Below are 144,179 nucleotides of genomic sequence, written 5' to 3'. Positions count from 1 at the left end.
TGACAGATAATAATCCATTATCCTGTGTGTGGTATAAAATGTTAAGTTCAGTGATGTCAAGTTAGTAGTGTTAGTGATGATCAGTTTTATGGAATATTTTGAAATTATCTTATGATTGAAAAGTATGATTGAATACGCTATAGAGTATTTGAATAGTAGCGTTTGATTTGCAGTGTTTAAATGAATACTTAATAAGTCATATTTTTCAGTAACAAATAAGTCTAACAGGTCAGCATCTTCTATCGTAGTTTTTTTTTTATCAAATCATCACTTTTTCTGTATGCAATGCATCGGATAAATTATCTTGGCTGTGATACTTCGAATTCTTGGCAGCACAAAATTTAAGCACCTTGAATTTTATCCAAGCTGACAGTTAATCTTGCTTGATAAATGAGGTCGAGTATGTCTTTGTGAGACTTATAAAGATCTTGATTCTCGTGGGTTGCTCTAGTCCATATGAGATTTATGAGACTGCTTAAAGCAATATTATATCAAATTCCCAATACTTCTGTTTTTCGTTTTTGTATTGTCTTAGGCCCATTTCACGCCACACATGCAAGCAGTGCGTAAGGGTTGCAACACGCTGTTTTGCTTTCACACTGGACGTGTTTCTGCTGTGTTACAGAATTGCAGCAATTACACAAAATTATGAGATTTTTGCATTACAAAAATAAATTTCTTTACATTTCTTTACTGTTTCTTTTTCATTTACACTATGCTGGGTTAAAAACAACCCAAGTTGGGTTAAATATGGACAAACTCAACAATTGAGTTGTTTGACCCAGCAGTCTTTTTTTAACTCAACCATCGTTTAAAAATTACTAAATGGCAGGCTTAAAATGAACCCAAAATAGGTTGGAAATTAAAAATCAGACACACAATTAGGCATCAGTAATAATCAAAAGGTGAACATTTATTAACAAGATAATTATTTTTGTATTATTTATTAAACTTATTAATCAATATTCATTTATTTAATATATTAATAAATGTTCATTTCTAACCTTTTTCGGGTTCGATTGAAGAAATATTGGAATTTTTAAACAATAGTTGAGTTAAATAAAACTACCCAGCAGGTTGGGTTAAACATTTAACCAAAACAACCCAATCACTGGGTTTGTCTATATTTAACCCAACTTGTGTTGTTTTTAACCCAACATTTTTTAGAGTGTATATATAACAACCATGAATTCTAAAATGTGTTTTGCAATAATATATTGGTGGTTACATTGGTATCGGCTCATAAAATGTGACTTAAAAAATGATGAGTTAAATATTGAAACAACAAACATAAGTCATTTAATTTGATAAATTAATCTAAATGATCATGAGACCCCACATAATGCTCACATTGCTTTTTCATGTCTGGACATTTAAAGTGATTGTTTTGCCTGCTTTTTTGTTTTTCTTTCTTTCTTTCTTTTGGTAATCAGTCTGACAAAATGTAGACTAATATTGTCCAATATATTGATTAGCAGCTTCAAAACATGAATATTTATTGATGTCAGCCAAAAAAAGGGGGGGGGGGGGGATTGATAATTATTAAGTACTTGATTATCTTCTTGACAACTACTTTACATGAATCATATTCTTGTCCAAATGATAATCAAAATATAGCTATAAACCACTAAAATCATATGAATTTAGTCAGACTTTAATTCTTTTTCTGCCTGTCACTGCATGTCGATCAAGCCCAACACTTTTTTCCCAAACAACTGATAAGTAGTTTGCTCCAATATTGTACAGTATATTGCATCAAGTCTCACTGAGAGGTGTGAAAATGCTTTAAAGTGAGAAAACCAGCTTTTTTCCCTCGCTTCCTTTCGTTGGTCTGTATAGTGATGACTTTTAAAATGGAAGTATGGCCTTTGTAAAGACCTTTGTAAAGATCATCAAGAGGCACAGAGTGTCTCCCCATCAATAGGTCAGCTATAAGATGTTAGACAGTGAAGGCTGTGATGACCATTGTGAGCATATATGATGGAATCCAAAGAGCAGCGGGGAGATTTCCTACCCAGTGGTGAGAGAGTCATTCTCAATGGACAATCACTGTGAGAAAATCCATGCTGGAGACACGGGACACAATAGTCATGTAAAGACAGATGCATTCACCAGAGAAATGTCTCTCTTGCAAGAACAAAAAGGGATGTGGCAAACCCATGGCCTTTATTGATGCCATGAGGAAAATATAATGGTTTAAGATTGAATAAACATAAAAAAAATTTATCATTGAATGCCTTGCTATGCCAAGCTGTTCTCACCAAATGTTGTTCTGGTGCTACAAAAAATAGACTTGCTCTATAAGAAGTTCACCCAAAAATGAAAATTTGCTGAAAATTTACTCATCCTCAAGCCATCCAATATGTAGTTTGTTCATCAAAACGATTTGGAGAAATTTTGCATTACATCACTTGCTCACCAATGGATCTACAGTGAATGGGTGCCGTCAGAAAGAGAGTCAAACAGCTGGAAAAAAAAATCCACAAGTAATCCACGCGAATCTAGTCCAACAAATAATGTCTTGTAAAGCAAATATCTGCATGTTTGTATTAAACAAATCTTTCATTAAGATATTGTGCTCCCAATTAAAATGTGTCCTCTATTTATAATATGGTTTTCTCCAGTTGTCTCAATATGCACAGATTAAGCACTGTTTAAAAGCAAAAACATGTCAGTGGATTTTGATGTGAGAGGACAACAGGGGATGGAGTTTTTACTGGAGGAAGTGTAATATTATGGATTATAGATTGGTATCTTGGTCAGAAATTACGATTTAATGTTGGTTTAAATGATGGGTTTGTTTCTTACAATCATGCAGCTATTCACTTCATAAGATGTTAATCATCTTGAGGGTGAGAAATTTTTCAGCAAATTTTCATTTTTGGGCTAACTATTCCTTTAAGAAACAAGGTATCATTGCCTTTATTATGTGTATTGTGTTATGTAAACAATACAAATTACTGTTAAATAGGCTGAAGTGTTTGTATCACTTAACTGCTGAAGGATAAGGCCTGAAGGGGAACAAGCGGAAAACAATAAGTGCATATTTATCGCCAACATAAACGTTGAAATTAAAATTTAATTTGTTTTAGTGTAACTCTGGCCGCTTTAGGTTTGTGATGGCGATGTTGGCATGTTCAGAAAGTTTTCCTGAGGGCTGATCATAATTTTAACAAACCTCTCCCACTCAAATTTTAATATGCAAAGATTCTTACATTAATCTTTCATGATCTGCAGTGTTGAAAGTGGAAACCTGCAGTTGTTGCCTTAATGAGCTTTCTACCTGATCTGAACCAGAAAAATGCTTGTGTTGGAGTAATTTAGTCAGATTGATTAAGTCATATTAAATATTTTTTTTATCTTGAATAAAACCTGTTTAGTTTTTAAGCTTACCTTGAAACAAAAATCAATATTAATCTTTAACCTACAAACTTGCAGATTTGCGTGACAGTTATATGAAAATGCAGAAGAATACATGATGACCACAGAGTATAAAGGACATTCAGTATGCACACATCATTTCTTGCTTGATGATTTTGGTTATAGCAGCAGCATCACAACAAGCTATAGCTTTTATATCATTTCTGAAGCTCTCTTTTTTAATCTCTTAATATCATTGATAGTAAAATTTGCAGGGCAGGGCTTGGTTCTATCCATTATGTCGGGAACACACTGCCAATTTTCAATTGCAGACAGTTTTGTTGAAATTGCAGACAAATGCCTGAAATCGGAGGCAAAATGCCATGTGAGTGAAGCGCCGCCGGTGTTTTCACTGAAAATGACATCGACTATAAGGCCTACAGCCAATGAGAGAGCATGTTACAGAATAAGGGAATTTTTAAGTGGTGGAGTCATAGATCTGCAACAAAACATCAGCATGCCTGGCTTCTGCAAGCCACCATCTGTTCTTCATGTGCTTTTTGTTTCTTTTTTACTGCAAACCAGCATACAGACAACTTGTATCACAAGTTACTTCGGGCTACAGTTTCCAACAGGAAGGAATCCAAGAACTCCTGTCTTACACTGATCTTATGTTATTTCCTGCATCACTTCTCACATATGTTTTGTTGTCGACAACCAGATAAAGATGTCTGCGATTATTGAAAGGTTGTGTAATGTGTGATCCCCTGTTGCCGATCCGTCAGGTAGTGTGCAACTATAGATGATACCCCAGAGAGTCATGTTGTGTGAGAAGAGCAGTGATCTGCTCTTTTCTTTTTCTATTCTGTCTGTTTTCTTTTTATTTATTATATATACTTTATTATATATGTACTGCGTTAAGCTAACTGAGACTTAATAGCACTTGCGTATCATTGCTCTTTTGTTGATTTTGATTGCTTCCATTGTCCTCATTTGTAAGTCGCTTTGGATAAAAGCCTCTGCTAAATGACTAAATGTAAATGTAAGTGTAATTATTTGGATGTAGAGATGTGGGCATTGTCCTCGAAAATGAATGAGAGCTTGCAGTAGATTATAAGAAAGTGCCAGGGTTTAAGCCGACTAAATGTATGGCATAAATGTAAAGGTATAGCAACATCAGAGAGAAGTCTTTCATTTCACTGGATGATCAAGTTTTGATTTGAGGTCAAAATTAAAATATATGGATGGACTATTCAAAATATGATCAATCACATGCATTTATAAAATAGGTCAATTTTCATGTCACGCTAAGATTGTGGGGACCATATTATATATTATGTTTGATCACCTTTAATATTAAGTAATCCATGAGCTTTTCTTTTCTTTATTGTGTTTTGAGGACTGCTCTTTTGTTTTGGAATTGGCTGTTTGCAGTGCTTTTAGTGACTGTGAGCCAGAAATCTGGTGGATTAGATGAAACTGCACGTCACAGTGCAATATCAGGCATGGTGAAATTTCAACCCCAGCACATATCCCTGCACTGTGAAAAATGAGATCAAGGGATCGAAGATAAAGTAAATAACGCTGCTGTTGTAGTTCTAACAGAAACTTTTAGGAAAACAAAAGTAATGCATCTTGATGTTGATTTTCTTTTACAGAATACTCACATTTTTTACTTTGAACCAATAAGCACAGCAGGTTAGCTGAATAAATACATTTTAGTTCAAACAGGCCTATAGTGAAAAATGGTTTTGTGGTTCATTCCTATTCATCCGCTTACCAGCATGCACTGAGACATAAATAATGAATATGGTTGTATTGTTTGATTGCTTGCCAGTTGATGTTGTTGTCATGTTTACCAACTTGTGGTCTTGTGATGTGGAGATGAGTTTGTTCTTTAATTTGAAATGATATGGTCACTTTTGTTGTGTGATGTTAATAGTTTAAGACAGCAAGAATGGTTCAGAGAGAAAACATGAGATATTTATTTGCCTAAAAATTTAAATTCTGTCATCATTTACTCACCATAGTTCCAAACCTGTATGAATTTTTTTCAGGTTTTTTTCAGTCAGTTTTGGAACAACATGAGGATAATGTGTAAATGATGACAGAATTTCAATTTTAGAGTGAACTATCCCTTTTATTGGATAATTGCTAGAATGACTGCAGGGTTTAACTCATTGCGATTTGACATTTTAGTTAACTCAAAACAGTTGGTTAAAATAATTAGGAAAATTAATTGAATCCCCCAAAAGATGTGCAAACTGTTGACATTTTAAGATCAACAAAAAGCAAATTTTTCAGTGTGGCATTTAACTAGAACTCTCTCTTCATCTCTCTCGCACACACTACACTACATATCGCTCCTGCTGAAACACATTATTCGATTTTTCGATTATTCGATTCAATGTAAACGTAAATGCTGACACTTTACATTGAGAGAAAGGGAGGGAGAAGAGAAACCAAAAAAAAAAGATAAAGAAAGAATGTGTATAAGGTTGCTTTGGCGTTAGCGCCGGAGCTGTTCATCCCCATTCTCTGGCCACCCCCAAAGTGATTAAGCATGCAGTGAGTCGGAGGCTTGGTGATTAGCTACTGTGACTACATGTCAGAACAGGACAGCGTGTGGGACTGCAGCAGGATGCTGGTAAGCTCAGGCCGTATCGACCCTCTATGGAAATCCCACTAATAAGAATCAAGGACATAACACATCCACCCACACATCTTTACTCAGACATTTAGACTGATAATGCAGGGCTCTCCTTGGTGTGGGCTTGCTCAGGTAATGGCCAAGCTAATTTCACATGTTTCCCCCAGACGTCCAGCAATCCTATTTTCCATCACTGTTACAAAGCAGTTAACAAGCTTCCTGTTATCGACATTAAGAATCAGCATGCCTCTCTAAATGGTACATAACTGCTTCCTGAGATTCACTTTTCTTCATTCAGACATTCATATACTAATTTTAAAACAGCCTACACGGTAAAATATGTTTTGTCAGGTAGCTGAAAATTTGCATCATGCAGAAACATTTTAATTAACTTGTTTCATTCAAGTTATGTGTTATGTAATAGGATTAAATCAACTTGATTACAGCAGATTACAACAAAAAAGTCAATTTCAGGTCAGGTCAAGATTATTTAATTTAGCTAAATTGTCATCGATATTTGTTCTTGTTTAATACAACAGAATTATCTACAGAAAGGACCACAAAAGAAGCTGGCATTTCTTTGTCAAAATCATTAAAAATGTCTAATCCAAGTTTAAGGTATACTGTCTTTATCTATTGACATTCACAATTTTTTTTTTTTTTTTTTACCTGATCTTTCGATTTTTGCCTAATTATTTAATTGGTCAAAGGAAAGGTTTTTTGAATAAAAAATCAAACCAGTTAAATACGGTTACCCCACGAAGCACATTTTAGGTTACCTGATAAAACATTTGTACAGTGTAACTTTATTGCAATGTATAGGCAAGCCTTCTGCCAGCCTCCAGCTCTCTCTCTCTCCCTCTGTGCGGTTTGATTAGATTTCAGTGACAGACTTGAACAAAAGAAAAGATGTATACTGTCTTTCAGAAACGCAATGCCTTTCAAGTTTACTCATCCCCTGACTGGATTTGTCCCCATGAGCACCTCAACATTCACATCTGAGGGAGGAGAATCTACGACTTGAGCCCCCTTTCATCTACTTATTTATTTATCTTCTGATGCCCCCATAGATAAGCGTATTATATATTTATTAAAGGGGTTAGGGATTATTTGTCACTGTCATGGTTGTTTATCTGGGAATTGGATGTGTCATAGGGTTGATAGTGTGTTACCTTGTTTGATGTCCCAAATGGGGGCCCTGACATACGTGTGCTTGACGTTTCATGCAGTTAAGTGGTGTGTAAAGTCATTTAAAAACAAAGAAAGCACTTTCTCCTTTTCTTGCAGGCACAAGAGCTCATAAAGTCTGTTGACTTTGATACAGCTATATCCATTTTAGGTTACACTATATTTGAAGGTGTCTTTGTTACAGTGTAAATATACATTTAATATGATATAATATAGGTAGCACTTTAGTATAGGGAGCAGTATAGGCAAAAGTAATAGTTAATGGCATGTCAAACATTTTACTTTTAAATTAAAATGTGAATATAATATAATATAATATAATCTATTTCTGCAAGGAATTTTATTTGATGACATTATTCAGTATTATTGTTTAATTAAATGTATTTAATGTATGCACAATATAGCTGTACCAACTTGGTTACAGACTGATATTAGATATTTTTATTTATTAATTGATATGGATATCGCATATTTAATTGTGCATCGCTACTTTCCCATAGTTTTGCATTTAGATTACCTTTGCTGTCATCTAACACTCACTTAAACTTAATCTTTAGACATACTAAGAATTTATTACCACTGATCATTTTCATCAGATCTCAAATCACTGTAATCCTCAGCTAATTTCAAAATGAATATCCGTTTTTCATACTATACATTATACTCATTTTAGTTTTTTAGTGTGTATTTAAACAAAATGTTTTAATATTAATTTATGCAAAGTACTGTTAAGATTCCTTTTCTGTCTGCATATTGTTTGAACTTTGACCTCTGAGTACATCTGTCCATCTGTTCATGTTTGCTTTACTGTGTCTCTCTGCATTGCAATGGGTATTAAAGTATCAGCATGTTTATACATGGATAAAATGGTCTATCTTTGTTTTATGAGTGTTTGTTTGAATAGGAAAGATGACGGATGTGTCTGTCTGTGTTATTTGTTCTGTTAACATCTATATACATCCTCCTCCTCTTCCTCCTCTTTAGAGTGAATCATCTGTCCGCCGCATTTCCAGAAAATAGGAAGTGAGGACAAGCATCGAGGAGTGCTTATAAAACTTATTTTTAGATGAAAGAATCTCACACCCCGTTCTCAGTCATTGAACTGCACGGCATTGTCTTGACTTTTTCTTTTTACCTTTGCCCATTTATAAACATACAGCCGGGAGTGTTTCTCACAGTGTCTAATCAAATAAAGACTCAGGATTGGCGTACTCTTCCTCTGCTCTAGTGAAGTACACTGCTTTGAGTTGTGTTTGTTTGTCTCCTGCGCTCTGTTTTTAGATCCGTTCTCACTTGAAATGCTATATTCTGTGCACTTTAAAGCTTTCTGGGAAGTTCTGTAAGAATTTATTGGGGTGTACAATCTTCTTCATGAACAAGAATGTCCGTTTTGATTTCATCATCAGCCCTGCTTCATTATCACCAAAGTTTCTAATTCTTGAGAGTCTTTACTTGTCTAATTAGGCTAGACCTCCTAAATGAATGACTTAAAATGCCCTGGAGTATTAGTCTTCCGGTGCAGCAGTCGCAGAGTGATTATTCAAATGAAAAGTGTTATTATTGTAAATAAGTTCATAATGCAGGAGAGATTTCTCCAGAGCGAGCTGTGGGATCAGTGATGACCAGTCGCTTAGCAACGCTACCTCACGGCCATCTGTTGAGCGTTCAGTCGGAGCCCCTCTCAGATCACACTGGGGGGAATTCCTGTATAGCACTAGCGAGCTGCGGTAAATGAGAAGAGGTATGCGGCAGACATGAACCTCATGCAGTTTCAGAGAGGGGTTGTAATTTCTTCTACATCAGGAGATGGAACCATTGTGAATTTGAAGGACACGTGTTGGTAAAGTGCCTCTGAGATGCTGGTTTCCTAAGTGCATCCTGATCAATTATTTACATTGGAGCAGAAGAAAAAATTTAATATTCATGCATACAAATGTCCTTTTTTGCCTTTTGGCCCCTTGGAGACCAGAGAAAATGTTGTGCATTTCCGCAAATAGTTGCTGTTAATGAAAGTGATGCTGTGTCCGCTCTCAGTATGGCTTTCATCATCTGCCGGTTAATGATCTTACTAATGAGAAGATTGTTTCCACAATTGTCCCATTATGCTCTTGCTTTGTGCCTTGCTGCTGAAAATAAGTAATACTGAGTCAAAATCTAATTCAAATGCACTATTCCATTTGCATTTCTCAAAATGGTAAGGCAGGCTACCTGACAACAAGAAATATTTTGGACCCGAATAACTTTTTAGTTGTAAAATTTTAGAATTGGTCTATAAAGGTAGTTGTACATGGCTTTGTACTTTTATTTTTAACAAGTCACTGCTATATTCTGTGCTGAAGGGATGTTTTTAGAATACAGTCTCAGAAAAAAAAAATTTGTAGGGCCCTTAAAGGGACTTTGTACCTTCTTTACTCCTAAAAGTCTCATAATAGTAGTAATATCTAAAGCTATGTATTACTACATTAAGCAAGCTACACACACACCCACACACACACACACAAAACTGGTTCTTTAGTGGTTCTTCAGTGGTTCTTTGGGGTGGATAAGGTGCTATATAGCACCACTGCCATGAAAGCCCCCGTATAGCTCTTTAAAGGTTCTCTAACTCTCTACTCTCTTAGTTTATTTTGGGAAAGGGTTAAAAACGACATTAAAAAAACAGCGTATTTCCTGAAAATAATGTGGTTCTCAACATTTTTGCCCCCAAGGCCCCCGTATAAAGAAATATACCAGGGGCCCCACACAAGATTTTTTGACCTCGAAAAGCATAAAAGTGATTCACAACAGTTTTTGCCCTTGCACTAAATTCCCATTCAGGGCAAACATATGAAAGTGGAGTAACATATCTAAAATCTAAGGAGGTAGCACCATTTGACAAAAGCTGCTGTACAGCACCTTTAAAGATATGTGCTATAGCACTTACATTGGTTCCCCCATATGATTACGAGCCATTGAACCAATTTTAGTGCTATTTAGCACCATAGTTTTAGAGTGTACTAATATGAACCTTTTAGAAGGTACAAAAGTGCCCAGTGGCAAGCTGTTGTACTCCTAAATGTAATTTTTTTGCACATTTTGTCTAACATAGACTACAGCCTTGAACGTTTTGTACATTTTGTTTTTAAGAATATTTCTGCCTGTTTGGAATAAAAATAAAGTGTTTTAACTTTTAAAAGTTTAAAATGTTTTTACTTGAGCAAAGTTTTCTTTACAGTCAGTTTAACATATAAAATCTTATATTATACACAATAACCAATCATATTTTTTTTATAAAATATCAGATTTTTATATGCATTAATTCATAAAATTTTTAAATAAAACAACATAACTATATGAATATCTTTAGACACTGTCCTATGAACAGTCGCAGTGTGCAGCAGTGCCCACCCACTTTTTCAGTGGGTTTAGTTTCCAAAGTTATTTAAGAGTTATTAGCCATGAACCAAACCAATCAGCTAAAAGGTGAAGTTGAGTAAGGGAGTCAGTTAACGACGTTAAATGGTTCACAGACTGAGTGAGGCAGATTCAGACTGCTAACTTACTACGAGGTTGAATTCAGAATTTTTTGACTGACTCATGTAAAAGAACCAGGTCATAAGAGTAATTTGTTCACAAATGTATCACTGCTGCTCCTGTAGTGGAAATCCTGGTACTCGCTCGATATCTGCACAAGACAGTATCAACAAAACAACAAATGGAACCCCAGGAGACTTTTGCAACAGGATTTTAAACTGTCTCAAGTCTTGTACTGAGACTGAGATTAATCAGCCATTGAAAAACCTTAATAATCTGAATTTGGTCTGAGCATGTCCTTCTCAGTGTATACAGTGGTTATGCCCTGCTGAGACACCCTTGAGGAAGTCATTTAGGAACTGGCACTAAAATATTTGTCACTCACGATGAGTTTGAGCCTGATTTATTTAAGAACCTAGAATGGATACAAAGCAAAAACAGTATGACGTTTAAAGATTATACTTATCCCTTCATATTGTGATCCATGTTTCTGTGCTCGCTGCTACAGTTGCTCAGTAACTATTTAATGACAAACTGTGGATAATCTTATGTGATTTTACTCGGTTTACTGACGTAAACGCTCACATGAGTGGGGCCGAAGTTTTAAATGAGCCATTCTTTGCTGCAAATAATTGCTCTGCTTAGCTCTAGAACATTGTTCTGACCACTAACAATACATTTTCAAATTAATTTTGAAGCTTCTAAACATTGCATATAAAAGGATAATTTGCTGATAGTAACTGCAGGCACCAGCAAAGTGAATTCCCTTTGATAACAGCTTCCTCTGTGTCAGTGTTTAGACTCAGGCCTGGGTATGTTTGTTATGTAGGCAGTGAGTGGGATATCTAAAGACTTCTCCCTATAATTAGAACTCACTTCATGCTCTTGAGTACTGAGGAGACTCCATCCTTCAAAATAAAGAGGAGAATAAGTAAAGAAATAACTTTTTATTGCTTGTGAGCTCATATGACTATATGAAAAGACTGACTTTCCCATGTGGCTTATACAGGAGAAAAAGAACATCATGAGGAGCATAAACGTTAATCACTTTGTTTTGATGTTCGTTATTTATTAATTTATCAGATGCTCTATAGTCAATAAAAATATACACTTTAATTACTGTTATAGATATGCAAGGAAGTCATCTAGCTATTTTAGAATGCTTTAATCAAAAATATTAGTATATTTAAAATTGAATTATTTGCACATATTATATATTAAAATGATATTCACATTATTTTATATGCATACATTTGAAATATACAAATTTAGCATATTTAACTAAAGTACACTAAATTATATCTAATTATATATTTTATATAGTAAATATATTAATTTCAAATATTGCTTCAAATATTGTTTTTGATTTCTTATATATATATATATATAAATCAAATATATAAATAGTCATATATATATTTATATTAAAATAATTTATATATATATATATATATATATACACATTAAAATATCATTATTTTAAAATTAATTAATTAATTAAATTAAAAAACTATATAAAACATAACTTAATTGACTGTTATTTTCAGTATTTTACCTTTGATTATTTATTATATATACACACATATATACGTTTATATAATAAATCAAATGTATAATTATATATGTAATAATTTACATTAAAATCATATATTTTAACAACAATATATAATAATGACATTAAATACATTATTTTTAAATAAATTTATAAATCATATTAAAATATCTATATTAATAATGTTATTTTCAGTACTTTACCTTTAATTTATCTTTCTACTTTTTGATTCTTTCCTTAGTCAATGATTGCATCACTCTTCTCCATCATCCTCTACAAGCAGAACTACAGAAAAATCACGCCTTTGGAATCCATCCGTCATTAGTATGCAGAAGAAGGTGCCATCTGTCGAAGTGGGGTGACTGGTTTTAGGAGGGTGGGATTCCCTGGGGGGACTGGGATTAACCACTGACACCAGTGACACATGGAGCCCACTAATAAGGGGAGTAGAGAGAGCACACGCTCCTCTCAAGACAAGCGCGGTGACAGCCGGAACCGCCCCTATACACATACACACCCAGCCCCCCAGCTCTGGACCACGTCTTTATTAGATTTAGTGAGGGGCCGCATCTGCTCTCTGACACAACAAAGGATGGCACCCTAACATATGAGGGGGGGACTTCCTATGTATGCATGAGCAACTGGGCGTGATCATGTGACCGTGTGCCAGATTCTGACAGGCACGGGACCCCAGGTGTGAACATGAAAGCCTGATTTAATTAAATTTTAGCGAGGGATTGACCCCTAATTTATATGTGGATGTTCTGGGCCCCTAACATGTAAGTACCAAAAACGCATTGTTTGAAATCATCGGTCATGGTTTTCTGGCTTCTAGAGACATTATTTCCATTGTGTCCACTACGTATTTTACAACATATCTGCCAAACTGTACACTGACAGTTAAGCTGTTTGGTCATTTTAAAAACATAGTCCAATTCAAGTTTATTTGTATAGCTCTTTTCATACTTATTGTTTTAAAGCAGCTTCACAGAAAATGCTAAATCTAGTCAGTAAAGTGGACATAATGAACATGTTTGGAAATTATAACAGTTGTGATCATATTGATTTAATAAAAAGATAATATTTTACAGTTTTGTATGTCAATCCAGTTCCCCAGAGGAGAACTAGTCCCTGCCTAAGCATGGTTTCTCCTCTCTTTTTATTTTCTTAGTAAGGGTTTACAAAACATTTAATATTCAGTAATATTACTGATTTGATTGATTTTAATGTGTCACGACAGATCACCGTAGTGCCTCAGTTCAAGCTGCACCTGAACTGATCATCTTTTCATAGTTACTAGTTAAAGCACAAAATAAACATGATTGAATATCTTGTTTCAACTGCGGAAAGATGTCAGTCAAACTCCCTGCGAAGGGTCAGCTGAACTTGTTTCATAAATGGTGATCCATACACAGTTTTTGAACTGAACAGAATAAACACTGAACTGACTGGAGATGAGTAATTACAATGTCTTGTTAGAGCGGATTTACAGCAGAAATTGAATTGGTTTCAGTAATGTGTTTAATAATGTGAAGCTGCTTTGAAATGATCTGTATAAAGAGCTACGTATATAAATAATGGTGACTTGACTTTATCCAAAATTGGCATCACCCAAAAATGAAAATGCTGTCAGCATTTCCTCACCCTCATGTTGTTCCAAACCTGTATGACGGGAGAAAACTAAAGAATTATATTTGGAAGCACAGACTGTTTTTGTCATGAACTATTCCTTTAAAGCAAATGTAGAGTGTTATGAAGCCTCTAGGAACATCAGTAACACTTTTCACCAGAAAAAAGTATTAATTCTTAGTGTTACTTTGAGTTTATCATCTCCTGTGCTGACTGGAGAGAAAAACATTGGTCATTAAGCAGCATCTCAGTCTATAGGTGATCTAACACATGTGAGAGGAGGTCTGCTGTGGGGGCTGTCCCTGAGGACTGGGCTATTACCACTCATATCAAACCACCTCCCATGCAACATGACAATCACCTCCATATTTGGGGCTGGACGCATGCTGAGCACTTACTTAATTTGGATTTCATGCATTCATGTATAAATCAAACATAAATAGCGTTTGTGTAGGGTTGTGTATCTGTGCCAGAAAAAGGAACAAACTCTTCTCATTCGATAATTTGGAGTCTAGAAATGAGCTTTCCTCACATCTTGTTTGAACTCGACAGCACAGCATGTATTAAAATAGAACTTTGCTGACAAAGGGTGTTCACAAACAAGGGATCAATATTTCTTCCCCTGCTTTAAACTAGGGGCATTTGTCTTTGTGGTTCAAATTGTTTAACCCTGTCTGCCAATGTATTAACTGAGCATTGACTTGGGGACCAGTGTGACTCACTCAAAGTCATCCAAAGAGAAGCTTTAGCTCTTTGTTTTGGAAAAGGAAAGTGGTTTTGTTTGGATCATGATGGAGTATGGGATGTTGGGTCATTGATAAGAGGCTAATTGCCATTTAAGCTCACACTATAAAAAAAAATGATGTCTAAGCATACCATAAATTCATACACCCTTTAACCGCTTTATTAACTATAAATAATATTAATTTTAATAATAAATTGTAATTTTATTAATCATGCCTGAATAATAGCACTAAAATTACTTAAGAACCATAAATATATGAGGACCAATTCTCAGTATTAACTAACTATTAACTACAACTTTGCCTCAAAACACTCCTAATTATTGTTTATTAATATTTAGTAAGATGTTGTTAAGTTTAGGTATTGGCAGAATATTATTGTGTAGAATAGTACATTAATTTGAGCTTTGTAAGTACTACTGGTTACACTTTATTTTAAGGTGTCCGTGTTAAAGTGTACATATATATGTAAGTACTGTGTAATATTAATTAACTACATGCACTTACTATATGATTAGGGTTAGGTTTTGGGTTTGTCTTAGGGTTACTTGCATGTAATTATGCATAATATATTGTTATTATAATAGTCCGTACATGTAACCTGTAACAAGGAAACCTTAAAATAAAGTGTTACCATAGTAATAAACAGCCAACATGCTAGTAATATGCGTGGTAATAAGCTACTAGTTAATAGTGAGAATTGGTCACCAAACTAAAGTGTTACCAGTTATTGAATAATATAAATCCACATAAATATTGTATAGTATTACTCAGGTATTCAAATTATTACATATCATTTGTTATTAAAATTATTACAGTTTTAATCAATAAGAGGTTTAATTGGAAAATGGATTTTGCTATGTTCATGTGTCATTCTTTTTCCCACAGCTGTCTGTGTTATTAGCAAATGCATGTAAGTTATGCTGGACACAGCTAAAACATAGCTTAAAGGAACATTTAGCTTTCATGTTCACATGTCAGTTTGCATCAAATGATTGACTGCTGTTGCTCCACTCTGCTTCTTTAGTTGAGACAAAGTTAATGTAAAGTTTTTCTAGAAAGATATTTAGAGTCAAGTCTGGGTGTCCTTTATAGGTCATCACATAAGGTGCGGACATACCGAGGGGTTCTTAAAAGTATATAGATCACAACGAATGCAAAACCATTTAATACACAGCAGTGTTAACTAGATCGGTGCCATTGCAATCAATGAATGAGATTGAATCATGCCGTACACTTCCAGCATGTGAACATTGACTTCAATGGTAAAGTGTCGTTGCATGGCAGAATCTTGTCAAAGGATAAGGCTTGCCTTGCTTTCTGGGGAAGGAATTCAGACATATGCTGACGTAGAGCTGCAAAGAAGTCATGCAGAGATATGAGTAATAGGAGGTGTTGTGTTTCTATGTATAGGCCCTATTTGATTATTTTTATTTAAATATTTTCCCACATTGCTTTAGTTGATTTTTGTTTTGTTTCACAAAATCTTAATCTCTAATTTTGAAGGTGAAGTTTGTAAGATGCATTCTCTTTTCCCAAGCATGTCATTCATGGCTTTGTCTCCCCCAAATGTATAAACACTGAGGCTCCCAGATACCATTAAAACATTAAGAGTGGGCCGCTCTGATCTGTCAGTCTCTTTCCGGCTCAACCAATTAGCGAGAGTTTGGGGCGTGGCTACTGTAGCAGTCTGAGCCAGAGGTTGTTTAGCTTGTGTGGTACAATGGCTGACGAATTACATTGCAAATAAATTCAGATTCAGTTACAGAAGTGCACGGCAAAATTTAAAGTGCCCCTATTATGGATTTTTGAAAATGACCTTTCTGCAGTGTGTAACAAAGCTCTAAGTGAATGAAAACTTCCTGAAAAGTTTTAAATCTGAAAATGCACTGTGTATAAAGTTATTGTCTCTCAAAAGAAAGAGTCGACTCTGAATCATTGAAACGAGTCGTTTTTAAAACGAATCCCAAGCCGTTTCATGTTGACTTCAACATGAAACATTATCATATTGCAAGCCCAGTTGTTGGTCTTTTTGCGTTGGTCTGAATGAAAATGCAAATTCATTTTTTGCCACTAGGTGCAGTTTTTGGAGCAGTAAAAATAGCGGTTTCCCCGGTAACTCTGTACACAAAGCAGCACTGCGCTCACAAACGCTACTTTATCAGGCATTACAGGCGTGATGAAATGAAAATGAGACCAATCGGACCAATCACTCAGATTAGCGTCAGGCAAAGGAGGGCTTTGGAAAAAGTAAGGTAAAAAATAAATGCATATTATAAAACAATGAAATGACCTTGCATGCATATCAACCTGATGTTGGGGACTCCCAAAACCAAAATATGAACCTTTCATTACCCATTTAAAGACTTGCCAAAATACACAGAGACAGACAATGGGCTAAACAAGTGCAACCACTGTAAGGGGCATTTGCAAAGGTTTTATGAAAATATGTGGTCACACTTTTTTTATTAAGGTCCAATTCTCATTATTAACAAACCATTAACTGCAACTTTTGCCTTCAGTAAACTCCTTATTTGCTGCTTATTAATAGTTAGTAAGGTAGTTGTTAAGTTTAGATATTGGGTAGGATTAGGGATGTAGAATATGCAGAATATGTGCTTTATAAGTACTAATAAACAGCCAATAAGCTAGTAATATGCATGCTAACAAGCAACTAGTTAGTAGTGAGAAACACTTTTAGTCCCTATGCTAAAGTGTTACCAAATATGCTTTATTTTTGTAATTCCACGAGATGACACTAGTAGCACAGAAACTGCGTACTTCACCTTTAAGATTCACTTTTGCATATTTCTGCCCCAACGTTTTGACTAGATCACACTGATTACAATAAGTTACATCAACAAAAGTACATTTTAAGGCTCAGCTACATATATAGTAGCTTCTAAGGGTAGCAAAACACATTTTTTCTCTTTGCGCTGTGCAATGTAAAAAAAATTGTGTTTGTTCTTAAAAAGAGACACATAAATCATCACACTGCAATGCATCTGTGGATATTTCATTGTTTTGACAACTTTTACCCCAATGAGGCCCATTTTCATGATCTCGCCTAGGGCCCCACAAACCCACAAGCTGACCCTGCTCGGAGCGAGATGCCTTGGAGCGCTAGTCTTATTTTCCCACTCATATGAGTGGCTTCTCCAAGTGTGGATTAATGGCATAGAATTCAGAGATTGAGGTGAATGGCTACAGAAACAGAATCAAAGAGAAACAACAGAGAACAGAGGGGGAGTGGAAGAGAGATGACAGAAGCCACATCATAGCACAAGCAGAAACATGTCCTGCTGTTGGGCTGCTTGGATCTGGCCTCCTTAGGGAATATGGGCTGTCTTTCACAGGTGTGAATGAGGAACCTTATGGTGCATTGCCCCTTCAACGTCTAATTCTCACCCTGTCTAGCTTCTTTTTTTAGCTCATTTGTTAAAGTAGAGACTTATCTGCTTACCTTCCTTTAGTCAAATAGCATCTGTTTGTCTGACAGGGTATGGCTGATGGGCATATTTTCCTCATCGTTTCAAGAGAAAGAAATTGTACTAAACATTTAGTAGCAAGTAGCATGTTCAGGATATCAAATCTTTTATAATCAAAAACATTTAAAGTTGCTAAATCGTATGTTAGACATTTCATTCAACAATGAAAATAGTTTTGTGCTTTGGTACCAAGTCAGTACTTAAGTTTAAAAACATAACAATATCAGTAGTACAGAGTACCTGCTGAAGGGCATCTGGTTTGAAATTCTCTTGTGCATATTTGTGCAAAAGCACCTGTGAAGAGTGTCAAAGGTTTTTATCCACAATGTGTTTTTGCAGTGTTGAGCATTGTAGCCAATCACAGATATGTTTGTTGAGCGTGTGAACATAATTGGCAAATCAGAGGTGTTTAAGTTAATCAGAATCTGCTGTGTGTGCCACAGTTTGTTCAGAATGTGCTCTACAAACTCCCAAATTGTTACAAATAACTATAAACACAAATAAGTTTGCCACAGTTAAATGTAATGTGGTTTTGTTTTAAATTGTATTACTAATATGCATTTAATCTTTTAATGCAATGTTTACTTGATTGAACAATATATAGAGATTGCATGCTAAAGTTTTGATGTGTTATTTTATAATACATATTTAATAATTAACTAATTTTAATTATATATATATGTCTTTGCTATTGTACTGAGAACCATGAAATGTTACTGGTATTGATACCAACTAATTTTATTATTGATATTTTGGTATGACAACACTAAAAGTGATCCAAAGCAGAAAAAAAAAAAATAATAACAATAATAATTAACCCTAAACACAACGCAAGGCAGTGAAAAATTCAAAATACAGGTAAAACACCTGTAAAAAAATGAATATGGAAAATTCCTACATATTTATAGTGTTCATTGTGCCCTATTTTTACATTTTTTAGAGTAAATATATCACACACAAAAATCACTTATTACATCACTATTTATATTATATCTGTTCAATTCATGAAACGTGACTGTGTGTGCAATAAACAGTTCAGCGCGACAAGACTGAATCTTACTCTCTTAATTCTAGCTCTTTGAGTAATTGGATGACCTTGACCTTTGCCCTGAACATACTGTTGATAGTTATACTTGACAAGAAGAGGTTATTTTTAGTGCTCTTGAATACTAATGTGCATTCTCTTCCCATTCTTCTGTAAATGAGAAAATAATGACAGGTCGAGTATATTTCTAGTGTGTGGATTTAGACTTTCATTCATTATCACAATTTCCTACGCACAAATCAATATTATCCTGCACAGAAGCAGATGTGATGAGATGAGTGGGTGGGTGGCCAAGAAATGAGAGTTTGGATTATTTCACTCATAAGAGAAATTGAGGACAGATGCTCCACACGGAAAGGAGTGTCTGCTTCGCTGAAGGAATGCGGAGTCACTTCCCAATCCCCCTTTGTGGGGGCTATGTGTATTTTACCTCTCGTCAAAATCCAGACGCAGACAGTAATGTTGCCGACATATCTCCAAGCCTTCTGAAACTCCATGAGCCCACTGTCTTTGGATGTCTTTGTTTTTGGCAACCCACCCACAGAGCAGCCTACCTTTATCACTGTCAAAAAGAAGCCTTTCTGCAGGAAGGTGGCAGTAATGCTCAGCTTATATTTGTTGGGCTGGTATCTGGAAAAAAAAAAAAAGAAGAACTACACCGTTTCATCTCCTAGAGCAATAAGTTGCAGACACAGAAGGTTTGTCATTTATGGTAGCTTCTTTAGTGCCAGAGGATTTAATGTTCTGGGAGATGCATGATGGGAAAGTTAATACTTCTTTGGCAAGGAAGCATTAAATTGATCAAAAGTAATTTACAGCATTACAAAAGATTTTTATTTCAAATAAATGCTGTTCATTTGAATTTAAGAACCCTTTAAAAATGTGTCAAAGTTTCCACATAAATACTAAGCTGCACAACTGTTATCTGCCAAAGAGCACAATATAATAATAATAATAATAAATGTTTCTTGAGCAGCAAATCAGCATATTAGAATCATTTCTGAAGGATCATGTCACACTAAAGACTGGAGTAATAGCTGCTGATTATTCAGCTGCAATAGCAGGGATAAATAACATTTTCAAATATATTAAAATAGATAGCATTATATTAAAATGTAGTAATATTTCACAACATTACTGTTTTACTTAATTTTTCATCAAATAAATGCAGCCTTTGGGGATATAATATATTTTTATAGCTTAAATGTTGCTTGCTGAAAAAGACCCAGATTAAAAAAGTACACTTCCATAATGTACTTAAAGTGCTCTATTTTCGCGCACTAATTTATACTGAATAAAGTAAAAATTATTCTTTAGTATTTCTTAAGATAAACTTAAGATCAATTAAGCATACTCAACTGTGCTATTTTGGGACACCATGAATAGGAACTAAAATTCGTTTTTAACATTCTATCTATATTAACAGCGCCTACACTTTCTCCGCCGGCTGAAAAGAGCAAGTCTCCCTCCACCCATCCTCACCACATTCTACAGAGGCACCATTGAGAGTGTGCTGACCAGCTGCATCACTGTCTGGTACGGGAACTGCAGTGCTGCTGACCGCAAGACCCTCCAGCGGACAGTGAACACAGCTGCAAAGATCATCGGTGCCCCTCTCCCCTCCATCCTGGACATCTTCCTTACACGATGCTCCAGCAAAACCAACAGCATCGTGAAGGACTCCACCCATCCCTCCCACAGTCTCTTCCAGCTCCTACCATCAGGAAGACGGTACCGGAGCATCAGAGCCCGCTCCGCCAGACTGTTCAACAGCTTTTTCCCCCAGGCTGTGAGAGCCCTGAACTCAAACCACCCCGCCCCCCTCTGAAACCCCATGCAAACCCCTTCCTCCTGAACATGGACCACCCCCCACCCCAAACCTTACCACACCAAAGAAAAACTGTATGGAACTTTAATTAGTTTTTTATTTATTTTATTCTTATTTTTCTTTACACTATGGACACTTTACACTATGGACACTCACACTCTACACTATGTGCACTATGGACACTTACACTTTACACTATGTGCACTATGGACACTTACACACACTGCTGCGTGTGCACAATCTCACAAAAAACTCAGCAATATATGTATGTTTACATGCTCATGCACTACAAATCATCCTGCACTGTTCCCCAACCAGCTGCTGACTCAAATGTCTCTCTTTGCACATGTACAGTATTTGTGAAGCATTCGTATAGTTTGTATTTTTTATCTTCTATTTTTTAGTTTGTATAGGGTAATATTTATGTGAAGCATTCGTATAGTTGTATTTTTTATCCTTTTAGTTTGTATAGGGTAAATACTTATATATAGTATACTTATAGTTAAATCTGTTAGTAGTGTATAGGTTTATAGTTTTTTTTACTTCATTGTTGTAATGTCTGTATTTATGTAGCACCGTGGTCCTGCGAGACACGACATTTCGTTCCACTGCATGTCCCCACATGTAGCGGAATGACAATAAAGCTCAACTTGACTTGAACTTGACTTGACTTGATTATATATATATATTTTTTTTTTTTTTTTAAAACTTTTAACCTGGAGAGAGAGAGAGAGAGAGAGAGAGAGAGAGAGAGAGAGAGAGAGAGAGAGAGAGAGAGAGAGAGAGAGAATTCCCAGATCATTTTAAATGGCTGTCAATGTGGAAAATGCATGTAATTCCAATATCTACCAGTAGGGGCAAATGCTAAGCAGGAAAAACTTGACCCCTCGGTTCAGCTCCGGTAAACTAGTGACAGAGTTCAACACCATGGACATCCTTTTCTTCTTTTCTCTGCTTCTCAGACAAGGATTTCTTTTCAAACAGCACCGCAGTCAGTTACGCAGTTAAGACCTACAATAAGGCAAAAAACAATTGCAAATGTAAAAAGTGTGAGTCATCTGTGGTCTCTAAGCATAGGACCACGCACTGGTAAACTCAGTCTGTCGTTTCAGGTAAACTAGGAGCTGCTGCCACTCACTGTTTTGACGTCTTTGGTTCTTCCCACAGGCTTTAGTTTTCCCCTGTTCCTCCCTGTACGATTCTTGCTCGGTATCCGCCAAACTCCTGTGGCTTAGCAACACTGTATTTCCTGGTATCATCAACAAATACACACAAGCAGTGCTCTGGCCCTATACATCACAGCTACCAATACCACAGCAAGTCATTTACATTTAATGAGCATAATGTACTGCTTGATAAAAAACAAGAGAAATCCAGACTAAGTGCTTCCTTTTGAAGATAAACATTGCGTTTAGGGATGATCACCAGTCAGTGTCAGTGCGAGTTACGTCTCAGTGCTCTCTCTGCTGTGTAAGTGCCCCTGATTCCCTCGAGGAAGGCAGTGTGTCATAACCAGCTTTGTGCTCTTTGGCAGTTTTGACAGCCGCAGTGGCTCACTAAGAGGGGATATTGGAACACTAAACTGGTTTGCTTCAGGCCAGGGTAGTGGAAGACCGGCCCCTTGGCCTTTTAGCGGACACTACTGAATGATTCATAGTAGTGGGGTGGCTGTATCATCTTGAGGTAATGTTTCACAGAGTGACTTGCAGGGGTGTCGCTTTTCTAGTGTCTACTGTCTGACCCTCAAACAGTGGGGTGAATCTGGGTAAAATATCGATTTTGAAATGAATCGTGATCTTTATTTGATAGTGATATCCCTTCTTAAAACTTGAGAGTGAGCTTTTACCCTTTTACTTTTTTTCTACTGCTTTTTAGCAGCGGCGCTCTCCCGCTGCCGAACCGGCAGTCTCGTAGAAGTAGTATTTTGTATGAGTTGGTTGTCCGTATTGAAAGTCATGAGATAAAAAGGCTGATTACCACAAAATAATGAAAACATCTTTCTATTAGGTTGTCCTCGTAGGCTGCATGCAATGCCGGTTGTAGTGTGATTCAGATACAACTGACTCTTTTAAAACACATATTTTTAATTATCATAGAGTGAAATCGATGTAGCCTGATTCATGAACAAATGATTCTTATGAGACAGACTTTTTTAGTGAATCAAAAACAAACAATGCCATCAGTGTAGTCTAAATTCACAAACAAATGACTCTTATGAGATGAACCTCAAAAAAACAAAAAGGATCAAAAATACAATGCTAGTAGTGTAGTCTGATTCTTGAAAAATGACTCTTATGAGTTCATTCTTCATAATGAATCAAAAACATACAGTGCAACCATTGTACTTTGATTCATGAAAAAATTACTCTTACGAGTCTATCCTTTCTAGAGAATCAAAAACATACTCTTACAAATCAGTCCTTTTAATGAATCATTCAAAACGACTCATAAACTCAGGAGTTTGAAGTCTGATTGATATGAAGCAGATTGAATCAGTCTGATTGATCTTACTGAATGAATTCACAGAATCTGTCAGATAAATGAATTAACATCAAGTTATCATTGCTATCAGTGATCAGTTTGGTACATTTAAAAATACATAAATAGTGAATAACTAATAAATGAGTAAACAATTTGCCTGAAATCTTTTGATTTATACATGTTGTTTAGATTCATGGCTTTTCTATAGTCTTTAATTAAAGTTTATAGTTTAATTGTGTTGATTATTAAATATAGAGGTTTACATAGTTTAGGCCCTGTTGTTAATTACTTTTTAAATTCATATTAAACAGCAATATTTATTGTAATGTACCAAGTTATGAGGTTCCCTGAATATTTTTTAGCTTGAACTGAGGAAGAATGTTTTTCTTGTTAGTAAAAGGAATTTTTTTACAGAAAATGCACAATTGAAATAGGTTTAGAATTGAAACGAGAGTTTGTGAATCAGAATTGAATCTTGGAAATTTGTATCAGTATACAGCAGCTATACACTTTATTTGTGCTTAAAATAAAGTCCAATAAAAAAAAAAAAAAGCTGTCTCAGGCACCAGCCCCCCACCTCCCCAATCACCAAGGCCACAGATTTACCTTTGACATATTGTTGTGTGACTGCAAATTACTCCCTAAGGGAGTGTGTTCATGTACACACACACACACACACATGCATAAGTCACATCTCACATTGGGGGGACACACAATAGAAAGGAGCACTGTGAGCTGGGGGTGGGTGCCAGTCTCAATGAAGTCACCCTCTTGGAAAACCCCCCTTAACCCCCACTTCACACCCATCTACCCGGCATCCTCACACCTCAGGAGTGTGGCAAGGGGGTATGGTGTAAAGGGGCTGCAGCAGAGAACAAGTACATGGCTAAGATGGAGGCTCCCAGCATGATTCCTGCCTGGCTGCTGTTTTCACAGCTTTAATTGAAGGAAGGAGGGCTCTGTTGGCCCTTAGACAAACAGCTTGGTGAACACAGTCTTTCCTTGGAGGAGTGGAAGCTAAACCGGGGGAAAATGAATGTGATGTTTACATTCAATTTTGTGCAACAAACAGATTTTGAATAGCTGTAACTCTTTCATTTGAGCTGAAACATTATGGTTTAATGGATGATTTTTGTAGCAGGGGTTTCTTTAAACCTTTTGATGCCAAGGACACCCAAATATGGCAAGAGATCTATCGGTCTATCCATCCATCCATCAAAAAAACAAAAAAAACATTCATGCTTCCAAAATTAGTGCTTTCAAAATTATTAACTGACTTTTATATTGTCAATCTGCAAGTAAATTGATCAAATATCATTTGGAAAACATAGACCTTTTATGAACTTGAAAGCACATTTGAGATCAACTATATTTAAGTTCAATATATTTAAACTTCTCTTCAAACATTTGGGGTTGGTAAGACATTTTTAAATGTTTTTAAAGTGGCTTATGCTCACTAAGGTTGCATTTATTTTATCTGAAAATACAGTAAAAACTGAAATATTGTGAAATATTATTACGGTTTAAAATACCTGGTTTATTATATTTTTAAATATAGGGGCAGTCGTGGCCTAATGGATAACGGAGTTGGACTTGTAACCTGAAGGTTGTGGGTTTGAGTCTCAGGTCCGGCAGGGATTGTAGGTGAAAATTTATTCCTTTGATGGCAAAGTTTCATTGCTCTAGTAATCAGTGTGACATTATCTTTCAAAAATTATTAAGTCTCTTAAGTCGCACGGGTCTATTTGTAGCAATAACCAAAAATACATTGCACATAAATACATAATACATTTGCATAAATACATACATTTCCTACCGTAAATATATTAAAACCTCATTTTTTATTGGTAATATGCATTGCTAAGGACTTCATTTGGACAGCTTCAAAGGCATTTTTCTCAATATTTAGATTTTTCAGATTCCAGATATTCAAATAGTTGTATCTCGGCCAAATATTGCCCTATCCTAACAAACCATAAATCAATGGAACACTTATTTATTCAGCTTTCAGATGATGTATAAATCTCAATTTCGAAAAATTAACACTTAATGACTGGTTTTGTGGTCCAGGGTCACATACGCTGATTTGGTGCCAAAAAACTTAATTTAATGTTGTTATCAATGTCAATAGCAGTGCTGCTTAATATTTTATGTAAACTGTAATAAATGTTTAGATGAATAGAATGTTTAAAAGAACAGCATTTATTTTTTATTCTAAAATTCACAGCCCTCATTTAACCCCCTTGCAGACCCCATTTTGAAAACCCTTGGTCTATGGTATTCCACAGAAAATGTGTATAGCCACAGCAACGTCCCTTAAAGTTTTCTTCGAGCTGCCATCAAATACCTTGTGTATATACATGCTCACCTACAGATATACAGTCCTTTGTGGCCTGTTGCTCAGCAACACTTCCCTGATTAAGTTAGTTGACTATGGGAGCAAGGATCCGCCTTCTGCATGGAGCACAGGATCAGATCACACTAATGGATCTGGAGCCACACCCTCAGCCCCAGTCCCGTGGGTCGAGTTCCCTTCCCAGCCTTTGTCTCTCAGTCAGAGAGAATGTGTACTAGGACAACACTACTATACAATAGGGATGTCTATTTTTATACATGGTAGCTTGAGAGCGATCATGGAAAACTCCCACTGTTGAATGCAGAAACGTCCCCGTAAAGACTTATAGAACACTGAAGAGTTTTCTTGAGTGTTGTTTGTTCCACCCACTGGAATGTGTTCAGATTTATTGTGAAGCTCCTTTAGGCTTGTTCTTTAATACATGCTGCATCGTTAAAATAGTCCTTTTATATCGTTTAGTAGGGTAAGTAGTGTTTCCATCATCATCTAGCTGGGTTAGAAGCGATTCCATTAGCACTTGTCTCCAGGCTCCCTTTAAGGAGGAGTTTCAGTAGCTTTTTACCAGTGCTATACAGTGCTTTGGACATTATAAAATAAACAGCAAGTGACACTTTGCCCACTCTGGCCATACTTCTGAATAAGATTGACTGAAGGTCTCATCCCAGAAGGAAACATGACTTGTGGATGGCTGGAAGGCAGGAAAGATGAATGACAGAAGATATGTGAGGAGCTATAGAGTCGAGTGTGTCATGAGGTCTCTACTGGCTCAGACAGAGCTATCTTGTCCTAAAAACATGCTTTTCTTCAAGGATGGACTGAAGGTAGCTTGTGTTGAAGGTGCAGCACACCAAAAACGTATCCCTTATATTTATGCTTTTGCTTTGAAAGTGTAGATTTAATCAGTTCTTGTTTTCCTTGGGAATCGAACCTACAACCTTTGGCACTGTTAGCACCATGCATTACAAAATTTGTCATCTAATGTTTTTCCCATCTTCTTTAAATCGAACTTTGAAGCTTTAGTTTCACTATTTTGTTTTTGTTTCTGAAATTGATTCCAGTCCAGAGAATAGAGGCTTCTGACTTACCTCTGTAGTTGACTGGGACGTCCAGAAACACTTCATGTGCAAATTATATGTATCTTCAGCATCTTGAGTCACCTTTATTGCTGGACGAATTTGTGTGATCTTCCGCCACCACTGTAGAATTATTTATGTGTGTTGTTATATAGCTGGTCATTCATTTCAAATATTTCTTTGTTTACGAGTACATGTATGCAATGTGTGCGTATGTGTCTTGCTGTCAGTGTTGAAGTGGGTGTTTCGTTGTGATCTAATCGCCTGACATGATGTTAATGTTCTGATTGTTGTGAGTATAAATTAAAGCCGTCACAACCACTCGGCTCACCCACAGTGATATTTGGAGATCTGAATTATACTGATTACACATCTTGAACAGCAGTGGGTTTTGGTCTATCATTAGTGCCACAGCGTGAGCCTTCCTCATGTGCTTGTGTGAATAAAAGTAGCCGTATAGAGAAACACACAAACTGTGTGTTCACACAGGCTACATGGAACGTTCCAAAGATTAGACATGGATTAGAAATTGTGTTGTTTACAAAAATTTATTCATACAAATCTTACAACACTTTTTAACATTTAAAAATGTCAACCCCTAAGGAGTTATATGTGTTAATATAGGATGATGTCACTTGCTAATATTCACTTGTCACATATATAATGTTTCAGGTATAGATAAAACGTTCACATTAAGGCTTTCGGCGCTTTCAGAAATGTACACAACAGGCTTTGCTGTGGCCTGGGTTCCATCAGGTTTTCCGCTCGCTGTCAAAAAACCCTCAAGCTATGCAACAAGAAACAACACAAAACCTAGCTAGGCTTCATGGAGCTTGAGCTACAATGAGTAGAGCTAAACAGAAACACGTGCTTGCCACATTTACACACATTCATCAGCTTAAACAATCCAGACAATTAATACTTTTACCATGTACACCACTTCAGTAATAGATTTGATCACAATATATGCTGGCCATGCTTTTCAGCTCTAATTAAATAATTAGGTTTGAAACCAAGTTTCGAAAAGAAGAGGAAAAAGTAAAGATGGAGTTTGTGAAATGGAACCTAATAGTTTGCAGCATCGTAGGGCCACTAAAATTGCCATCCGTGATAAGTGGCGATTTTTTGTCGTAAGTTGTCACAAGGCACCTAAGCCAAAACCCATATCATCTTTCATAACATCATTATGTTCACGCACGCATTCACTCGCCCACCCACCGCCCGCCCTACCTACGCACACACACACCTCACATAACACTCTGAGAGATGCATCCATACTCACATAAAGCCTGGGGGACAATGCCAAATTGAAGAAAGATTGATTTCATGCCTGGGACGGTTTACATATTGAATTAGTGGATGAATAAGACCTGATTTCCATATCAGGAGAAATATACTGAATTCAATACAGGCTTAACCAAAATATATGGCAGAAAAAAAAGACAAACAATAGATGATTTTGCAGTGCATCCCTCCCTAAAGGGTGATGGGCATTCCTTATCTATACATACAAGAAAAAGGCTATCTTCAACATGCACTAGCACTATCTGCCAATAAGGGTGATGAATATGACAATGGTCACGTTGAAGTTCACAAGGACCTCCCCCTTCGCTCTCGGTGGCCTCCCCATTCTCTCAGCCTCACATTCCCTCAGTCATCAGCAGCAATTACAGATAAGCATTAACACAATTGATTTTTTTTCTAGATCTACGATGAGCTGATGAATGAAACCATTAAGCATACTTTGTCCTATCAGAATTAAGGAGCGATCACATCACTGAAGAATTTTTCACGATTAAGTCATGGACGTGAAGGGACCATCCACCACATTCATTTCTTAACTGAATTGTAAAATAGTGGTGGCATCAGATGATCATTATGTCATAACTTGCTACTCGATACTGGTTTAGTCTAACTGCAGATAGCACATAAAGCATTCACAGCTTAAGGCATAAGAACAAAATTCGGTCAGAAATGACGCAAAGCCACCCACAAAGGCATCAAATACATGCAAAGAACTGAGAGAGAGACCGACACGCCAATTCCACAACACGTTTTAGGTGGAGCATGCATTTGAATATTAGGACTTCTTCGATTTGATTCAGTTTTTTTTCTCTGGTTTCTCAGAGGCGGATCTGATGGGGGGACCAATACAATGAACATGGAAACGTTGAGTGGATGGGAAACAAAGGACATGCATGTATACATTTTAAGTATACCATGCACTGGGATGAAGAAAAAACAATAGAAAGAAAACCCAACAAGGAAAAAACATGTATATCAATACTACAGTTACTCCAGTGTCTTTTTTTTTTCTCCCAGTCAGGCATACTGGTTACTGGCTCCAATCACAAACACAGGCAGGACAATCACATTCCATCTGGAGAAGATAGGTGATTTGAAGTACAGTTCACAAATGAGTGGGCTAAGAAAGAGGGAATCGTGCCAGCTACTATATATCCCTCTCCCACTCCCCCTTTTTAGGGGGGAGTCACAACAGTTGAAACAGCCCTGTACTTTACAGAGTATGTTGGATACATCCCTGGGCAGACTTTGGATAAAATAAGACTCTATTCTTTAGCAGATTACAAAAATAAGTATAACATTCAGAACTTTGATTGTCTTTTTAAAATCTATTTATTTTCTGCATATGATGATGAATTTGAAAAGATATCAGGCGCATAACGTTCAAGGTGCACATTTTTTTTCTCCTGATGGTTTTTGTTCTCTTTTGTTTTTTAACATATATAGCTATATACATGAAACTGAAAGGTTGGTCCACAAAGTATAACTGTGCGGTTTCAAGTGCTTTTGTACAAAAAGAAAAACAATGTTATTAGTAAAATATTCATTTTAATGGCTTTACTTCATACATAAATACATGTTTAAAGAACACAGGCGCGATCCACTGATTAATCAGTTATATCAGAATGACTTTGATCTTAGGACTGAATGTACACATGGAGGGGCAGTTGGGGGCAGTTTTGTCAGCGCTACAAATAAGCAAATCGACGTCCTTTGTTTTTAATTCTCTGTCTGTACCTTCTTCCCAGGACGGCGGCTAAATACTTCTTGACGGCCATCTGTTTTCGGTAGCGACTGTAAATGTCGGTGAAGATCCCATCCGAATGCCTTTTTGATAAGGTTTCCGATTCGTCCTCCTCGCTGCTTCCTCCGCTGCAAATATATGAACTATTATTAGGCTACCAGCTGGCACAGAGAATGTGTTAACAGGTTTCAGTACAGCATAAACGCTCTTGATGATCTAAACATATTTTTTTATTCCATTGTTCAATAATAATTCATCTTGAGGGTTATTTTTTTTCGTTAGCATTACAACGAATTTTATTAGAAATCGAAAGAAGATCCAGCAGACAAGCCTCATTAATTATGCATGTTGGAATTTAAATGTATTCTGACTCATTGTCTCTCGGCATTTTTTTCTCTGACAATACACTTAACATTTTCGTCTTAGCACAAGCAATTAACACATCACTTTTAATTTATCGGGTTTCGTCTACGAACAGTTCCCCATGAAATTCCACGCCCATGCGAGCCCACAGACAAAGACACAAGAAGTCGGGAAAAATAATGACAAAAGAAAGTCAAGACAGGACAACGAGAAATCACCTCCACTGAAATTAAAAGGGGGAAAACAAAGATGACGGCAGGTAAACGCTTAAAAAATGCCCTTACCCTACGCGAACTGCCATCAGAGAATGCAGATATTTTCGTGCTGATAACTGAACCAGGATGTCCCTCAAGGCTCTATCTAATAATCCATCTGCATGCCTTTCCGTTCTGAGATAAAACGCCAAACACATAATATCAGTGATGAAATACCACAGAACACGTTTGTTGCAAAGTAATCAGCCTGATTTAGTTGTTTTCTTCTCTCGGCTAAACGCGTAATAGGTTACTTTCGATTCCCCTAGTAAATCTGTCAATCGATCCGTCTCTATCTATCTATCTATCTATCTATCTATCTATCTATCTATCTATCTATCTATCTTAAAAAGTCACTTGATGCAAATATCAACAGCAACAAAGAAAAAAAGCAAAGGAAAAAAGCTGGGAAACAGACATAGCGGAACAACATAAACTAAACATAATGACATTGATTCTCACATGACATACAGTCAGGCGATGTGAAATAATGTAGGCTACCTTTTCTCTGGCGGATAGTATAGCGTGTATAGGTCATCCGTGAGAGAGGGAGGACTTCGTATAGAAATTTGATCAGTGCCAAAAGCCAGGTCGCTTAACGAGTTTCCGTCTTCGTCAAATACATCGTTGTCTAGTCTGGAAAAAGAAATGGATTGATTCATTTATTAAATCACAAAAATGTCGATAAAAACAGGGTTTGAAACAAAGTCTAAATAAATCGCTAAATTAATTCTACAAAGTAAATTATAGGCTACAGTTGTTTTACGAACAAAATAAATAAAATAGGCTACATTGCGAGATGATAAATGCGTCAAGATTGAAGAGGGTTCATGAATCGAATTGATTTATAAATAAACTGTCTTATTCTTGTATATTTTTAGGGTAAATGGGACGATAATAATCTTAGGCTATTTCGCAGTTTTTTTTGTTTTTTTTTTAAAGCTTAAAAATTATGATGAAGCCTACTATATTTGGCCATATGTGCTCAATAATGAGATTTGATGGTGACTTGTGAAACGTAACCAAATATAAGTGACATTGTAATCTTATCATCAGTAAATTAACACAACAAAAGGTCCCGAGCTGAGCATCTCATTCGTTTTTTTCTTCGGTTTGTACAGTGACGCCACTGTACCGTCATCTTATACGGGCCACCCGTTACATTCATTGGTTTCTCATTTTCATACAAGCTACACTGCATCTGCCTGTCCCGATGGAGAAATTCCTTCTTAGCGATACGAACGCCCTCCCACATTGCGCTTGCCTGTAGCCTTGCGTAAACACTCGGGGGAAATCTCGTTGAAGTCTACAGAATAATTCAACAAAGCCAATCCTTTTCCCACTCTATAAATTTAGTAGCCAAAAAATAAAGATCAAATCTTTATCCGTTTTTTCCCGCGCTTCGACAAGATGATTAAATTCTAGACTGTTTAGACTAAAATAAAGAATATAGTCCGTTTCAACATGAAATAAATCCCAGAAAAGCTTATACATACCTCATCTTGGGAAAAGTCATCCCGATAGGCGTGCAGTAGGCGCTGTAGTGCATCATGATTCCGTAGATGAGCAAAGCCAAAGTCGCTTTACTAGATCTGGCCATGCTGTAAAGATAGAAGAAAGTTAAAGAAATAACTTAAATATGTAAAACACTTATAGACTAGCCGCGATACAGCCCCGGTACATTTACAAATTCATCGGACGCCTGGGTTGGGCTATATTATATTCGATATAGCCTAAATAATGCGCAAAGAACTTTTGCTAAGAAAGCCTCTAAAATCCAGAAAGGCAAGCCAGAAGCGGGTTTTTACTTTTTTACTCGTATTTCCCGCTGATGAGATGAAATCTGAAAAGTTTAAAGAATGCCATGCATGCGCAACAGAATCCTTCTCCCGATGAGGCAAACGATAATAAACCGGCAGATAATCTTTAGAAAAGGAAAATCCAGTTGCCTGAGCGTCTTCGTATCATAACTCCTTGGTTTAAACCGAATAAAAACGTCTTTGTCGGATTTTAACCTACCTATTGCAGAGTAGGTAGATAGAAGTGCTGTTGGATGCGACTCGGGTGCGGCTGTGATAGAGATCTTCCTCACAGCACCTCTTCCCTGAAGCGCCACCGTCCTTTGCTTATGTGCTCGTTGGTTCAACCCCTGCACTTTTATACAATAAGCAAATATGAACAAAATCACTTTTGCAAACAAAACCTCGGTGAAATCAGCAGCACTCTACATATCCTTTTGCAAAACTTTTTCTGCTGTGCTCCGATTACCTCGGATTTTTATCCATGAATAGGGAGTCTTGCCTTTTTTTCAATAAGTCACATTAAGTATGCCACAGACGTCATCAACCCTTCCTCCCGGGATATAATAGTACAGTTCCTTCCTCATCGATGAACGAGTCACACACATACACCGCAAATGGAACTTTCCTCTAAACCTAATGTCGGGAGAAAGGACAATTTGCAACTTTTTTTTCAACTTGACATGACAATGTGACTGCCAATTAGGCTCACCGGTCCGTGGGTTGTCTCGAGGTCCCAAACCACATCAGTCACTCCATACAGACAGACTTACGTACTGAGCAATGATGGGACAATAGAGGGTGGACACGACAACAAAAAGAACCAAGTTCAAAAATGCCACATTTGTCATTGGGTCACGGACTGAGCGCTGTCCAACACTGGGGTGCTGAAATTTCATTGTGAATAAAAATAGCGCACACTTTTTTTTTCTTTTTTTTTACTTGCGCTATATTTATTTGTCTTTCTCGTTCTCGCTCTCTCCCTTTTTTTTTTTTTTTTCTTTTTTTACAAACACAATCAAAAGACATATTAGTCTATTTTAGTCTCCTATGCGTCATGGTCTTCTTTGGTGAGCGGAAATGACTGCGTCTGACATTTTTTAGAGTGATAAGCCCACCTATATAATTATACACCAAATATAAACTCTCGTTAATTTTTCGTTATATCACTCACAAAAGCAAAAAAGTTAGGCTATTAGTCAAACAAAATACGTGATTTTGTTATGGTACTATGCGCAAATTGGATCCCTGATGCATTTACTGGCCTGTCCGCACACAGAGTCGTGCATCACCGGTGGATTTGGTATTAATTAATTCATGATTACGATTAGTGAACTCTGACGTCATATGACGAAACTATAAGTCACCGCTTCGTATGTATACTCATTCATTCTGTACACAGCGCGTGATTTAGTTGAACAATGAATCCGCGCCTTGGTTACCCATCACCTCAGGTCCGTTCTTACCTCAATACTGCCCCCATGTGTTTCAGATGTGAAATTACATAGGAAAACGTTGGTTGGGTTGGTTACAGAGGTGCACGATCACCTGTAAGCGTCTTGGAGACTTATTAGATATATAGCCTACAGGTGATGGTCATAAAATTAGAATATCATGAAAAAGTTTATTTATTTCAGTAATACCATTCAAAAAGTGAAACTTGTATATTAGATTCATTCATTACACACAGACTGATATATTTCAAATGTTTATTTCCTTTCATTTTGACGATTATAACTGACAACTAATGAAAGTCCCAAATTCAGTATCTCAGACAATTAGAATATCAATTAAGCAAAAAAAAAAATGATTTTTAGAAATGTTGGCCAACTGAAAAGTATGAACATGAAAAGTATGAGCATGTACAGCACTCAATATTGGGGCTCCTTTGGCCTGGATTACTGCAGCAATGCGGCATGGCATGGAGTCGATCAGTCTGTGGCACTGCTCAGGTGTTATGAGAGCCCATGTTGCTCTGATAGTGGCCTTCAGCTCTTCTGAATTGTTGGGTCTGGCGTATTGCATCTTCCTCTTCACAATACCCCATAGGTTTTCTATGGGGTTAAGGTCAGGCGAGTTTGCTGGCCAATCAAGAACAGGGATACCATGGTCCTTAAACCAGGTACTGGTAGCTTTAGCAGTGTGTGAAGGTGCCAAGTCCTGTTGGAAAATGAAATCTGCATCTCCATAAAGTTGGTCAGCAGCAGGAAACATGAAGTGCTCTAAAACTTCCTGGTAGACGGCTGCGTTGACCTTGGACCTCAGAAAACACAATGGACCAACACCAGCAGATGACATGGCACCCCAAACCATCAATGACTGTGGAAACTTTAAACTGGACCTCAAGCAACGTGGATTATGTGCCTCTCCTCTCTTCCTCCAGACTCTGGGGCCTTGATTTCCAAAGGAAATGCAAAATTTACTTTCATCAGAGAACATAACTTTGGACCACTCAGCAGCAGTCCAGTCAAGACGCTTCTGATGCTGTCTCTTATTCAATAGTGACTTGACACAAGGAATGCGACAGCTGAAACCCATGTCTTGCATACGTCTGTGCGTGGTGGTTCTTGAAGCACTGACTCCAGCTGCAGTCCACTCTTTGTGAATCTCCCCCACATTTTTGAATGGGTTTTTTTTCACAATCCTCTCCAGGGTGCGGTTATCCTTACTGCTTGTACACTTTTTTCTACCACATCTTGTCCTTCCCTTCGCCTCTCTATTAATGTGCTTGGACACAGAGCTCTGTGAACAGCCAGCCTCTTTAGCAATGACCTTTTGTGTCTTACCCTCCTTGTGCAAGGTGTCAATGGTCGTCTTTTGGACAACTGTCAAGTCAGCAGTCTTCCCCATGATTGTGCAGCCTACAAAACTAGACTGAGAGACCATTTAAAGGCTTTTGCAGGTGTTTTGATTTAATTAGCTGATTAGAGTGTGGCACCAGGGCACATTTTCATAATATTCTAATTTTCTGAGATACTGAATTTGGGACTTTCATTAGTTGTCAGTTATAATCATCAAAATTAAAGGAAATAAACATTTGAAATATATCAGTCTGTGTGTAATGAATGAATCTAATATACAAGTTTCACTTTTTGAATGGTATTACTGAAATAAATCAACTTTTTCATGATATTCTAATTTTATGACCAGCACCTGTGTATATATATATATATATATATATATATATATATATATATATATATATATATATATTTTGTTTTTTATATATATATATACTTATGTAAATGAACTAGGCTGTAACTAGGCCGTTTTATCCAAACGCTCTATATAGAGTCATAAATAAGGACTTTTCATTCTGTATCGCTCTGGAACTTACTGTTGCTATAGTTACCACATAATTTATGTTCGCGAGACTTTAACATTTGTGATATTAGAACGTTTTTTGTGAACGCCGTTGAAAGTTGTGGTTACTGAAACTTTGATAAAAAATTAGCTATACATCCTACGGATAGTCTATACTTGCATAATAGTACAGAAAGAATAGCCTACTAATAATTTTACTTTGTTTGGGTTTGGTTGAATTTAAATGCTACCCAATATAACTCGCAACATCATGAATCGCGTTTTAACTTTTTTTTTCGCGTTTAGCCCCCCAAGTTGCAGCATTTGGTCGTAATGTTATTCCTCTAAAAGCCCTGTTCATTCGTTCATTCATTCATTCATATAGGCCTATTTATGTATGTATGTATGTAGCATGCATATCAGCAGCTATTATTTTCATAATTGTTCAAAATAAATGTGTTTTCGGTTCACAAACCCATACTTGCCGTAAAAAGAGACAAACACAAACTTCTGTAAATTAAGTAGCTAAATGAGAAAGTCAGGAAAACGTGCTATTACTGACTGTGTGTGAGTCAAGCGGAGGAATTATTTACAGTAAAGCTATTAAGTTGCTTCCTCTGGGTATCCTGCTGTAACCAATGAGATTACGGTACATTTATCAACTTGAGTGCAAGTATTGATGTCCCTAATTACAGCGGGAGGAAGTCGTTGTTTCGTCACACATTCGTCTCCTGTGTCACTACATATTGCGGTACTTTAAATTTCCAACTGGTTTATGGTTTCCCTTGTGGATGAACATGACCTCTCTAAGACGCATAATATAAGCACGCCTACAGCATACAAGACACCTCACTTAAAATGTCTTCAAAAATTAAAAACAAGAATTTTTAATTTTTGGAAATGATTAATTTACATATACATACATTTTGCAACTGATGCATAATATATCATTAGACTATTAAGCAGTGTCTTCAGGTGCTACCGTGTAGTTTTTTTTTAGCAGTGTATGGTATGATGGAGTCAAAATATGTTGGTTGGTTACAGTAGTAAATATTCACATATCCATATACAGCATACGGGCCTACAGAATACAACAATATGCACATAAGTATGGAAACAAAAGTTACATTTTAAAAATAAAATAATAAATGTAACAGTTATGCAGAGCCTTGGTTTACTTTTGTGTAGAAGAGTAAACTGGAGTGTGATCAACCTCCACTTGATGCCAGTATTTACCAGTGGAGCGATAGTTCACTAGCAGTAACACAGGGCCTGCAACTCTTATATTTAAGAGTTTTGGTCAAATTACATTTTATGTGAGCTGTTGTATTTGTAATAAATATGTGACCCTGGACCACAAAACCAGTCTTAAGTCGCACTGGTATATTGTAGCAATATATGTATATTTGTCATGTGTTTGCCTGACGAAGGTCCTTGACCGAAACGTTGCCACTTTTAATTAATTATTATTTTTCCATTTTCTATTTTACTATTTTCTTTTAATTATAAAGGGAGATTCACAGTGTGCAGATCTTTTTTTTTTTCGAATATTTGTAGCAATAGCTAACAATAAAATGTATGAATATTAAGAAAATATCTTGTTCCATGAAGATATTTTGTAAATTTCCTACCGTAAATATATCAAAACTTAATTTCAGATTAGTAATACGTGTTGCTAAAGACTTAATTTGGACAACTTTAAAGGCAATTTTCTCAATATTTTGCACCCTCAGATTCCAGATTTTCAAATTGTTGTTTCTCAGCCAAATATTGTCCTATTCTAACAAACATACATCAATGGAAAGCTTATGATGATATATAATGATGATATATAAATCTCAATAAAAAAAAATAATTAAAAAAAATTGGCTCTTATGACTGTTTTTTTGGTCTTGAGTCACATATTATTGATGTAAAAATATATCATGTCACAATATATATCAAAACTTAATTTATGATTAGTACTACGTGTTGCTAAGGACTTCATTTGGACAACCTTACACCCTCAGATTCCAGATTTTAAAATAGTTGTATCTCAGCCAAATATTGTCCTATCCTAACAAACAATGGAAAGCTTATTTATTCAGCTTTCAGATGATATATAAATATTTTATATATCCAATATAAATATAAATTTGGCTCTTATGACTGTTTTTTTTTTTTTGGTCCTGGGTCACATATTAGGGAAGTAAAATATATCATGTCACAATATCGCAATACAAAAATGCAACAATATATATCATGGATAGTGACAATGGTTATAGTTTACCTATAATAAAAGTTTATAAATAAAACACTTAATTATTTAATTTAATTCTTTAAATGATTTATTTATTTAGTTAAAACAGCGTACATAAACATCTTATATGTCATGGCCAGAGTGTAAGTAAATGTGTCTAATATATACATTTTTAGCTAAGCAGAAACGTGAATATTTCTGTTTTGGTGTCAGCATTGGGGGAGAAGGACCAAGTACAAATCTTTAAGTCCACCCCCGATACAATACCAAATTTGGATTTGATCAGAACTTTTTTTTTTTTTTACTGTTCACATGTGTTTGAAGAATTAACTTTATTCTAAATAGTATCATGGGAGTATAGCATATATTTTAGAGTTTAGCAGAGTTTAGCTCCAACCCTGAAAAAACCTCACCTGCCTGTAGCCCTAGTAATTCTGAAGACCTGAAGCCTACCCCTGCTTTATAACATCCCTGACACCAGTGTAATGTATGCGTGAAATGTGTCCAGGATGTAGCCCCATTGCTAAACATAAACGAATGCTAGAAAGCTGCAGTCCACAGGCAGATGGCGCCATAAGACTGATCCAAACAGCGTGTCCAGTGTAATTACTTATGTTGGTGTAATACAAAGGCGACCAGCAGTACTATTATGCTTAAAATATAACCGGCTCCTGGTCTCTCCTCTACTTGCCAACTGAGAAACTGATTTCTTTCCGTTCACCATTCCCTGCGGCGGCCATATTGTGGGATGCGTTGCTGAAAGTTAAACCAATTCGGAGAGGAGGGAGGGGAACATCTGCGGGAGTCCATCCACTATTAGTCTTTTGTCATGTAGCATAGCCACACCATCTCTACCGGTTCCGGTTTAAAGGTTTTTGTTTGCTAGGATTGGTTACTGTTACTCTTTTCCCTTTACTGCAACACAAGAACAAAACCAAGTAACGTGACTGGATTAATCATATATATATGACGGATTTTGTCCTCTATTGGGCACAGCATTGATTTATCACGTCTCGTGAGGTGTTACATGGCAAAGGAATGGGACAGACTGTGATTTTCAAGTTGAACACAACAATACCACTTTGAGTGCAACACTGAAATATTTACCGAGGACGAAGCGGTCGGAAGGCGTATGTAACCTCAAGAAAAACAGATCCGATTCGGCAAAGGTAAGAAAGCCGACTCGGTTCCTTTCGCGAAAGTGTAACGTTAGTCAAATGGCCTACTCTCCCCGTCTCTGATTTTGTGTGAAACGAGTGTGTGTGCTTGAAAACAACAGTGGGCTCTTAGTTCTGTGTTTTCTTCAAACCTGAATACAAATCACTGCGGCAGACGCGTTCTTGTCCCAAAACTAGTTGTATTTGTCGAAAGAAGTTTCTAAGCCGTCCGACTAACGTTACTGTCTTCGCTTCGACGGAGACCGAGGATGAAACGTGGCTCCTCGAAGTTCCCACCTGAACCGTGGATTTCCGAGGAAACATCCTGTTCGCAATTAATCGGACGTTATTGTGAACGCCAGTACTCTGAAACTCGTGTATACTCGCATTTCTGACGGTTTATGAGGGTTTTGTAGACAAATGTCCACAATGCAGGCCTCTTTTACTCACACGCCACAGGGAGCAAGGGGCGATCCATACTTTGGACGAGTGTGTGAATGACTCGCTTTGATATAGCGCAATTCTTTACCAGTAAACTATGTAACTTTCCGCCATTAAGTCTTTATACAATTTCAGCTTTTAATGACGTTTGAGGGGGACTCGTGATCAGTTTCTTAACAATAGACGTCTTCTCCAGTGTGGTGTAGTTCTTGCAAGTTAACCATCCACTCGTTTGTAGGTATCACAGCATCCGGGCATTTCACACAATTTTCAGTTGTTTACATTGAATAATTAATGAAAGGATGTCATAACAAAGCAGAGTTCGTGCGTGCGCAAGCGCCTGATTAATCCTCCTTCAGTAATCCTTTGAGCACAACCTCTGCCTGATGCTGACTTGACTCTGAGGAAGGGAAGCATGCCATCTTCAGCTTTCTGATCTGTTTCCTTTTGATCCTGTTTTCTGTATACTACCTTACTACCACTCATTCAGGTCATGGCCCTTTTGTGGGTTGTGGGCCTTCAAACTTGTAAATGGCAAGGACCCCCAAATATGAAGAGATCAGACTCGTCACAATGACCCTAATCATTCCAAGATTGGAAAACCAATTTTGATACCACAGCAAAACTTGAAAATCACACTTCTATATAATAGTAATTCAATCATTTAAAAGACAAATATAGCAAAACAGGCTTCAATACTTCTCTCTCTCTATGTAATGTGTAAAAAAACATCACTTTTGTATTTTAGTAATATTTTTTGAAAGTGTCTTATGTTCACCAAGATCATTTAATAAAGTAAACCAGTAATATAGTTAAGTATTATTACAATTTTAAGTAGGTATTTTATTTTGTAATATATTGTTTGTATTGCAATATTTCAAAATGAAGGCTGATTCTTGTGATGCAAAAGCTGAATTTTCAGCAGCCATTAATCCAGTCTTAAGTGCCACATGATCCTTCAGAAATCATTCTGATATGCTGATTTTATACTCAAGATCAAAAAGAATTATTGACAACAACCCTGACAGAAATTACATGACCTGAAACCCAGTTTAACCAATATACCACAAAGATGAGCTTGTTGGCTTCATTTAGAAGTTTCCTACTCTCAGCTCAGGAACTGTCTGCACTCCATGTCCCTTTATGACCCTTTATGCGCACACACACACTCGCATATCAATCACTGGGAAGACCATGTAAATGTTATAAGATAAGGGATTTTAGCCTCAAGACTGTGTACATTGAATGATATCACTGATCACTGTCATTCTGAAGCCATTTCTGTGCTATTATTAACTAATATGCAGAGCAGAATGTTATTTGACAGGGCTAAAAGTAGTATTACATAGACTACAAATGCATTGGTTAAATCTCTTGTCTGTACCAAAGATGTACCTATGTATATTCATGATTCTGGCAGGGGTAGAAGGGGGTTGACTATGGTGGTTATGGGTCTATACATCCCTCATGTCCATCTTTTTCTGTCCTCCCTCACCCTTTGCTCCAGCCTTTGACAGGCACAGCAGGTGGCTTTTGTGGTATGAATGGACTCGGAAGGAAGTTTGTCCCCCTCCTTGCTTGGCTCTGATTGGCAGCAGCAGCAGAATGCCATGGTGATTAGGCCATTCCGCAGTGCTGTGAGTCTGCCAGAGCAACTACAGTGTTACACTTAATGTTCAGCAGTCAGTTCGGCCAAGCACTGTATTTACTAACACAGCATTTTCACTGAAAACCAGAACCTTAGTTACCTTAGGATGATGATCTGAGTTGAGATTCAGAGATAGTTTGGGATCAAGAAGTAGCAGATTTTTTTTTTTTTTTTTTTTTTGCATTAATGCAAAAAAGTGCAGGTTTCACTTTTAAATTCATGACCATTTCTTGGTTCCATTGTGTTGTTTGTGCATGTGGTGGGTGGACATGGAATACAACAGATCTGTACAAGATCAGACTTGTATCATTGGTTATGTAACTTCAGTGCTGGGACGGCCTGCTTTGAACAAGCAGATTTCACTCAGGTGGGCGGATCAACCCACCTGCCTGCTTTCTGCCAAAAATCAGAAGTCACTTCCCCATTTCCTTGTTGGTTTGATTATAATGATGGTGATGTATCCATTTGTTACTGAGTTCACACAAATATTTATAGTTAGGGATGGTTCACTAAACAGGGCATAATTTTCTCGCCCTCATGTTGTTCCAAACCTGCATGACTGTCTTTGTTCTTCTTAACATAGTTTTTTTTTGTCAATACAATGAAAGTGAAAATGACTTTCATTGTATGAACAAAAATGGGTGAAACATTCTTCAAACTATCTACTTTTGTGTTCCATAGAAGAAAAAGTTATACAGGTTTGGAACAACATGATATGGGTACTTCTCAATACTCAAATTCTTGCATCCTCATTTCCTCGCTTCTCGATCCTTGAGCCTGTGACCCATATTCGATATCATAGTTCTTGAAGTATCTTGAAGGACATCTCAATTGTCTAATTGCAATTGAATAAGGAGTGAGAGCTTGTGGAAGAGCTAGATACACAGTTGAATTCTATGCGGAAAAAAACTGACTTATGCATAAACTCTCCTTATCGCAATTCTCCCCTTTCATATCTATCACAGTTTTAATTTGTTCTGCCATTGCGATTTACATAGACCATGCATTTAACATGTTTAACAAGGCATCTTGATCTATTAATTTATATTATTCATTTCTTAAATAACCAAACTTCAACAATTTAGGGGTACTTCACCCAGAAATGTAAATTCTCTCATTAATTACTCACCCTCATGTCGTAAGACATTCGTTCATCTTTAGAGCACAAATTAAGATATTTTTGATTAAATCCAAGACCTTTCTGACCCTGCATAGACAGCAATGGAACTAACACGTTCAAGGCCCAGAAAGAACATTGTTAAAATAATCCATGTGACATCAGTGATTCAGTCTTAATTTTATGAATTTTAGAAATACTTTTTGTGTGCAAAGAAAACAAAAATAATGACTTTATTCAACAATTTCTTCTCTTCTGTGTCAGTTGTTCATTAGAGCACCACGATGCATGCGAAAATAAAGTATTCTTACAGCTTATGGTTGAACCACTGATCTCTCATGGACTATTTGGGCCTTGAATGTGGTAGTTGCTTTGCTGTCTATGAAGGTCAGAAAGCTCTCGGATTTCATCAACCTTAATTTGTGTTCTAAAGATGAACAAAGGTCTTATGGGTTTGGGACATAAGGGTGAGTAATGACAGAATTTTCATTTTTGGGTGAAATATCCCTTTAAAGGTGCCATAGAATGAAAAACTGTCTTTACCCTGGCATATTTAAATAATAACAGTTCTGTACATGGAAATGACATACAGTGAGCCTCAAACACCATAGTTTTCTCCTTCATATGTAAATCTCGTGATTAAAAAAGACCACTGAAAAACAGGCGAATCAGAACATAACACCGACTGTGACGCAACAGTCGGGATCACTACGCCCCCAACATTTGCATAAACCCGCCCTTGTTCTAAGCCGGCCGAACCATCAGAAGCTCTGCAGGTATTGTAAATAAACAAGCGCGGACAACAGCGAAAATAACACAATAAATGTTATGTTCCAGGCCGTGCAGGGGGTGTGAAGTGCAGGGATGGGTTGGTGTCTGTATTCAGAAAGGCACAGAAAGCAAATAACGTGAGCCACTAAAGGGACATGGTTAGCTCCTTGCTAGCGGTAGCCTGTTACAGTACATAAGATTTCACTCTCAGTAAGGAGAGATGAGGATGATGGCGAATGACTTACAGATCCTGAGCACCACTGACAAGCATCTGATCTTGTGAAATGTGTGGTAAGTACTGTTGCTCCATAATGTAAACATAGTTTGTGTGATCGCGTCTCTTGAAAGTGAACTATAACGCGATCGATGGATCGTTCAAAAGCAGTTTCAATGCCTCGCATATTAATAATGGCTCCTTGATGCCCGCGTTTTATATACAGCATAATTACCCGACAATATAACTGCGAGAGAAAGTATTTAAATATATATTTTCCTCCCTGTGCTTCCTTCTTGCTGATGAGCCGTACTGTGAAACAGCCAATCAGAGCAGAGCTCAACATTGAGCAGCACTGTGAAACAGCCAATCAGAGCAGAGCTCATTATTATTCATGACCCTGCCAAATAAGCCAATAACAGACCGTTTCATTCTAGGGAGAAATCCTAGGGTTGTAAATGGACAAATCGTTTCTGGAGATTTTTTTGCCCTTACCTAAGCCACATACCTTCTGTGTAGATATCAGAGAACAATTTAAAATACTGTATCAATGCATTCTATGGCACCTTTAAGGGTAGATCCCTAGATCCCGCAGCTGATGATGCTTTGAAGTGACACTGGAGTGATCAAAAATGTTCCAATATCCACAAGTTTCCTACGTCCCATGAGGCATTGCGTCAAAAGTGGGCGCGACTTCCGGTTCGAAGTAAACAAGCGGGAGTTGACACTCATTCATTCATTAGTTGACCGTCATTCAAGATTTAGTGATCCAAACTTAATGATGTGGGAACACAACCTCAACGAAATTAAAAGGGGTGATATAACAGTACCTTTACCATCCGCGGTAGATGGTTGGGAGGATGACGTGAAGAAGTGGCCTCGTATCACGTATGGTAACATTTTTAGCTATTTTGTAGATTCAGCAGCCTGTGATGGTAAGGCGATGAGCAATTTGAAAAGCTCAGAGGCATATCAATATCTACACAGTGATAAAGTCGGTCGAGTGTTGTTTAAGGACGTCGGAAACGACCTTGCGTATCTAAAAGCTGACATTGAGCCGAGCCAGAGCCTGCACGTAACACATCATAAGGCTTGGGTGCTAGTTTCAGTGACAGGTGAAGTACAGACAGCGGGTTGTTCATGTATTGCAGGGCCAGGACGCTCTTGTAGTCATTCAGCAGCACTTTTGTGGAAGGTCAGTAAAGTGAGGACAATTAAGGGCACAAAATGTATTATTGTATTGTGTATTATTGTATATTTTTAATTAATTAATAAATGTACTAAACTGAAATGTTTACTGTGTGTCATTCATGTTCTGTATATGTTGCTTCACAGTAGCCTTGACTTAAAATATTTATTTTAATATTGTCGGCGTCTCTTCTCCGGTTGCTTCTCGTAACCCAGAAAGAGCGTTGGGTACGGGTTATCCACTGTTGGCTTCTTGTCCACGAAGTGAAACGAGCACACAAACAGGTGTTTTGGGGGTGTTTTTAAGTTTAAGTTCTTCCTCCATATTCTATTTGATTCGTCGTCTTTTGGGAGGGGATGGAAACTGTATAATCGTTCACAGAAACACTCAGATTTAGTTTTAGGCTTATGTTCAAAACACTCACGTTTAAGCCAATGAATTAGTTTAGTGCGGTTATATGTACAACCACGAACAGCACAGGTTGTCCCTGAGCTCCGTAACGACATCTCTCATTAATGTTTGCGACTTTAAATAGCAGAAAAATGTACTCGAAAAATACCTAACCTCTTTGCTATCTAACACAAAATACCGTTGATTTAATACTTCCGCCACCTAACCGGAAGTTTCTCCCACGTTCTATTTTACAGTAGCGCCCCCCGGAAACAGGTGGATACCGAAAAAGTTTAGATTCCTCCATCTTAACTTTCTTTCCTTGCATCCAAAGGGTGGTGGAGCTAAGACACAAGGAAAGGAAACAAGGATGCACAAATAAGAAATGAGATGCACCCAGTGACAGAGTTTCCATTGTTGGGTGAATTAATTTATATATTTTAGATGGGAAAAGGTATCACCTTCAGTAGTACTCACGCTTCAGGTGATGCAATATGAAATCCCAGTCATTGTTAGCGCAGTGATCAAGACCTGAGACACGTACCACTGCAGACACTGAAGTAAGCATACATTCAAACAACACGCATGGATCTCTGCAGAGCTGTTGATTTTCTGCCCTTAATCCATTTGATCTGACTAGCGCTGGCATGAGGCCCTGTGTTTCATGTCATGTGGCATTCTGATGCTCTGACTGTTTAATCAGGTCTGTGTGCAAATGTGTCTGACCATCACTAACCATGTCACTGTACAGCCGCCATGAGCGAGGACCGTGTCAGCTCACTCTCCAGTCATGCACTCACTGGAGCAGCGGGATTGACGTTTCTAACAGAGCGCTTTTCGTGGCTCTCATCAGCGGGGATAATGAGACATCTCATAATTACAGACTTCATATCTCTGACTTTGATTAGAATGTGGGTCAAATGATTGGTGTGTAATATGATTTACAGATGACGGAAAGGATGTGTCTTTACATGACGTCACTGATAAAGAGGGAAAGGCATGAATGATTTTAGTCCCATAGTCCCAAGCTGCTTTTGTATGCAACCATTTAAAAGTTTGGGATCGTTTAAATTGATTTATATTTTACAGGTTTGTTGATTTCTTGAGTCTGATTGGCTGACAAATGTTCTAAGATGTGCAATTATTTTCATGGAAACACAGTGTTAAAGTAGTTCCAGGCAGATCTCGACTATATTACATGTCGTTTCAGTTATTTCAAAGGTCCTTACAGCCTACAACAGCAAAAGAACCAAAACCCACAATTGCACTGACAAAGCAAATAAATGTAGTAAACGATAAGATAAAAAAAGACAAATTACAGCGTTTTGGAATTGTAACGGTGGCATTGGATGAGATGCGTAAGAAATGAGTCCTACACACAAAAACAATGTCTTTAGGTGCATACCAAGATCGTGTGTAATATTTGTAAAATATGATTACAAATTAAAATAACTGTTTTCACTTTTGATTTATTTTAAAACTTTTTTTTTTTTTCCTGTGATGGCAAAGCTGAATTTTCTGCATTACTCCAGTTTTCAGTGTCCTAATATTTTTTTTTTTGTGGAAACTGATACATTTTTATTAGGATTGTTGAACATTGAAAAGAAAAGCATTTATTTCAAATATAAATCTTTTGTAACATCATCAATGTTTTTACTGGCAGTTTTGATTAATTTAATGCATCCTTGCTAAATAAAAGTATTAATGATTATTTATATGAAAAAATCCTCTGTATTCCCTCAACCCTTTTGTAATCCAACCTAACTGTATTTCATTCAGTTTGATTTCAATTCCTGTTAACCTGGTAGAGTTCATTATGTTCTAGTGTAGTTTATTGATCAGACTGCCTAGTCACACATTTCAGCAGCTATTTATATTGCTGTAATCACAAGGGCCATTTGATATTCCTTTTAATATATCTTGTCCACTTGTTTGGTTGTTCAGCTGTTCAGTTCTTAGAGCTCAAGTGGCCAACCTGCTGATCAGTTTGGGTTGATTTACACTGCCTAACATATGTGTGACCTATAACAGCTGGGCACGGTCAATGAGATTTATGACCCTTTGCCTGACCACATTGACTGACTTTAAAGGTCTTTGTAATGGATAACTATAAAGGAAAAACCCTGAAAGCGCAGACAGCAAAGCATTAGGCCTATAAGAAGTGATGTCATTATGGTTCAAGAAATTTAACCTATCAGAGGTAAATAGAGCACCTTACTTGTTAGTATGTAATGTGAATAAGCAAAACACTAGTTTTGATTCCCCCCATTTTTAAAATCTTAAATAGTTTTCTTTTTTTTCAGAATCACTGGTAGCAGAGAGAATCTTGTTTCCTCATTCAAGCAATCTATAGCCTGGTGAGATATATATTATATATATATTATCATTCTTTTATGAATTATTTTGCTATGTCCACATGCATCAGTGACCTTGCATGGTTGGTGTGGTCCGGGTCTGTGTCAGCACCATCGGGGGTCTTGCTGTCCTCTGGAAGATTAGACCGTGCAACTAGAAGGATTAGATACCTTCAAGACTTGGATCAGGGGATTTGAAACGAGGAACCCCACTGTGGCCCGGATCCTGGTCTTTTGCACTGCGTTTAGCCTAAACAGAGCACTAAATAACCCTTAAAGCTCATGATGAGCCTAATCTTCCATCCTGCGGTAGTGTTGTGGACAGAGAACAGAGGAAATGACTAAAGGTCAATAAGAAGAAAAGGTCCGGTTTACGGCTGGTATATTAAATGGAATCGCATCACAAGTAGAAGAGGGAGACACATTCCTATTTACACTTTGTGTTTTGTGTGTTGTGTTTTGTGTCTCTTTTGTCCACTTTTAACCATCTGTTTTCTGATCTTTCAATCTGATACTGAGAAATAAGCTTGCGCAATTAACCTAAGAACACAAAAGGAGTTCACCTGTGTTCACTCAAAAGTCCACTTGTGATCAGATTGACTTAGGGTGCTTTCACATCTGTAGTTCGGTTCATTTGGTCCAGACCAAAGGCAAAAAAATGATACATTGTAGCTATTTTTAGCCGTTTTGGTTCCTTTTTCACACCACACTGTTTGCTCTGGTCCGAACCAGCTGAAACGAACCAAAATGCAGTCACGTGACAACATCCGCTTCACTTGTTGGCTAGATGTGTCTTTGAACGCATTCCCTAAACTGCTTTTCGATTGGTCAGAAAGAGCGTGCGGGAAAATTCCAACGGTGCTCCCGGAAGTAAACAAAGACAGGAGTAAAATGCAGCAGACAGCACACTGCTATTTTGAGGCTCCGCACCTCCTCACAACCCCAAGTTTGTCCGCGACCTGCCATGCTAAACTGCAAACTGTCAACAAACACTTCCTCATCCTATAATGCACAGCGCAGCTGACTACGGCAGATGGTTTAGTTAAAAAATGCGCAGTTCTTTTTGCGGTTGGGTCTGTTTAAGGTCGGATCGCGTTCTCACCACAAACGAACCACTCCAGGGTTCGATTGAAAGCGTACCGAGACCACCTCTTCAAGGAGGTCTCGGTACGCTTGTTTGGTCCGCTTTTGTTGCGCACCCGAGTGCGATTGCTGCTTTCTCACCTGCCCAAACGAACCGCACCAAGAGGGAAAACAAACTCGGGTGCGATTCAACCGAACTAAACGAGGCAGGTGAGAAAGCACCCAAAATTACATCTTAATACCAGGTCTGAACACAGCCTAAGATGTTCCTTCTCTTAAATTCTTGTTGTCCCAATCCTGATTACTGACTGAGCAAGTTTTAGTGGCTTAATTTGTTGCGTTAATAAATTTGAATGTATGGCCCAGATTGCACCGCTGTGTGTGTGTGTGTGTGTGTATGTGTGTGTGTGTGTGTGTGTGTGTGTGTGAAAATGTACATGGATGTACAGTGCAGAGTTCATCCGAGCATAGAGAATAGGGCCCATCCGTCCATGTCACTGATGTGTACACACTGTTAATGATCTTTCAACCCTCTATAGGCACAGACCTCCCATTGTTTGTCATTAATCCTCACATCTGCGTAGTACTTTCTGTCTCAGTCTTTTCTCTTCCAATCCTCTGTCTCTATTTCACCCATTTGCTGACATACGCTCACCTGTCAATCTCTGTCACTCATGTTGCTTTTCAAATAAAGAGCTTTCTTAACAGCGGACCCACCCTATCCCAAACAAGTACTTGTGGTGTTGTTGATCTATGCTCTTTACAATATGAGAATCTCTAGAAGCACATGAGGGGAGCAATTGACTAGAAAAATCATATGTAATTGTACTCTGGTGGGACAGAAATTGGATACATGTCAATATATCAGATCTGTGTATTAGGCTTTGCAGTGTAAATGCAGAATATATATTGTTTGAACATTTGGTGGCCTTTTTTAAATATAGGAGGGGTATCAAAATTGGGAATTGAAATTTAGCTGGTATTGGCTGCTGAAGTTTTGATCTCATGACAACCCCACTCTCAGCCACTCCATCAGTTCTGCGTGCTTGTCACACACTGAGCACTAAGCAGCTCTCTTACAAAGCTTAGATTGTGCTCACAGGCCACATGCTTCTCCATTATTAGTCTGAATCCAACAACATTGTCATTTTACACTGTGTCCACATTTAGAGCAAATGGCACAGAGTGATGCTACAAAACTAAATCGCTCCCGTCACGCTCTACAAATCGTTGTCCACTGCAGGCATGTGACGTCACTATTGAAATTTATAATGGGAGGCAGTGTAGTTTTACTGGCATCATGTCGCTTGCTCTCAGTGTAGGTCAGATGAAAACGATTCTTAGGCTTGAAGATTCTAGCAGAGGTCAAGGTTGAATTGATTGAAGCTCATTTGTCAGGAGTATATAAATGTTCTCCTCATTGAAAGGATGCCGCAGTCCCCTCAGGCCCAGTCTTTGAAATTACATTATGGGTATTAGAAGCAGATGATGTAGTGCTAAGCTTTATATGACTCCATCAGAGGTCAGATCTTTCTCCAGTTACTTCCTGTCCACCGCTTCTCAGAGCTGGGATTGATTAAAGCCCATGCTGGCGTGTTTACAAGCACCCGTCATTGGCTAATCCTGTCCTGAGGAGGTGACACCTTTCTAGATGTTTCCTCACAGGGTCAAGGGGGCGGATACAGCTCACGTGTCGGGACATGTTCAGTGCACTTAAAGCACTCAAGCTCACACTCAAACAGTCAAGCTCAACCACTCTTCAGTGCTGTGTTTAGCCTTAATTATTCATTTTTCAATCAATGAAATACTCCCTTCTATAAAGTTCAACAGTGGCCGCCCACTTTTTTTGGTAGCCCTGTTTATGCAAGTATTTTGCCCATAGGGATTTAAAAAAAGAGTTACATCATGGTATGATTCACTGAAGAAGGTTTGTTGCTGGAACATCTGATTGTTGATTGCTCTATCGCCAAATAAAAAGAAACTACAATATATTAAGAAGATACAGCAAGTGCGGATCCTTTATTTGAAAGTGATGTTACTTAGTGAATCTGATCTACACATACAAAACTAAGATTGCACGGAGTGATGTTTTTTTTTTTTTTTTCTTGAGAATTAAGAGTTACAAGCCATGAACCAAATCGGGCAGCTCTGAAGCTATAATGGGGGCTTGTGGCAAAAATGGCACCAAACAAAACAAAAATGCCCCATAATTCAAGATAATGGGGCAAAAATAGCTCCAGCACAAGTTAAATCTATTACGATTAAAATGAAATGTGAAAATTAATGAAAAGTGTCAATTTGCAGAATTACATTTAGGGCTGTGCACACTGCATCAGATTGTTTTCTGATGTTTTTTGCAGCATTGAGCTTTATAACCAATTACACAAATTTCTGTTGAGATTTTGAATGCAATGGCAAATAAGAGGCATTTCGATTTTCAGCACTGAAAACACTGGAGTTTTGTGCATGCACTCATAAATTCTCTTCATCATAAACAACAGAGTGCAGAAAAGATGAAAGAGATTCATTTTGCAGCTTCAATAATCGAACATTTTTCTCATAATATTGCAGCCCTACCCTGTAATGAGTTTTTTAATTGTGAATTTATATACAATTTTAAATACTTTGTTGTTGTTGGTAACAGTTTAACATATTCTGGTTAATTGTAATTGGTATAATTTAAGTATTTGACTTGAAAATCAACATAGATACAATTAATAATGGTAATTATAAAAGCTAACTTTATAATAATTTGTTTCGGTGCGTACGAATACTAAACCGTTCTTTTTGTACGAGTCCTTTGTTTTATTCTCTGATTGGTAGATTTTCACCAGGAACTTTACTGTTGAACATGGTTGTTTGAAAAACATTGATATACAATGATGCCTGTTGGCTTATAAGAGCTCTATGAAATCTGTTTTATTTTTACCAAATTCTGTTGTCCATTAAGTTTCTGGACTCCATTTCAGTTTCATTTAGTATTATTAGATTTTAATAATCAAAAGCATTTCTAATTAATTAATTTTGGAAAACAAATTGTTTTCCAAGAAATACTATGTTGTTACCTTTTTCTGCTAAACATTTCTTGAAGAATAATGTTTTAATAAGAATAAAGTTTTAATACTTTTATTAGTAGTAGTAGTAGTAGTAAGTGACTCTCAGAGCAGTTCTAGGGATGTGTTTATGCTGCAAAACAGCACGAGTGTCACGCACGCTTCAGTATGTGTATCGTAGACGAAACTGTATGTCTGCGCCATTCATTCACACAGAGACTCGCAGAACATGCATGATTTATGAATGAAAATGAATGTGATTTTTACTTCCAAACAGACTGTTGCACTCTGTGTCTTCTTGTCTATCGTCGTCGTCGTCTGTTTCTCCTAGCTATCTGTGTTCCCTGTGCGGTGGCCCTGCTGTGTCTTGTAACGCTCCTCTCAGGGCCACCTGTTTCTTTAAGGCCACACATCGCATTCCTCATCCCCCTGCACATGTGTGCCTGCGCTGTGCCGAGTGCAGCCCAGACAAAGAGGCCTGGCAGAAACACAAGCAGGGACGGGTCTGGAGATTATACTGCCATCTCTCTGATGCTCTGCCTGCGAGGGTAAAGCCCTCCTATCACATTGACCACACGGAGCAGTCAGCACGTCCTGACACTTTTGTGTGGGTTGTTAAGGATGTGGATCGGTGTCCCAGCGCTGCTCAAAAGACGCCCGTGTGATTAACTCTGACATGTGCATTGCTGCGGAATGACGGCAAATCTGTTGAAAGCAGTTTTGAATTCGGCTAGTAACAGGAAGCAGATGCTTGTGCCCAGGTCTGATTTGAGGTTTCCTCCATAGTAAAAAACACATTCCTTGGTTGACACATTTTTATTCCGCATTGTGTAATGTTAATTAAAATGTGAAGAAAAAATGAACAACTGTGAGATTTTGCAGCCTCTGCCACAGAGATGTCCAAGCTTTTTATTACTATTGCTTGGGTTTATACTTGGGGTTATGGGTTAAAGGGTTAGTCTGACTTTGCTCTACTGTATGCAAAAGAAGATATTTTGAAGAATATAAAATATAGAGAGATTGATTGCAGCAGAAACATTTTATAATTGCCATTTTTATTTATTTATATATTTTTTAATTGTTGTTGTTTATTTTAAATGTACTCGGCGCAAAAGTTGGAGAGCAGTACTTTTTTTTTTTTAAGGAAATGAATACTTTTATCCATCTAGGACCTATTAAATTTAATGCTGAAAACATTTGTTTTCAAACTAGTGCTGCAACTAAAGATTATTTTGATAATAATCTGTTGAATATTTCTTCAATTAATTGCTTAAAAATTCGAAATATATTTTTTAAAATGTAATCATTTTTATTATAAAAATTCATTTTAATCCATTATTAAAAATGCTTTTTCACATGCTGTCCTCCAAACAGTGTGCAGTTTGAAGGCTATGAAAACAAATAAAGTAAATGTATCTATGTATAGGCTATACATTGTGCAAAAAAGGGTTAAATATAAACATTCTAAAACAAAACAATCTACTTAAGTTCACTAAATTAAAACAAAAACAGACTAAATGTTAACTGTTCAAACATAGTAACAAATTACATTAGTAATAGTATACAAACATAGTAATTACATTAGTAATAGCAATGGTAATTACATTAACTCCCTTTAAGTCCCTTTACTGTTACTGCTCGCATAAAAATACTATTACTTGTGTTGCATTTAGAATTTTAAACCTATGTTTATGTCTAACAAGATATATTTGATCAAAATGTTTAAAGTCCGAACTATTCAAGTCCTATTCTATTGTGTGCCATCTGTTTGATGCACATACATGTGACAGGGTTCATTTAGTGAAGAATGTGATGTTACAAAGACCCACTAGCTTTCATGATTAGCCTGCAAGCAAAAATGAAATAAATTTGTAACTTCACATTTGCATCTTTATCTGTAAATCACAAAGTTACATGCTCAGGAAAAGCCCTCTGCTATATGCTGTATGCATTTTGGCCATAGAAATGCATTATTCAGTACTGTAAAGTGGCGTGACCGGCAAAGGTTATCTATACAAAGCATGCAAATGCGTGCTAATCAAATTCATTATTGATTTTCATTATCGATTATAATCAATTTAATTGATTAGTTGTTGCAGCTCTATTTCAAATAAATAAAAAATTAAAACATTTTATTAAATGCTGTTCTTATCATAGAATATTTAAAAAAAAGCATCACGGTTAAACAAACATTGATACTATGAAATGTTTCTGATGATTCTAACAATGTGGAAATGCGTCATCACATCACAGTCTATGAAAAGGGTCCTTTGTGTCAAATAGTCAAAGGGCCTCTCAGGGAATCTCAACAGTCTGATGTGACGTGTTTTACATTATTTTGATTGTAGTCATAAACGGTTGCAATTGCTATGATAAGTCAAGATTGCATTCCTTTTGCAAAAATGCCATGAGAGCTGGTAAATATTAACTCATCTCTCCACAGGCTTGACTATGGGCTGTGTCAAGAGTAAAGAGGACAAGGGTCCCACACAGAAGTACCGACCAGATCCCACCAATCCCACCCCTGGGCCACACATGGGTCTCTATGGACCAGACCCCACTCAGATGGGCCAGTCACCTGCCCTGAAGGGCCCCACCAACAACTACAACAGCCGCACAACTGGGCTCACCCCGTTTGGTGGCTCCTCCTCCGTCATCACACCCTTCGGTGGAGCTGCCTCCTCTTCCTTCTCCACTGTTGCTGTGAACAATCCCTTCCCCGGTGTCGTCACAGGTGAGTGGATGAGTGATAAGAGATAATGCCTGTACCTCTGTGAAGTAGCTTTGTCTAAGGAAACCAGAATTCCTAAGAAACTATATCAGATGTCTGATACCAGATCTGGCCTCATGGATCTGGAAACTTCTCCATTCCAGGTTTTGTGAGCCCTAGAGCTCTTTACAAGATATGTGAAGGATATTTATTGATTACGTTTTTTTGTGATATACTGTCTAAGTCTAAATTACATTCACACTGGTGTTTTAGGAAGCCAAACTAATTAGAATAGAATAATAATAACAACAATGAGAGCAGAAGCCATAAATCAATTGCACTGTAAAATAAATGAAAATTAATATTTCATGGGTATATTACTTTTCCTTTACACTACAGTAGGGAAATTATAATAATTCTTTAATAATTTCTACACTTGAGAGAGAGATTTTGAATTTGAACTGCAGTAACATTACCCAATTAAACCATTAGCTGTCAGCAGTTGATACTACACTTTTAGCTTTTATTTTGACACAAATGGCAGTAGAACTTTTATTTTGAAAGAAAACTCCAGCAGCTTCAGTGAAAACGGGCATACAAAAACGTGTCCCATTACAAATCTAGTGAAACGCTGTAATCATCTGCCGTGAAAATAAAGCCTAACTGGTGGCTGTTGCGTTCCCAAACGTGCACTAAACTCACAGCACATGCAGTAAATGAGTTCACTGTATTCATTCACTGCGAACGAAGCCGTTCTGAGGCACGGAAAAAACGGATCATGAGCTGATTTCCTGAACAATATGTGTGCTTTACGTTGAAACACACAGCAAAAACAGCCTTTATGAAGAGATTAAGCCATATTGTGCTTTCGGTTTTAGATCGTTTGACCGATACTGTGCCAAAGCATAATGGCCAAAAACAAATATGTTTTAAAAATTACACTTTTTGCCCAGAAGACCTATCGTTTGATATCGTGATGTGACCGCGATAATATTGCGATATTGGTAATGTCGTTACATCCCTAGTAATCAAATTTTAAAGGGGTCATATGATGTTGCTAAAAAGAACATTATTTTGTGTATTTGGTGTCATGTAATTTGTTTATGCGGTTTAAGTTTCAAATAACACATTATTTTCCACATACTGTACATTATTGTTGCATCGCGCCGCGTAAACATGTCTGCATTTGTGATCGGTTGAAACGACAAACAACAAGCACTACTCTACACAGCTCAAAACTTGCGTTGGAATCGTCAGTGGTAAGTTTTTTAAATAAGAAAATAATTATAAATAATAAAACGTACTAATAGGCTGTGAGTCGACTGTCCTTGCAAAGTTGGAATTGCCCCACTTTATAGAAACAGCCTTTGTGCAAGCCAGCATTGTAGGCTACTCTTCCAGTTTCAGGAAATAGTCCTCCGTAAAATGCACTGCACACACTCTAATATTTGGGTTGAACTGTTCTGGAACAGTTTTGTAAATACAACTTAACTACTAATTTCTGTCCTCTTTTGGAAGCCTAAACAAAGTACTTTCGCTTTCACAACAAGAAACAGCGTCTCCACGACATGGCGCCGGTGGCAGCAACAATACTACAGCGAGAATGATAGTTCCAGCTTCTTTCACGGTGTATACATTTGGGCTGTGTTTTGCAAATCTTTCCACACCGTGACGTAGACATGGGGGCGTGTTTAAATGAACCATGTTAGGGGGGCGTGGCAGAGTGTTAACTTTTATAAAGAATATCTCTTTGGTTTTAAGACTTTAGTCTTTGCAACTTTAGGGTTCTTATCTATGCTCAAACAGCTTGTAACACTCCAAAGAGAAAGGAAAACTTGAAATCGCATCATATGACCCCTTTAGAAATGATGTACTCGTAATTGGAGTATATTACGTTTTAAAATTATGGATTACATGATTACATATTATTCACACAGCAGCAGTAAATGATTCGGAATTTACTGATTTTCCATAATTCTGTTTTTTTTTTTTTTTTTTTTTTTTTAATCAACTCACAAACCCACTGCAGTTCTTACATTAAGCCCAGTTTGGGAAATCCAGTGTAATGTAGTGTTTACATAATGATTTCATGATGTTGGTATCAAAAAATGGAATATATTTTCTTGCTCTTTGCTTTTTTTATGTGAATGTTAGATTAAAAAAATCTAAAAGTAATCTAAAAAAATAGTCAGAATACATTACCTAAAATGAGTAACCTAGATTACGTAACCTAAATAAAATTTTCATCATGTAATCTGTAATCAATAACAGACTACAATTTGTAAGTAATCTACCCAGCTCTCAATATATATATTTATTTATGTCAAATTAAATATGGCATCTGTAGCTCCTTAGCTGATTCAATAGTTCAGGGTCAGGGTCAGGATAAAGGTTGTGTTGGGTGTTTTATTTGCATATGTGGACACTTTTTATTTTTTATTTATTTTTTATTTTTTGGACAGACAGAGTTCATGGAAGCCAGATGTTATGTAAATGAGACCACTAAAACAATATATCCAGTATGTTTCATTAAATCAGAATTACAAACTGCAGTTGTAGTAGGCCTAAATAAATGCGAGGGAACTAATGTGATTTATTCCTCTTTGTTCAGTGGTAATTTCTCTGTTCTGCTTCAGGCAGTGCTGTGAAGAGATCTCTTGATACTAAGTCTGTCTCTCCCTAACTCCAAGAGGCTGGGTATAAATGCGATGTGTGTCTACAGCAGAAAAGCCAAATAATTAGATCTTTGTGTGTACTCTGTGAACGGCACAGTTTTTATTCAGTAGAGTTATAAATAGCGTAATTATCACATCATGTCTTATCACAGGGCAAGTGCTGTTCACGAATCTGCTTTTTCAGGCAACATTTGATCTGATAGCCTTTGCTTAAATGCTAAATCCAGTGTGGCCTGATGGAAATTGTCTCTTGGGAAAATTCAGAGAGTTTTTAAGATCTTCTCAATGTCAGTGATCGGATAGAAGACGGTAGACTGTATATCCAGCACACCTACAAAAAAATTATTCTTTCTGGCATCTTTGAAGCCGTATTCACATAATGCTATTATAATCCATGAATGCTAAATGTCAGTACTAGAGATCGACCGATATATCGATTTCCCGATATTTAAGCATTTTTCCATAATCGGATATAGGTTTTGTAATATCGGATTCACCGATAAACACCGCCATCTTGTGGGTGTTTTGAGAATTGCGCACAGGATCACAATTGCAGCACATCTGAGGGGAGACGAGACAACAACGGCGTGCAGGTACTTGATTTGCTGTAGTTAGTAAACTATTTAATATTACAGTCATTAATGCACAAATTAGATGTATTACATAAATGCCTGATATATAGTTTATGCAACTTGGCTCTAAGAAATGTGATAAATAAGATACTCTGTCAAGCCCTGTCCCTAAAAAGATATAACTTTGCCTGAAATAACACAGCCATGAATTAGCGCATGTTGGAAATAAAAGCATTGAATTTAATTCTCTCTCTGTTGTCTATATGCTCATCATTAGTCTCGTGAAGCCGCTTTCATATTGCAGTTCACTCAGCGGTTGATGCTCAAAAAATGCTCCAGCACGGCCACTGCATGTAACTTTTAACAAGATTCACTTTTTTTGAAGCACCCTAAATTGTATTAACACTTACTATATAACCATTATTTCGTTTATAAACATCTAAATTAATACAACTCTATGGAAATTCTCTGCAATCGATCGCAGTTTGAGTAGCCTATAGTTCTGTGTAAATGCATAGATAAACCGCGCTGTCAGCAGCATAATTTAAAACCACACAAAATAGAGCATGGCAGTTGAGAAATGCAATAAAATACAATGCTTGTTATATTCCAATATTCCAGTGAATATTATTCCGTGAATTAACATTATCCAGTGAATTATTCTTTAATAATTACACTAATAGATACACTCTTTGGCCTATTAAACAGCTTATAAACCTACTAAAAATGAAGTTGATATGACTCCTGTCCTTTATTTATTTTCTCCATTTGAAAACATTAGACATTCTACGTTTATTTTGCTTACTGCTAATATTAGTGTTGCTGCTAAAGCTTTTTATAAATAAAATGTTTTTTTATTGTTGTAATACGAAGATTAAATTTAATATGACTGGGCTCTAGACTGCGACCAAAATGGTAATTTTTTTGCGAGTTAAAATTTGACGTGGCCGCATTTGTACGAGTGCCTGGTCTGCGCTGCTCCAAAGCATCTACTTCATACAGCACGCGCTGCCAGCCGCAGCACATTATAGCAGGAGTCAGATTTCACTGATCACGTGAAGAGAGGTGCTTTCAGCGCGAGCGCTTCGTGGGTAGAGCCAATTAAATATATTAATATTTATTTGCTTCCTCAGAGTTTGCTAAATTTTCTGTAATATACTCTGTATATAGTACAGCATGTGATGTGTCCTATGCCATGCCTCGTCTTATTCGTTTTTGTTGATAAATGTTATGTAAGCTAGTTTGTCATTGTCAACGTACTGTTTTTATTGTTGTTGTGCTTTTTAATTAAGAATAACAATGAATCCATATTTTGTTTTAGTCTTAAAAAGTGAAAGGTGTATAGATATAAGCAAAACAGACAATTATCTTTTCTTGGAAAATGTGACACCAAGATCGCGAATTTGAAAGTGAAAGCGCACAAAAAAGGAATTCCTGATCACAAAATTTAAATCACAAATAATACTGATGAAAAAGAATGAGTTGAATGTTGAACACTTTCGTTACCATATAACTATAAACTATGATAAAAGTTCATCAGCATGCATTGATTAATCAAATGTTCAAATGTGCAAACACAAAAAAACAAATTGCAACCAAATTATGTGCTCGTGCGACCAACTGAGAAAGTTAGTCGCAAAAGTGAGATCAGTGGGAAGAATGAGTCTAGAACCCTGCATGAAAGACTGCTAATTCTCAAAACATTTTTTGTTAAGATGACTGAAAGGAGGAAAAACCAAAGTGAGGTATGGACTTGCTTCACGCAGTCATTTATTTACTTTATAACAGTAAATAAATATCGGTTCTGCATATCGGTTATCGGGCACATAAACATGCAAATAATTGGTATTGGTTATAAAAAATAAATATCGGTCGATCACTAGTCAGTACTAAAATAAAATGTATCCAGTCTTTCTACAATACTGGTAATACAAGGTATTCTGAGCTTAGCACCTCAACCCTTGCAAATAAACCAGATTAACTTGTCTGTCTTGGCAGTGTATGAATATAAACATTGAATTTGTGTCACAATTTCAGATCTAGTCTTTGCTATTTACATCCAGCCTAATAGGCTAGTTTATTATGGCTGTCTAATCTTATCTATTATGTTGATATTGATCAACAAGTTTGACAAAATAAATTAAAAAAACTGCTGGTTGCTGTTATTTCTTTTTTATTGATGCCTGTTAACTTTATTACTTGGCAAAAATGTAATAATCATTACTTAACTGAGAAATACTACATTCAATTTGTTTGAATTTAATGTAATACTTTTTATATTTTTTAGATGCTATAATTTTTTGTACATCGAATAAGTGTGTGTGTGTGTGTGTGTGTATGGTAAAACTATTTTAAGGTGTCCTTTTTACACATGCTACATGTACTTCCTATTATTATAACAATAAATTATGCATAATTACATGCAAGTAACCCTAAAATAAACCCTAACCCTAACCATATAGTAAGTACATGTATTTAACTAATATTACTCAGTACTTAAATATATATTTAATATATTGCATTTATAATTGTTACATTACCAAATAGTGTTAATGTATTTTTATATATATTCATATTTGCAATTATAGTGTGTTGTGGTTGCTATAGAGAAGTTTCTGCTGTTGAGAAATTTTAGTGGTAGCGTTATCGACTACTGCAGTTTTGCTATTCTAACAACCCTAATTACTCATCGTCAACACATTGCCAACAGGTTCAAACCTGATCCGATTTAATAGCCAAACAGAAGAAACGCCAGCACCCATGCACACGTCATACCTGTTAGACTTCTTGACTTGGCAGATCTGTGTGTGCCTGTCTGTGTGTGGCATAGCGGATGTAATCAGCGGGTCGGCCCTCTGTTCTTCACTAATGGATTATCTGGTCTCGGGGCCCTGCTTGGGTTTAATCCAACCCGCTCCTTTTGTCCTCCCTCCCACTCAAAACCATCTCAGCTCTGCCTTCTTTCTACTGTGCCATCCATACACCATGCTGGTGAAAATCCCATTGTTGATGTAGTGAAGACAAAGAGCGAGCCGGCTAATGATAACTGACTACAGAGACAACCAAGCCGGAAACAAAAATCAATGGACGTGTCATTCAGCATGTCTATAAATGCTTAACTAAACTCTATTATGGGGCTGAAATTGCATCTGATGCGGCAATTTCGAATGAAAAATTAAGTTACTTGAGCAGCTAACTAGCCATTAGCGTACTATTATCGTTTTGCTTGTCTGAGCCTGTGATTTGCGTCTTTACTAGGGCTGTCAACGTTAAAGCGTTAACGCATGCGATTAATCTAAAAAACTTAACGCGTTTAACGCAAATTAATCGTTTGATAAGGTTTGATCCCAACTTCTTGCCGTCTTCGCAGCGTGGAAGGTAATCATTGCCTGCGTCCCAATGTGCACACCATCCATCCTAAATTCTATGTGATATTAGTAATTTTCAGTACTATTTAGGGCAGATAGGGTGGATAGTATGCACATTGGGACGCAGGGATTGTGTGATTAAGGCACCGGGCTTGACAAAAGTGAAGCGAATGCAGAGAGAGAGAGAGAGCGAGTGTGTCCGAGAGAGAGAGGGAGTGCGCGAGAGATATGCATACTCAAGGGTACAGCAAACCAGTGTTGCCAGTGTCGCAGTTTTCCCGCACAATTGGGCTATTTTGAAAATACAATCGTGGGAAAAATGAAGTTCTTACAAACACTCGATGGTGGTTTAGAGTTCTGAGTAAAAGTGTACTATTAATCTTATAAATTGTCTTATGTAGCATGATGCTAATGTTAGCTCTAATGCACCTGCAGAACAAGTCCAATTCTTCTTCATAATGCATTTTGTCATAATACTTCATGTAAGGTCGCAAGGTTTTGTTGTATTTATTTAGAAATACTTTTGATAATAGTTTGGTAAATGTGTACTGGGATTGAAACGATGTGGCTTGGTAAACGTTTTCTTGCCAATATAAAGGCTGATAATGGCTGAATTAAAACAAAAGAATAATAAGGAATGGGTCTCATACCTGGCGGAGATGTGAAAGGTTCTGTTTGTCATGCATTCCTTTATTTCAACACATTTACAGGTAAATCTAGTATTTTAAATTTGCGATTGATCGCAGTCCAGGACTGTGATTAACGCGGTTACATTTTTTTAATCGATTGACAGCACTAGTCTTTACACAACTCGAATCAATTTTTTTTGCAGGCGGTGTAACTTTCTTCGTGGCCTTATATGATTATGAAGCCAGGACATCAGATGACCTCTCCTTCAAGAAAGGCGATAGATTTCAGATCATCAACAACACGTGAGTTCCTCAGCTTTTGCTCGTATGGCCACCCCGGGGTCACATATTTTGAGTGTATATAAATGTTATGTGTAAAATAATCCAGCTACAGGAATTAAATTTGGCAGGATTTGTTTATTTCATTTTTTTTTTAATCCATCATTGTATTCCAAGTTCATCGAGGCCGAAATCTGTCTGGGTTAATGCGTTTCCATAATGGGCCATCTGTTCATCCACCAGCCAGGTTTAGCTTTCAGTAAACGCTCAGTTAAAAAAAAAATTTCCCTCTCTAATGACCCTGATATTTTAATCATACATCTCAAATTCCTTCACTTCTCTGCATTTTTGCTTTGATGATAACACGGCCTGCAGATGCTTGTTGCTGATTTGTTTTCAGTTTGTGGTGAAGGATGTGAACCTGATAACTGGGTTGTGTCTTTTGCTTCGGCCTACAGAGAGGGAGACTGGTGGGAGGCTCGCTCCATCAACACGGGGCAGAAGGGCTACATTCCCAGCAATTACGTGGCCCCTGCAGACTCCATCCAAGCAGAAGAGTAAGTAACTCCTCTCCTCCTGTGCTTATCCAATCATCTCATCCCTTCACGCCGTAATTAAGAGAGCGTGATGGCCGGTCACACGTACGCCCAGAGACAAACACACCAACAAACGCGTGACTGCGAGACAAAAGACTCTCTCTTTCAGTCTTACTCTCTCTCGCACATATTACTATTGCTCTTTACCTCCCTTTTTTCTTAGTTATACTATTTTGTACATGCATTTACTTTTTTCACTATGTTTCATTCTGTAAATGTTTTAACCAGTATTCATTTCAGTTTTTGACTTGACAAAAATGTATCTTAAATGTAGCCAGTATTTCACCATATTCATTCATGAAAGATTTTTTTAAATTTATTCTTTGGTTTACATTGTTCATTTTTGTGAATCAAATTGTCTTTTTCAGGGATTTGTTTGTAAAAGCCTTTGTGTGGTATATTGCGAAGAGCAGTGTTTATTGGTTTATAGAAATTCAAATTGAATGAACATGATTAAAAACAGTTCTTCACTGTGTTCATTTAGTAAAAATAATGTGGAAATATTCCTTAATGATTTAAACCGCTTTAGTAAAATATCAATATAAGATGAAAACTAATTTGAAATCCTTCATATACACTTTATTATACACGTCTGTTCAAAAGTTTGGAGCCTTTTTTAAAAAAAAAATTTTTTTTTAATTTTTATAATTAAAAATCTATTTCTTGATTACAAATTGAACCAACTTTTCATGAAAATAATCCTGAAAAAATAAGTTTCTACAAACATATTAAGCAAAACAACTGTTTTCAACATTGATCATGATAAAAAAAATATTTATTGAGCAGCAAATCAGCATTAAAATGATTTCTGAAGGATCATGTGACACGGAAGACTGGAGTAATGCCTGCTGAAAATTCAGCTTTGCATCACAGGACTAAATTACATTTTTAAATGCATTAAAATAGAATGCTTTTTTAATAAAATATTTGATAATCTAATATTACTAATAACAATATGTAATAATATTTCATAATACGAACCTACTGATATTATATACTATACCACATTTTTGATCAAATTAATTTAGCATAAGAGACTTAAAAGTTGGACCGACCCCAAACTTTTGAATGGTAGCGTGTTGTTTTTATCCTTTTTTTGGACTATTATATTTTTTTTATTAATTTGTTTAGAGCCCAGAAACCTTGGAAAATAAACAATTAATTTAGGTCACTAAGCAGTTTTTTTTTTCTTTCACAGGATAACATGTTCTTCTTTTTTTTGCTGTCTTTTTAGACTGAGTTTCCTTCAGGCTGCCTTTTGTGTTCTTCAATCTCTGATTTAACATGGTTACTCAAGTGTTTATTTTCATGTATTTTTATCTCGCAGATGGTACTTTGGCAAAATGGGTCGTAAAGATGCTGAGCGGCTGCTACTGATTCCAGGAAACCAGCGGGGCATTTTTTTGGTCCGAGAAAGTGAGACCACTAAAGGTAAGTGAATCGCTGTCCATCTTAAGAAGTGTACAGCGCTGATGCTCAAAAACAAGCCATAGCAGAAATATTTTTAATCCATTCCCTCCTCTCTTCCTGGCAGGGGCTTACTCACTCTCGATACGGGACTGGGATGAGATGAAGGGAGACAACGTGAAACACTACAAAATCCGAAAGCTTGACAACGGAGGCTATTACATCACCACAAGAGCTCAGTTTGACACACTACAGAAACTGGTGAAGCATTACACAGGTTAGCACATTCAGTTCAAACAATATTGTTTCTTGTATCTCCTTTCAGTTCAATTGGACAGAAGCCCTGAATACCAGTCATGTGGAGATGGCAGGGTGGTGATTTGAAGCTTAGGGGTCTCACTGTGACTAGCGCTAACAGGTGTCTGACATCTGCTGTGAGAAACATGTCCCTGTTCACCCAGACTGTCAGTTAATCTTGGCCTAGTTTCCACAGGAGAACGTCTGAGAGGGCTTTTGACATCGATACCTCTTTGATCTTATGAGATGTTACGTGAGCGTCCTGACACAGCGCTGTTGTTGTAGCTTACGTCGGTCCCCACAAAGAAAAACCATCAGATTCTCCTAATTGTGATTTTTGTCAAGCCAATGTTATGTTTACCTCAGCGGTTAAACTCTCAAAGCAGGATTACTTGACACAAACTAGATGGCAAAAAGTATGCAAACTCCATTCTAATCAAAGGGTTTGGCTTTTTCAGCTAACAGGTCCATAAAAATCTATCATATAGTCATGCAATCTCCTTAGACAAACATTTACTGTAGAACATGGTGTACCTGTTCTGTTTCTGCGTAACAAAGCACCATGTACAAAGAGAGGTCCATATAGAAATGGTTTACCAGATTAAGTGTGGAAGAGCTTAACTGGCCTCCACAAAGCCCAGCGCGTTTTTGTTGTTTTAAAAATACACTTTGCTCTTCAATTCTGTTGCCCTCCATCTGGTTGTTTCTGAACATAAAAGCATATTCTTTGTTGTGAACACTCCTAAGAAAAGCATGTAAATGACTAATAGGCGACTAAAGAATTTTTAAAACATTTAGCTCTTTCTTACAAAACTTTTGAGGCCAGTAAAAATAAAGTGTGTGTGTGTGTTTGCTTGAAAAAAATCCTCTTATGCTCACCAAGCCTGCATTTTATTTGATCAAATATACAGTAAAACAGTAATATTATGAAATATTGTTACAATTTTAAATCATTTTAATACATTTTCAAATGTAATTTGGTAAAGCTGATTTTGTCAGCTGTCATCACTCCAGTCTTCAGGGTCACACGATCCTTCAGGAATCATCATATGTTGATTTGGTGCTAAAGAACCATTTATTATTTTTAGTAATATTGAGAAAAGTTTAGAATTTTTGTTGATACCATGGTACTTTTTTTTCAGGATTCTTTGGAGAATAGAGAGTTCAAAAGAACAGCATTTATTTGTGATACTAGTCTTTTGTTACATTATAAATGTCTTTGCTCTCAGTTTTGAACAATTTAATGCATCCTTGCAGAATAAAATTTGAATTTCTGTTTCTAAATTCTAAATAAATAAATATATCATACTGAACAGTAGTTTAAACCCCATTTTAATGAGATTTAATCCCAGTAAATGAGATTTAATGAGATTAAATTTATTTAGATTAAAAGTTTAAAATCATGTCTATAATTTTGAAATTAAATGTTTAAATTCCCACTGATCGGCGGATTTAATTGTTTTCTGTGAGGCATTTCATGCAACCTGTCACAGACCCAAAGGCCAGTGAAAGTAACAAATTTGCTTTTCAGATTCATCTTATCTGAAGAATGTCAAGGCTTAATGAAAGGCCATCAGTCCTTGTCTGGCTCTCTCTGTGTGACCTGCTTCGTAAAGATTTTAATCGTTTGGTTGAAAGACAGTGATTAATGTGCTTTATGGTTGGATAAGTGATGAATTAATGACTTTTGCCCTCACCCAGGTCATTTTGTAGTCTTGTTCTTTTATGGTCCTCCTATTGTATTAAATTTGTGAAAATATCACACACCTTGTTTAATTAGAACTCTTCTCTTGCTCTTCTCACTCACTATACTAGTCATTTTTTAAACAACATTTGTTTGAGTTACAGCTGTTGATCTAGATGGGATTGAGATTCAGTTGTTTTTATTAAGGGAGTGTTTGTTGTCTGCATATGGGTGTTACAGGTGTAATTTACCTGACATCCTCAGGGAGAACTAGTTCTGTCCTCATAGCGCTTATTACCCTAATATCACTCTTGTGTGTTTGTGCGCATTGTTGTGACAAATGAGGACATAAATTTGTATAATGACACGGGTATAACATAGGTATTACAAGGTGAAGGTGACTTTTCAGGATATTGCCCCATGTGCCCACTTTTCAAAACGCTTAAATTCTACAGAATGAGGTTTTTGGGGGGAAAGTAGAAATGCACAGTCTCCTGTGAGGGCTAAGTTTAGGTGTAGGGTAGGTGTAGGCCAATAGCACATACAGTTTGTACAGTATAAAAACCATTACGCCTATGGGATGTCCCCACTTTTCACAAAAACAAACGTGTTTGTGTGTGTAGAACATGCAGATGGGCTGTGCTACCGACTGACCACAGTGTGTCCGACGGTGAAGCCCCAGACTCAAGGTCTGGCTAAAGATGCATGGGAAATCCCACGAGAGTCACTGCGTCTAGAGCTCAAGTTGGGTCAAGGCTGCTTCGGAGAGGTCTGGATGGGTAAGACGAATGCAAATACAATACACTCAAACTCATTCCCCACAGCTAACATCTTGTCAAAAATTCTTCAGTTGCTAATTTGTGGCTAAATACATGGTTACTTGACAAAAATTATGCACAAATTACTATGACACATCTTAATACCCCACTCTCCTGTACTGTTAGCTTCATTTATATCTGTTGTTTTCACAAATGCGCCAGAGTACTTAAGTGTTTACTTACTAGAGAGAGATGTCAAAGTGGGTTATTAAGATCCTTTGTCTTTCATCACTGCTCTTAAAACTTGTCATGCTGCAAGCTCCAGCATGCCACATCACCGAAAACAATGTCGGGAATTCCACTTATTGTGTATGTTTGTTTCAACATGCATAAAAGGTTCAACATAACTGATTTGTCATCTGCTGGCAATCCGTGTCATTGCTGTTTAAACTGTTTTCACAAAACTGTCTGTCCTGGACTGGCAAAGTAACATTCTTGACCTGTTTTGTAAGATTTCTTAAAGGGATAGTTTACCTAAAAATGATAATTTCGTAAAAATGTACTCACCCTCAGGCCATCCAGAATCTAGATGTGTTTGTTTCTTCCTCGAAACAGGTCTGCAGAAAATTAGCATTACATCACTTGCTCACCAATAGATCCACTACAGTGAATGGGTGCCGTCAGAATGATAATACAGCTGATAATAGTGTCACAATAATCACAAAGCTTTTTTATTATATATTTTTTCTGAACTCTTTTCTGATATTTTTCAAATACTTAGGCTATTTACAATGGATTTTTGTTTTACTTTTGTTCTCTTGGACATTTCTTTTGCACTCATTCTTTGTTTTTTTCCCCCCAAGGTACATGGAATGGCACGACTAAAGTAGCTATAAAGACACTGAAGCCAGGCACCATGTCTCCTGAAGCCTTCCTGCAGGAGGCCCAGATCATGAAGAAGCTTCGTCATGACAAGCTGGTGCCCCTGTATGCTGTTGTGTCCGAGGAGCCAATTTACATTGTCACTGAATATATGGGCAAAGGTAGCTTGCACTCGTGTTCCTTATTTCCTATGTGTATGTTTATAAGCTCCAGAATGTGTGTGGGATGGATGGATGGATATCGATATTATTTCGTAGTGTAATTTATATTATTACAGTAGTATTACAAGTCATCATATTTCAATTAGTGTGGTTCATATCCTGTATTTGATCCGCTTTTAAACACTTAAAATTTTGAAAAACTGTTTCTCTTTGTGCTTTTGTCTTTTAGGGAGTTTGCTGGACTTCTTGAAGGAGGGTGAGGGCAAGTACCTCAAGCTGCCCCAGCTGGTAGACATGGCTGCCCAGGTAAGAGAAAATCCCAACTACAATCCACTGTTAACCGGCCAGCTTTGTTTTCCTTTTCCACATGCAGTAACACACAGCTGCCCAATTGTTAGCAGAAGCATGTCACAGTGAACCTGGACGAGTGGCATCTCCCAGAGCGGCAGGGTTTCTGTTTCAGCCTCCATCTGGCTGTCATATTTATTTAATATCTGATATGACATCCTGCTGCCTGTGTGTCTCTCCCAGGCACTATGATCCTCATTTCCCGCCTAATGCCTGGAGCACTTAACTGCCACTCCTATGGGGCCACTTCACTTTAATGTGTCTACTCAATTCTGCTCTGTTCTCTTAAAAGCTCGCTGTTACTCTCTTACGTTCCTCTTTCCTACTGCACTCTCTCTCTCTCGCCTCCCTGGGCTCCCATCACTGCCGCATTGCTTGGCTGAGGCTTCAGTCTTCCTCTCACATCTCAGCTTGTGAGATGATGCTTATGAAAACCTTTTGGACAGCTTTGCCATCTCAGATTGTTTGTTAAATTCCCTTAAGAATTTTCTTCCTGTTTTCTGTTTTTTTTTCATTTAAGCTTGTGTTTAGCAACCTGTTTGCTTGCTGTGTAGATTTTGCCCATAAGCAGCTATATGAACGTTGGTTAAACCGTAGCTTTTTAAGCACTGAAACTTCGATCATGTGCCACCTCATCTGAAGCTGAACCCATAAATGCAGCATTTCAGCTCTCTTAATATAGGAATTCCATGACTAGATCTGACATGTTGGCTTTTGTAAAAGCTTCTGGGGTCTTGATTTCCTGTCATCTTGTCTAGATTGCAGATGGCATGGCCTTCATCGAGAGGATGAACTACATCCACAGAGACCTGAGGGCTGCTAACATCCTGGTGGGAGACAATCTGGTCTGCAAAATCGCCGACTTTGGCCTGGCTAGACTGATTGAAGACAACGAATACACTGCTAGACAAGGTACGTGGACGGAAATGCAATATTAACACATTCGATAATTAGGTCTGAAGCAATAATTACTTAATTGCCTGGTCATGCTTTGTGATATTAGAAATAAATCATGATTATTATCCACATTAATTTCCAGTCACGCACTTCCATCCGACTAAGGGAATTTTAAGTGAATGTAGACTCTTTTTGGCCTTTCTTTCCGGTGCGGTGGTGCGTTATGTGAGCAGTGCATTCTAATGTTATAATATTGTAAAAAATAATTATATTATTATATGACTAGAATAACATTCCACTCAGGTTGTGAATGGAAAGTGGATGAAGATTACAAAGAATAAAGGGAAATTATGTATTTTAGTCTATAATTATGATTAATATAAAACCAAAGTGTTGATTTGAAAATGGAAAACATTTATATGAGTAAAAAGAGGAAATGGTCACAAAATATGCATGGTGAAATATGTAACTCACCATCTTTTGTCGGCAACAATGCTGCTACTGGCAACAAAGTTGTTGTGCTGGAAATTACAGGGCAATCAGCATCTAATCATGCACAATTACCCCACTTACTGTCTGAATCCATCATCTCCCAGAATGCACTGTTATTGTGTAGAGCACCTTGACTTGCCATTACCTTCATAAATGGTGAACGATGATTTTTCCCTGCAGGGAGTCTTGAGTGCCCAAAGGCGTCTGGGCAGTAAAGAAAATGGTACATCACATACTATCTTCTTATGCTTTGTACATACAGCTGTATTTGTAGATGTTTCACTCATGATCTTTAAAGATTGATGAATCGATGTATTTCAGTTTCTCATGTTCCCTGATTTGACACTTCTACATTTGACTTATTTATAAACTCACTTGTCACAACACTTTAGATCAGCACATAAACTGCAGACACATTGAGATTTAATGCTTGTCCAAGAGATGGAGGTTCAAATTCGGCTTGTGTTGTGTGCTGAATCCATGAACACCGCATCAATGGGTTGTCATGGCAAAAAATAATGAATTTCATTTTTTACCATGAGGATCCATTGAATTAAGAAATGTGGAGGCCTACAGGATGTTTTAAAATGCTGACATTTGCTTTGCTTTGCTTTAGTAAGAGCCATTGACTCTACTGCAGTAATTTAGAGAATGTGTGCCATTGTTCCTTCAGGAGCCAAGTTTCCCATTAAGTGGACTGCACCAGAAGCAGCGCTGTACGGCCGATTCACCATCAAATCTGACGTCTGGTCCTTTGGTATCCTGCTGACGGAGCTTGTGACCAAGGGCAGAGTGCCATATCCAGGTGAGAAATTCCATTTGATTTAGCAGTAAATAACAATTATTCTAAAATTTTTAATTTTAGGATAATTACATTTCATGTGGTTTTAGGTAGACTTCCATGCATATTTGAAAGAATAGTTCCCACAAAAGAAAAAACAACATCGCCTGCATGTTCTTTAAAACCTGAGACTTTAATCTTTGAAAACAATATTTTTAATGAAACTTGAGCGTTTTCTGCTCTTCCTTTTGAAAGTGCATGTAACCAAAACTTAGATGATCCTAGAAGGTCATAAAGAAATCATAAAAGGAACCCATATGAATTGAGTGGTTTAATGCAAGTCTTGTAAAGCGGTATGATAACTTTTTATGATAAACATAATTAATTTAGGTTTTTATTTACATTTAAACAATGTTCAACACACATGCATAGAGCACATCACATTTGGTAAACAGGGAAGCTCAAACGTGTGTGCGTGATGCACAAGAGCAAGTGTGTCACATGTATTTTATATGTGAAGAAATGCCTAAATTAAATATGTTCATCGTATAAAGCAATTACAATTCTTCACTGGGAGACTGGGATTTAACTACTTTTATTCATATGGATTCATTTTACAACAACTTTATGACCTTTTTGTGTCAGTTTTGCTAGCCTGGACTTTCAGTGGAGGGACAGAAACTTCTTGGGTTTCATTTTTTAAAAAAAAATTAATTTAATTTGTATTTTGAAGATTAACCAAAGTCTAATGGGCTTGAATAACATGGAGGTGAGTAAATGATAACAGAAATCAAATTTTTGGGTGATCTACCCCTTTAATATCATGCACAGCCAGTGAGACACACCTGAACCAGCTAATCATGGTCTTCAGGTTTACTCAACAAAAAGAAATTACAGGCAGGTGTGTTCAAGCAGGTTGGGATCCAACAGACCTGTAGGTAGGTAGATCTCCAAACTGAGAAGTATAGATTCCACTGTGCCCCCTACTGGAGCAGAGGGGGACTGCTGGGTGTGTTATTACTACTCTGAAGGAGCCATCTGGCTTAGGCGGGCATGAAGGACTGACTGAGCACCAGTTCTTATTTACCACCATCTGTCTGTTCCCTTCCTGCACCCGTCCCTCACACAGCCTAGTCTGTCATTTGTAGTGCTTACCTAAAGCCTCTCACTGATGCTGCACATCACAAACCCAGTTAGGCTTTCATCAATCATTCAATCGTACACTATTAGACTCAGTCCATTATTGATGAGCATCTGCTTCCATGTAGAGCCCTAGAAGAGGCTGGATTAATGCAGCAATTTGGCTCAGTGGTTAAAGAACTGGGATGGTTGTCAAAAGCTTGTAGGTTTGAACCCCAGTAATAGAGAGCCTTAAACTATCAGCATTTTAACCTTGAGCAGATGCCCTTTGGATGTTTGTGTAGACTGTTTGGCTGTACAGGATTGAATTATTTCATAGTGTAAATACTGGAGTCAAAGAGAAAGTTTATCATCTGTAATACATGGCAATGCTTTGCCTTAAAGGGATAGTTCACCCAAAAATGAAAATTCTGTCATTAATTACTCACCCTCATGTCGTTCCAAACCTGTAAGACCTTCGTTCATCTAAGGAACACAAATCCGAGAGCTTTCTGATCCTTCATAGATGGCAACACAACTGGAATGTTCCCAGGTCCAGAAACATAGCAAGGAAATCAGTAAAATAGTCCATGTGACCTCAGGGGTTCAACGTAATTTTACCAAGATACGAGAACACTTTTTTTTTTTTTTTGCGCAAAGAAAACAAAAGTAACATTCTGTAATGTTCTGATAATGAACGAAGGTCTTACAGGTTTGGAATGACATGAGGGTGTATAATTTGACTTCCGGCTTCGCTACTGTTCGGACGCTCTTGCTTACTGCTCTGCGCTTTGCTCCCTGCTTACGTACTTTTCTCAGATTTTTCTAAGATTTTAACTTCAGCAGGCCAGCACAGTGCTCAAACAACACATTTTTAGCAGAAACACTAAAACTAAAAACTTTTCGGGACTGGACGAAAAAGAAGAATCTTTGCCTCCCACTGCCAGCAGCTTACATTCTGGAGAAGGGAAAACACCGCTGTCTACGTTCAAACAGACGAGAAAGAAATGCCACTTGTGGAATCCACTTGCTGCATGAACTGCCACAGACTTCTACAAAGGATTACGGTTCTTGAAACAAAGTTACTTGCTGGACTTCCAAAACAGGTGGGGAACACAGCAGATCGTCATCACGGACCCTCTCAGCATACAGCCGGTGAATCATGTGAATCTCAACAGTTTATACCAAGTGTAGAGGAACAAGCCAAAACTGATCGACAGACTAATCGATGGCACAAACAGGGAGCGAGACCCAAAGGCTCTCGAGACATCAGATTACCACGAGTATCTCGGATTGCTGCGGTAGCATCCGCTACCCCAGATACGGCTATGACAAGGCTTGCAAACACTGGTATTCTACCACCCCCTATACATCTTGAGAACAGATTTGAAGCATTAATGAATGTGGGTGAGGAATCCCCAAATGTGACAAAACATGGATTGAATCAGCCAGCAGCTAACATTGCTACTAACAGAATGTTATTGATGATATTGCTCCCGTCAAAGTCTGCAAGAAGAATGGCAGACAAAAATCAACATGGAGAAAATCAACAGCAGTTCAGAGTATGAAAAGACAATGCAGAAAAACTGAGCGGATGTGGCGGAAGACGAAACTCAAAATTCACTATAGCATCTATAAAAACAGCCTTCATGCTTTCAATGCAGAACTAGCCACAGCTAGACAGACCTTCTTCTCAAACCTTATAAACAGTAATTTAAACAACACTCAAACTCTTTTGGCTACTGTTGAGAGACTAATAAACCCCCCCAAATCAGATTGCCATTGAAATGCTGGGGTGCATCAAAAATCTTGGGGTGATTCTGGAGACAGACCTTAGTTTTAGTAGTCATGTCAAAGCGGTAACTAATCAGCATACTATCATCTCAAAAACATTGCAGGAATTAGGTGTTTTGTTTCCAGTCAAGAAACTTGTTCATGCCTTTATCACCAGCAGCGTGGATTACTGTAATGGTCTCCTCACCGGCCTTCCCAAGAAGACCATTAGACAGCTACAGCTCATCCAGAACGCTGCTGCCAGGATTCTGACTAGAACCAGAAAATCTGAGCATATCACACCAGTCCTCAGGTCCTTACACTGGCTTCCAGTTACATTTAGGATTGCTTTTAAAGTTCTTTTTACTTGTTTATAAATCACTAAATGGCCTAGGACCCAAATACATTGCAGATATGCTCACTGAATATAAACTTAACAGACCACTCAGATCATTAGGATCGAGTCAGTTAGAAACACCAAGGGTTCACACAAAACAAGGGGAGTCCGCTTTTAGCTATTATGCCATGCACAGTTTCCAGAAAAGATCAGATGTGCTAAAACATTAGCCACATTTAAATCCAGACTCAAAACTCATCTGTTTAGCTGCGCATTTGTTGAATGAGTACTGTGCTACGTCCAAACTGATTGCACTGTACTTTCATTTTATATAATTTTCCTTGTTTTTATTGTTGTGATTATTATTCCTTGTTTTTATTGCTGTGATAATGATTTTCTATTCTTAACTGATATAAAATTTTATTATAACTAAGTTTTATATTATTTTAAAAGTTTAAACTGAAGGCTAAAGTGTGTGCTGTGATTTTAAAGAGAATGTGGGCAAAGAAAGACAAGTGTGTTGTTTAATCAGTTTAAAGTAGGACCTCTGAGTTCTATTTGTTTGGTTTCTGGTTGGGGACTGTCTGTAAGCGGAGGGAGTGCAGGAGGGGGAGAGCGATGGACTCATTCAGACGTGAGTGAGGGACACCAGCAGAAGAAAACTGGTGTCATAATTTAGGTACACCTGTAAGTTTAAAGGTGTACGAGTGCACATCTATAGACTGAGAAATGTGCACAGTCTGGGGGGGACAAAATGCTTTCTCTAAGGCACTAAGAGCCCTAGAGGCAATTAGTGCATTTGAAGGTATAAATACCGAGAGAATGTGAGACGCTAGAAGGGAGGTTCTAGTCGTGAATCGCTCTACCAACTCTAAATTCCTACCATTACAGACGGGCATGCCCTGAGTTTTAGCGAATAGGTCAGATATGATGGTCAAAGTAAGTAGGGGGTGAAGTAGTGGAATAGTTGTGTTTTGGAAGGTTTTTATTCCGCTCACTTGAACAAAGCTTGAGAATATTTGTTTTTAAGTTTCTTGTTTTATTATTATTTAAAAAAAATATATATTTTTTCAACTCATTTTTATTGCTGTGATTAATATTATTATTATGACTATTTTACTTTCTTTCATGTAAAGCACTTTGAATTACCATTGTGTATGAAATGTGCTATATAAATAAACTTGCCTTGCCTAATTAATAACACAATTTTATTTTTTGAGGGAACTATCCATTTAAGCATTTCCATCCAAGCCACAACAGGAAGTCCGAAGCTTTTTAGTTTCCCAATTAACATAAGAGTTATTGATTCAATTTAGCACACATAAGACTTATTGTTGTGAGTCATTATGCAAGCGAGTGTAAATGAAAGTAGACTGAGCTCAAAAAGGTCACTCACAAAGAATCCTTCCTCGGAGAGAGCTCTCGGATACAGTCGACCCACTGATTTACACTTCCTGTCCTCTCACGTAGCACCAGACTGTCTGTCCCCTCTGTCCTCGACGCTCCCATCCTCTGTGGGTTCCAAGTGAAGTGTCTGCTGTAATTACACACCCCTCACATCCTGTCTGAGACAGTCTGGCCGCTGAACAGTGGGCGGTTGCACAAACTGACTCGGTATCAACTGTTTTTCAGGCATGGTGAACCGAGAGGTGTTGGAGCAGGTGGAGCGGGGCTACAGGATGCCGTGTCCTCAGGGCTGCCCGGAGTCGCTGCATGAAATGATGCGGCTCTGCTGGAAGAAGGAGCCAGACGAACGGCCCACTTTCGAATATATCCAGTCCTTCCTGGAGGATTACTTCACCGCCACTGAGCCACAGTACCAGCCCGGAGACAACCTGTAGAGACCTTCTACGGGACCCAGAGACTCACCACCATGTGCTAATAAGCCACCGGGACGGTTCCCAAACCCACTGTGGCACCACCTCCCTACAGCTCCCCTGCACACTTGTCCTTACAGAGATGTCTTTGTTTATTTCGTACTTTCCCCCCCAGAGTCAAACTTAAAAACTCGATTAGTGCATCTAAACGTAGCTTTGACTGCAGATACTGGCTGTTTTCTGCCTAAGGATGTGTGTGTGGCGGAGTTGACGAGGGTGTGTGTATGAGCGGGTTTGGAGCGGGACCACGTCACGCTCCCAGAGCTCTGCTGGGGTGATTCCCTGCATTGCAGACACAGGGAGCTGTGAAACAAGCGTTGAGCTTAGTGCTGATGGCTGGTTCAGTTGCACAAAATCAGCTTTTTCTTTCTTTTTTCTTTTTTATCCATTTTGTTTTTCCCTCCCTCTTGTCTATTTTCTTTTTCACCTGAACACTAAATGTTATTGTAAAATCAGTCTTCATTATTTTAAAGTTTTTCATTCTTCTTTTTCCCCTTTTTTTATTTTATATAGTAGTTTGAGTAGTTTATTAAAAGTGACCAATAACTGTGGTTGAATCGGTTGGCGCTACCAGTGACAGTTAGTGCCAATGCTGGGACGGGAAAGTGAAAGTCGAAGAAGGACAGAGAGAATGAGACGCAAGAGGGTATTAGCCGTTCTGAATGTATGGGAGCTTGAGTTTAAGACATCAATTACAGGGGCAGAATTAGTTTTTCTCTAAAACACTTTTATAGCAAATCATGATTTTTAATAAGTACCTTCATTTCAGTTTCAATCAATCTCTATGAGAGCTTGAAATCATATCCTGGGAGATGATTCATATTGGAAAACCAGTCTGACGACTGATCGCCATTTCAGCCAGCTGCTAATTTTCAAGCAAAAAGTCATTATTATGAATCATATTTTTGTCACAATGGTAATTAAGCAGAGAGACCTTTGATTAACAAAACACTAGACCTGACCAGTCCAAACATCATTCCTCATGCTGCTGTTGAGACCCGACAGGTTGCAATATCACAACAGCAATGCCTGAGTTGCATTTTTACGCACATCAGCACCCAAACTTCCAGGTTTGTGTTTTTTGTGCAAACACATTTGTAGTGTTGCCAACCTCTTGGTACCAATTCATTGTTCTCTCATGTACACTCCAATAAATGAACCACAGAGATTTATTGATCTTTCACAGATGATTTCATACATAAATATTTCAGTATATTTCAAGAGAGCCATGATTTCTTCATCTTGACATACGAATGTGAACTTGCTCAAATTATTTCACACAGATCTTTGTTTTTGACCAGGAATCCGAATTACAAAGACTTTTTAACTCCATGATATACCACGTTTGCTGCTGGTGGAGTTGTTACATTTCCTGTTTAGGCAACACTGTGAAATATTCAGGTACTACAGATTGAGACCATTTACCAACCAAAGCTTGATGGAGTCAGTAAAATTTGCCTTCCATCCTGAGCGCATTTAAAAAAAAAAAAAAAAAAAAGTATGTGATTTGATGTTTTCCTTGATCTGTTAAAATGGTACAAGTCTAACGGAGAGGGCAAATTAGACATCCTCATACAGCCGTGCAGTTTTTGCACCACTCTTACAGATTCAGGCTTAATGTTTGGTCATGTACTGTCTGTAATGGGGTTCATTTCATCCATAAGGAATTGAATGCACTTGGGATGAATCAGGCCGATATCTTTTGGAGGGCTAATTTGTTGGTTTCTTCTCCCTTTTGTCGTGTAGCTTTTCATATATAGAGAGAGGCCTTGCTTTTGTCCTTCCTGTACGTGAGCCCTTTGTCCTAGGGACTTTATAGTCTCCTCCTGTATCCAGGACATCAACTAGACATCTCTCCCATCACCACCTCCTGTTTTACAAGGGCTACAGGCAAGTTTGTGCAGAATTGTGTAATTGAATTTTGTTCTTTGTGTCGAAAAAAAGAAAGAAAATACTCTAATGTAAGGTGAGAGTCTCCGCTGCAGACTTTGAAGACATTTGTTGTGAAACAATGGTTACGATTACTAATCTGAAGAATTTGTACAGTAAAAAAAATAAAGTTTTACGTAATGCTTTTAACTCCATGTGGGTTATTTGTAAATCGTGTGTTTGTGTTGTTCAGACTTTTTGAATTGGAACTGGAAAATTTAGGTAGATGGCATTGGGACTGAACAGAAACCTGGAAGCACTTTTCCACCTGACAGTAAAACAAAAAAAGGTGCATAATCTGAATTTGGATCTTGCAATATCAGTGCATATCTCACAATGTGGCTTTATTTCTTATTGTAAGTTTCTCACAATTACATTTTTTACTCTCGAGACAGAAACGAGGTTCCATGGAAGTGAACGCATAAAGGCTAACTGATGTAATAAACTAGGAAATGGTTTTGCACTAAAAGTGATTTATTTTTAAGGAGCAATTGTTATACCTGTTTACAGTCACACAGATATATACATTTTAATATACTTAAACATCAGTATGTCAGAAATGTACTTTAAGTCAGTTAACACAAGACAAGTTCAAATGCAGCCAGTCAAGTTAATGCAGCTAACTGGAACCTGTCACATAAGACCATAAATAAATAACAATAGTTGCAGTGACTTGATTTTTATACTTAACACAATGCATACAATATAACTAAATGCACAAGACATAGGATGGTACCAGTGTACCCTGGTTAGTGCTGGGAAGAAAACTGATGACTTGTAGATTATACATCATCATGCCTAAAAAAAAAAAAAAAACCACTGTTAGACTAGTCAGAGATGAGCATTTTAATTTAGTTTGTTTAGATCATTTTAAAATATTAACCCTGTAGAGCCTGACATATAGTCAGATCTTTTTAAAAAATTGCTTATCTTTTTTGATACGTAAGGATTTTATGGGCCATATAGTATGATGAGACTATGTAGCTATAAATTTTATTCCGTGGCCCAAACTGAGCAAAATTATGCAATTTGGTGCAGCTGTTGTTATAAGTGGGCAAAAAGTAAGATTAAAATCTTGTAATGTAAATCAGTTAGATTTTTATAACTGTATAACAGTTTACTTGGAACAAATTCACAGAAGTATCAGTTGTCATATCTCCCAATATTATGGCTTCGTAAGATGATATTTATATACTTAGTTTTATGATCAGTGCCCTGTTATTTCATTTTGGGGGCAAACATCACAATACAGAACAATGATGATTGAGAGATGTACAAATAAACGTTCCTCAAAAGGCTGTAGTATGATTGACGTACATTTAAACTATTTTTCGTATTTTATAGAAAATAAAAGAAAACTAACTTGATTCAGTCCAGTAAATTATTATATTGACATATTAATAAAATATAGAACTTACATGTACTTTATAGAAACCATCATTTTTGACAAACATTTTTACATGCTCTCAGGCCTTTTTCTTGCTAAAAAGTATGAACCATCAACAGGTTTTAATGTTTTTGTCATTTTGATATTTAAGAGCCCTTAACAATTCATGTATCAAATATGATGTCCCTGAGTCCCTGGTTGAGAACCCCTGATTTATGTGATTGAACTGTCCCTGTGAAATGTGTGCTGATGAGTGTGAACTATTCTGTTTCATGATGTGACTAATTGGAAAGTGTCTCACCTGGCCATCTGCTTGAACATGCCCAGAGCCTCCTGTGCCACATACTGGATGAAGGCGGGATCCTGCAGCCTGAGACCCGCAGGAACGGTCAGGGTGAGAGTGGGGGACTTGAGAATATTCACTTCCACTGTAGTGTCTGCTGCTGAGGTGTTGTCGCCCTGCTCAGTCTGTGCCACCACCTTGTTTTTTGGGATCAATAGATTTAGTATCTGATTTTTCGAGTAAATCTACCACCACTGTTGCTTTTTCTCACCTACTGAATAATTTTCATAATTATGTAGCATAGTATTTCAATGAATACCATGGTACTACCATGCTACATATCCAAAATAGCACAGTATGACCAAAAAAAGGTGATGATGATATTTTCTTGGTAGTGGCTCACCGTGGCAATGCTGAAGATGCTCTCAGGACTGGTGTTGTTATTGGCGAGCTCAGTCACCCAACCAAAGTCAGAGGCCATGTTGCTGATCCAGCTGATGGTGTCATCCGTGTGACGCTGCACGATGCCCAGCACCTCCTCGTACTGCTGATTGGATGCTTCCAACAACTGAGAAGCTTCATCCAGCTCAATGTGTAGTTCTCTTACATTTGGGCACCCTGTGAAGTACATGAAATGATCAGTGTCACTGGTAAGAGTTTTCTAAAGGGACAGTTCACCCAAAAATATCAATTCTGTCTTAATTTACTCCAAATCTATATGAATTCAATTTTTCCATGGAACACAATGATAAAAGAGAAGCTCTGGAGCCTGTTGGATGGTGAGGAGAACAGCTTGTTTTTCTTAAGTCATTTTTTTTCAATGAATCAGTTTCACTAACCAGCCTGATTTATTCTTTCATGAGTCCGAATGATCTGATTCTCAATATCAACTCACTCTCATCTGGTAGTTAACAGTTAATTGTTCATCTTAATAAACAATGACTTTGGTCTATTCCTCACACTTCTGAATAGCTGGAATATACAGGAGTACAGAATTTTCCCTTTTTGTGTTCCATAAATTCAGGTCTGAAACAACATGAGAATGAGGCTGACAGGATTTTCATTTTTGGGTGAACTGCCAATTTAACTAATCAATGTGAGCTCTTACCGGTAAACAGGGTTCCCTGGCAGGCCTCACACTTGCTCTGCAGCTGCCAGCACTCTGAGGACTGTCTGCGCAGGTCTCTGCACAGTCTCTTGTTCTGTAGAAACTGAGGGAAGAGTTTCCTCTCTGCAGTGAATACAGACACATGTAGAGAGAGTTAAGACTTGTTCAAACCAAGATCTGTAACTATATTAGCATTCATACCAGCGCACAAAAACTTTAAGAGCACACTGCAGTTATGTTGTCTGCTGCTTTAAAAGCTCCAGTTCTTTAAAACCAGGTGGATTCCAATTGGCTGTCAGTGCTTTATCATTCATCAACTGGGTGATTGTTGCGAGACCCCCAATAACTCTTGTCCCCCTGTAGTTACTCAGTCCCCCTCTAGCTACACCCCTGTCTGTCAATGTTTTTTATCGATCATCATCTGGACAAAATAGCTCTTAAAGTGATGCCACAATGTTTCCCTGTGTCACAGTTGGAATTGTGGCCTGAGCTATTCTATTCTATTAACAGAATAATGTAATTGGTTTTGAAACAACATGTGGGTAGGCCTAAATGATGACAGAATTTTTGGTTGCACTTTATTTTACCTTATATGTACTTGCATGTTCTTGCCTAAGAAAGTACTGGTAATATAACGTAACTACATGGGGTAGTTAGGTTTAGGGTAGGTTCAGGGTCATTACCTAGTTATAATATTTACTTTAACAAGTACATAGTATGTACATGAGGGACAGGACTGGAAAATAAAGTGCTACCGAATTTAAATTTTCGTCTGAACACATTTGTCAGAATAAAGCACCTTTCTTCTCCTCTGTCTTCTCCATAGTATCATGAATGTCACTGACGGCTTGTGTGACTACGGCCCCAAACTCCTCTAACACACTTCTGCCAAAGTCAAAGAAGGACTCCAACACATCTTCCAGTCCCACACCCTCCAGAAAGGCAGAATCCAAAGCTTTGTTGGCAGGCTTGAGCACCAGCTCGCTCTCTTTATCCTCCTGAAGCTCAGGGCTGAAAGCCCTTCGTAGGGCCTGGTCCAGCTCATGGTGGAAGTGGGAGACCAGCACGACACTGCGATTGACCAGAGTTCCCACTTTGGTGAGCAGGTTGCTGAAGGAGTCCTCGATCCTCATCACCTCCAGGTCAGGATTCTCTGCGCTCTGGTTCAGCAAAACCTCATCCTGAGTTTCACGAGGGCCAAAGCGAGAGCTCAGCCTTTGGAAGAAGTTCTGTAGCTGTGGAGAACAGAAAAATGCATGATACAACTTTGGTATTTTGATTCAATTTATAGCTATCAATTAGTTTCAAAACAGGGCATTTGAATGGCAAAGGTGGATGAGAATTCTGTACTTTATTGGTGAAGGTGGCGAATCCACGGCGGCAGGTGTTGTTATAGAAGTTCTTACAGGTGTCCTCAAGACAAGGTCGACATTCCTCCCAGGAGGACTTTAGAGACTCTTTACACTGCTGTTCGGCTTCGTTCAGCTTCTTCTCTATGTCCTGTGCGATCTCTGCTGCCCCCTGATGGTGCAAGAAGCCAATGATGGGTTTCGAACATTTATATCAAAATGGTACTTAATTTTATGTTTATAATTTTTTGTTTAACACAGCTAGAAAGACTGTTTATTTTGGTTTAAAAAAAAATTCCCACTTAATTATTCACTGACCTTTTTCTTTTCCCCACTGTGCCTGAGGGACTTCATGAGGTTTGCATGTTTCTCTTCGTTCCTGGCCATCAACTCCTTCATTTGTTTGATCCCAAACAGTGCTTTGCTGACCTCCTGATCCACCAGCTTCTCCCCTTCCAGAGACAGGCCTGAAAGACCATCACGTTTCAGATCATCTACATGTCATTAGGTTGTTCCCTGGCTTTTGTGTATTAATTTAAGATAGTCATGAAATAGTCATAATATTCATCTCTTCGGCTATAGGATGCACTCACGTTTGAGAGTGTTGGGTGATATCGGAGGCAGGGCCGTTTCAGGGGCACAATGAAAGGCCCCCAGAGATGCCAGTAAAACCAGAGAGATCAACGCCTTCATCCTCAGCAACTTCAAAGGAATAACAAAACCTGTTTAAGAAGCAAGTAGGTGCTTTAGAGACTTTCATAAAATAGTCTCATTTTTTTTAAAGGCTTTATAATATGCAATACACAATAATAATACATCTTGTCTCTTGTTTTTTGTCCCCAGTCTGTCTTAGAGTTTTTGATCATGAGAAAGATGGAGTAGTAATAGCTGTGAGTTACCACTGAGTGGCACTACAACTTCACTGAAAATTGTTTTATAACCTGCAGGAAGCTTATAGTTAGTATGTGTCACTCTTTAGTCTGTGTGGTCATTTGAGTTAGTATCTTAGTATCTAATCCATTTTTATGTTTGCTTCCAGACACTTTCACTGAGAATTGAGGCCCAATTCTCTAGATTCTAGAGAAGCTTCTAGAGTCTCGAGTTTAGAAGCTTCTTTCTTGGATTAAGGAGGGATATATTAAGCAGTTTAAGAGGCTGTGGCTTCATATTATAGAGCAAAACGAGACTTGTGACTATCTACCCAAAACCCTACATTTGGTCTTTTTTCAAGATCAGCAACCAGACATATGAGGTGTTATTTTAAGAGGAAATTAATCTAGAATATTCGAGAAATACCACCAGAGGTGCACAAGTTCACCAGCTTTACTTCATGACCATCTGTTGTCTTAAATGAACACAACAGAGCCACCACATTTGGCAGGTCCGAGTCAAAAGCTAGTGTTGTAAAGCTGTCACATCATATGTCTGAGTGCTGGGAAAACGATCAGTACATCATTTTCTGCCATTGATAATTGTGGCCAAGTTTGTTAAACAATAGTGTCTGCATTAGTCAAAATGAGGATAAATCATTGCTTAAGTAATTAACAACTAAATGCCACAGATAACTTAATTTAGTATAAAATTAGCTCTGTGATGACATCCTAAATTTATTTGTAGATTGAATGCCTGATTGCTTATATTTTTTATTGATCTGTTTGTTTTTAGATCATCATTAGATCAGTGACATCTCAACATAGCAATTCACGTTTAGCATATTTGATTTCTGTCCACAATAAAATAAACCGTGTGATCATAAGTAATCAAAGTACTGTCCAGTTAAACATTTCAGGATCTTTACAAAGTATACAATAATATTATTAACATAACCCATGATCATATTTCACTGTGTATTATGAGAGATAATTAAACAGAGCAATATAACATTATATATAAAGATCAAAGGATAGGAACTCACCAGAAAATCCCTACTGATGTCTGGCTATGCAGTGTGATTAATGCTGATTGCTGCAGAGGGAAGGTGTGTTGTTTATCTTTACCTGAACACTTCTATTTATACTAAGTAGAACCAGAGACGATCCAATTAAAGCATTTAAAGGTTATGACCCTCCAAGATGTAACTAGCTTTTGTTTAGCTGTTCTCAGTAGCTACACATTTTACAATTGACATTTACAAACCTGCAGCATTTTTATATCAGCACAATAATGCTGTCTGAAATTTGTGTTTATTAACACCAGTACTATTGTGATATAATATTGCATTTTCTGTTTTCTATTTTAATATATTTTAAAATGTAATTTATTCCTGTGATGTAAAGCTGAATCTTCAGCAGCCATTACTCCAGTCTTCTGTGTCACACAGTCCTTCAGAACTCATGCTGATTCGGTGCTTAAGAAACATTTCTTCTTATTATTATCAATGTTGAAAACTTTCACAAAACTTATGAAGATTTCTGTGAAAATTGTGATGCAGTACTTTTTCAGGTTTTGATGAATAGGCAATTTAAAACAACATCATTTATTATTATTATTATTATTATTATTTAATGTCCTTGCTGAATAAAAGTATAAATAAAAAAGCAAACTATTGAATGGAAGCGTTTGCTAATTGTGTTATGGCATTTTTATAGTTAACTTATTTTTTTTAGAACAAAGGTCAATTTGGGTAAAGGTCAATTTTAGGTAAAGGTAAATATATAGCAAAGGTAAATTTGATAAGTTTTATGATGTATATCTATATCACAAAGTCTTAAAGTCTCAAGGTTTAAAATCAACCTTGCATATATAATGAAGCAGAAATTGGTAACAAAGACGTGGTGTAGGCCCACATTCCCCTCACGTTTCTCATTAGCGCACCATTTCCTTGTAAAAGTGCCCTCTCTTTAGGGCTTGTGACCCTGAAAAATAGTATTTTCTAACCTCTAATGAGAAACAGCAATGTGGGCAACTGGTATGTCCATCTCTGCTAAGTGTAAACACACCTGTTTCTCATAACCCTATCTGGACCTGTCGCGCTCATCTAGTGCCAAAGACCTGGCGGTTGGCACGCCGAGAGTGAATTACTGGATCTGAGAGCACGGAAACCTCAGAATACATATAAACCGTAACGACAGAACATGCTATGAAAACATTGCTTTAGTATAAAATGATACAGACCCTCTTCCTTATAAAAATGTTACATGAAAAGTTTTTTTTTAAGATTTTTACCATATTGGATGTCCTTCAAATGCTGTAAGCTTTCAAAATCATTTTGTTTCATTTCTATAACAACAGTAGCAACTATGGTATTTTGGTGGAAACTATGGTCACCATGGTAAAGTTTGAAAGTAGCTAATGTGTCATTCCGAAGGTAAATAAAAATGGATAAGGCACCTGCTCTGGCACAAAAGCTTCCGATACTTAAGAGGGCACATAAAGTCGGTTTAGAGCCTAGCAGTGCAGCTTTAATAAGTTAGTGTTGTTTTTTTATGTTAGCGCTTAGCCTCGTTAAGTTGGAAAAATATTTTTGGCCAGTGTGGTGCAGCGGATCACACGATTCTGAACAATCCAGCGGGATGTCAAATAATTAAACACGGATCCCTGTGGCAAAGGGATTTAGAGAGAAATGCAAAGAAAGAACAAAATGAGCTGTGTGTTTATTAAACCCAAGGGAGCGGAAACAATTGTGCAAGTAATTTTGAGCAACAGTCAACACACGCAAAGGACTTTTCACTTGGCAGTCCTGGGATTCAGAGCCAATACGCTGGCATACCTTACACATTTATTTGAAAAATAGCACCATAATTGATTAAGAAAGAGATTCAGTAACACTTCATGTGAAGCATATATAAAAATCTATATTATCATGTTAATGTTGTTGTCATATGAAATTTGGTGTTGGACTTGTTTTATTACATTAAACACACGATCAACACAATATTTTTGAACGGATGATGATCTTTTGTAATGGAAAATATTGCCACATTATAAGGGAGAAACTATCAAAATGGAACTTGCTTTTAACAGCCTATTATAAGCTTTTCAGTCTAACTTTAAATGATAAATTATGTAGCATAATTAAGGAAACAAATACTGTAATAATTCCATTATTGTGTAATTATATAAAGCTTAAAGGGATAGTTCACCTAAAAATGAAAATTGTCATCATTTACAAACCCCCTACTTCTTACAAACCTGTATGAGTTTATTTCTTCTGTTGAACAAAAAAGAAGACATTTTAAAGAATGTTGGTAACCAAACAGCTGACGGTAGCCATTGACTTCCATAGTATTTTTCCCGTATTATGGAAGTCTACTGTTATCTCATCAGGTTGACCCTATCCCTTTAAAACACATGACAACATCTTGCAGTGAGACTTTACATTGTTCACTTGTTTATCCACCAACTACAGAGAAATATGATATTACTATTTTAGTTCTGAGAATAAATTTGAATTTAAGAGGGTTGTGAAGTAGATATTTGAAAGCAACACACCACTGCTAAAGAAAACACTATTTTTTAACTGAACATTGTATTACTGATATAAAACTTTCATTTGCCACAACTCCAGTCCATACTTTATATACATTATTCCAGCCTAATAGTGGACATAAAAGTGTTGATAACGACTTTTTTACACTGAAAGGTTGGCTCATGCTAAGTGTTAACCCTTGTTAAGCCATCATTACAGTGGTGAAGAACAGTGCAGAGTATGAAGGTAGGCTATTTGAAATGCTGAGTTTTTAGGTGAACACAATCACGTAGTAATTTGAGTAGTAATGTTTTCTATAGTACTGTTTCTTTACAGATTAAGATTAAGATTGCACAGCACTCCAAGGTCAACAAAAACTAACTCATGCAACGTATAAGACCCTCCCATGTGCCAAGAGAAAGTTTAACTTCAGATGCGGTGCTGCACATTCAGAGATTCAGAGAAGAGGAGGCTGCTGCTGCTTTTCACCTGGTTTTCCTTTAAGAGATTGTTCATGTAGAAAACAAGTGGACTAACAGATACCCTACGGACTCCCAATTTCTCTCTGGTTCTCGGGTTGCTGCCAAAAGGCAGAAGAGGAGGCATCCTCACTTACCTCAAGTGAATTTCCACTTTCTCGTGGAGAGAGAGAAAAAGTTTGCTTCTTGAGCTGAAGATTGTTGCCTACGATTCATAAACATCGTGTTCACGAGTTGTTGTTTTAATTTTTTCTTAAGTTTAGCGTCAGTCTCAGGAATTGAGGGTGTGATAAACATTCTACGCATGTTTCAGGTGGAATATTCGCATCTGTGTAACTTCAGCGTGGAAGTGCGCGAGCGCGATTCTTGAGTCCGCGCTATTATCATGAGATTGATGTGAACTTTTGGCTCGTGACGGAACGGTGTACCTCAGTTTTACCACAATGAAGGGTAAGTTGCATTTCAAATTATCCGCTGTTTACACATTTTTAGTGCACTGTCTTTTTAAGAGAAGTCTCTTGAGTCTATCCACGCGTTTCGCTCTTCAGTTTTTCTGCTTTTCTTTCTCTTTCTTTCTCGTGTGAGAGGAATGTGTGTTACTCCAGTGCACGAAACATCTGGTTGCGATTAACTGCTCGTGGTGTCTAAGGTTGGCGGGTTGTTTGGCTGAACTGTTATAAGACAGCTGAATAGAATGATCTACACACAACCTTGTGTTGCTGACCCGGCTATTGTGTGGGATGTTCAGTGACATTGCTCCCTTTATCTTAAAAAAATCAAAACACGTGGCCACGTTACAAATGAAACATCTGGCTGGGTGTGAAGATGTTTCTCTAAGGGTTCAAGAACTTGTGAAATCTAATTTCTGCGAAGTTTCTATTAAATCTGACAGACTTTAAAGTGTTAATGTTCAGTTAAATACGTGTTTGGATTCATAATTGTTAATTAAAGGTGCAGTCATTTATTTCTATTACAGGCCACTTAAAAGTTTTACGCAGAAAGAAACTAACAGCACTTTTGAGAAAGAAAATGTTAATATTTTGTTGATATTAGGGTAATGTGCACTGACATGAGATATATCTGGAGGATTCAAGAAACATATTTTTTTCTGATTCTGCATGAAGTGGGTCCACCCTCATGTGCAGCCATGTTGAGATAAAACGGAACAAAAGATAAACAAACAGTTTCATTGTTAATCAGCAGCACCAACAAAAATGTTTCATCCAGGCTAAGTAGCCTATAAACTCTAAAACTGCTATACTATTGGGATGAATAACAAAAACTTAATGAGTGCAGCTTTAATAGTGTCATGTGCTCTTAATTCGAAGTTACAGTCATTTGTGCTGTGGAAATAAAGGGTCAGGATTATATAATTAAAAATGAAAAGGTCTTCTGTACAAGCCAAGATGTTTTCCATCTCAGTTGCACACCAGAATTTAAACGTGTGACTCAGAGCCACTTACAGTAAAAACAACCCAAACATCTCTCTATCCTGGCTCATTTTGCATGTCCAATGGCCAGATGTTTTGACAAACACCAACCCTTCACATCACATTTTTGTGCCTTATGAGTTATGCAACATTGAACTATTTCTCATTTTTAACCAGAAGGCTGCCATCTAGTGGAAATTTCAATGTAAATATTGTGTGAGTTCATATTGAACTAAAAAAGCAATACATGCATGTAGCCTCCTTATGCATGAAAACTGCATTGGAAGTGCAGTTTTAATGCAACTGGAAGTAAAAAAAATAAATAATAATTTCTTAATGTGTATCTAAAAACAGGAAGTTGTATTTGTTTTCACTGTTTGTGTCAAAAAGTGGGCTCCTGTGGGTTGCCTGGATTTTGGACTTCAGACAAGTAAACTAACTCATCTTTTGGTTAGATAAATGTTAATTTACCATTAAATCAATTCAAAGCCTTAACATATTAATGATTAGCAAGCAGAGCAAAAGGCACATTGAAAAAAACCCAATAAGGGTGTTTAGACCACACACACAGTGAATTGTTGTTCCCCTGAGTAATGATCATCTGCAGTCTTCTGTGATACTCCTCCATGCATAACATTTTTAACCTTGAAAGTTTTATTTCAAGCGATATTTCTCTTGCAATGTCAAGTTTCTGGCTTTGTAAAAATGTTGTTTTTTGGGTGTGTGGGAGTTTTGTTCCTTTGCATTTCCCAGAGTTTTGCTGTTATTTTCAGCTAAAGTACTGAAATAGCTGTCAGCATCGGTCTACAATTCTTTGTCCCAAGCTGTTTGTTCCCTGCTTTTCCACTCTGAGGTTTCTATGGGTTGTGTGTCTGTCCAGTTGGATGGCTGGACTTGAGGTCACACTCTGTGGGGTTTCTAACAGACTGTTCCCCCACCCACCTGCAGTTCTGACTCTGGTTTAGTATCAGAGTGGGGGGGAATGGGCTCCAACTTCAGAAACATGTGTTCTTTCTTTATTTTCTCTGGCCTTGGACAATGACATATAAAACTGCCTGGAGTCACCCCTCTCCTTTCCCATGAGCATGGTAGCCACATGAGAGAGTGCTCCAGGACAGGAAGAGGAAGTAGAGGATGGTATCATTTAGTTAACTCATGAATGGACCATCCTGGCCAATGTTATTTCAGCAGTCAGATGCAGACCACATGCTTTTTATCAGTTCCAAAGCTGATGTTATGTGTTTGTTATTTATCTCAGCATAACATACTGACCTTGTTTCTGAGGAAGCATGAATATTGCCATATATATTTGGTGTTATGACATTTCAGATCTTGTTGTCTGTGCTTAACAATGTATAATATATTACAATATTTTACTAATGTATAGCAAGGATGTATTGAACTGATCAAAAGTGACACTAAAGACATTTATAATGTTAGAAAATATTTCTGTTCATCATGGTTTCTCTAGAAATATTGGCAGCACAACTCTTTTCAGCATTTATAATAATAAAGAAATGTTGCTTGAGCACCAGAATATTAGAATGATTTCTGAAGGATAATGTAACACTGAAGACTGGAGTAATGACTGCTGAAAATTCAATCAGAGGAACCAATTTCAAAATAATAATAATATTTCACAATATATTTGATTAAATAAATGTAGCATTGGAGAGCATAAGATACAGAGTCAGCCCCCCCCCCCCCCCCCCCCCCCCCCAAAAAAACTTTCCAACCCTAAACTTGTGTGTAAAACATTAGCATAAATGTTTATATTATTTTATAATTTATTTATATAATATAATATACACTACCAAGATAGTAATTTGTTTTATGTTTTTTTAAAGAATTCTCTTCTGCTCACCAAGCCTGCATTTATTTGATCCAAAATCAAATAAAATAACTGCTTTCTATTTGAATATATTTTAAAATGGAATATATTTTAAAATAGAATCAAAATTTTCAGCATCATTACTCCAGTCTTCAGTCACATGATCCTTTAGAAATCATTCTAATATGCTGATTTGCTGTGTAACAAACATTTATTATCATTATTATTATTATTATTAATATTATTATTATCAGTGTTTAAAACAGTGACATTATTTTCAATTTAAAACAAGTACATTTTCAGTTTTTTTTTTTTTTTTTTTTTTTTGATGAATAGAAAGATCCATCAGCATTTATCTGAAAGAAAAATCTTTTGTAAAATTATACACTATACAATTCAAAAGCTTGGAGTCGGTATAATTTATTTATTTAGGTAAAGAAATTATATAAATTAATTCTTTTATTTAGCATGGATGCTTTAAATTGATCAAAAGTGATGATAAAGACATTTTATGTTACAAAAGATTTCTATTTCAGGTAAATGCTGATTTTCTGAACATTCTATTCATCAAAGAAATCTGAAAAATGTATAATCAGCTGTTTTAAACACATCAATAATAATACATCTTTTTTGAGCAACAAATCAGAATATTAGAATGATTTTGAAGGATCATGTGACTGGAGTAATAATGCTAAAAAATTTAGCTTTGAAATCACAGGAATAAATTACATTTTAAAATATTCAAATAGACAGAAATTTTAAATACTAAAAATATTTTACTGTTTTTGCTGTACTTTGGATCAAATAAATGCAGGCTTGCTGGGCAGAAGAGACTTCTTTAAAAAACAAAAGAATGTACTGTTTAAAAACTTTTGACTGGTAGTGTGTGTGTGGGGGGGGGGCGGGGGTGCGTGGGTGTGTTTATACTGTATTTAGTGATTTTGTGTCTTACACTAGAATCATATTGAATATACATTCTATAAATGAATATTATTTTAGGACATTATTTGATTAACAGGCCTGCAGCACTTGCTATACTAATTTCATTGTCATTTGTTACTTTTGCAGACGACTTCACTGATGAAGAGGAAGTGCAGTCTTTTGGCTACAAAAGGTTTGGTAAGTGTATTACAGCACCTGATGAATTTGCAGTCAGTTCATAATCAATATAGATGTTCTTCATTGTTTTCTTCATTCTTCTGCATATGTTAGCTTGAACATGTTTTTAGTGTTTATAAAGTGCGTTGGATTCTAAATTATAGTCAGGAAAGCTGATTATAAGTTACACAAGGTCATGCCCTGGTGTGCACCGCAGTTGTTTTCCCCTCTAAACATGTGCTATTATCATTAGCCCATCAGACGTATGTTTTAGTGAACAAATCTGGATGCTTCAGTTCCTTCTCTGCCTTTTTATCTTACAGTTTTGTATTTGATCATGCTAAACATGTTTGAATGGTTTGCCTTTTTTGTTTACAGTCCCATATTTTACATTATTGATGACTGTCAATATTGAATATTTAATTGTTCATGCCCATTTCCTCTATATTTAGATTCAGATTACTTTTGCAGTCATCTAACATTCACATAAATTCACTTTAAAATACTAATAATTTATTAACACCGTTAAAAAAATCTAATCTCAAAATGAATATCCATTTTTCATACTGTATATTATGTTTTGGTGCATAAATTCACGTGTAACATTTAAAACATCAGATTCAATTTATTCAGACAAAATAACACAAAATTTTAATATCAGACTTAACATGAAAACATTTATCCAGAATTTTAATATCAGTGCATCCCTAGTTGTATTGAAAACTCCACTCACACATACCATGGTGACCGGTGATATGTATGTTCTTTTAACATCAGCCCTAAATCTCATTCCTCCTTCCTTTTAAGAAGTGACTTGTTTAATTTAGCCAGTGTATTTCCAAGAGAGGCCTCCAACAACAAATCACATCAACTGTGTAATTCGATAGTTTATTACCTATGCATTAAGGCATTTGCAAATCTGTAGTCTTTGGTGGTCCAGAAAGAGGTTTCAGGTTTCTGGCTGAGCTACCACCATCCAACTAGCACTTATTAAAGCAGCGTGAGTTATTTCCCAGTTTGACTTAGATTTCATTTCATGCAGAGTAATAATGTGCCATTTGACCACTGAGGTAGAGGAATGAGTTGATAAAGGCCATGAACATTAAGAGTGTGGCTCCTAAGAGTGGTTGGACTCGAGCCCACAGCTCATTTGTCACAGTATTTGTCATGCACCTCATCTGTTTTAAATACTTTAGTGAAGTGTTAAGTTAATTTAACCGAATACAGGTGATTTAAGACGTTAATAGTCTATACTTTGGGCTTAGGGTTAAGGTTAGGGTTAGAATGCCAATTTTGAACCTAACTGGATTAAAACTGTTCTCACAGCGAAAATGAATGGAAGAAATGTAGTGGCTGTCGTATATCGTCTGAGATGGTGAATGTTTATTTGGTCTACAACACACATTAGCTAGACTGAAAACTATTGCTCTTTCTGAAATCGCACGGTGTCTAGACGGTTCTGTGTTTGGTTTGAAACTGGCTTTGAGACCATTAAAAAACTGTATACCAGCGCTAGTTGCATTGTTTCCCTATTTTCCAGAACTGCAGTCTGATAGTACGCAGAAATGATACATCTACCTGCATCTACAGAGTCTAAAATGCTGGTGTTTCTGTTGTAACTTGTAGAGTCGCTGATGTATTTCTTGTAATGCAGGCTCATTTCTTGGCTTGACGGATGTAAGGTGGGTGTAGGGAGCGAGTGAGGAAGTTTGTTGAAGGAATCCAGCAGAATGTGTTACTGTGCTGTGTCAGCACAAGAGTGTAGGGCTGGTGGGTTGCAGGGTCCGTGTAGAAGTGTGTGCCCTCGAGTGGATACATTGCATCCCAGCACAGCCCTTTTCGCTGAGTTAGTGCATTCGTGGACAGAAAGTGTTGGAGACTATTTTAGCTCCTTTACACTGTGGCAACATCAGACAATCAAAGCTGTCTGTTTGGATCTGTCACACAGTTTGATTTTAACACATTTTCACTATTAAGTTGATTATTTTCCCCTTCAGTCAAAATATTAAAGTGCTGCCAGAAATTTGGCAAAAGTTACTCTTTATCCCAGTGGAACAGAAGAGATCCTTTTTACATTTTATAAGCCGTTGAAACTGAAATATGTTTTTTCAGTGGTTTTCAGTGCCATTGGGAAAGAGTGCTGGATGGGGAATAAAGAGATGTACAGAAAAAAACTATTTTCAAAGAGAAAGCAGCATTGTAAAAATATTCTTTATTGCTCACTCATAATAAAATCTGATGAGGTAAATAATGGTAGGATGTTGTTTTCATACTGCAAATTAGGCCTTTTCTTAATCAGTATTTTTGTATCTTTTTGTTTGGTTGTATACATCTGTTATTTTTTTTTATATTTAAAAAAAAATATATATTTTATTTAGAACATTCATCTTGAGAACAGTTTATCTTTCAGGGTATAATGCTTGTTTTTTGTATTTGTTTAAAGGCATTTAACTAAATTTAGTGAGGTTTATGTTTAAAAAAACATTTCAGTTAGAAAATAAATTTAAAAAATTCTGAGAACGTCTTTTCTCAAATGACTGATTAAGAAACGAGTTTTGAAGTGTGTGACTGTTGTTGTTTACATGTATTGTAGTGAAGAAGCATTTGATATAGTGTATGTTTGAGTCAGAGCGAGTGTTTTTCATTTGGCTCAGGTTTATTATTACTAGAGAAGAATGTTTTCAGAGCACTTGTTTAATGCACCTCCCCCCTCCAGGGTTCTATATGCATTGATGTTCTGTAATGCCGACTTGAAACATGACATGCTTGTGTGTTTTCAGTATGCGTGCAGAGACCAGGAGAATGGAAGTAGATGGAGAAAGAACATGTGTCTGTCCTTCAGCCTACAGGGTCTGCGGGGTGAGCTGTCAGGGGGGTCTGGAGGATTTTATCCTTATCTCAAGCCTGCTCCAGCTTGGATTAGGAGAATGGTATACAGTTCTCCAACTGAGAACAGGCTTTTTTGTCCACTCGATGCACAAATGACCACTTCCCAGCAGGAGGTTCATGGCATTGCCTGTAAGGATTCTGGAGAGGGTTTGGGTCAGTGCTGGGTCAGGCTAGTTGAATTTGACTCTTTAAAGGCACCTTTGCTTGAGCTTTGAGTGGTGGAGACACTTAAGAAATGGGAGATAAGCAGCTACACAAATCTGAGCTGAACAATTCTGTGCAAAACAATGTAGTTTACATAGTGACAAGAAAGATTTAGGATAAATCTTGCTTGTTTATGCTGAAGGCCTTGACTAAATTCATGCTTCTCAGTAGTCAGGCTTTTGTATGACAGGGAACAGATCAGGAGTGGTGGTCTCCTCACATAAACAAGGACTGCTACCAAATTTCTCCTTCTTCACTCTTGACAAATAGATATAAATTCAGCTTGTAAAAGAAACCATCTGTTAGGCTCAACAGTCTGAGGAGAATGGGTCAAGTTAGCATCCGTCCGGTCTTCGGAGATGTTCTTACCCACTATAACATACTGTCATGTGATACGGTGTCACACCTAAATGATGGATGGACTCTGTGCCTTTCCTTGAAACACAAGGTCTGGCGTTCATTCAAAAACAATACATGTCACTGATGGAGACCAACTCTTTTCTTTTGGCATTACCAATAAAAGAAAGGCCCTGAGTGCAGCGCAGTGTCTGATATATTAATGAAAGTCTTTTGGCTTCCAACCCTGCCAAAATCAACTCTGCGCTTCCTGGCCTGAAAAAAAAAAGGTAGAGTGAAAGAAAGATGTGTATTTTTCTTTGCTCGATTCGGAGTACTACTTACTGGCAATCCATTTAGCAGAACTGGCCAAGACAGAGGCACAGTGCCTTTGTTTCTGAGGCTTTGATTACTTTGGCTGTCAAGACGACTGATGCATGGTTTTATTCTTGATCGGGTTACCTTCTCAACTTTTTTAATGTATAATTTAACTCCGATACGAATAATACATAAATAATAAATTATTGCGAAAAAGCTAGAGGAATTCTTCTTCTGGTGGCTGACGTTTGGACAGTAATTTCTTTTAACTATATCACAGGGTATTTTTCTTCATGGTACATCTGTAGTTTAATTGGACATGGCTCCACTGAGTGGTGCAAACACATAATTTTTTAGTTTGTTTTTATATCTCCAAACATAATTAGTGTTTATATATTGTTTCTTAGTCACTTACACAATGGGTGGAGTGGTACCGTTTGTCCTGGTGTTTGTTGCTCTTTGTTCTATTACGTGTCAAGCATGTCTGGCATGGAAGTTTATTAAAGAGCTCAGTGGGTTTTATTGGCTGAGTAAAGTGATGAAGCTTGTGAGCGCTCTTCTGGCTTATGTCAGGCTAAGCTTAGTTGCTGAGGTAACGAACAGCCTTGATTGCTGAGTCAGGATCCAGGCCTTGTGGTGGGCCACCCACTAGCATGAACCTTTCCTGCTCCAGAGCCCCCAACCCACACTCCTCCCATCAGCGCAGATGACTGCACCCCTGCTAGAACATTCGATGCACAATAAAGAGGTTAAAGGAACAGTTCACCCAAGGAAGTTTTTAAAAGACTCTTTACGCAGTCCTCAGTGACCGCAGCTGTCAAGCTCCAAAAAGAACACACCATAAAAGTATCATAAAGTCGTTCATGCTATTCCATATAAGAGTCTTTTGAAGGCATACGATAATTTTGTGTGAGGAACAGTCTAAAGGTACAGCACGATATTCTGGGCTCTTGTTCGCCAACTGTATGTTGAAACATAAAGTTGTAAGTATTTTATTCATTTCTAATGAAATATTAAAGAAAAAGTCCATAAGGTAAATAAATGTGCCTACCCCTTGAATTCAGAAAAAAATGGTTACTGTAGTGTAGCAAACAATTTTTTGTTTTCACTTCTGGACATAGGCCAGACACAAGCCTGTTGTGTGAAGTAGTGTTGGGCGAAATGCTCCATAGCTCCATATCGCAATATCATCAGACTGTAAGATCGCCGATACACAATATCAGCGTGCTAAATAATTTACTTACTTATTTTCATTGCCGGAAAGTGAACCAACTTATAGCCATAAAGCGAACAGCCATAAAGTGAAAGGCTAAAAGCAGCCTAATGTTTCTCATTCTGTGGTCTTCAATTGTTTTTTTTAGCTTGACAGCCGTTGGTTGTTATATGGCAAAAACTGTGGAACAATTCTTCAGAAAATTCAACTTTTGGGTTGAATTGGGAAAAAATGAAATGGATTTGGAACTATATGAGTAAATAATGACATAATTTACATTTTTGGATGAACTGTCTCCTTTAAGAAAAAGTAAGAAGAAGAAAATGTTTCACAATTCTAAATTGCATTAATGCCTGTTGTGTTTTGCTCTGTTTGAATTTGGATGAAGGAATTGTTGACTCTGAACTGTGCCATTCATTTCATGGAAGATCATTGTTTAGTGCTGTAATTTACTGTATGCAAAGGTCTCTCTTGACTTTTTGTTGCCAAACATGTTCTTTGGCAAACCCCCTGATGAAATGAGATCATAATTCTGAGACTTCAGATATTAAACGAATGTCACCCTGTAATCATGCACACAGAAAACAGGAAAATGAAAATCCCTCTTAACTGAAAGTCATCATTTTTAGCTGACATCAGAATCATATTGTAAATCAGTGTATAATATGACCAGTCACCCTCTTATTGCTCGCTTGTTATGTTTATTGAAGAAACATGTTCATAACAATTCAATTATCATTTGATCAAGTGTCTCTAAGGAGGGGTATGAACACATTTATTCAAAATAATCTGCACTTGCCCCCCCCCCCTTCAGGGCCAGATTCCAGAACATTACAGTGTTCTGAATGAGGGGGCTGTTTTGAATCTCCATGGATACATCTAAATGACATCACAGTACTGTCAAGAGCAATGAGCCGTATTGAAAATCAGTTCAGGCAACAGTACGTTTGTGTGAGGTGTTCTTTTCATTAGCCCCAGCGGTGTGCTCTCCTCTCGGTTCCTTATAAAACCAGAACTATAAAAGATTGAAAGCAAACCTTTATTTCGTAGTATGATTTCTATCACTGAGGTCATTAGTATGAGTCCCTCTAGATTCTCTTTAAAGTAAATGTTTTAACCTTGAGGCTGTTAAGTTTAACTGTGTTTGAATTCTGCTTTATGTTGCATAATTATGTACATATGTGACAAAACCGGTCATAAGTGTAAATTTTTCGAAACTGAGATTTATACATCATCCTAAAGCTGAATAAATAAGCTTTCCATTGATGTATGGGTTGTTATGATATGACAATATTTGGCCAAGATACAACTATTTGAAAATGTGGAATCTGAGGGTGCAAAAAAATCTAAATAGTGAGAAAATTGCCTTTAAAGTTGTCCTAATAAAGTTCTTAGCAGTGCATATTACTGATCAAAAATTATGTTTTGATATATTTACAGTAGGAAATTTACAAAATATCTTCATGGAACATGATCTTTACTTAATATCCCAAAGACTTTTGGCATAAAAGAAAAATCAATCATTTTGACCCATACAGTGTATTTTTGGCTATTGCTACAAATATTCCCCAGCGACTTAAGACTGGTTTTGTGGCCAGGGTCACATACAGTGCCCTCCAAAAGTATTGGAACAGTAAAGACAAAATTGCTCTGTTGGCTGTGGAGCCAATACATTTACAAATATGATTAAAAGATGAATATGAGACAAATGCACAGAATGTCACATTTTATTATTGGGTGATTCAACACGTAGATGTTTTACCAGCTAAGAAGATCAGCACTTTTAGAGTTTCATCCCTCTATCTGATGTGAGCATAAGTATTGGAACAGTTGACTCACAGGTCTTTCTAAGTGATCAGCTGTGTCCTGTTGCATTAATTCTTCAGATATGAAAACCAGGGAATGTGTCGTATCAGTTATATCCATTACTTCTGCATTCTGAATCTGATGATGACACACACAAACCAGGATGAAGATGAGGGAGCTGATGACTTTGAGAGAAAAGCAAGCAATTTGGATGCAAAAAGAAAAGAGGAAGTCAGTTAGAGCTCTAGCAAAAACAAAGGGCATGGAGAAATGAAGAGTTTGGAAACCACCAGCAACCAACAACTACCTGATCAGCTGAGAAAACAACAGTAGTTGATGACAGACAAATCATAAAAGCTGTGAAAATGAACCATAAAAGACGTGTGTGTAAAATCACCAACAACTTCCAGAAAGCTGGGGTGATGCTCTGACAATCTACTGTCCTCAGGAGACTTTGACACAGAATTACAGATGCTACACACCAAGATGCAAACCTCTGACCAGCACCAAAAACAGAAAGGCAAGATTAGAGTTTGCAAAAAAGCACAAAGGTGAGCCAGAAGAGTTTTGGAACGGTGTTTATGGGCTGATGAGACAAAGATTAACCTTTATCTAAGTGATGGTAAAGCAAACATGTAGATAAAAAAGGGAACTGCAATGATCCCAAACATACAGCCTCATCTGTAAAGCATGGTGGAGGTGGTGTCATGGCATGGGCATGTATGGCTGCCTCTGGAACTCTCTCTCAACTTTACTGATGACTTAATGTATGATGACAGTAGCAGAATGAATTTGGAAGGGTACAAAACCATCTTGCCCACCAATATTCAAGAAAATGCCACCAGATTCATTGGGAAGTGCTTCATATTGCATCAGGACAATGACCCAAAACACCCTGCCAGTTCAGTCAAGGAATTTATCAGGGCAAAGAAATGGAAAGTCTTAGATTGCCCAAGTCAATCTCCAGATTTAAATCCAATTGAACATTAATTTCACCAGCTGAAGAGGAGAGTAAAGGCAGAAACTCCCCAAAACAAGCAACAATTGGAATTGGCTGCATTAAAGGCTGGGAAAAGTATTTCAAAGGATGAGACCAAGAGTCTGGTGATGTCTATGGGTCACAGACTCACTGCTGTGATTGTGCGCAAGGGATCTGCAACTAAATAATAGCTTTTAGTCTTTTATATCTGCCTTATGTTCAACTGTCCCAATACTTATGCTCACATCAATGAGTGGGATGAACCCTAAAAGTGCTGTTCTTTTTATTTGGTAAAACATGTATGTGTTGAATCACCCAATAATAAAACGTGACATTCTGTAGTTTTGTCTCATATTCATCTTTTAATCATATTTGCAAATGTCTTGACTCCACAGCCAACAGAGCAATTTTGTCTTTACTGTTCCAATACTTATGGAGGGCACTATATATAGTATACACTGTACTGTATGATACATTCTGTTTTAAACAAAAAGAAGTTCAATTCTAAAATGCTGAATTGGGATTTAGACAAAGACATCTGCTAAGCAAATTAAATGTAAATTAAAAATTATATTATTTTTAATGGTATGTATAATAAAGACTGCAGATGTAGTATGGAACAACAGCATGCTTCCTAGAACATTCTATGTTCCTATTATGATCAGTATTATGATCCTATTTTGCCATAGCCATATCACCCTGCAGCCCAAGACAGGTTGCCCACTGAAGCTAAGCAGGGTTGAGCCTGTTCAGTACCTGGATGGGAGACTCCTCGGAAAACTAGGTTGCTGTTGGAAGAGGTGTTAGTGAGGCCAGCAGGGGGTGCTCACCCTGTGGTCTGTGTGGGTCCTAATGCCCCAATATAGTGACGGGGACACTATACTGTCAAAAAGCACTGTCTTTCGGATGAGATGTTAAACCGAGGTCCTGACTCTCTGTGGTCATTAAAAATCCCATGGCACTTCTCGTAAAGAGTAGGGGTGTAACTCCGGTGTCTTGGCCAAATTCCCGCCACTGGCCCTTGTCAATCATGGCCTCCTAATAATCCCTATCCACTGAATTGGCTCTATCACTCTCTCTCCTCTCAACCTGTAGCCGGTGTGTGGTGATCATCCAAATGGAAGCTGCACACTGGTGGTGGTTGAAGAGAGACCCCCCCCACATAATTGTAAAGTGCTTTGGGTGTACAGCAATACACAATGAAGCCCTATATAAATGCATCATTCATTCATTCATTCATTCATTCATTCAGTGTTATTTTAATATTTATGTGGTATAGTTTTATTTTTAGCTTCTTAGCTTTGATTTAAATTTTAGTCATTTTTCAATGTGCTCTCTCATTTGTATTAGTTTTTTAAATGTTTATTTAGCTTTAATTTTCATTTCATTTTCATTTTAGTTCAAAACATTTTCAGCATAAACTTTTTTCTGTTAGTTGCCAACATCTGTCATTTACATTTTTCATAATTCACAAATTTACATGTTTACGTTTTCATCTAATACATTTAAAAAAAAATACTAATACTAGTGCTGTCAAACGATTAATTGTGATTAATCACATCCAAAATAAAAGTTTTTGTTTACATAATATATGTATGTGTGCTGTGTATATTTATTATATATACTGTAAATACACACACATACATGTGTATATATTTCAGAAAAATATATTATGTTTATATATTACATATATTTATTTATAATATAAATTATATGAATATAAATGTAGACATGTAAATACATGTAAACATTTTCAAAATATATGCATGTGTGGGTGTGTATTTATATATACATAATAAATATACACAGAACACACACACATATTATGCAAACCAAAACCTTTATTTTGGATGTGGTTAATCACGATTAATCATTTGACAGCACTAATACTATTACTTTTTATGGACAGAGTGTTTGTGCTTTTTCTCTGTAAAGCAGATAATCAATACTCAGTGTGATTATTTAAATGTTTTGCTAATAAGTACACTGCTCAAATGAGTTTAGTTGGTCATCTGGATCATGTATGAATATATGTGCCCTTGTGGCCTAATGTTTCTAAGGTTACGGGTTAATAATGAGGCATGTGTTTATGCTTTAAGGAAACCAGATGCCATAGTGTACATAAGTGTGAAACTATTCACTTTGTTTCAGCTCTCTCCATATGGCTGGTTTATTTGAAACTCATTTGGCATACTATAGATGTAGATATGCCAGAAACTGACTACACTGCTTAACACATGCAGATACAGTCTCATCACTAAAAGATCGGTTTTAAAAGCATAAAAACCTACTTGTCCCCATGTATTATGAATGTTGCTCTTTTTGGTTTATCCTTGTGAGTGAGGACTAGAAAGGATGGATCCCACCTGATGCTAAGCCACTAAAGAGTATAAGAAGACTCAAGTGGGCGAATACCAGGAGTTTCCAATTATAATGTTACTTCTTTAAGGAAATTAAGATTTGTTCTTCAACTCAGAGTAGACTAAAAGACCTGCTTTGCATTTATATTGTGCAATCAAAAATAACAACAATAAAAATAACATGTTGTGTGCTGAAATAAGAACAAGGTGAGCTTGTGTGACTTCACTCAAGTCGCTGCCAAAAAAAGTTGCAACATTCTGCATGTATCAAAGCCAACAATGTTTTCATGCTATGGTTTTTATAGAATTTTCTGCATCAATCACCAAGACAGATGTTACATTACATAAGAAAATGAAAACCCTGTCATGTAAGACTTTATATAAAGTTAAGTTGTATGCTTAATACTGTTAAACCATTGGGAAAAGAATGGATTTAAAGGTTTTTGCATTTATTTAGTGCAGTAGACCAATATCAAGAGCATAATCTCTCTTTTGGCTCATTAGCCAGAGGCTCTTGGCTTCGGATTTTGATTTCCTGTCTCAGATTCTGAGTGGGATCTGCCTGTCTGGCTGGCCGTGAATTATCTCCGTTTTTGTCTCCACACATTTTCCATACATCCTTTTTATGATTTCCTCTTTAGTTTGCACTTTATTTCTACAGTAATACAATACAGATGACTTGCAGGGCTGAACATAAGCATATATATGCATGGCCACAGTGTGTTTCTTGTCTTTTCTCAATGTTTTCATTCTAAGCAGCAAGAACTAAATATGTTAAGTTTATCTTGAAAGACCATTGTAGGTTTATCCAGTTCTTCGAGTTGTTTTCACAATCGCTAGCTCCATGTCATCTCATTCTTTCAGAGTCTCTCTGGATTTCTAAAACTGCACATGGCCTTAATCACATAAGGAAATAAGTGGAGCTGAAAACAGCCCACACGTGTCCCACTGACTGTGCCAATGTCTTAGGAAAGACTTTATTGCCTCTCTCTGAACTCCAGAGAGGATTTATTCCTATTTCTGCCTTTGTTTTGTTGCTGATGTCATCATAAAACCTGTTGGATCCAGAAACGTTAAAGGCTTTCTTTAAATTGCTTGCTGTTGATTTGTTTGTATCAAAACTGCATGTGTCTGATTAAATTTGAGCTGAGACAAGTAAACATGCAAACAAAGGCTTCATGTTGTAGCCCAACCATGAGTGCGTAACAATTGTTAGTCATGAAAAGGCACGGTTTTCCTCAGTGTGTCTTACGGATTTTGCCTAGTTTTCCATGAAGATTCAATCTCACTCAATCAAAATGCTCCAGCGTAATGGGCTGTGCTGTTTTAATTGGTCCAGACCTCTTCCACACGGATACACCAGGATTGGTGGCATGTTCAAGCCATTCATAAGCTAAAATACACTACACTTCCTATACCATGGTGGTGTTTTCTAAATGAGGTTGAAGTCAGTAATATAGAGGGTTCTTTGAGCAAAAGCATTCCTTGCATCCAAATTGTAAACTGAGCTGACATTTTAGATGTTTGTTCTTCAGTCCTTGGCATGAAGGGATGATGTATCAAATTTTCTCTTGCATCCTTTGATTTTTTTTCCCCTTTGTGTAATAAGCTCCAGATGCCTGTGCCTATATAAAGTGTTATAAACCTGGGTGGAAAAAATGTTACTGTTGCATGCTAGTGGTGTGGAGCTGTACAGTTCAGAGGTTTACAAACATAATGGTGTAGTAATTTGTCTCTGTAGTTATACCCCTTTTTTAGAGCGCTTGTTAACATTCCAGAGAGGGGGCTTTTAATGAGGGACGCTGGGGGCATGATGATTGAATCCAGAGATGTGCACCAGATTCACAAAATGCACTATTTCTGATGCAACACAACTGAAAGGAATTGCATGCAAATAGCATTTTATTTGAGCCTTACTGTGAGTGATGATTCCATAGAGATTGGTTATCCAGAATATTTTTAACGTGACAAAACTCATTGTTTCTTGTGTTGAAATAAAGCGGAATGACATACTGCAAGATTTTGTTTGCTCTTCATCTTAAGAGACTGACTGGGTCTGTTGTTACTAGTTGATCATGTTTGTTAAACCGTTTGCTTTCAGGGCTGCCAATCTGTCATGTTTAATCTTTTTATACCTCTGGTCTTCCAAATTTGTGTAGTCACTAAACAATGGCCAGCATGAAATCAGTTGAGGTAATGCTTAAATTAAATTATGAAAAAAAGTACTTTATTATGACAGCTTTTGCACATTTGTTGCATTCAGATCATGCAGATAAGACTGTAATTATTGTCAAGTGGCAAAAGCATTGTTTTTCTCAAATGCCTGAGCTCTGATTGGACCCAGAAGGGTTCACTGCTCAGATTTGCCTAATTTATCAGTAACTCTTCATTAGCTTTTGAACTGTAGCATAAACGTTTGAACATTATGGAAGGCTTAATTAAACATAATTATGAATCAGTCACCCACTGTAAATGTGCAAACAAATTTGTAATGGCTGCTTTAGGCCTCTATGGTTTCTGTGAGATTAGACTCCCTTAGAAGATCTTTTATGATTTTTCAAGTGTGTTTTTTTGGAGGAAAAGTCTGGGTAGTGGTCCTTAAAATGACCATAGGAAATCTGAAAGCTAATTTACCCTAAAACTAAGATAATAATTTTTGCAAAAGAGCATATTGAAGAATCACCCTTTTATGTACCAAACCAGAAATCAACTCAGACATGAACCGCTTTCTGTGTGTAGTGTGGAAAAATGTCTTTTTTTGCCATGGAAATTTCCATCACAAGTGTTGTTGCATTGGGCAAGTGTAAGTGGGTCTTATAGCAGGTACAGAGAAAAAAAGAGAAGTACAGGAATTTTCTTTGAGCGACTTCCTGAGTCCAAATGAAACACAGCTGTTGCACAGGCATGGATGCGGGCCTCAGCGTTACTCTCTCTCTCAATCTCCTACCACAGCTTAACAACTTTTAATATGATCCATCATGAGATCTGTAGCATGCATACTGTGAAGTGTTGACTAGAGCAACAATCATCCAATGTATGTTAACAAACAGTAGGTATGGGCTGTTGTGTGTTACTGTAAATTCATTTAGACTCTTTGACTAGTTATTTTCTCATTGGGAATTTCCTGGACCAGAACCAGTCACTGCTGGCTTGTTGAAAATGACACTCTAGCCATTTTCCAGACCCTCCCTAAAGCCCTGTCGTAAAGGGCAAGGTATGGTCATCCATTCCAGCGCCTCAGTTTGCTTTTCCCTTTAGGTTTTTCAGCGTGTGTGTTTGAGTTACAAACATTAAATGTGTGGGTGTTTGGATGTGTGTCAGAATGTTTATAAATAATGTTGTCATGTACGGTCCGCATAGACTGCATTAATCTATTGGCAAGTGCATAGGGGGTTTGAACAAGAAAACATTGACTCTTGAAGAAACAAACAAGTCAGGTTTTGATTCAAATTCCTCAAAGGATCCATTCTAGTTTCTATTAGGTTCCGTTAACAATTGTTTTTGTACTTTCAAAATGCAATTCCATTGCCATATGATGATTTAATTTCAATAGCATTCCTGTAGCTCAAATAGTAGAGCATGGCGCTAGCAACGCCAAGATCATGGGTTCGATTCCCAGGGAAAGCAAGAGCTGATAAAATGTAGAAACTGTAACCTGGATGCAATGTAAGTCGCTTTGGATAAAAGCGTCTGCTAAATGCATAAATGTAAATAGTAAATACAAAACATGAACAGTTTATTCAGACTTTTTAGTTACTTCAGAATCAGACTGCACTGGTTGCACTTTACGGTTTAGATTCACTCAAAAGAGCCAGTTTATTAGATTAATTTGCACGGAATAGAATGACACTGGTTGCACACTATGCTTTTCATTCACTTTGATACACCAGTATATTTGAGCCATTTGTTTGGGAATGGAACTACATCGTTTGCGCCGTTTGCTTTTCACTTAAAGGGGTGGTTGATTGCGACTTCACTTTTTTAACGTTAGTGTGTAATGTTGCTGTTTGAGCATAAACAATATCTGCAAAGTTGCAGCGCTGCAAGTTCAATGCAAATGGAGATTAGAAACTAATCTCACAAACGTGGGTTAAAAATACTTAATGTACGAACACAAATACGGTTAAAACGCTAAGCACTATAACGACATGACATTCACAAAGGAGTCTGGAGTGATACACGTATTTAGGTAGATTTTGAGGTGCATTACCTTGAAAAATGAAAGTAATCCCCAGCAGCTCAGATGTTGGGAGAAAATGAAGACTCTTATATTCAGTCATACATCCAGACACAGAGCATGGGGATTGCTTGCGAGACATTGATGACGTTACAGCTGCTCGAGTGCGGAGAACATGGAGGACAGCGCACAACCAGGGCAGAAACTATAGCAATGCAGAGCTGTCAATAAACCTCCTAGCAGCCCTATGCAATGTGGCATCACACTGCGTGAAAATCAAAACGGCAGGCCTAGTGAGACTGACTTGGTTTAAAGGGGATTAAAAAATGAGGAGTGGGTGGATTTTTATCATTGTAGGGTGTACTGCCAACACACATTTATGTCCAAACACCATGTAAAAGTGGATATTGCATTAAAAGAACTGATTCATTAGTCATTTGTTCGGAATAGACTGACACTGATTGTGCAGTACACTTTTTTTATTCACTTAAAACAATCAGTTCATTAGAGTAATTTGAAAGGAATACAATGACACCGGTTGCACTTTTATGCTTTTGATTCACTTAAAAGAACCAGTTTGATTCATTTGTTTGGCAAAGGAACTACATCGGGTTTGCTGTATTCTGTTGATCATTCGGAAGTTAGAATATATTGTTTGCACTTTCTGTTTCGCAGTGTGGATATTATAATTGTGTTACTGCAGGTGAAAGGCTATAGGAAGAGAAATCTGTGTGGTTAATATAGCTTCAGTGTTGAAGCAATTTGTCCATCTCTAGTTAATAGTTTTCTTTAGGTGAAAGAAACACAGCAATAAACACTCCACAGCAATGTAGAAGTGATGCATTTAATGTTTTCTTTTCTCTCTCTCTCTCCGCTGCACACCCCAGTGACCCATGGCCAGAGGTGGTGATATTGCTTGTTTACATGGTGCGGTTTGGTTATAGTTGAGTGAGGATGGGATGGTGGGGGCTGAGGCCTCTCCTGATCTCCCCCACACAGACCACCTCACCAAACCCTCAGTGCTCCCCCTACATCCGGGGCCATAGCTCGGAGGGCCCTTTTTTGATGTTTACACAGATGTTTAGGTCTAAGGACGAGCTCCCCAGCGACCTGCCCACCCCCCAGCTCTCTCATGGGGCTTTCATTTTAGCCTGACCTGGATGCCATGGCTGCCACTCCGACCAAATGCTGATGAGTCAAACAAGGATGTGAGGCTTGTTGTGGAATGTCTGGAGTTTTTCTGGAGATAGTGGACATGTTTATTTGCTAAGCCTCAATCTAAACACAACAGGGGTCCGCTCCACTTTACTCTTAGCTGTAGCAAAAACATGCAGCATGTGGTGAATTTGACGTCACAGACTGTTATGTACCGTTCAAACTTGCTGTTTGTCCTAGTGTGACACTATTTATGGTTGACCATTTATTCCCTCTAGATCAAGGAGAAAAACAATTCTCTCAATGGTAATCTGAACCAGACTGACACAAATCACTCATTCTCGCTCAAGACAGGCATGACACACAGTCTCTCCCCACAGTAAGCCCTGATGGTGTAGCTATTAAAATACTTCAGTTTTGTATGAAATGGCAAAGTGATTGTATTTAGTTTCGTTATTTTATTAAGTTAATTTAGAAAAACGTTTGGAGCATTTTTTTATTTGTTAAATGTAAGTTTTTTTGTTTTTTAAAGTAACGACCAAGAGGCCAGCGGCAGACAAGTGAGTTGATCATAGTCTATGTTTGATATATTTAGCCTTCTCAAATTATCACGACTTGTCTAAAATTAAATCTATAGTTATAAAACAGCTCAACAATGTTAGTTTAAAGGCTTAACCTAGGTTAATGTGTACTGATGCATATCCAGTCGTTTGTGCGGAGAGTGCAAGCTGAAGCGCGCTTTACAGGACATGGACGCGCCAGAGCGATCACTTGCATTGGAAACATTTCAAATACGCTGTCATTTTTGTTTATAAAGGTAAGAGTAATAGGCTTCATTGTTTGGAACTGTAAAGGGCCTCCTTTTATTTGTGTGCACTCAAAATATCAACAAAGCATGCGATAAAGACATTAACTAAAGGGGAAAAAAGCAGTTTCGGTTTTGAGCAGGAGCCCTTCTGAAAAACTCTAAAGGCGCATCCATGAGGGGACGGCGAGTCAGGATCATCATTAAATGCATGGATGATCCAAAATCCAGCTTTTCCTGAAGCATTGGGAACTTTTATTTGTAACCACGCTCCAAATTCTCCCTGATGCTCTTCATGTTCAACTGTCACCTGTATGCTAATGCGTGCGAATATGCGTTGCGTAGGCGATGTGTAATATTTATAATATAATCAGTATTTCATACATTCGCCATGTGTGCTCTGCGTGTAATATGGGCACCATTAAAGGAGAGAAGTTAAATGAGCCCGAGTCAGACCCAAGCCCGATCTGTTAAAAAAAAAAAAAAAGGCCCGAGCCCGGCCCGAATGGACTCAGCGTGTCGGCCCCGACGGGCTTGCAGACCTCTAGTAGTTTCAGATTGGCTCATGAAAACAAACAGAGGGGCATTTATTTGCTTCCACCATCATGTGGTGAAACACTGTGATCCCTAAAGCTGCTTTGTGTGAAATCGCTGAAATAGTTGTTTGTTCCTTAGAATTCAGTTTTGTCTTAAAGGAATGTCTCAGATGTTTTGTTTTGTTATGTTAGTTTATGCGAGAATTTAGTTTAGAGAATTCATTCAAAGCATAGGTCATTATCAGCATGGAAAGCATAATGATATATAGAAAGATCATTTAAAATAAATATGCTAAAGCAAAAATAAAAGTTAAAAGGATAGTTCACACACAAATTCTGTCACCGTTTACTTGTGTGGAACACAAAAGAAGATATTTTTGAACTAAGTTGTAAGCTATTTTGTTTTAAACCACACAATGAAAGTCGATGGGGTCCAAAAAACATTTTCATTGTTTAGCCAAAAACAATGCCTTAAAAATATAGTAAGAAACATTTGTCAAAACAACTTTTCTGTCCCACAGAAGAAAGTCATATAGGTTTACAACAACATTAAGTTAAGTAAATGCTGGCTTCTAATTTGTTAAAGCAACCAAAGCCACTTTCCTGGTCTTTCCTGTCAGCACTTGATTTGTTAATTAAGATTGAGGAATATTTATTTACATCATGCATAAAAACATTGCAATATTTTGATGCAATGTTTTTTTTCTGTTGCAGGTATCCAGGAAGGAAGTGAATGCACTAAATGTAAAAATGACTGGGCCCTGAGGGTGGCGATTGCTCTTCTGTATGTTCTTTGTGCACTGCTCACCATAGCTGTGGCTGTGCTTGGATACAAAGGTAGGAGGAAGTCCTCCTGACATTGACTATGAAGATCACACTCTGACACTCATTTATCTTTTGCAGTGATGTGCATAATTCTACATGTTTGCAGTTTCAGCCCACTGTGCTTTCACAATGAAGACTGCAAATCTACAAAAGTACAGCACAGACCATTTCCTACTATCTGTGCTTAGAACAGAAACCTGGAAAATCTAGGTTCACTGGGTTTATAGCTTATCCAGCTAAAATGTATCAAGAATGTGCCACAAATGAACATTCCCCATAATTTCTGCTGTTCAGTTTTGAACTTTGGCTCAGTTTATTATTTGTCCTGACATAAGGCAAGCATATTGCACCGTAGAAACAAGATAGTTTTCCAAATATTGTCAGCCGGACTATCACAGTGAAATCTGTTTTCTGTATTAGCTGGGAAAGCCATGAGCGCTGTGAAACAGAGCATCGCAGTTTATTTTGTCTGGTGCCAAAAACCAGGATAAGATAATGCACGCTGTTGTCTTCCAGAAGGACACAGTAAATTAGAGGAATTTTTTAGCTTTCGAATGTAGTTAAGATTTTAAACAACTTCATTAATTTATGTGATACAGCTAACATTTCTGTAGCAAGCAGTGCTAATAGGCTTGCAATTTAAATATTTAGAAGGGATAAAAGATAGATAGCTAGACAGACAGATAGATAGAAGAGAGACAAATTAACTTCTACAAAGCACCCCAAATCTGTCCTTGAAAATGTGTCCTTGCTTATTTACTTTTAAATGAATGTGATCTGATTGTCCAGATTACGTTTACATTGAGTCCATATGTCTCCTCTGGTTCTCTAAAGCCCTAATGCCAACCAGATGAGAAGACCATGTAAAGCAGCAAGTTTCACTACAAACCTGCTCCAGAGGAGATTTTATGCCTTAGTGGCAATTTGCTGTCCCAATTCCCACAGGTTGATTGACAGGGACTTTGTGGCATTCTGAAAACACATCATGTTTCCTTTGTTGGCAGTGCCAGAAAGTATCTGGTTACTTTATTCTGTATCATTTCTCAACAACGTCATATAGACAAGAGTTTTTAATTGTACGTTCAGATTTAGTCCAGTGAGTGTCTCAGTAGTGCATATTTAGATTGAGTCGCTCATTCTGTCAGCTAAGGGAACCATTCCACTAAACTCCATTCAAAAATAACATAGCATATACAGGAAAATAAGAAAGCGAGGAGAGTGGGAGAGAGAGAGCGAGGGCAGGAGACTGGCAGTGTTGACCTCCCACTGACGGACTCCCAGTGTGAAAATGACCAACAAGCCTTTGAAATGGACCTCCGTGTTTTGTTTTTCCCCTACAGCATATATTTGTTTTGTGTTTGGTTACACAAGCGCAGTTAGGAATGCTAACACCCAAGATCTTTGATGTGTTTGATTTTGCTGGCAGCGATAGCCGAGTGCTGCATGTCTGAATGAAACATGAGTTAAAAAACAATCAGAGCCAATACACTAGAGAGCGAAGTTGATGACTTATTTTTTCATTCATGTTTGACCGCCAGTGAGATATTCAATGGGATAAACACTGGGAACAAGAGGTGGGATTCGAAACCATTCCGGGCCTTTGTCAGGATAGCCTGTAAGATCACCTTATGACTGTTCCAAAGAAAAAGACAAATGTGACAGTTGGTATTTTAATCATACTTAGCTTACCAAAAGAATCATGCAGAATGCATAGTGAAAGCGCCCTCTAGTGGTGCACATGAACACATACGCCTAGAATTAAGTTTAATGTAATACAACAATGTATAAGAGCATAAATGGTCAGGTCATGGTTATGGCAGATTAAATTAACATTTCAGCCCTTGGGCATCTTAAACTAAGGTTTCATTACTGTACAAATCAGGGATAAGACCAAAATCTGTCTTTGAATGGCTATCGTGGTGCCTGCTTGGAATCACCAGAAAGCAGATGCTCTGATAGTGACTTCTCAAGATCCATTCCAAATTCCTGAGGAAATTAAGTGTCATGCATTTCCTGCATGACTGTGGGTGTGGAATGTATATTGTATTTTTATGCATGTGCACTGGACAAGTGAAAAATGTTAAATCATGTCCACACAGGTCAAAATGGTCAGCATTTTGAAGGAATGCTGTCTCAGAAATGCATCTCAAACAGCCTAATGACTTTGTAAAATTAGAAGCACTTAAGGATTTATAGTATACTTTTAGTCCATAGTGCAGACAAAGTCTAAATGGCATTTACAATGTGTGCCCACAGTGGTCCAAAGAATGGATAATGTAACAGAGGGTATGGAGAATTATGGAGGGAAGATCATGGCTGTAGAGACAGACCTCAAGAAACTTGGTAAGTCCAGACCTGAGATGTTGCAATATAGAAATCACATGACTGGCTCAATGCACCATAACACTATATACAGTGCTGCTGGAATGTTTGTGAACCCTTTAGAATTTTCTATATTTCTGAATAAATATGACCCAAAACATAATCAGATTTTCGCACAAGTCCTGAAAGTAGACAAAGAGAACCCAATCAAACAAAGGAGACAAAAATATTTTCTTTGTCATTTATTTATTCAGGAAAATGATCCAATATTGCATATCTGTGAGTGGCAAAAGTATGTGAATCTCTTGGAGTTAGCAGTTAATTTAAAGGTGAAATCAGAGTCCATCTGTGCAGAGGTGTTTTCAGTCAGTGCAATGACTATCAAACGTCAGAACGTGACCTGTTTTATTCAAAGAACAGGGATCTATCAAAGTCTGATCATGTTTGTGGAAGTGAATCATTTCACGAACAAAGGAGATTACTGAGGACCATGGAAAAAGAGTTGATGTTGCTCATCAGACTAGAAAAGGTTACAAAACCATCTCTAAAGAGTTTGGACTCAACAAATCCACAGTCAGACAGATTGTGTACAAATGGAGGAAATTCAAGACCACTGTTACCTTCCCGAGAAGTGGTTGACCAACAAAGATCACTCCAAAGCAGAACGTGTAATAGTCTGCGAGGTTGCAAAGGTTCCCAGGGTAACGTCTAAGCAACTAAAGGCCTTTCTCACATTGGCTAATGTTAATGTTCATGAGCCCACCATCAGAACATCACTGAGCAACCATGGTGTGCATGGCAGAGTTGCAAGAAGAAAGCCATTGTTCTCCAAAAAGAAAATTGCTTGCTAATGATCATGTGGACAAGCCAGAGGACTATTGGAGAAAGGTTTAATGGATGGATGAAACCAAAATAGAACTCATTGGTTTAAATGAGAAGCTATTATGTTTGGAGACAAGAACACACTGCATTCCAGCTTAAGAATCTTATCCCATCTGTGAAACATGGTGGTGGTAGTATCATGGCTTGGGCCTGTTTTGTTGCATCTTGGCTAGGACAGCCTGCCATCATTGATGGAACAATGAATTCTGAATTATACCAACAAATTCTAAAGGAAAACGTCAGGACATCTGTTTAGTAACAGAGTCTCAAGAGAACGTGGGTCAAAATGGGTTTAAGTGGTTCTGCACTAAGGAATGGGCTAAAACTCCTAGATGTTATTGTGCAGGACTGATCAGCATTTACAAGAAACTTTACCTTCAGTTACTGCAGCAATAGGGGGGTGACACCAGAAAGTGAAAGCAAAGATTCACATACTTTTGCAACGCACATATATGTAACACTGGATCATTTTTCTCAATAGGCCTAAATAAATAACAAAGAAAATATTTTTATCTCACTTGTTTAATTCGGTTATCTTTGTCTTCAGAAAATCTGATGATGTTTTGGGTCATAGAAATATAAAAAATAATAAAGGGTTCACAAACTTTCAAGCAGCACTGTATATAGTGTTTTATATATATAAAATATTACTCACACATCTGATGAGCATGTTTCTAATTTCTAAATTACAGTTAATTTAGATATTTTTTCTAAAAGGATGATAATGATACAACTCGCTTAATATCATAATGAAGAAAAAGTTCATTACCTTTATTAACGAAGTTTATTAGCTTCAATAACAATGAAATTGTTGAAAATAAAACCTTAAGTAGATTATTTTATTTATTTACTTATTTACTTATTCATTCATTCATTCATTTTTAACAAAACTGTTGTGCTGTTTATATTTGAAAAAAAAAAGATCTGGAAAAGTCATATTGTTGGGCCTTTTATGACACTTTTTAGTAAAGTAGTAATAGTAGTTATAGTAGTATAATAATAATAATAATAATAATAGTAATATAGTAGTAATAATAGAATTATAAAAAAAAAAAATATATATATATATATATATAACTCCATTTTTATTTTAATTATTTTTTCAGAAATCCCGTTTTTGTATTGCGCATTCCAAGTAATATCAATCGAACTGCAGTTGGGTCGTTTTGATTAAGTAATAATAACTTAAACAAATACAGGTAATATACAAAATAAAAGTTCATTGAAAGTGTGTGTTTTTTTTTTACATATTAAAAGTTTGTTTTATAGCAAAAGCAGATAACTCCAACATTGTTGTTGTGATCATAGACTGTATGGATGTGATTACACGCAATACACAGAGCTTTTCCCTCATCATTGTAACGCGCTGCTTTTGCGAGGTTCAAGTTTCAGCTTTTATTTTCCTTTTACACCCTGAAGAAGATATCACAGGTTCATCAAGTTCATTGAAATTATCCATCCTCGATCACTTTTAGCCAGCTTTGACGAAAATCCTCTCAGCTAGCGAGATGGTCCTCACTGCAGAACACAAGATCCAGGAGGCGCAGTTGGATCTAAATCCAACTCCTCCCACCTTACATATACCTAAACCACCCGTCTCCACCCCCTGACCCCTAAACCCACCCCATCTCCACCCCTAAACCTACCCATCTCTACCCCTAAACCTACCATCCCCACCCCCTAGATGTGGATCCAACCCCACCCCCAGGATCTTTGTTCTGCAGTGAGGGGCTACTCCAGCTAGCACGTCTTTTCAAAGTGAAAGCCTTGTCACCTGACCTGAATACAGTGTGCTGATTCGCTAAAATGGACTTATGGGCTTCTGTTCACAAACCAAAAGGGCACTTGTCGGCTTCTGCAGTAAAACGTGAACTCGTGATGCCTTGAAAGCAGTGTTAATTTTGGCAGGCATTTTTTATTTAGTCTTAGTCTTTATCTGGAGACAACAATGCTTAATAGTCTTAGTCACATTTTAGTCACTTGAGTCTTTCATAGGTTTAGTCGACGAAAAGTTATTGCATTTTTGTCAACTTTTAGTCATTACTTTTAGTCAAACTGCAGTTACCAACATTTATTTTGGTAGCTATTTTATATGTAGTCTTCAAACAAAAGTAGTCATTACTCGTCTCTCTTTATACCAAATCAATTAAGCTTATGAGAAATTTGAATCAAGGATTGAATTTGGGAAAAGCTGGAATAAAGTGTAATTTTTTGGTAGAGATGCAAATTAAACTCATTTCTCAGATACAGTAGGTTTACTTAAGTATACATTTATTTAACATCTGTTGGTTAACATTAATGACACAGATTGGTATTTAATTAGGAATGCGGTCCATTTAAGACAGATGTAATACTGACACACATTCAGTTTTCACCTACCTGTTTACGTTCACTTAAGCCATAACCGACTGAGTTTATGTGAGATACTAGTCTACACGATAGACATTTGGACTGCTGTGTGTATTTGAGCACAGAGAACTGAGAAATGATTGTGTGCTGTATGAGAACTGAAGAAGTGGAGCGTGCGCTCGAGAGAGCACTTCTGTCAGAGTGATTCCGCCTATCGATTCTTCACTAACTTTAAGTTAATCGACAACGAATTGTGACTCCTGGGAAAAACAGGACGTCTGGTCACCCACTCCCTAACCCTTCAGGTGCTGAGCCCATTGTTTCAGATCACTAGTTCGCGTTCTGGTCCGTCCACTGTGGCTGCCATACTGAGACTAGATATACAAACGCCCCTCATCTGATTGCAATCCAATGACAGGGACACACATTTTGAAAGAGAAGACAGTTAACTTAGCCTAGGATGTATTTTGAATGTCCGGTAGTCCTCAAATAACATTCTAGTCCCATCTCGTCTTGTTAACAAAGACGTGGCATAAATTTCGTCATAGTTTTTATTATCAGATAGTAGTTTTAGCTAGTCAATGTCTCGTCTTAATCACAGAAAAAAGGTTCGTTAACGAATATTTTTTGTTGTCGTCTTCGTTGATGAAATTAACACTGCTTGAAAGTGGACAATACCGGCTTTTTTGACAAAACATGTTTAGGGTTCAGATCACGCTATATGTGGAGAATACATTTTTTTTTAAAGTGGCGTTTATCTTTTTTTGCAAATAAACTCTTCATATATATATATATATATACATATATATATATATATATGAAGAGTTTATTTGCAAAAAAAGATAAACGCCACTTTAAAAAAAAATGTATTCTCCACATATAGCGTGATCTGAACCCTAAACATGTTTTGTCAAAAAAGCCGGTATTGTCCACTTTCAAGCAGTGTTAATTTCATCAACGAAGACGACAACAAAAAATATTCGTTAACGAACCTTTTTTCTGTGATTAAGACGAGACATTATTTTTATATATATATATATATATATATATATATATATACATATATATATACATATATATATATATATATATATATATATATATATATATATATATATATACATATATATATATATATATATATATATATATATATATATACATATATATATATATATATATATATATATATATATATTATATATATATATATATATATATATATATATATATAAAAATTGTTTTGGGGGAAATTAGGACAATTAAGGACAATGTGTTAGGACAACTTTTTACTTAATGATTGCAAGTCATCAAATATGAGCCATTAAATTAAATTAATCAAATATTTTTAATATTACTCTTCTACATCACTGACTCTAAATTCGTTTTTTTCTTTCTTTTTTTTTGCCTTAAACTTCTAAATTTGATGTGCAGATGATCAAACGGGAGAGAAGTCAGAAAACGCCACCAGTGAACTCCTGTCATTCAAGATGGAAATTCAGACATTGCAGAAGCAGCTCAGTGATGTTGCTGTGAAGGCTTCTAACAACAGAGCTGTTCTCGATGAGTTACGGCTAGCCGGCGAGGACATGCAGAGCGGACATCACTCACTGCGAGATCTGTTGGAGAGCAATGCCAATATCATTAGCAAAGTAAACCGCACCTTAAACTCATACAGCGGCTTTATTGACGGACTAAAGACGGACACGGCTCGGCTCCAAATAGACCTTCAGGTGCAGACGAGCGAACAGGGCCAAAACACCCACAGCATCAGCACTCTGAACTTCACCCAGACCCAGCAGAGGAACCTCATCAGCTCCCTTCAGAGGTCGGTGGAGGACACTAGCCAGGCTGTCCAGAAGCTTAAGAATGACTATCAGAGCCTTCAGCAGGTGGCTAGGCAAACCAAAGCAGATGCTGACTGGCTGAGGGAGAAGGTCCAGAACCTTCAGGCCTTAGCTGCTAACAATTCTGTGCTGACTCGCTCTAACAGTGACACTCTGGAGGATGTAACCTCTCAGTTGAACTCACTCTCAGAGCAGGTGCAGAACGCCTCTGGCATCGCCGACAGCCATGAACAGAGCATCCGTGAGCTCATGGACCAGCAGCGAGACCACGACAATGCCACCTCCATGAAGTTCGATGCACTAGAGGCACATCTTGACCGCAACGAGGCAGAAATGGACCGCATAACAGGAAATGTAAGCTTCACCACGCAGCTGCTCGGAGTGATCAGCGTGGATCTGAATGGTCTTCGCACCTGCTCCGAGACAGTGGCCCAGCATTCGGACCTGATAGTGGGGCTAAACAGCAGTGTGGCAGAAACCAGAGCTGACAACACAGAGCTCAAAACCCAGCAGGAAGAACTCACCGCCAGGCTCGACAAAGAGGTCAGCAGCCTCTCCATAGTCATGGAGGAAATGAAACTGGTTGACAGCAAACACTCGCAGCTCATCACGAATTTCACTATCCTTCAGGGTAAGATCTGAGGCTAGCCCTCTATTTATTAAAATGTAAACACTTGTTAAAAAAATGTTGTTATATATAATTTAATCATTCCAATTTTATTTTTAAATCATATTTATAATAAGTAGTCTTATTTTAGAATCATCTATATACTATTTATGTACTATTATAGTTTTATCATTTATTTTTATATTATCAGTTTTCATTTTTAGTTCAGTTTTTAATCCTTTTGAAAATTTAAACACTTTGCACATATCAACATTTCTGAATATACCCTAATAACTAATTTTCATTAACAGAATTTTGTGGTTTTAGAAGAGTGGAAGTTCATTACTTTGTTTCATAATTTCAGGTCCTCCTGGTCCAAGAGGTCCTCGGGGAGACAAAGGGTCCCTGGGGCCACCTGGCAAAGCTGGCCAGAAAGGTGAAAATGGTGAAACGGGAGCACCTGGTGTTGCTGGGCCTAAAGGTGAAAGGGGTCCAGCAGGACCTCCTGGTGTACCAGGAATGAAAGGGCCACCCGGATCAAGAGGAAGCCCTGGGCAAAAGGGTTCACGAGGATCTGGGGGCAGGGCGGGGCCTTCAGGAGAGAAAGGTGACCCTGGTATACCTGGGCTGCCTGGAAGAGATGGTCAGCTAGGTCCTCAAGGGCCACAAGGGCCGCAAGGACTCCGAGGGCCAGCTGGACCCGCTGGGCCTGCAGGACTGGAAGGACCCCGTGGGCCCGTTGGCCCCATTGGCCCACCTGGACCTCCCGGATTGCCAGGACTTCCTGCACCAGTAGTTGTGTCCCCGGTAGATCCACAAGGCTTTGTCAACCGCCAGGTAGCACCACCCCCTACAAGTACACCAGGTACTAATTTTTCTTATACTCACTGTTCACATACACCAGTGGGTCTCAAACTTTTTACATTTAACGTCCTTCTGCATACCCCCTCTCTCACACTAGTCACTAAGTATTTTAAAAACATGCACATGTAATATACCTTTGTAAAATAACTCCCTTTTATCGTACACATCATTAATATGCAACCTATCGTATATTTTTAATTAAATTATGTTTTAAAGAGATGGGTGTGCTAGATAGGATTTGCATAACTCTTGCGTTGTTTGGTTGTATCAGAGCGAGTCTGAGTCGTTCTCTGTGAAGGTCTGTGTCGATATTGTTCTTTATGCCAATAAGTGCTGAGAACGCATTGGTGCATTGTCGCGATGGTCATCAAAGTCTTTACAGCGTAATTTAAATTATGGGTAAAAATCTCTGGGAGCCAGCTCCCACAAAACCAGCCACCCGGAGGCAGCTCCCAGTCCGATAGATGCATGTGAAAAAACAATGCAACCCGGGTCTCCTTCTACCTGTGTGGCACCTTATATATAATATATAACTCCGGGTCTCCTTTTACCTGTCTGGCACCTTATACATAATATATAAATCAGCCGTTTTTTAACAGCGGGAGCCACAAAGGTTTGCATTAACTACACAGTTTTTAACCTGCCTAAAGGTCTCTCGCTGCTGCCGGGCACTCCGATTGATGCACATGTCAAAATAGACAATGCAACCCTCCTCTCCTTCTACTCTTATTAGCCTACCTATTTGCCACCTTACCTTAAATATTTTTTCTTCTATTTTATTCTTTAATGAAGACTGTTTACTCTCCGATTGAGGTGCATTTTTTTCCCCACATGTTCAGTTGAATGTTATTTAAGAGTGCAATATAATTAAATGTACAGTTTAGCCAAAAATGGAAATTCTGTCATTAATTACTCACCCGCATGTAATTCCAAACCCGCAAGACCTTCGTTCATCTTCAGAACACAAATTAAGATATTTTTGATGAAATCCGAGAGCTTTATAACCCTCCAAAGATAGCAAAAGTCCTAACACGATCAAGGCACAGAGACGTAGTAAGGACGTCATTAAAATGCTCCATGTGACATCAGTGGTTCAATCGTAATGTTACAAAGCTATGAAAATATTTTTTGTGCACAAAGAAAACAAAAATAATGACTTTTCAACAATTTATTCTGTTCTGCGCATTGCTTTCCTCTGCTTGACAACAAGTAGTCTCATGTAGCCAGACCTTCAGACTGACAGAAGTAGGTCTGGGAACTTTGGCAGCTTTGAATGGCCAAGGTCTGCCCAAGAGGACATATGACTGACAGGTAAAGCCAGGTAAAAACCAATCACATTTCATTTCGTGCCGCATCATTTTCATGGCAGTGGAAATGTCGCCACAATAACAGAGCGGTATGTAAAAGTCTTGGACGTATTTTAAAGATTCTATGGAGCGAACTTTAAATATTTCACATACTTTTCAAAATCCAGCGTTTAGTTGATCCTGATAAGCACTCATCATCACAGTTGTAAACACAACAGCTTTCTTCTTCCATGAAGGGGTTTGGCATCACGGCATCTTTGTTTCCTGGAGGAATGTTAAAGAACGTGACACACACGTCTCCCAGAAATCCTGTATAATTTAACCAATCTGATGACGACTTTGAAACTCCTGAAGTGTTTCCAGCTAAGTGAGTCATATGCATCAGATGTTCAGCCAGTGGTCTGTAGGTTTGACGTCTGAGGCTGAGACTAGTAAGCAAGGTGAAGTGCATGCGAGTTCTACGTCACCAGCACCACACGCATGCACCGATAATGGTGGAGGACTGTCCTGGAAAATCGTTGAATAAAGTCGTTATTTTAGTTTTCTTTGCTTACAGAATGTATTCTTGTAGCTTTATAAAATTACAGTTGAACCAGTGATGTCACATGGACCATTTTAACGACGTCCTTACTATGTTTCTGTGCCTTGATCGTGGTAGGACCCTTGCTGTCTATGCAGGGTCAGAAAGCTCTCAGATTTCATCAAAAATATCTTAATTTGGGTTCCGATGAACGAAGGTCTTGCGGGTTTCGAACGACATGAGGGTGAGTAATTATTAAAAGAATTTTTCTTTTTTGGTGAACTAACCCTTTAAATTAACAGTACATTTTAGTATTTTCTTCATGTACCCCCTCCATCACTTCGTACCCCAGTTTGAGAACCACTGACAGACACATAATACAGGCCATTTATTAGATATTAGAGTTTATGCAGAAGAAATCAAAAACAGTACAAAAACATGATATCAGCACGAAATTTCATGCATTGCACATAGAGATAACAGCACATAGTTTGCATCGTCATTTCAATTTCCTTACAGCTTGAAGACTTGAATTAAAACCAGTCTTTCTCATAAGTGCTACTTTTAAGCACGAATGAAGATCTGATAATATTTTTAATGTTTTCTTTATTTATCTTAGGGTGCCCACCTCAGTGGAAGAGCTTCAGAGACAAATGTTACTACTTCTCATCAGAGAGTCTGAACTTTGATGAAACGAAGGAAAGGTGCAGCAACAAGAATTCAACTGTGCTGATTATCAATGATGAAGATGAGCAGGTAAATCCTGGATACTATTCTCAAATATGTAATGCCTCTTAAATAAACCGAATTAACCATATTATAGTCACTGATAGCCTTGTGGGCAGCTTGCAGTGTTAGAACTCTTGAGTTTTAAACCTAACATTACCCTATAAATGTTACACAATGCATACTTTATTATCTATCACAGCTATGGATAAAGAGGCAGATTTCTGGAAAGGGCTACTTCTGGCTGGGCCTCACTGACAGTGCTGAGGAAGGCATCTGGAGATGGGTGGACGGGAGCCTGCCCAACTATACGTGAGTGAATAACTGAAATAAAATACATTATTAAAATTATTGTTACTCCAGTGTGTATCCAGTGTATAACATTTGTTCCATTATCTTGAGGGTCCTCAGTAATATAATGAGGAGATGGCAGTGTGAGGAAACATTCCCCATTAGTCTTGTCTGATTTTAATTGAAAGGAATTGGAAGCCTGGACAGCCCGATAACTGGAGCCATGGTCACGAGGCTGGGGAGGACTGTGCCGGGTTAATACACAATGCCAGTTGGAACGACTGTTTCTGCACAGAACGCATTGGTTTCATTTGTGAACGAACAAATTAATGTAAGTTACCATTCTTGTTTCTTGCACACATTTTTAGCGTCTTTTGGTTGAAAAGAGTTATCTGCTTGCTGTGCTTGAGTTCATTTAATTCATTGCAGTCTTTTCTCCATTATTCACAGCCAAAGTTCCAGTTTTATAGCACCTTGTTGTGAATGAAGAGAATACTGGATAAGACAATCACAGAGACAGTTCAGAAGACTTCGGTCACAGTAACCTCTCATAAAGCACGAGCGATCGCTTTGCCCAGAGAGCCACATGTGTGACGGACACAAAAGTAAATGTCATCGACAATCACGAAGGATTCAAGACTGCACACTATACAATACACTGATCACCAGTCACGTTAATGTTTAGATAAGTGAAAACGCTGTAATGTATTGTAATCATGTGATTGTAAATACCTGTTTTACCTGTGTCATTATCAAAGCTGATGCCACATTATTCCAGTGCAATACAATGAAGCTTTGTAGCTGCTTTAATTAAAATAAAGCTTTTAACAGCCAACCGTAAAGCTACAATTAATATGTTGATATGTTTTAATGACTATAATCCAAAACTTGTTCACACCAGAGTTTTACATCTTACATCTTGGACATCATTAATTTGATTTTATAAATAAAATCCTTAAAGTTTGGAATTTTTCAAATATTTGATTATGCAGTAGCTATGTATAAAATAGGTGTGTATTTGAATACATGTACATGTATGTAGTTATCATCAAAGACCATGTTTTTATCTGAAATAAAATATAGTTGGTATTTTTCAATATGCTTTGTTGAAATCCTTTTGATAAAGGTTTCATTGTGGAATGTCGTACATGTAACACAATAATGCAGCATCAATTGTAGCTGCTTTAATTAGAATGACTTGCCAGTATGTATTTGTCTGTTGATTGGCTTTTGCAACTATATACAGTACTTGTCAAAAATACTGTATATATATTATGGTACATTATTTTTAAATGTTTTTAAAAAAAAAAATGCTCACCAAGGCTGCATTTATTTGATCAAAAATACAGTAAAAACAGCCATATGAAATATCTTTTACAATTTTAAATAACTGCTTTCTATTTGAATTTATTTTAAAATGTAATTTATTCTTTTGATGCAAAGGATCACTTTAGAAATCATTCTAATATGCTGATTTGGTGCTCAAACATTTATTATTATATATTACATTTATTTATAAAATTATATTATTATTTTATTATCACAGGAATAAATCGCATTTAAAATATATACTATAAATTAAATAGAATAATATTATTACATTAAAAATGTATTATAAATATACAATATATTTAAAATATACTATAATTATATCTTACTATAAATATACTGTACTATATATTAAAATAAGAAAATAGAATTTTAAATGAATATTTCACAATATTACTGTTTTAATTTGTATTTTGTTCAAATAAGCCTTAGTGACCATAATAGACTCTAAAAATTGTATATATTCTAAATAAATTATAAAACATTTTAAAATAATTTACATCATATATATATATTAAATATGTAGACTATATATTTAAATTTTACAGTTTATAATGAATGCCTAACATTTATGGAAAATCCCCTTGTCAGGTAGGTCAGTGTAATTTGATTGTGTTTACTTGTTTATTTATTGATTATTATTTACTTTACCCAAAAACAATGTCAAAATGTGATGGTTTCGGAATTTATGAATTAGGCTATCCTCTTTTGAAATCAACATAGACAAAACTACTGCTAGAGAAAACACTTTTATCATTGCAATTTTTCCTCTTGACAACTGGTCTGCCTTATCACAAAAGTCACAATTTCATATTTAACTAAGCGTCCAATAAGACAAAAAAAAAAGTGTTCACATCATCTCGTGACTGCTGAGTCAGATAGGGTCTACCATGTGATTAAGTCATATGATTTATCAGCTGTATTTTCCCTAACCTTCACAAAGTCATAATTTACACTATCCAATTAACAGATTCCAGTGTCGAATAACAAACATCTCGTTCACATCCCGCTCGTATTTATTTGGATATGCCCAGCTGTTTGTGTGTTTTATCTGTGTGGTATGTGCACACTCCAGCAAATAGCTCTGTTACCCAGAATGCACCGCAGTAGAGCTGCGAGTAAGTGACTGAGGAGGGGATCCCATCAGCAACACTAAGTGTAGTTTCTATTTTATTATGTTTATTAATTCACTTTTAACCAAGTGCTGACAGGAAGACGAACAAGAAGAGGATCGAGCTTAGATTTCGTCGCGTGTATATCTCGGCCATGCCTCTCTTCACGTCAAATCCCTTTGATCAAGATGTTGGTAAGTTTGAGATGTCATGCAGTTAGCAGGCGAGCTAACGGGAGCTCATCTGGTCTATTGTTGTTCATGGCAACCCACCGGCTTTTTGTGTCTTTTCGATACCACTATAACTGTTTATGAGAATCTCGCAATGGCATTCCATTGATTAAATAATTCCCATTAGTGGTTTTAACCAGAAACCTTTAACGTTGGCATTAATGACAACAATCTCACAGCTAGAGAGCATAACATGTTATTAGCCTGATGGCTAGCCAAGTTTGCTAAAGAAGCTGTGACTGACTGTTAGCGAGCAAAATCTCATTTTCTCTATTTGTGTGGCACTGACAGTGCACTATTGAGTAAAAACAGACGCTTTGCAGTCCACTTCAGATGATTTGAGCCTTCTCGGTCTTAATGGTTTAACGTTAATTCATCCTCGATCTGAAGCGTTCGCACCGGAGCTAACGGTTCACACGGTGACTCTGCAAATGTCTCCAGCTGCTCCTTTTATATATATATTATCAGCCGTGTTTGTTTTGCTGACTGGTGATATTCCAACTGCATGACTGTATCCTTTATAATAGGCCTTTATTAAGATTACAGTGTTGTGCTGTCTATATCATTATTGTATTATGAGCCTGCTGATAATAGTCTTGCTGGGGCAACCAGCCTGTGCAGTTATAATATAAATGCACCATTTTGGAAAGTGCATGACATTTAGCTTAAGTTAGTTATTTTTGCACATTCACATATGAGTTGATCTGAATATGTTCAGGCTTTGCAGATGAAATCATTGTGATGTGGGGAATGTCAGATTTTGATGTACAGTAGCTGCAGATGTCATTGTTTGAGCTGGTCTGATGACATTGAATTCTGATGAATTTTCTGTAGAATTAGTCTCCTGGCCGGTTTCATTTATTGTAAATGTTTTGTAGGGGTGTTTCTGTGCTAAATCACAGATACTGAACACCACCAGTGTGTTTTTGTTTTGGTTGACCTCTGTCTTCTGTTTGGCAGCTCGCTAGATTGACAAACAGAATCTCAAACAAATGTAGGTCATTGGTTAACCTTCTGTAAACAGGGTTATTGTTCTGTCATAAATTAACTTTTTTTTTGTTGTGGGAAATATTTGCTGCCTGGGCTGGAATTGATTTTCATGGGGCTTTAACAATTTTGGCTGTCGATTTATAAAATTTAATCCACATCAAAGTAAAATAATTAAAGTTGCTGTAAATAGAGATTCGTAACAAAATATTGTGGCATGATTAAAATTCTGGTTGAATAAACTAACATAGAGGTTTCTAAACAAAGCCACATTTTAAAATGTAATGGAAACAGATCTGGCATATGCACTAACATTCAAAAGTTTGAGGTCAGTAAGATTATTATTATTTTTTTTTAATTAATACTTTTATTCAGCAAGGATGAATTAAATTGATTGGAAATGACAGTAAAGATTTATAATGTTACAAATGATTTGCATTTCAAAGAAATTCTTTAGAAATTTGTATCACAGTTCCCACAAAATATTAAATAGCACTTTCATTATTGATTAATAAAAAAAAATTCTTGAGCACATACTTGAAATGTTTTTACTTTATTCTTTACTGTAATTTTGTTTAATACATAAATTCAGCCTTGATGATTATGAGACTTTCAAAAACATGAAAATAGTCTTACAAACCCTAAATTTTATATTTATTTTTATGAATTATAACCCATTTTTATAACTTATTATTATTACCATATAACCCGGGGCTTTTTTTGCACTCACATTTTAAATATCTGGGCTATATATATATATATATATATATATATATATATATATATACTTTTTTTTTTTTCCTTTCGGTGGCTTGTTTTTGTTTTTTCCTTAGGCACTGGCTAATTTCTGACTAGTTTCTATAATTAGGTGTAACAGCCTGTGGCCTTTCACAGATACACATTCATTCTTTTGCAAATGAATGTTATGCCACTGAATCTGTGAAAATCACAGGAAACATTTATCATTATGAGGGATAAACACTTGAGTAACTATTCTTTTGCAGAGAAAGCGACAAGTGAGATGAACACAGCTGAGGACTGGGGCCTCATTTTGGACATTTGTGACAAGATTGGACAGTCTCGCACTGGGTTTGTGAATGAGCATTCTGGATTTTTTTAAGAGTCTTTTAGATTAATGGGTGTATAAAAGGTTAAAAGTAATTGCTTGTCCTCTGAAGGCCTAAAGAATGTCTGCGATCTATAATGAGGAGAGTGAATCACAAGGATCCGCATGTTGCCATGCAAGCATTGACAGTAAGGCAAATGATTCTTAATGCTTTCTACTGAATGGGAATTCATGCTCAAGTATGCAAACATGAGAAGCCATTAATAAGCTATCAAGAATCAAATGAGTGTTTTCTTCTCCATAGCTACTAGGTGCGTGTGTGTCAAACTGTGGAAAAATATTCCATTTAGAGGTTTGCTCCAGGGAATTTGCTAGTGAAGTTAGCAACGTGTTAAATAAGGTATGTTTTTCATTTTGTTTGTAGAAATACTGCATGCTTCAATTGTTTAGTCCAGCAGCAAAAGACTGATGTTTTGTCTTTTTTTTTTTTTTTTTCAAGGGTCACCCAAAAGTGTGTGAGAAGCTGAAGGCTCTGATGGTGGAATGGGCTGAGGATTTCCGTACTGACCCCCAGCTCAGCCTCATATCGGCCATGATCAAGAACCTCAGAGAACAGGGCGTCATCTTCCCTGCCGTGGGCTCTCAGGTGAGCAGCCCAATCCAGTTCCCCAATGCACAGATCTGCCTGTTCACTGGATTCTGTAAAATGCCGTAGTTATTAGGGCTGTATACCTTGGAGAACCTGGCGATATGATACATACCTCGATACACAGGTCACGATTCGATACGTACCTCGATACAGAGCTGTCTCGATACGATTTGATACAATGTGACACGATTCGATACGATTCAATAAAAATACATGGGCCAGAGCCAATTAGTTAATGCTGAACACATTTAGTCAACAAACAGAACTCTGCATTTTTCTTCAATTTATTGAAGACAAAAGTGCATTATAACAAAGTGCATTTTGTTTAAATATTTGCAACTTTAAGTGCTCTGATTAATTGTACACAAATTGTATTAATCTGGAAATTACCACAAGTCAACATTTAACTTTCCAAGGGTACAGTCTGAGCTCACACAAGCACAAAATCTTCTTCTTATTATTCTTAACTTCTTATTAAATCTTCTTATAATTATTTTTTGTGACACCATGTACTGCCATAACATATTTCACTATGAAATCACTTAAAGGTGCCATAGAATGCATTGATACAGTATTTTAAATTGTTCTCTGATATCTACACAGAAGGTATGTGGCTTAGGTAAGGGCAAAAAATCTCCAGAAACGATTTTACATGTCCATTTACAACCCTAGGATTTCTCCCTAGAATGAAACGGTCTGTTATTGGCTTATTTGGCAGGGTCATGAATAATAATGAGCTCTGCTCTGATTGGCTGTTTCACAGTGCTGCTCAATGTTGAGCTCTGCTCTGATTGGCTGTTTCACAGTACGGCTCATCAGCAAGAAGGAAGCACAGGGAGGAAAATATATATTTAAATACTTTCTCTCGCAGTTATATCGTCGGGTAATTATGCTGTATATAAAACGCGGGCATCAGGGAGCCGTTATTAATAGGCGAGGCATTGAAACTGCTTTTGAACGATCCATCGATCGCGTTATAGTTCACTTTCAAGAGACGCGATCACACAAACTATGTTTACATTATGGAGCAACAGTACTTACCACACATTTCACAAGATCAGATGCTTGTCAGTGGTGCTCAGGATCTGTAAGTCATTCGCCATCATCCTCATCTCTCCTTACTGAGAGTGAAATCTTATGTACTGTAACAGGCTACCGCTAGCAAGGAGCTAACCATGTCCCTTTAGTGGCTCACGTTATTTGCTTTCTGTGCCTTTCTGAATACAGACACCAACCCATCCCTGCACTTCACACCCCTGCACGGCCTGGAACATAACATTTATTGTGTTATTTTCGCTGTTGTCCGCGCTTGTTTATTTAGAATACCTGCAGAGCTTCTGATGGTTCGGCCGGCTTAGAACAAGGGCGGGTTTATGCAAATGTTGGGGGCGTAGTGATCCCGACTGTTGCGTCACAGTCGGTGTTATGTTCTGATTCGCCTGTTTTTCAGTGGTCTTTTTTAATCACGAGATTTACATATGAAGGAGAAAACTATGGTGTTTGAGGCTCACTGTATGTCATTTCCATGTACAGAACTGTTATTATTTAAATATGCCAGGGTAAAGACAGTTTTTCATTCTATGGCACCTTTAAATGCTACATCTTGCTTTAACATTTTCCATGAGTTTTTTTGAAACTCGCGGGCGCCGCTGCGCCCCCTAATGGCTGGGCGGAGTATCGATACTAAGGGCTAGAATATCGATACTGTATCTTTTTTTATTATATCGGTATGTATCTAAGAATCTATATTTTGAGCACACCCCTAATTTTCACCAACTAATAAATGGTTTTAAGCCAGTTATTTCTATCTTTTGCTGTAGTGTGTCAGTAGGAAATATCAGCTTACATTTCAAAACATTCATTTTGCCATTAATTATTATAATTCAGTGAGATTTTTGTTTGCACAAAGAGTCTGACAACAGCCAGTGCTCCACACAGAGATCTGATTTTAACATCATCCAGTCTGTGTGGAATCACATGAAGAAACAAAACAAACTGAGACGGACTAAATCCAGAAGAACTGTGGCAGCGTCTCCAAGACGCTTCAAGAAACCTACCTGCAAAGCTACAGTACTGTTAAACGTTTTAGGCACTTTTATTATTATATCGGTATGTATCTAAGAATCGATATTTTGAGCACACCCCTAGTAGTTATATATATGTATATATATAATAAATATGTTGGGAATTAAATGTGTGTCACGAGTGCAGTTTCAGTTTAAAGGCCAAATCTCAGACTTTAGAACATAAAACTTGATATCAAAGGAAATTTTTAAATGAAAGCAATCTAGCTCCCTCACATTGAGTCAGAAATACACATATACACACACACATATATACATACATATATATATACATACAGTACCCTCCAAAAATATTGGAATAGTAAAGACAAAATTGCTCTGTTTGCTGTGGAGTCAAGAAATCTGTACATATGATTAAAAGATGAATATGAGACACAACTAAAAAATGGTCACATTTTATTATTGGGTGATTCAACACATAGATGTTTTACCAGCTAAGAAGTTCAGCACTTTTAGAGTTCTATCCCTCTATCTGATGTGAGCATAAGTATTGGAACAGTTGCCTCACAGGTCTTTCTAAGTGATCAGATGTGTCCTGTTGCATTAATTCTTCAGATATGAAAACCAGGGAATGTGTCGTATCAGTTATATCCATTACTTCTGCATTCTGAATCTTGCATTCGATGATGACACACACAAACCAGGATGAAGATGAGGGAGCTGACTTTGAGAGAAAAGCAAGCAATTTGGATGCTAAAAGAAAAGAGGAAGTCAGTTAGAGCTCTAGCAAAAACAAAGGGCATGGAGAAATGAAGAGTTTGGAAACTACCAGCGACACCAGCAACCAACAACTACCTGATCGGCTGAGAAAACAACAGTAGTTGATGACAGACAAATCATAAAAGCTGTGAAAATGAACCCTAAAATCTGTGTCTGTAAAATCACCAACAACCTCCAGAAAGCTGGGGTGATGCTCTGACAATCTACTGTCCTCAGGAGACTTTGACACAGAATTACAGATGCTACACAGCAAGATGCAAACCTCTGACCATCACCAAAAACAGAAAGGCAAGATTAGAGTTTGCAAAAAAAAAGCACAAAGGTCAGTCAGAAGAGTTTTGGAACTGTGTTTATGGGCCGATGAGACAAAGATGAACCGTTATCTAAGTGATGGGAAAGCAAAAATGTGGATAAAAAAAATGCAAATGATCCCAAGCATACAGCCTCATCTGTAAAGCATGGTGGAGGTGGTGTCATGGCATGGGCATGTATGGCTGCCTCTGGAACTCTCTCTCAACTTTACTGATGACTTAATGTATGATGACAGTAGCAGAATGAATTTGGAAGGGTACAAAACCATCTTGCCCACCAATATTCAAGAAAATGCCACCAGATTCATTGGGAAGTGCTTCATATTGCATCAGGACAATGACCCAAAACACCCTGCCAGTTCAGTCAAGGAGTTTATCAGGGCAAAGAAATGGAAAGTCTTAGATTGATTGCCCAAGTCAATCTCCAAATTTAAATCGGATTGAACATGAATTTCACCAGCTGAAGAGGAGAGTAAAGGAAGAAACTCCCCAAAACAAGCAACAATTGGAATTGGCTGCATTAAAGGCTGGGAAAAGTATTTCAAAGGATGAGACCAAGAGTCTGGTGATGTCTATGGGTCACAGACTCACTGCTGTGATTGTGCGCAAGGGATCTGCAACTAAATAATAGCTTTTAATCTTTTACATCTGCCTTAAGTTTAACTGTCCCAATACTTATGCTCACATCAATGAGTGGGATGAACTCTAAAAGTGCTGTTCTTTTTATTTGGTAAAACACGTATGTGTTGAAACAGCAAATAATATATGTGTGTGTGTATGTATATATGTGTGTATGTACACACTAGTGTTGTCAAAAATATCGATATTTCGATAAATATCGATACTGAAATATCTGAACGGTACCAATATTAATTTCCCGAAGTATCGATACACCGATACTAGCCGAGCTGTCACTTCCACTTCTCTCCAAAGGCGCGTGAACAAGCACCACACGTGACCGCACTCGTCTCCTTCGCTCTGGTTAAATAGCAAAAGTGAAGTGAATAGAAAGATGACTCTGCTCTGGTTGTTAAAGAACACAGCAGGAGCGCTATCTGTAGGGATCTATGATCTCCGCGATGCAGAGAACGCCACGGAATCCAGTCATAAAAACGGAATTTACAGTTTAACGCGGAATGTCACGGAATTTGACAAAGTTTGGATGAATTAATCAAAAGTAGGTCATTACACTTAAATCAAATCGCGATATGGACTAGTATCTGTAAATATTAAGCTGCAAAAGTCGATTTAAATATGAATCCTGCATGTTCTGCGCGTCTCTGTGTGAATGTGCTGCACGTGCAGTTGTGTTTACTAATGTGGCGCTCGCGGTGATTTCAGCGTCTGCCGTCTCAATGAGGACATAAATACATCAACAATATCTCCAGAACTGATCTGAAAGGCACTTTACGAGCATTTTACCATTTAATTTGATTAAAACTAGCATCATATCATACACACACAGAACTTTAGAAGTATTCACGGCAACCCGTCAAAATAAAAGTTCAGTTTAACTTAGCCTATTAAAGACCGTGTGCCAGAAATAGGCTATATTACTATTATTTAGTAGAATGTACATAATACTACTACTTACTACTGCTGTTCATTTTTTTAAAGAAATAATCACAAAATATTTTAATTTTAATAGTAAATCCCCTTCATTTGCCAAAAATGTAAATGTTTAATTTTCATTAATTCAAATATAAATTAATTAAAATAGTTTTATGCCTTCATCTGATATCCAGTAAAATTTAAATACACAACACAGAATTTCTGAGGGGGAAAACACATTTCATAAGGCTACTGTAAGAATAAATAAAAATAGTTTGTATGCATTCAAATAATAGACATGCTAAAACACAGAATTTGATAACAATAAAACATAAGGTGAGAAAAAAATAAAACATTTCATACGGCCCTAAACGTGTCATTTTTGTTACACTTTTAATCAATTAAATGTTAAATCGTATAATTTTCATGATTTTAATGAATTAGACATGTTTTTAGATTAATAGCATTTAATTTGACCATTAAAAAAAAAAAGAGTCCAGAAAAATTCAAACGGAAAAAAATGGAATCCAGAAAAATTAAAATGGAAAAAATTTAATGTAGAAAAAAATAAAACGGAATTTGGGGAAAAATAAAACGGATTTCATAGGGCCCTATATCTGGAAATATTTTGGTTATGAAGCAAATGAGAATATCAACAAATAGAACTTTGGATTTTAATTAGTACATGTATTAGTAAACGTCAGTTTCAATTAACATTTAACTAAGATTAATAAAAGATTAATAAATAAATCAACAAATGCAGTACCTCAAGACATTTTTTTGTTCATGTAAAATATACCGCATGTTCTCGACTTGTTACATTTATCTTTAAATTAAAAAAATTACCCCCTTAATATTGTGGCAGTTTTTTTCACCGTGGTATCGAAAATGGTATCGAGTATCGATATTTTTCAAGGTATCGTATCGAAGTTAGAAATTCCAGTATCGTGACAACACTAGTACACACACACACACAAACACACACACAACCGTTCAAAGGTTTGGGGTGAGTAAGTTTTTTTTTTTTTTTCTTAGAGTATATTCTTTTTTATACTCATAATAAATAATTTTATTCAGCAAAGATACATTAGATGTATCAAAAGTGACGATGAAAACATTTATATTTCAAATAAATGCTGTTCGTTTGAACATTGTTCTCATAAAGCAGTTATAAAAATATATATCTTGGTTTCCACAAAAATATTAATCAAGTAGCTTTATCACATGAATAAATTTCATAATAAAAGAATAAAAATATAAAATATTTAAATAGACAAGTGTAATTTTAAAATATATTTCATAATATTACTGTTTTTACTGTGTTTTTTATTAAATAAATGCTTTGTAAGCATATGAATTCTGTCAAGAAATTGTTATCTTATATTATATGCAGACAGTGTAGAATACAGTATATTGAGTGGTGATTATATGTTAACTGGTTTGTTCTGTTGTGTCAGACTTTGTGTGAATGAGTCTTAACCTTTATAAGGAGAAAATACGTGTATGATAATGTTTAAGTAATGAGATGTTTAACTTTATTTGTTCAGGCTGCAGAACAAGCTAAAGCCAGTCCTGCATTAGTAGCTAAAGACCCTGCAACATCAACAAACAAGAAAGAAGAAGACGACCTTGCTAAAGGTGGGTGCAAATCTGTAATCCTGAGGTATACAATGAATTGTCTTGAAGAAAGAGAGGTAATCTCTTTCTCTCTCTTTCTCAGCGATTGAACTGTCTCTGAAGGACCAGCGGCAACAGCAGCAGCCTCAGGTCTCTCTGTCTGGCCTCTATCCGAGCACCAGCAGCCTCCTCACGTCTCACAAGGCTGATGGCAGAAAGGTCAGGGCCATCTATGACTTTGAGGCAGCCGAGGACAACGAGCTCACCTTTAAATCAGGCGAGATCATCACTATCCTGGATGACAGGTGAGTCTGGTTCTGTTCATTGATGGTAACAATGAATTTCACTCACAGGCTGTGTTTGAAATCATTCCCTTCATATGATATTCACTACACATTGGTCATTTTTGTTCTTGTTTCCACTTTGGTCAGTTTAATCAATTCAGCTGATTTTGGTTGCTAAGCTACAAGCACATGACTATGAAACAGAAGTAGTGTGAGGCGGTTAGTAGACATTCAGCACTCTGTAGAGATTGAGTGAATGATTCCAAACACAGCCAAAGAGTTTCATTTTTTTAAATGACAATTATTGGGAGGTGGCTTAAGTATCTCTTCTCTCACAGTGACCCTAATTGGTGGAAGGGTGAGACATATCAGGGTGTTGGGCTTTTCCCATCAAACTTTGTGACAGCAGACCTGACAGCAGAGCCTGAGATGAGTAAGTAAAGCTGTCACATCTACTATTTTCCACCTGACAGCAGTGTTAATTTCGTTGACGAAGACGACGACGAAAAATATTCGTCAACGAACCTTTTTTCTGTGACTAAGACGAGACGTTGACAAGCTAAAACTAATATCTGATGATAAAAACTATGACGAAATTTATGCGCGTCTTCGTTAACAAGACGAGACGGGACTAAAATGTTATTTGAGGACTATGGACATTAAAAATGCATCCTATAGGCTAAGTTAACTGTCTTGTCTTTCAAAATGTGCTTCTCTGTCATTGGATAAGGTGCGTTTGCATATCTAGTCTCAGTATGGCAGCCGCAGTGGACGGATAGCCTACCAAAACGCGAACTAGCGATCTGAAACAATGGCCTTCACAACCGAAGGGTTAGGGAGTGGGTGACCAGACGTCCCGTTTTTCCCGGGAGTCACAATTCATTGTCGATTAACTTAAAGTCAGTGAAGGTGCGATAGGCGGAAACGCGCTGATAGAAGTGCTCTCTCTCGCGCACGCTCCACTTCTTCAGTTCTCATACAGCGCGCGATCAGTTCTCAGTGCTCAAATACACACACAGCAGTCCAAATGTCTCTCATGTAGAGCATCTCACGGAAATACAGTCCGTTATGGTTTAAGTGAGCTTAAACAGGTGGGTGAAAACTGAATGTATGTCAGTAGGCCATTACATGCGTACCTTCCGTCTTAAATGGACAGCATTCCTAATTATCTGTCATAAATGTTAACCAACAAAAGATGTTAAATAAATGTATACTTAAGTAAACCTACTGTATCTGAAAAATTAGTTTAATTTATATTTCTACCAAAAAAAAGAAAATGTATTCCAGTTTTTCCAAATTCAATCCTTGATTCAAATTTCTCATAACTAAGCTTAATTGATTTGGTCTAAAGAGAGAAGTATTGATGACTATTTTTGTTAGAATACTACATATATAATAGCTACCAAAATAAATGTTGGTAACTGCAGTTTGACTAAAAGTAATGACTAAAAGTTGACAAAAATGCAATGACTTTTCGTCGACTAAAACTATGATAGACTCAAATGACTAAAATGTGACTTAGTCTTTATCTTGAGACGAAAATGCTTAATAGTCTAAGACTAAATCAAAAATGCCTGCCAAAATTAACACTGCCTGACAGTCTGCAGCCCCTCAAAGTCTCTTTCTGTTTCACAACATTTTCTTATAGTTTTTTTCTTTTCACTCTACCATTACATTTGAATGTTTTTTTTATTTTTTCAAACATGGTAATAATAAACGTAACTTGAGCAGTAAATCAGCATAGTGGATTGATTTCTGAAGGATCATGTGACACTGAAGACTGGCGTAATGACTGGTGAAAATTGAGATTTGCCATTACAGGAATAAATTACATTTTATAATATATTAAAATAGAAAGGAGTTATTTTGAATTTGTATAATTATTCACAATATTACTGCTTTTGCTGTATTTTTATTAAATAAATGCAGCCTTGGTGAGCATAGGAGACCGTCATAATAAAAAAAAAAACACTTTTGAATGGCAGTGTATATTAGTCATTCAGTATTTCAGTACAATTTGAGTCCAAATATGTCAGAGACCACTGGGGAAATTTTTTTTTCAAATACATTTTTTTTTTTCTCAATTATCTGCATTCTTCTTATGATTGTCCATATAAGATCAATTTCAATATTTTATGTCATTCTTTTGCTTTATCATGCCAAGCAATAATGCCGGCATGATTGGCGAACGATCCAAAGAGCATCTTGATCTGTTTAGGAAGAGCATTTGACCATCTGTACAAAGGAATTCACATGATCAATGTCACAAAATCCTTGTTTTGAAAACCAAAATCTTCCAAATATCAGTTTTTGTTTATTTCCAGGATTCAATTATTTTGAATCCCATATTTTCAATGTGGTCTCAGTCTTTTGTAGCCCAGTGTGCATTGTCACAACAGTATCCTTTTGGATTTCTGCTCTGCTTATTACATTACATTGTCATCTTTAATATTTTTCTTTCCTTAGTGAAAACAGAGAAGAAGACAGTGCAGTTCAGTGAAGATGTCCAGATAGAGACGATTGAACCGGAGCCAGAGCCTGTCTACATCGATGAGGTGAGGCTGCATATTTCTCACAATATTAGTATTTCTTATACATACCCCTTACAACTACAAAGCACATGAAATTGCATAGTGAAATGAATGATCCACTATTCACTCTTTCCCTTCAAAGACGTCAGATGCTCTCGGTGGAGAACTGTGTTAGAATTAGTCGTTGCAGCTCTCATAGAAGTATCATGCAGTCTAGTTTGTAATGTCTTTGCAATGTTCTGCAGGAGAAAATGGACCAGCTGCTTCAGATGATCCAGAGTGCAGATCCAACAGATGATCAGTCAGACACCTGTGAACTCCTGCAGTTGGAGGGTGAGTCTAAAACCGTATCTGTATGTTGGTTCTGTGTTGAAAAGTTTGATTCATTGATTCATAGTTGTTCCTCTTCTCCCAATTAGCTGCTTGCAACCAGATGGGTCCTCTCACTGATCAGAAGTTGGAGGACGTTGACAGGTATTCAAAAAGTCCCATCTAAAAACTAATTTAATGCAAATCCATCCTTCCATATATTTAGCAAAGCCTGTAAACTAACCTCCAATTATTTTTAGTGAATGAAATCCAATGAGACAAATGCACACGTCATTCCTCATAGATCTCGTGTAATAAATCTGCCGTGTTTGTTTTCAGAAAACACTCCGAGCTGTCCGATCTGAACGTGAAGGTCATGGAAGCGCTGTCTCTTTATGCTAAGCTAATGAATGAAGACCCAGTATACGCTATGTATGCCAAACTACAGAGTCAGCAATACTACATGCAGCAGACCCCTAACGCTTCCCAACAGGTGAGAGTCTGTCAGATGATCAAAGTGTGTATGTGTTTAGTTTGCTAGATATGATTTAAATTGCTATTATAGCTGTTTGTTGTTGATTGTTTTGGTAGTGATATATTTGGGTATGACTCTGTTATTTTTTCAGGTGTACCCTGGCCAGTCCACTGGAGGGCAGTATGCAATGGGCAGCACAGCAGTACCGGGATACAACGTTCCAATGGAGCAGTTCTCTGCAATGAACCAAACAGGAACACCAATGGCCGGGCAACCGGCTCCCAGGTAATCACACTTTACTATATTATACTAATAAAATCATTTTAGAAATTATCATTTTTAAAAATTAGCATGATTTTTATTGTTATCCGTTTTATTTTTTTATTTTTAAAAAGCTATATATAAAAAAACAATAAAAATATAATCATTTATTATAAGCAATTCATTACTTAAATTTATTGGTAATAATAAATAAAACATAAGTTGTATCAGTTCATTGATAATGATTATATTGATGATCATAATAATAATCAATCAAGTTATATCAATTCCTTAATAATAAAAATGTTGTTGTTGTTAAATCGTTTATTAAATATTAGCAGTACCTTAATAATAATAATAATAATTAAGTTTATTATTTTGTATATTTAATAATAATAATTTATTTTTATTACATTTAAAATGATAAAAATAAAAAGCTGTATTGATGCCATATTTTTGTATAATTAGATAAAATATTTATTATTAATAATAATAAATCAAACAAGTTATATCAATTCTTTAATAATGTTGTTGTTGTTATCATCATTAAGTTTATTTTGTATATTTAATAATAATTTAGTATTATGTTATTGGTTTTAAATTTAAAATAATAAAAAGCTATATTGATTCCATAATATTAATGTTTTGGTATAATTAGATCAAATATTTCATATTTTTGTTGATATTAAAAATAAAACAAGTTAATTAAATTAGCCATAACAAAAAATAAGAAGCTGTATGCATTAATAATAACAATAATAATGTTTGTATGATTAGATAAAATATTTAACAATAATAATATTATTATTATTCAAATTAAAATAATACAAATAAGGCTGTATTATTTATTTAACAATAACCTATTATTATTAATACATGACTGGTGGTGATGATGATGATAATTATTATGATATTTGTATAATTAAATTTAAATAAATGCATTTATTATTTGATCTGTTTCTCAGTGATGTCCATATGTACATGGGCCAGCCTCCAGTCTACAGCCCGACCCCTGGCAGCATGCCTCCAGCTGATGTCCAGTCCTACCAGACCCCAGCCGGCGCTCCAGCGGCCATGAGCCAGACCCTCGGCTACACCATGGCCTCCAGCGAGAGCCAACAGACCCCTTACCCTCAGAAAGCCCTCTTATAGGATCCCTAGAGACTCATACAAATACATACACACACACACACACACACACACTTACAGTCAGAAACAAGGACCATTCAGCTCACACAAAGATATCTCCTCCTTTTCTTCAAGACACTACAAACAAACACTGATTCTGATCAAGACAGGATGTACAGATTGTTGACTACTAACCGGTGGTGTTCTCACAGAGTGGTTCTGGTCCATCTTATACTTTGGTCTCTTTTATAAGAATATTTTGTTGAAGGTGATGAGGAACACTAAGTTATACGGTTTATTTGGCAGTGTCATTATAGGAATAATTAACTGGACGTTTCTTACAGGAAAACACACCGCATGCTTGTGTTGTACATACATTTCCGTACCAATGTAGGTCCCGATAATCCAGTGTTTGTAACAACAGGTCCTGAAGGGGAGGTTACATTGTCATTTTAATTTCTCATCACTATGTGTGTGTGTGTGTGTGTGTGTGTGTGTATGAGTGTGTGTGTGTGTGTGTGTGTGTGTGTGTGAGAGAGCATGTTTAGGCCCTCAAAAGTCATCTCGCCTCTCCTCCAGAACCATGTAGCGAAACACTGCCATTGTCTTGACAGTGACCCATTACCCCAATGTCTTTAAGCTCAATTTTCAGTATTAAGAAGATCAGATGTTTTTTAGTGCATTTTATTTATATTTTGATTGTCGTTTTGCTGTTTTAATTGACAGTACTTTAATAGAAGGATGTAATATTCTGCCTGTGTGCAGATGTGTATATACGAGAGCTCACTTCTGTCTTTAGAGGTTACGTTCAAAGCAGCTGCTTCTTCTGTAGAAAGGGCACATGGGAAGTTGAGGAGTAATGCTACTCCATATCATGCACTTTTAATTTACCCTTTTCATTACCCTCATTTCAGATGTGTCCACTTAAAACATACGTTTCCTCCGCCCTCGAAGAAGAACCCGAATGGCATTAACCCTACACCGAACCCTTTTCCATAACGGTTTCAAAATAAGCGACAGAAATACTTGGCTTGGATTTTTTTTTCAAACTCTCCGTATCCCCTGGGAATGAATGATCATATGCAAATTATCTGTAGCGCGTGGATGGATTGAACTAACCTTATTTTCGTAAGTCCTGGCAAGGGCTGAGAATGACACTAAAGAGAGCAGACTCCATCCGTTCATTTACATCTCCTACTCTAAACCAAGGCAGTACCCCACATCTCTGTCTGTGTGTAGCTCCAGTGTTATCAGAGTAGTTGTTGACGTTTAATAGAGAACATTCTGGGAAATTGGGACCACAGGCCAGTTCTAATGTAACACCTTAGCATTTGCACACGGAGATGATAATCCTTACGTCAACCTTATCCACAGGGGAAATGACTGTTTTTGGTGTATCAGTTCTATGTACCCCGTTGTTTGTATGTACTATTTTAATCATCTTAATTATTAGTATTCACAATAAAACTAGGCCAAATGTACAGCACACATTGTGTCTCATGTTTATGCATCACTTTGCTCTGGTAGAGATGATTTAGTTGGATTATTGGTTAGATAAGCTCTTTACTTGTAGTGCAAAAGTTTGAACAATTAGTCTGGTATAAATAGTTTCACTGTAAAAATGTTAATAAAAATAATGCTGCAGGTGTGCAAATTTAACAAGACACATTACACTTGGTATTTGGTTATTATTAATAACAACAGCAAAATAATACAGTTTCATTACCAGTCAAGTGTTTGTGGGTAGAATATATATTTTCTTTTTCTTTTTTTTAAGAAATCAGTACATTTATTAGCAGGGATGCATTAAATTAATCAAAGATGACCGTTTATATTTTACATTATCACAAAAAAATGACATTTTCAATAAATTCTGTTCTTTTGAACTTTTTTTTTACAGAATTGAAAAAATCAGTTTCTTCAAAAAAAAGTTAAGCAGGACAGCTGTTTTCAACATTGATAATAGTAAGAAATGTTTTTTGAGCATCAAATCTGCATATTAGAAAGATTTTTAAAGGATCATGTGACACTGAAGACTACTAGAGTATAGCTACTTAAAATGCAGCTGTCATAAGAGGAATAAACAAATTGTTTATATATTAAATAGAAAACAGTTAATTAAATTTAGCAATTTTAATGTTTTTAATCAAATAAATTGTTGACCATAAGAAACTTTCAAAAATGAAAAATCATACTGTCTCCCAACTTTTGAATGGTAGTGTACATCTTGCAATTTGTTGAGAAAAAACATGCTCACACACATACAAAACAATACTGTTCATTTAGTAAATAAAAGAGTCTTGCTAAAAAATAAAGATACCTATTAAAAATACTTTTTTCTTTTTACAGCGCATATTACAACCAAAATACTATAAGGCATGAAAGATAAAAGTACTTACGTTTTCCAGTTTTGTGCTAAAATCACCATTAATACATGTTCTTGATGTGGCGACATTGCAGTGCATGTCATTATGACTGTTATGTTTCAGTTTGCTACTGTCTCTTTTTGCTCCCATAACTCCATAAAAAGAGAATCGTGACTGCTTCATTACTGTGGCAGTAAAAGAGCACCTGTAAGAATGCAGTGTAAGCAGCGGCAGTGTACAGAGTCCAGAGCGCTCAGTCATTCTGTGCTGCGAGAGATGCATTGGAAGCATTCAGTGACAGCTCACTCGTAGAGGAATTTACTGAAAACTCGTACTGTCAAGATGCTCTCTGGAAAGACTGTCAAACTCATCCTTTATGAGCTTCTACAGTTCGCATGTCTCTGTATTCCTGTGTTTGTAGTAATGGAGCACTTTGCTTCTGTCATTCATAATGTGAAGTCTAGTGTCACTGCCTACTGGCTGGTGGTGGCGGCCTCGGTGGCCTATGTGACGTCTGTAACCCTGTTTGTGTGGGTTCCTTTGAAGTACTTTATCCTAAAGACACATCGCTTCTCAGAGGTGACCAAATGGTGAGTACTAAACCGTTTTCTATGCAGCCAGTTTTATAAGGGTAGTTGATCTGTGAACTCTAATTATTCAGCATTAACATGTTAGTTAGAATTTTCATATTGGTGAAAATGCATGTCTTGTGGCTGGTCACTGCAAATGTACACCATTCAGAATCAGCTTTTTGCCTTTACTGGATCAATGTAAATCGCTCTATATAACTATAGAATAATTATGCGAGAAAATACTAAATATTTTCAGATTAAAGCAGGTCACTAATGAAATGTCTAGAAATGTAATAATCAACTAACTATAAACACAAGTTGCATTATAAGACCATTTGATATGAAATTATGCTCTTAATTTCTAGACTATGTTTCTTAGTTTGTGATGCTAATCATGTTCCTCAATGAAAACACTCTTATTTCTTCTGCAGGAGACCTGTTACACTTGCATACGTGATCCTCAGCACTTTACCATGCTTTGCTATAATCATAGCCAGCTCAAAGGTAATGCATTATTCCGTCTCACTAGGAAACTACCATATGACTGAGCACTTCATGATTATTCAAATCTATATTACTACCAAGAACCATTATTTACTGTACACTCTTAAAAATAAATGTTCTTTATTGGCATCTATGGTTCCATGAACAACCTTTACCATCCATGGAACTTCTCCATTGCACAAAATATTCTTTATTTTTAAAATGTTCTTCACACTAACTTTTAGAGAACCTATTGATTTCAACATATTGATTTCACTGGGTTCATTAAAACTGGTGATGGTTTCCAGACACCTAGAGTATACTTTTTCAGAATAAACTAAAAAAAGGTTCCCTTATGGCACTTCACACACTTTTAGAACATTTAAATTTGAATATGTATCCATTTGAATGTATATATACACCATATACTGATTATTTGTAGTGTTACTTTCAGAATGACGTCCGTAATAAAATCCGTAATAAAAACCGTAAGGCTCATCAAGACATCAGAAACGTTTCGTAAACAGATTCTCTCTGAGGTACTCAGTAACTCACGGCAGACCAGCAGATTTACCATTAACCCAAAGATGGGGTATAATAGACTGTGGAATGTGAATAGATCTGTATTACAGCCAACTGTCAATGTATTACCAGTTTTGAAAAGGGTTCTCACGGTTTTTGACAGCTGAAGATATGAGTCTTCACATTGGTCCAGCTGTTTTAAATGAACAGTGTAGTTTGTTTTTGGTGATACATCCAAAACCACTTCCATTTTCAGTCTTTCACTACAGTTTTCTCTTGAGGATGATAAAAGGCTTTTTGCTCATGACTCTTTGTTCTCTCAGCAACCCTCTGGTCTATTTATGGTTGTGCAGGTTCAAGTTGATGCTGGCGTTAAGTGTGACCGCTTCACTGAGCTCCCCGTCTCTCTGGTCTTGTTCTCCCTCATTTGTGTGGACATAGTGGAGAAAATTCGCCCGCTTCGCCTGACGGGACAGGGTAAGACATAACCGCTGATAAATTTGTCCAATTAAATGATCTGTCTGTCTAAGTTTTGCTCTATTTTTATCCTCTTTTTTTAAAAAAGCAAGCGGATTAGAGTTGGATTTTGAGATGTCAGGCCCGGTGTTGACTCACTTGGAGCAGATGACATCAGTATCCGGACAGCTGCAGGCTAACGGACGGGACGTCGATGCGACTCCAAGGTCGCCGGTCAGGAATGGGACACTATCGGGACGCTGGAGGGATGCAGATGAAGGCGGCACCTCTCACACCAGCAGCACGGCATATCTCTACTCCTCTCATTCTTACTCGGGTCCGTTTCACTTTGTCTGGATTCGAGACCCTCGGCATGACCTCTTTGTGGCCACCTTCATGTTTTGGTTTGACACCGTGGAAATGGTGAGGGTGGCCGGGACTGATTCAGTGTATTACTCAGGGTGGGTGTTTCCCATATACATACTGGCTTATCTGTCCATCCTGCGTGTTGTTATAACTCCAGACAGTTCTTTGCTGGCTTCATCAAGTGTTCTCTCCCAAGATTTGCCCTTCCTGGTGGTGCGTATATGCCTGGTGGCTGTTTTCGGCTATATTACGCCTGTGCTGTACATACTAAAGAATATTTTCACTGTGGTATCTTTTGTGTACTTTGTTTTTATGACTAAACTAAAACTACTGAACAGAGGAAGCATGTTCTGAGGGCATTAGGAAATCCATACAGGTTTACAGCTCATGTATTGTAGATTGTAAATACGTTTTAGGGTTCAGAATAAATGTGTATATTTCTTGATTCGTATTTTACAGGTGGCCAAAAGGATACACAGACATCTAAAAGTTTAGTCATTCTATTAATATTTATTACAGAATATACTGGTAGAATACCAGGCAAACATTTGAAATAATTAAAAACAATGTTTTTGAAAAAAGTTTATTATGCTCACTAAGGCTGCATTTATTTCAGCAGAAATACAGCAATATTGTGACTATTACATTTAAAAGTAACTGTTTTTCTATTTTAATATATTTTGAAATGTAACTTCTTAATTTGATAGTAATGCTGAATATTCAGCAGCCATTACTCTAGTCTTCACTGTCACATGATTCTTGAGAAATCATTCTAATATGATAGTTTTATGGTATTTTGATCACATAAATGCGGCCTTGTTGAGAATAAGAGACTTTCTTCATAAAAATTAACATTAACATCTTAATTATTCCAAACTTTTGTAGTGTAAATGCTGTTTGTGTTAATATTTTTAGTATATTATTACATTAAGGCTTTCTGTTTTGTTGTTTTTCTAAGCATCACAGTTCATGCATTTTTCAAGTATTGTACATTTTAATTAATTGTGCCAAATGTCATGTTTTCAAATTTGTAAAATATAGCAATTTATTAAGAGCATCTGATGTTGCACACATATATTGTTGGATTTAATTTCAGCATGTGAGTGCAGCTACAGTTGATACTGACTTAAGGTAATGCAAGTTGATCTTATACCAGTACATGTTCCCATAATGCTTTTCATAAAAAGCCTGACCAGTAATACTTTGATTCAACTATAATGCATATTATAAGATACAGCTTTTGAATTTCCATGATGTTTAGAAATCCCCTTCCATCGCATCTCATATACTGCTGCACGCTATAATTCCATCGATCACTTCGTCATTATACATGGTCACACTTGTTGTCAGAGACCATGTAATGTGTTTGTAACCTTGAAAGCAATAACAGTGTGATGTGACAGAGCTCAGACAGATTAAATTTTAATATATATTTTAGAAATTTTAATTAGATGTAAACAATTTAACAAATAATCAAATATATATATACTGTACACGCAATGTCTTCCATATTTTAACAGAAAATTACATGTCAATTAATAATTTTTACTTCCAGAAACAGGTTTTACAGCATTTTGCAGTAAAATAGCAATAATTGTACTATTTTTTTATATATATTGTTAGGTAACTTATCTTTATATTATGTAACTTACCAGTCACCTAACCAGCTAACCAAATAATGGATTTTTACTTGATTTGTAGTATACTTAATATGACGTGTATGACCAAGATGTTGTGTTATATATGATATCAAATTTGTTTTCTAAAATCCCAAGTGTAATAACTTTACACTATACAATACCTCTGAATATGATAGCTTTCTTTCTCTGTCTAATGCTTATTTCAAGCCTATTTTCTCAGCTCAGCATTATTCCCCATTATTAACGAAAGGAGACGTTAAAAACCCATATCTAAGTGTGACTGAATTGTTCGCCTCAGCGTGCCTCCCACAGATTTCAGAATAGAGCTTAATTTTAATTCATTCCGTTTAAACTTGACAGTCAGCATGTGAACAGATGCTGCAAATGAAATTGCATGAGCTCTTGCTCGCCTCCTCAGCAGGGGACAACAGAGGGAGAGGAGACAGCAAGGACAGACACTCAGATACAGTATATAGATAAAGAAGAGGAGTGGACTGACTGATAAAGAAAAGGCGCTGAGACACCATGAGAGGATGAAGGAAGTGCATTTTAATTCAGCCTGTGTTTCTCCTGCATTTAGTGCTCTAGCATGCAGTGTAGCAACACAGGGAGCGAGAGAAAACCGCAAACTACAGCAACAGAAAGGACACAAGGGGGTAACACAGGTAATCAGGAGCATCCCTGATAGTATAGAGGGAAAAAGAGACAGAAAGAGCCTGAATCCACAGGGGAGGGAGGCAGGGAGGAGTCGTGGAGGTAGAGAACAGCAGAAAGCAGGGAGGAGAGACGGCAGACAGTGGACTCCAGCCTCCTCTGCCTGTGTGGACTGGAGACAAGGCAACCCAAACGCGGCTGGCATCTGCATTCTGATTGGCCGGAGTGGGCGGGGACAGGCTGACGCAGAGAAAGTCAGGCAGGAAAATGACATTTACACCGTGTATCAATTTTAAACTCTGAGCCTGTGTCTGTCTTTGAAAAAAGGGGGTGTGGTGGGAGGGGGAGGGGGGGTTGTCTGGTGAGGGCGCAGGGTGGCGTAAATAAATAAGGAGAGCAACTCAACCAGGGAAGAGCCGAACAAATAAATTGCACACACACCTGGAGACAGCGGACTGTGAGCCTGTTGGTCTCGAGCATCAGGAGGACAGCAGGAGGATGTGAATCACTCACTTTGACTGACTGCATAGCATTCTTCACTGTTTGTGGAGGAATGTCCGCTTTTTATATGCTCTGTAAACCTATGGGCTGGACCGGAGGCTGTGTGGAACGGAGACACTTACCTGCTGCTGCTGATGCTGCTGTGTCTCTCATCAGACTGATGTGATGGCTGTCCCTTACGGAAAGGGATCCAGAGGCTGTGTGTCATAGAAAGAGTGATTTAGACTCTCTGCTTGGCTGCACCATCATCACGACCCCCCTGGATGTTCTCTTGATGTATTGCTGTGGTCTGGGACACTGGCGGAGAGAACAGTCCACCTATGTGAGTAACTGCAGCATGCTTAACATGATTTTCCACCGTCAGTATGCTCTTGGGTAGAAAA

At 37.1% G+C, this 144,179-nt stretch overlaps 6 protein-coding genes across 12 annotated transcripts; 4 read left to right on the top strand and 2 right to left on the bottom strand.

Annotated features, from left to right (window-relative positions):
- Positions 1 to 29,899: 29,899 nt before the first annotated feature.
- LOC306845743 (glucagon family neuropeptides-like) lies at positions 29,900 to 32,172 on the bottom strand (the record flags this gene model as incomplete). Of its 2 annotated transcripts, XM_079378715.1 has the most annotated exons (4): positions 29,900 to 30,083; positions 30,603 to 30,707; positions 31,074 to 31,208; positions 32,069 to 32,172. In XM_079378715.1, the coding sequence occupies 4 exons, from the start codon at positions 32,170 to 32,172 to the stop codon at positions 29,900 to 29,902; spliced, it is 528 nt and encodes a 175-aa protein (XP_079234841.1). The 2 variants fall into 2 exon arrangements, with proteins under 2 accessions (XP_079234841.1, XP_079234842.1); XM_079378716.1 differs by lacking the exon at positions 30,603 to 30,707.
- Positions 32,173 to 38,432: 6,260 nt separating this feature from the next.
- On the top strand, positions 38,433 to 77,049 carry LOC306846439 (tyrosine-protein kinase yes). Its single transcript, XM_079379827.1, has 12 exons — positions 38,433 to 39,082; positions 53,774 to 54,064; positions 61,488 to 61,587; positions 62,022 to 62,120; positions 63,487 to 63,590; positions 63,694 to 63,843; positions 66,171 to 66,326; positions 67,169 to 67,348; positions 67,578 to 67,654; positions 68,455 to 68,608; positions 69,759 to 69,890; positions 74,728 to 77,049. Exons 2-12 carry the CDS (start codon positions 53,782 to 53,784, stop codon positions 74,934 to 74,936), a joined length of 1,644 nt encoding a protein of 547 aa, XP_079235953.1. The 5' UTR covers positions 38,433 to 39,082; positions 53,774 to 53,781; the 3' UTR covers positions 74,937 to 77,049.
- Positions 76,125 to 86,653, bottom strand: clul1 (clusterin-like 1 (retinal)). 4 transcript variants are annotated; one of them, XM_079379831.1, is made up of 9 exons: positions 86,053 to 86,653; positions 81,622 to 81,730; positions 81,347 to 81,495; positions 81,030 to 81,200; positions 80,479 to 80,914; positions 79,680 to 79,802; positions 78,975 to 79,189; positions 78,590 to 78,768; positions 76,125 to 77,699 (listed from the first exon to the last, which is right to left on the bottom strand). In XM_079379831.1, exons 2-9 carry the CDS (start codon positions 81,719 to 81,721, stop codon positions 77,684 to 77,686), a joined length of 1,389 nt encoding a protein of 462 aa, XP_079235957.1. In that variant the 5' UTR covers positions 81,722 to 81,730; positions 86,053 to 86,653; the 3' UTR covers positions 76,125 to 77,683. The 4 variants fall into 4 exon arrangements, with proteins under 4 accessions (XP_079235957.1, XP_079235956.1, XP_079235955.1 ...); XM_079379830.1 differs by having other exon boundaries at positions 81,622 to 81,750; positions 86,053 to 86,648; XM_079379829.1 differs by lacking the exon at positions 86,053 to 86,653 and adding an exon at positions 82,944 to 83,013 and having other exon boundaries at positions 81,622 to 81,750.
- LOC306846438 (collectin-12-like) lies at positions 85,667 to 120,688 on the top strand. Of its 2 annotated transcripts, XM_079379825.1 has the most exons (11): positions 85,882 to 86,365; positions 90,245 to 90,295; positions 93,055 to 93,133; positions 107,767 to 107,889; positions 110,134 to 110,220; positions 114,865 to 115,908; positions 116,249 to 116,749; positions 119,195 to 119,331; positions 119,504 to 119,613; positions 119,781 to 119,923; positions 120,043 to 120,688. In XM_079379825.1, the coding sequence occupies exons 2-10, from the start codon at positions 90,257 to 90,259 to the stop codon at positions 119,920 to 119,922; spliced, it is 2,262 nt and encodes a 753-aa protein (XP_079235951.1). In that variant the 5' UTR covers positions 85,882 to 86,365; positions 90,245 to 90,256; the 3' UTR covers position 119,923; positions 120,043 to 120,688. The 2 variants fall into 2 exon arrangements, with proteins under 2 accessions (XP_079235952.1, XP_079235951.1); XM_079379826.1 differs by lacking the exon at positions 93,055 to 93,133 and having other exon boundaries at positions 85,667 to 86,365.
- Positions 120,689 to 122,024: 1,336 nt separating this feature from the next.
- On the top strand, positions 122,025 to 137,724 carry LOC306846436 (signal transducing adapter molecule 1-like). 2 transcript variants are annotated; one of them, XM_079379823.1, is made up of 15 exons: positions 122,143 to 122,227; positions 123,224 to 123,257; positions 124,255 to 124,339; positions 124,429 to 124,504; positions 124,621 to 124,716; positions 124,816 to 124,962; positions 131,179 to 131,269; positions 131,352 to 131,553; positions 131,871 to 131,965; positions 133,999 to 134,087; positions 134,309 to 134,396; positions 134,483 to 134,537; positions 134,712 to 134,865; positions 134,999 to 135,132; positions 136,074 to 137,724. In XM_079379823.1, the coding sequence occupies exons 3-15, from the start codon at positions 124,272 to 124,274 to the stop codon at positions 136,258 to 136,260; spliced, it is 1,482 nt and encodes a 493-aa protein (XP_079235949.1). In that variant the 5' UTR covers positions 122,143 to 122,227; positions 123,224 to 123,257; positions 124,255 to 124,271; the 3' UTR covers positions 136,261 to 137,724. The 2 variants fall into 2 exon arrangements, with proteins under 2 accessions (XP_079235948.1, XP_079235949.1); XM_079379822.1 differs by lacking the exon at positions 123,224 to 123,257 and having other exon boundaries at positions 122,025 to 122,227.
- Positions 137,725 to 138,944: 1,220 nt separating this feature from the next.
- LOC306845628 (transmembrane protein 236-like) lies at positions 138,945 to 141,355 on the top strand (the record flags this gene model as incomplete). The annotated part of the gene is made up of 4 exons (XM_079378533.1): positions 138,945 to 139,192; positions 139,606 to 139,678; positions 140,533 to 140,656; positions 140,745 to 141,355. 4 exons carry the CDS (start codon positions 138,945 to 138,947, stop codon positions 141,353 to 141,355), a joined length of 1,056 nt encoding a protein of 351 aa, XP_079234659.1.
- Between the last annotated feature and the right edge of the window lie 2,824 nt (positions 141,356 to 144,179).

Source organism: Barbus barbus (genome assembly GCF_936440315.1).
Source record: "Barbus barbus genome assembly, chromosome: 26".
Classification (NCBI taxonomy): domain Eukaryota; kingdom Metazoa; phylum Chordata; class Actinopteri; order Cypriniformes; family Cyprinidae; genus Barbus; species Barbus barbus.
The sequence above is the reverse complement of the archived record's forward strand: the minus strand, read 5'-3'. Positions and strand labels throughout refer to the sequence as shown.

Coding starts and splice junctions, on each gene's coding strand:
- LOC306846438 (XM_079379825.1), top strand. CDS start 90,257: ATGAAGAGGAAGTGCAGTCTTTTGGCTACAAAAGGTTTG. Junction 119,332..119,503: donor TCAATGATGAAGATGAGCAG/GTAAATCCTGGA, acceptor TATCTATCACAG/CTATGGATAAAGAGGCAGAT. Junction 119,614..119,780: donor GGGAGCCTGCCCAACTATAC/GTGAGTGAATAA, acceptor TTTAATTGAAAG/GAATTGGAAGCCTGGACAGC.
- LOC306846436 (XM_079379822.1), top strand. CDS start 122,188: ATGCCTCTCTTCACGTCAAATCCCTTTGATCAAGATGTTG. Junction 124,717..124,815: donor TTAGCAACGTGTTAAATAAG/GTATGTTTTTCA, acceptor TTTTTTTTCAAG/GGTCACCCAAAAGTGTGTGA. Junction 131,966..133,998: donor GACAGCAGAGCCTGAGATGA/GTAAGTAAAGCT, acceptor TTCTTTCCTTAG/TGAAAACAGAGAAGAAGACA.
- LOC306846439 (XM_079379827.1), top strand. CDS start 53,782: ATGGGCTGTGTCAAGAGTAAAGAGGACAAGGGTCCCACACAGAAGTAC. Junction 54,065..61,487: donor CTTCCCCGGTGTCGTCACAG/GTGAGTGGATGA, acceptor TTTTTTTTGCAG/GCGGTGTAACTTTCTTCGTG. Junction 67,349..67,577: donor CACTGAATATATGGGCAAAG/GTAGCTTGCACT, acceptor TTTGTCTTTTAG/GGAGTTTGCTGGACTTCTTG.
- clul1 (XM_079379831.1), bottom strand. CDS start 81,721: ATGAAGGCGTTGATCTCTCTGGTTTTACTGGCATCTCTGGGGGCCTTT. Junction 79,803..80,478: donor GAAGACAGAGGAGAAGAAAG/GTGCTTTATTCT, acceptor TATTCACTGCAG/AGAGGAAACTCTTCCCTCAG. Junction 78,769..78,974: donor GCATCTTCAGCATTGCCACG/GTGAGCCACTAC, acceptor CCAAAAAACAAG/GTGGTGGCACAGACTGAGCA.